The sequence below is a fragment of the Phaenicophaeus curvirostris genome, chromosome 18 (genome assembly GCF_032191515.1).
Source record: "Phaenicophaeus curvirostris isolate KB17595 chromosome 18, BPBGC_Pcur_1.0, whole genome shotgun sequence".
NCBI lineage: Eukaryota > Metazoa > Chordata > Aves > Cuculiformes > Cuculidae > Phaenicophaeus > Phaenicophaeus curvirostris.
Genome location: NC_091409.1, coordinates 9,713,657 through 9,845,647, shown reverse-complemented (window position 1 = coordinate 9,845,647; position 131,991 = coordinate 9,713,657). Strand labels below are relative to the sequence as shown.

Genomic DNA, 131,991 nt, shown 5'->3' with positions numbered 1-131,991 from the left:
TCTCTTGCTGGGGCTGGCTGGGAGGGGACCTGATGACCATGCATGTCCCTGGACCAGCAGCTTCTCCCCGTTAGAAATGAAGCTGCTTACTGTGTGGGTTTCCCAAGGACTAGGGTTTGCCACAGCCCACGGGGGGCTCTGCCCACATTCCCACCACTGACCTGGGCTGGCAATGTCCAGCCAGAAGCAGGGGGGAAAAGCCCTTCCTCTGCGGGCTGTGTTCCCTCCAGATGTTTGTCCCCAGGGAGGGGAAATGGCTGCAGAAGTCTGAAAGCTGTAGACAATCCTGCAGCATCAAGTGTGTTTCCTTATAACATCCCAGCTGTCATGATGCCTGGGGCTGGCTGAATTATTGCAGATCACAAAAATGCAAGCTTGGCAGGCTGGAGGGGCTGCTTACGATGCTTGCCACATCTCTTCTTCCTCCCACCGTGCTCGGAGCCGGAGCAAGCAGCTGTGTGCAAGCCGCAGCAGGGCTTGCTGCAGGCATCACCCCACGGCATGGCACACCAGGTAAGCAAGGTGCCAAATCTGGGTTCACCAGCACGCAGGCAGGTTTGGAACCAGAATTTGGCTCTTGGTTGCTTAAAGGGGAGCACCGAGGCCAAACTCCCTCTCCTGAGTTGGTGGGATGCATGAAGAAGGAGGCATTGTGCTGGGACCAGAGTGTGCCTGAGGGAAAGCTAGTGCTCAGGCAGGGAGACAAGGAGGCTGCCAGGACAGTGCAGGGAGGAGAAGGCAGTCCCACAGCACAGCCCATTGCTGCTTCTCGCCCTCAGTGGTTTGACTGGGATAAGAACTGAGGATCCCAGTCACAGAACTCCTTCTCTGTGCCAGGACTAACAGCACATCCCAGAACCTGTCTGGTTTCACCCACAGCCCCCAAGACCCAGAGTGCAACAGAAGCCATCCAGGAGCTTGGGGAGAGGCAGATCGGAGTGTGGGTCAGGAATAATGCCCAGGTGCTGAGCTGCTGTGCTATAGCAACACAGCCTCATCCTGCTGTAAGCCTCAGCTGAAACAGTCCCCTGTGTATATTTTTCCTGGCATCTGCTTTTCCATAAAGCAAATCAAGATGCTGTGAGCCCCAGGGAGCAGCTGGAGACATATGCTGGAGGGATATTTCCATCCTCTTCCCACCCAGCGGGTGGGATGATGATTTTGCCAGCGAGGACACAGGGGAACTGTTATTGAGATATTTCCAGCCCCACCGTGGTCCCATGGAAGGGGACCCCTCAGTGTGGAAAGCAGCACACTCCATGAACCAGCAGGACTGGGCACGCTGCTGAGGGTCGAGCTGTGCTGTGGATGCCAGTGCTGGGCACGCTGAGATGTCAGCGTGGCTCCCAGAGCCCACTGGCTTTCCAGCCTGCTAGTTGCAGGGGATCTAACCAGCTCTGCTTCACCTTCCTAGCACTAGACCACCCCAAAACATCAGCCACCTCTGTGCAGGTGTCAGGCAAAGCACCATTCCCAATTTGCTAACACTCCTGTTGTATGTCCACCTGTATGCAGATTCAAGGAAGGTCAGCCCTTCGTACGGCACAGGCACGGCACACTCCAGGGCTGCCTCACTCTGCTCAACCCCAGCTATCAAATCTCTCATTAGTAAGGCTGGGAAAGGTGGTTTCATTCCCAGTGGATTAGAAAGGCAGATGGGGACACGCAGCAGCGATCTCAACTCGGTGAACTGCGGACATGGTCTGGGCAGAGCAGGAGGAGCAGCCGCCACCAAAAGCGCTGGGGCTGTGTTACGGGGTGGGTTTTTCACTGATTTCTTATTTCACAAAAGACAGAGCTCTGCACAGCGAAAGCTCATCCAGCTCCATGAATGCAAAACTTTAGATTCGAGAATTTTCTTGGGGTTTTTGTTTCCCTGGGTCACAGGGAGAGCAAACCCCCTGCAGCCCCCACTGCCATACAGCAGCTGAGCCAAAACGGAGGCTCTACGCGGAAAAAAGGCGAGGGTTTTGTCTTGGGTGCAGATTGAAAGCACTGCTTAATCAGCACTCCACGAGACAATCCAAATTCCAGGAACTGGAAGGGGTTTGTGTCCCTGCCAGGCGTAATATCCTGCAGCCCAGACTGACCTGGCTGCCAAGGCACACGGTATCTACAGCGAGGACCTTGCTGGGAGCCAAGAAGAACACGCATTCAGCTGGATACAGCAGCAGCACCGACAAATCACTGGGTTCACAGCCCTTTCTTGGCAGAGACACCTACTGATGCCTTCAAGACTGACACACATAGCAGCTCACCCCACAACAAGGCATGATGAGACACACAGGATTCCTCTGTCATGTTTGTTTCTCCCATCTGTTGGCTTCAGGCATCCCCCGTAACCCATGTATCAAGGGGACAAGTGGTGACATGAACCCACATAGGGTTGAGCAGAACTTTGCCCTTTGCTGGAGCACAGGATATGCTGCCACCCCCAGCACCTCTAGGCACGGAGAAGATGGATGCAGCTTTCCACAGCTCGAGCTCCCGCTACCAGGGGTAAACCAAACCCAGACCAAAGCCTTATTTGAGCAAAACTGTTTTCCCAGGTGATGTACAGTCCCTGTTGCTCTAGTAAAATACACCTCTAATGAACTGGTGGACAGTCTCATTTTCCAGCTTTGCTGGAGGCAGTTCATAGAATCATAGAATCACTAGGTTGGAAAAGACCCACTGGATCATTGAGTCCAACCATTCGTTTCCTCAAGTCCTGCCCCAAATATCACCAATGGCTCCAGCTGCCCTGGAGCCCACCCTGGCCAGGAACGTGTGCGACCTGGAATGTGCAGCCAAGGGAGCACAGATCACAGCAGGGAGAACAGAAGGATGGACTGGAGAGGGCCAAGTCTTCTCCAACCTTTGTCTCAACTACTCAAGGCATCATGGCTTGCCTGTGACAGCAGGCTAACACAGTGACAGCTTGACAGCCTAGCCCAAACCCTGGGGTTTAGAGCACTTCCATTAATAAACATGAGATGCTTTGCTCTCTCTTGCTCTTTCCAGTCACAAAGACATTGAACACCTCTCCAATTTGTCTGTTGAGCCCATAATCTTGGAGCCTTTCATGTGATGCTTAGTGCTTACCTCTCCTTTAGGTGCAATGTCCACTCATAATCGATCACTTCTGCTTGCATATTCGCTAGGACATGAGAAAAACTAAAATAAGGGTGAAAAAAACCCTTTCCTATTTTATGTACAGTGATGCTGCAGGGAGCCAGCTGTCAGGAGCACAGGCAGGAGCCTGCATGTGTGGGTCCGACCACCCAGGCTGGGCTTGGCAGCCTTGCTCATAGCCTGGCTACTGACCCACTAGCCAAAGGCCGCCTGGGCATCACCCCAGCTCTACAGGCTGCAATTTTTTCCTTCTCGTGATGCAACTGGCCAGGTCCTGATAGGAGCCCAGTCCTGAGAGTCTTTAGATCTAGCTGCTGAAAACAGCAGAACTAATGTCTTCGTGGTTCAAAGTAAAAATCACTTGTTTTATGGTGTTAAGTAAAGGGCCCATCAAGGCAACAGGATCCTACATGATTTCCTTGGTCAATAGGAGGGTACCAGTTCTCCTACCTCTCCCCGCGTCCCACACAGCATCAACAGAGCTGTGGACCCCAGCAACAGCACACAACTGTCTGTAAGGAAGCTGCAAAGGCCACTGACTCCAGCCAGCACTAAGATATAATTGGAGCCTTTGAAAGGCGAGAAATTTTTCCACCAGCTCTAGAAATAAATGTCTCTGAAGTTGAGTGCTGTGGATGGCAGTTTCTTGCAAAGGTATTTTTTATGGTAACTGGGCTAAGTTTAGAAATCTACTTACAAATAGCATGGAAGCTCCTCTCGGCACAGTTCAGGAGACAGCTAGTTTGCTGATGGTTAAGGACTTATTTTTTAGCATAGCGCTGTAGGTGTGTGATGGTCACTGCACTCTCCCAACGCAAGAAGAATCTAACAGTTCAATGGGAAGAGGGGCCCATTACGCCACAAGCCAGCTGAGATGGAGATAGACCTAAACCTGGGAGTCAAATATCAGCTGTGACTTCCTTGCCAGCCACACCAAGGCTGGGTACAGGGACTCCCTCCCCACAGCAGCACTTTACTCACCATCCCCATCCCCACTGCACACCCACTGCTTGGCTGCACCCACCCAGATCTGCCCATGCACATGGAGATGTGCCAGAGCCCTGGAAACATGATGATGGTGGTGAAGGTTCTATTGTGCTCACCACCTGCTCTCCACATGGTTGGCTTTCGAGGCTCAGTGGTGGGAAAGCCATCAGTCCAGGGGTCCCAAGTGGAAGTTCCCCTTCCCATGGGGCAAAATCAGCCTACGCAAAGGGCAGCAGCGAGCTGAGATTATTTCTTTCCTTGGTTTCTAACACAGTAAGTGCTAGCAGTGGAATTGTCAGGAAATGTTGCAGCTTCAGCAAAGCTCTGGATCATCTGCTGGTCAGGGGCTAGTAGAACACAGCCCCGAAAGCCCAGACCCAGTGAAGTGAAGTCAGGACACCCTGGCAGCCTTACCATGTAATTTTCTTGCTTGGACAGGTGTGTGCCACAGTTTGACTGCAGCCCCTGTGTATTCAGTCCATTTCCTATTTTTTCCAAGACCAAAATTAAGATAGAAACTGAGCACCTGGCACCAGTTCACAGGCGGGTTTTTCGTGGCAGCACAGGGAGGTCTTGTTCTCATTACTCCTCTTCTCGGGGGTGGCCCCAGTGCTCACGTGCCCGAGCATCCACTATGGCACCAGCAAACACCTTCCAATCATGCATACCAGTGCATGGCTCATTGTCTCCAGATGCAAAGCGCTTTTTTTTCCACAGAAATTTGTTGCTGCTGTTTGTTTGTTTGTCTTGGGTTAAATAACCATGGACCTAAAAGAGGTGCTGCTTTTCCTCCACAGCTCTAAAGGAATAGGGGAACATCCACAGTGGTTTATCTTTTCCTGGGGTGTTGGGATGGTGTTTACTGACAGTGTTGCTTTTCCCCAGGGTCTGCGTGGGACACATCTGGGAAGGAGAAGGATGTGGCTCCTGTGGGTGGAGATCACTCAAAGCCTGTCTGGCTTTAAAAGCAGAGTGGTAAGTGCAGGAAGGTGGTGCAGAAAGAAGTACACAGCTCAGGAGTTCTCGGCGACATCCAGAGGAGATGGAGGGGATTTGGGTAGGAAAGACGTGCCAATACAGGTTGTTGGCGTATTAACATCTCTTCATGAGGCTGAGAAGCAGCAGCAACTCAGCTCTCCTAGGGCTCCCCAGGGAGGCCAGCAGTGTTGAAGCAGAGCAAGCACCTAAGGGGGGTTTAATTCTGAAGGTCTTGGTCTCCTGAGTGACACTGGGCAAAACACTTCCCATACCTATTTCTCCATATGATTGGACTCGATGATCCGGTGGGTCTCTTCCAACCTGGTTATTCTATGATTCTATATGATTCCATCTGCACTACCATGATGGTCACATCTCCCAGAGGGCTCTGGGGGCTGCTGATGACCAGCACTGCCTCAAAGCTAGTCCTGCTGTTCCAGGCAGGCAGGGTAGGGCTCCGCAGGATTTCTGTGATATCTGCCTGTTTCTGGCATTAAAGCTGAAAGGACCCTGGTATATTTTTGCTCATTTTTAAAATCTTTCAGTGTACATGCACATCTCAGGGCTTCATGGCTTCTGCCCACAGAACAGAAGCAGCTTGATGGACCCTTTGTATTTTCACCCCTCCGTTCTCCCGTAAAGATTTATTGTCAATCTTTGCCCAGAAACCTTTCTTTTCTCGTGGAACTTCCAAGCTTCCCCATGTCCAGATGGCTGGATCCAAGCCATCATTTTTCTGTCTGCCTAAGCATGGAATTTCTCGGGTTCAGCCATGGAGGTTTGCAAGTACCATTTTGCTCAAAGCTGGACAAAGACTGAAAAAGCAGAAAACAAGGACCTTGGTGTGCTCTTTTCTACCTTATTCCTTAACATTTACCTCAGGGAGACCATGCTACCTTGCAAACACAGCTCATGCAGCCCATGATCTGGCATGCCAGGCTGGAATTGCAGAGCTCATAGACATACCAGTACTGCTGCCTTGTGCCAGACTTACCGAGGCATCATCTGCTCCTCCTCTGTCCTGGATTCCACATTTATTATGGCAAAATGTGAATGATGGGAGCCTGCATGCACTTGACCGTCCAAAAAGTAACCTCCTGCTGTTTGAACTGCTACCCCAAGGCTCAGCCAAGCACGTATGTGAAAAATAAAGGAATGAAACTCCAGAGTTCTGACTCCAAACGTATTTGCTGGGTGATATAAAGAAAGGAGGTCCCTCGGCTCAGTCTGTGCCAGATGTTGCAAGAGGGAGCTGCAGTCCCTGAACTCACTTGGATACTGTGTCTGCCATAAGTGATTCATTTGGTTGTTCCAAGAAGGTAAAAGTCTGTGAGGAACTGTGCAGCTGAAGGTCCCATCCAGACATGTAGGGTTGGTGTCACAGCATCCCTGTGGAGCTGCGTTGTGCTGCAGAATCTGGGAGAGGGTCAGGCCGGGATGTGAACATGGCATGGACAAGGTTTGGGGACGCAGAAGCTCAGCGAGAAGAGACAAAGGTGCTGTAAGGCGCTCGCTGATGCCTCTTTCCCATGCTGGGCCATCCCACAGGGTTTTGAAATGGAAAACAAGCCATGAATAGCACATCTTTATGGATAATCCATGCACAGAGGAAAAGAGAAGAACCTGTGTTTGCAGTGCAGAGCCCAGATCAAATCTTCCCTGTCTTGTGCTGACACATCCATGCTAGTGTAACCTTGCCCGTGTGTCATGAGCAATGGGGAGCTGGGCACACACCACTGCCCCATGGGGACCTGGGCTTGTGGCTGATAAGGACCACAGCTGATAAGGTTCATGCTGCCTCATCCTCTCTGCTGCTGCTAGTGGGATTTATCTAGCCTGCACGAGTAAGCCAGGTACAATCTAACCTTCATGTTGGTGACAGGTGTGCTTGTGCCAGCTCCTGCAGAAGCACCTGGCAGGTCAGAGGGAAGAGCTCAATGAAGGAAAGGACAGAGCCCATCTTCCCTGTGGCCAGCATCTTGCAGGACAGCAAACACTGAGCTCACCGAGAGAGCTGTTGCCTTTGGCACGTCCCTATCCCCACTCCACTTGCTTTTCCACAGGCAGCAGACACGGAGTGCCATTTTACCCCAGGATCCCATCTGCTGCCCATGTGTTGCTGCCGAGCCGAGCCCGCCGGGGTGGCTGGACCCCTGTGCCCAGCTTTCCCTGCCTTGAAACCAGGGAAGGTGAGAGCTGTGAGGGAGCCAGGAGGGGAGCATCCCTGGAGCCTCCCCTAGCATCTTCCCAGGACACAGCTCAGAGTCAAGGGGAAAGACACCTTCAGGGGCTGCACACAGTTCCCAGCTGGACCCCGTTACAGCCCCAGCATTTCCTTCTGGGCTTGTCAACATCCAGCTGTGGGTTCCTGGAGAGAAGGGGAGGGTGGCATTGCCCCAGGGGCCATGTCAGAGTAGGGGCAGTGCTGGGTTAGCTTTGGGCAGGGGGGTGAGGAATGAGCCTAGCCCCATCCTTCCCATCTGGTGCTCAGCTGCTTCTAGTTTTCCCCTTCCATTTTTTCTCATTTAAGCTGGTATTTTCATGCTGTGCTGATAAGAGAAAAGAGGCCTGGGAGTGGGTGGTTTGGTGGCTGGGGCTTAGCTGCTGGGTGTCTGCAGCTCAGACACCAGTGGTGGAGGGGCCCAGCTAGACCCTTTTTCCAAAACCAGCCCTGGAACTCCTGCAAGTGAGTTGTGGGAATGTTAGACACTGGAACTTGGTAAATTCATGGAAGAGTTATATGATGTTACTTCTTCTGGTATGGGTGGCTCTCCACGTTCAGCATTAAACCCAGGATAGCAGGAGGGAGATACAATGAGCCCTCAGCTCTGTGAACAGCTGATGGCCATCTGGGCCAACTGGTATGAAAGAAGTGGTTATAAAGACATAGTAGAAGTGCTAGCATCAGGACTGGTCCTTTCTTCTGCTCCCCAGACAAGCACAGGATTTTCCTCTTCTGCCTGTTTTAGTAATGGAAAGGATGAGATGTCTCCATGAGTTCATGGACCGTGCTAAGGGGAAAACCTCCAGGTCTCCTCACCACAGTGTTTTGTGTCTACCCGCCTCCCAAAGTGGGTCAGTAAATTAACAATGCTTACCTCTGTGCTTGCTGAAACCCCACCAGCCGTCTCGCACAGATGACCGTTGAGGTGATGAGGAGGGTTAATTGACCCTGACAAATATTTACCTGTTTCTCTGGGCTTACAGAAACCTCACTCCAGCTCCAGCTTTGAAGTGGAGTTCAAAGCCCCAGCGATGCCTACATCTCGGGGGGGGAGCAAGCTCTCCCCTGTGTGCAAAAACACTGGTCTACAAGGAGGGGAACCGTATGCCCTGCCTTTCTTGGAGGGCACCCTATGCAGCGCTGGCATCTTCCATCACCTCACAGGGTCCTCTTCGTCTCCCCACACCAGGGTAAAGGCTGCTTTGCCATTTGTCTGGAGCCTGTGTTAAGTAAACAACTCAAAGAAAGGCGTTTTTCCAGCAAAGTGGCAGAATATGCTTCTCATATTTTATTTCTAGCCTCTGAATGGTGTCAACAGAGATTGGGCTGAGCTGCGCATCTGTGGTGGGCTCATATTTTTAAAAAATGGTCAGTTTGGGCTGTACAAATAAGCACTTGTGAAAAGAATCCTGTTTCTTTAAGTGAAGCCAGTAAATGCTCTGATTTAGTTAAGGCATTAGGATTTGGCTGTAATTTTATTTTTCACCAAACTTAAAGCTGGGTGAGGTGGAATTGTTGTTTATTTTCAGAACAGGTAGAGTTCAGGCAGCGGGAACGCAATCTTCATCAACCACGTCCTTCTTGGTTTGCTGGTGTCACCTGCCCTGTGCGCTGTTGACCACTCTCCATGCCTTTCATTCATTTGGTAAGAGGCAAACCAGATCACTGTGTTTTGAAAGATGCTCCATTCCTGGCAGACTGGGATGTGTTTCCTCAGCAAGAGCTGAGAGCAGCAGATCTGGTCCATTTCATGTTGGGGAAACTGAGCCAGACCATAATGGATCAGTGGTGATCTTGCCAGCCTCTCCTGCCTGACAGTAAAATCTCACGAGCTGCCTTGAAGAAGGTGCAGAAGCCCCCTAATAAACACTTTGGGCTTAATCTGCTGTTTGGGAGGGTTTAACCCTAATGACAGTTCTTCTATACCTGTTGGGACCCCACAAGCACACAGAGCAAAGCAAGTGCTCTGAAACTCCTGCAGAAGCTAGAAGGAAGAGTACTTGATGGGGGAAAGGGTGATAAACCAGAGCCCAAGCACCAGTACAGCTCTGGGCTTCTCCTTGAGGCAAACGAACTTCTTTGCTCCCTTAACAGACACATCCTCTCACTTCACTGTCTTTCTGCACATCTTGTCTTTCAGATGCCACCCACGGTTGATGATCATGCCAATAAATTCCAGGACCTGGGGCATCCTTGTTTCTTCTGCTGGGGCAGCCCTGCAGTGAAAGAGCACGGCGAGCTGAGCGATAGGTGTTGACCTCACTGAACACGGGAAATACACAGGTAAAAAACTGAACATATAATTTGCAGAAAAATCATTCATTATATTAAACATCCAAATAAAAACTGTGACAATCTTGAGTGCACTGGTTCTTCAGCATCCCCTTTGAACATGGTTTGTAATTATTATTACTTTTTTAATCTACAGAGCATTTCAATAGTCATTGTGGTCAGGGTAAATTGAAATCACATTTCCAACCAACACTCATACAATTAACCAAGCCAGTAAAGCACCAGTTAAATATTATGTATGCAGATTTTTTAGTTTTACATTTAATATTTGCAACTATATATTTGAGTGAAATAGCCACAGCTTGTGTTATGTGGTGGCTGTATAGGCTGTCCAGTCAAGAAACCACGAGTTTTAACTGTGGTCCCTGCAGCTAATCAACACAAAGTGACTTCCAAAATCTACACCTACACCTGACTCTGATTCTTTCCTACAAACACATGAGCTAAAAATGCACCAGTAAAGTTTGAGAAGTTCATATTTCTGAATTTGTATGAATAAGCACAGGCCATTTCCTTCCCATATTTGATTAGTTCCAATAAAACAGTAGCTTACTCCTTTAACAAAATGCTGTATATTTGTACAGAAGCTCAAGGGCCACCCAGCGAAGGATTTTATGGAAATCATCACAGTGAGTTTTTCATGATTTTTGATCTGTAATTGATAATCATTATAGAAAGTGAATAAATGGAAACAACAAATTATGCTTTTAGCATATGGCTAATGGAAAGGCTAATTGGACCAGGCAGGAGTCACTTCCTAGTGACTGTGCTGCTTGGAGACCACTGCCCACCTGGTCTGCAAGCACAATCCTACTCAGCAGCCCCTAAAAGACAGCCTATCAAGAATCAAACTAATTCAAGTATGCAGCTGTTGAGGGTGAGGATTTTCTTTGGCAAACACAGAAGGTGTGCATTATATAGTGTGCATTATATAACGTTCAAAAAAGGGAAATATTTCAGCAAGGAGCTGCACATGCAGCCACCACAGCTACTCAAGGAAGTCAGGTAATTGTGATTTAGAACATTTTATGCCCAAGTGCATTTATTTATGCTTAATCACGTGACATGTTGTCTTTTCCATGTGTAAACTCCTCCCCACTTCATCTGTTAATGGGCTGTTTAACTTGTATTGTAGGAGGTAACTATTTTACCTCTCTGAACTCCAGTTATTTTAAGCTCCTCAGACCATTATTGTGTCCTTCTGCAACCAAACAATCATCTCTGAAAGAAATTTAGGAAGGAGGAGAACAGAACCTCTCCTGTATCCTGCTCAGGGAATGAGGATACAGAGGTTAAGGGACCTGCTTATGGCTGGGGAGGGAGATTGTCAGGGCCGTAAACTAAACCCAGCTCCTGGGAGTCCACGCTCATCACAAGACCATTTTCCCCTGTAAATTAAAACCTGTCATTAGTCTGCTCTGCTGCGATCTGTCTGTGCAGAACAAGAAATGTAAATATTTTGTAGCAGTAGGTATTAATTTGTAGCATTAATAAAGTTTGCAGCGCTGAACACTGAATTGGTTCTTTATTAGGCTTTGCCCCATAATCCAAAATATTTTGATCTTTGGATATAACCACCAAATATGTTGAAAATTCCTTGCAGCTCAGATCATACCCTTCCTATTCATTTGAAGAGAGTTAGAGGGGAAACCTGTGACCTGCGGAGGTTTCAGGATAGATCCAGCAATGGTTCAGTCTGTATGAATTCATCTTTTTTTCAAAATTCTTGGGGGTTCAGGACTGGGAATGACCACCGGTGGTGGGTTACCATCGTCTCCCTTCTGTCCCTCAGCTCAGTATCTCTGCTGTAATTAATGCAACATCCACTCGCAAGAGCAAGACAGTGCTGCCCAGACCAGTTACAGGACTCTTAGGAAGAGCATCCCTTTACCATCAGGCAGCAAAGACCTAAGTGTAAAGGGAATGCTGCTACGCCTCTACCCTAGGCTGCATTTCAAAGGCATCATTGACGTAAGGGAACAAAGAAAAATATTTCTTTTATTGTTTTTTTAAACTGACCGTGAAGGCTATGGGGCTGAAACACTGAATTTGATGAACGGCATCTCAACAAAGGGCCAAAACTATCTTAAACTCCAAGCTTAACCTTCTATCAGACAAAGAAAATACAACATAAATAATGCTTATGTAGCACCTCTCATGCAAACATCCCAGGACGCTCCACGATCAAACTCAAACACAATCAATCATGGAGATGTGAGCAGCGCTCACCAAGGAAAACAGAAAGCAGGGGAGGCTCGGCAGGAATGAGCAGATCAACTGCCATGAGCACCTGGCTTCCAAAGAGAAGGGCTGGGCATGCAGTGATGGGTAAGCAGATGCCAGCAGGGTGTGGGAATCGCTGTGAGGCAGAGAGGGGTCTCCCAGGTTGCAATGGAACATTACAAGTGGGGTAATTCAGCCTTACTGGGGCTGTGTTCTTGGGGTGCAGCCACCATCTCCTGCTGCTGCCTCTAAAACACAACTCGCTGCAGGGTCCTTCAGCCTCTGAAAACCCACCTTAGCCCAAACTTTGTTCAGAAAAGAACCATTGCTTGTGTTTTGTAAAAAAATGGGGTCAAAAATATGTGTCACCAGAGCGAGATAAATTAATTTTCGAAGCAACTTCATTATTAAAAATAATTCACAACTCAGAATGTCATTGTTCTGTCTGCAAGGTACAGTGAAATACCTGATAAACCATGAACACTATGCTGAGGAGAGATTCCCCTCAAAACTGCTGCAGCTCAGAGTAAAGATACTCTTCCCAAGAGTGCTGGATCTTCCTTCAAATCCCTGCTCAGGTGGCTGGGTTCTCCACATCGCCTGTCCACGTAAGTGCCCGAAGCTCTGGGTGACTGAGCCTGCTCGGACAAGGCTTACCAACCGCTCTTCAGCTCTGAAAGTGGTTCTACAGCCCTTAATGAATCTATCCCTGCATGCTTTAGAAGGAAAATTAGTTTTTTTTACAATTTCTGGGGGGTCTTTGTTCGAATTAAAGCAGAAAAAATTAAAGCCAAACCAACGAACACCAAACCACTTTTTAAAATCAAAGCATCTGTAAGGTTTCGGCTTGAATCAGGCAGCAATTTGGTGTAGTTAAGGAAAAATGTACAAAGAAAGAGAAGGACAGCCACATCTACTATACTTGGCAAATTAATTAATTTTAGTATGGTTTATACCTGTAGCAGCTCATCCAGATGTCTGTGACTGCTCTTTAGGACCCCTCTGCCGTCCCCCTAGAACAAACCTTATTCCCTGTGTAAGAATAAAAGCTTTTGCAGCATTTTTGAAAGACCTAAATTCTGCTTCTCTGATTCTTTACAGAGGAACGGTGATCGGTTCCTCAGAAGGACTATTGGTCTTGGCTGATGCACATGGCATCAAATACATGGCCCGAAAGTAGAGATTTAGTCTAAATCTGCAGGACACCTGGACCCAGCTGAGCTTTGCTCACTGCACTTGTGACAATCCACGATTTACAGAGATAATCCTCAGACATTTCAAGCTGGGCTGACGATAGACACATTTCTAGCCCATGCCATCAACTCCATTCATCTGGAACAGGTGCCAAGCTTATGAAATTCTCCTGCCGTGTGGTAGACACCACGGCACGCTTCATTAGCAGCCAGCCGAGCAGCTCACTACCTCCAGCTCCCAGGCATTGCAAACAGTCTGGAGATCAGAGCCCCAAACCTGGGAAGCAAAGGAGGCAAGGTTTCAAAGGCAGAGGGGGATTTAGGCAGACAATGCCGGACTCTGTAAAACCTGTTCCCAGCCCCTCTCATCCTCACTCGTTTGAGTGAACGCAGCTGTCTGTCTTTTCTAATTCAGGGGTACAATGCTGTGACTGGAAGTGCTAGACGTGGCCATGGCGGTCTTGTCAAAAACAACATCTAATAAATTGCCAAATGCCATTTCCCCTGGATAACTTCCTTAGATGAAAACTCTTCGTATCTGCCGGGGCTGCTTTGATGTGTCCTTCTGCGCTTTCAGCCCAGATGTTGTCATAGATTTGCTGACGATGACTGCGAGCCGGCTTTGAAACGCGCTCTGGCAAGAAATACTTTCCCATCCCATCTCAGATAGGGTCTGCTTTCTCTCTCCACCCTCGCATTTTTGGTACTGAGGCTGCTGGGATGAATAAAGACTCTTTGTTCATTTAGCCATTTCTTTGCTTGCAGATGCTATTTTTTTTATTTTTTAAAAACTAAATTGAAATGACAGCGGCAGCAGTTCAACAGGCGAAATAGCTTTCAAATACCGCAGTGACAGCCAGTGCCTGGACACCATTTTCAGCTCTAAATACAGACAATGAAAAGGAGCAGGAGCATTAAGAGCCTCAGAAATGCTTTCACCCTCTCTCTTCAGCCCCAAGAAAAACATAAAAAAAATTGTACAGAGTGAGGAAATTCTCCATTTTTCTGTTGAATTTTATGGTGAGGTGGTCTCTTTCAGAGGAGCTGGCAGTCCTGTGGCTGGTCATGTATAGGATGATGGAAAACAGCCTCAAATTGTGCCAGGGAGGTTTAGATTGGGAAAATGTCTTTACTGAAAAGAGTAGTGAAGCTCTGAAACCAGCTGCCCAGGGAAGTGGTGGAGTCTCCATCCCTGGGGTTATTTAAAAGACGGGTAGATGTGGGTGGATGAAGTGCTGAGGGATATGATTGAGTAGTGGACAGGCATGTTTGGGCTTGGTGATCTCAAAGGTCTTTTCCAACCTAGCGGCTCTATGATCCTGTGTATTGTTGCACTCATGGTTGGACTTGATGACCTTGGAGATCTTTTCCAACCTTAACAATTCCATGATTCTATGGGTTAGTGGTGGACTTGACGGTGTCAGGTTTATGGTTAGACTTGATGACCTCGGAGCTCTTTTCCAACTCTAATGAGTCCATGATTCCATGGTTTGGTTGTGGACATGGCAGTGTTATGTTAGCGGTTGGACTTGATGACCTTTTCCAACCTAAAATAGGTTTAACAAGGCCAAATGCCAGGTCCTGCACTTGGGGCACAACAACCCTGGGCAGCTACAGACTAGGAGAAGTCTGGCTGGAAAGCTGCCTGGAGGAGAAGGACCTGGGGGTGTTGGTTGACAGCGACTGAACATGAGCCAGCAGGGGCCCAGGTGGCCAAGAAGGCCAAGGGCATCTTGGCTTGGATCAGAAACGGTGTGACCAGCAGGTCCAGGGAGGTTCTTCTCCCTCTGTACTCGGCACTGGTGAGACCGCTCCTCGAATCCTGTGTTCAGTTCTGGGCCCCTCACCACAAGAAGGATGTTGAGGCTCTGGAGCGAGTCCAGAGAAGAGCAACGAAGCTGGTGAGGGGGCTGGAGAACAGGCCTTATGAGGAACGGCTGAGAGAGCTGGGGGTGTTTAGCCTGGAGAAGAGGAGGCTGAGGGGAGACCTCATTGCTCTCTGCAACTACCTGAGAGGAGGTTGTGGAGAGGAGGGAGCTGGGCTCTTCTCCCAAGTGACAGGGGACAGGACAAGAGGGAATGGCCTCAAGCTCCGCCAGGGGAGGTTCAGGCTGAACATTAGGAAAAAATTTTTCCTGGAAAGGGTCACTGGGCACTGGCAGAGGCTGCCCAGGGAGGGGGTTGAGTCACCTTCCCTGGAGGGGTTTAAGGGACGGGTGGATGAGGTGCTGAGGGACAGGGTTTAGTGTTTGATGGGAATGGTTGGACTCGATGATCCGGTGGGTCTTTTCCAACCTGGTGATTCTGTGATTCTAAACGATTCCATTATTCTGTGACCTTACTGTACACCTACCACAGCCCGTGAGCACCTTTGGGTGTCTCACCTGGTGCTCTGCTCTGGAACAACCAGACGGGTAGGGGACACCCCCGTGTCGTGGCGCTGCGGGTGGGGGCGGGGTGGGCGGTTTCGGAGCTCGAGGGGCTCCCCGGGGGCGCCAGAGACACCGAGAGCCGCCCGCCCTGGCAGCGCTCCCACAGCCCGCCAGGGGGCGCCCGAGGCGGCGGGCGGGGCGGGGCGCAGTGGGCGTGGCTAGTGGGGCGTGGGTTGTGCGGACAAGGGGCGTGGCTTGTTCACGAAGGGGGCGCGGCTTATGCATACAAGGGGTGCGGCCTGTACAGTGAGTGGGCGTGGCTTTAGGTTAAAGGGGCGTGGCTTGTGTCTGCAGGGGGCGTGGGCTTGTGCATACAGGGGGCACGTCTGTTTGGTGAGTGGGCGTGGCTTGTCCTAAGGGGCGTGGCTTGCTCTGTGGGGGGCGTGGTCTGTGCATACAGGGGGCGGAAGCGCGGGGCGGGGCGGAAGCGCGGGGCGGGGCGGAAGCGCGGGGCGGGGCGGAAGCGCGGGGCGGGGCGGAAGCGCGGGGCGGGGCGGAAGCGCGGGGCGGGGCGGAAGCGCGGGGCGGGGCGGAAGCGCGGGGCGGGGCGGAAGCGCGGGGCGGGGCGGAAGCGCGGGGCGGGGCGGAAGCGCGGGGCGGGGCGGAAGCGCGGGGCGGGGCGGAAGCGCGGGGCGGGGCGGAAGCGCGGGGCGGGGCGGAAGCGCGGGGCGGGGCGGAAGCGCGGGGCGGGGCGGAAGCGCGGGGCGGGGCGGAAGCGCGGGGCGGGGCGGAAGCGCGGGGCGGGGCGGAAGCGCGGGGCGGGGCGGAAGCGCGGGGCGGGGCGGGGCGGAAGCGCGGGGCGGGGCGGAAGCGATGGAGCGGCTGGAGCGATGCGGGCGCGGGTTGCGGGCCGCGCTGGCCGCCGGGCGGGTTCGCTGCAGGCTGCCCTGGCTCCTCGTCGCCATCGTCCTCCTCGGGTCCGCCCTCAAGGACGGGGACCTGGTGCCCGAGACGCCCATGCGGAACAAGCGGAACCCGCTCAACGTGTGAGGAGGGGTCGGGGGGAGACGCGGGGCGCCTGCCGTACCCCCTGGCCGCTCCTGGGCCTGGGGGGGCCTTAACGGGAGACCCTGCTGTGGCCATTAGTCTGTCGCTGGGTCTGGGGGGGGATTGAGGGGTCCTGCTGTGCCCCACGATCCGCTCTTGGGCCTGGGGTCTGAATGAGAGCCCGGGGGCCTGTGGGGACCCTGCTGTGGCCCCTCGTCTGCCTCTGCGTCTGGGGGGGCCGTGGGGCCCTAATGGGAGCCCCTGCTGTGGCCCTGGGCCCCTCCTAGGCTGGTGGGGCGCTGTGGGGGCACTGCTGTGGCCCTCGATCCGTTCCTGGCCCTGGAGGCCGTGGGGACCCTGCTGTGGCCCCTGGCGGCCTGTGGGGAGCCGTGCTGTGACCACTGATCTGCTCCCGGCCCTGGGGGCTGTTGGGGGGCCCTGCTGTAGCCCTTCATCTGCCTCTGGGCTTGGGCGGCCGAGGGCCTTAGCGGGAGGACCTGCTGTGACCCTGGTCGGCTCCCAGGTCTGGGGAGCCGAGTTGGCCTTGGGTGGCAGCCAAGGCAGGAGAAAAGATCAGAGGGCGCTGTCGATAATTGTCACTGAGCTGTCCTGAAAGCAAGAGGAGGAAAACAGGTGTTTCAGTGTCTTTAGTACAAGCAGAGTTCCTGCAGCCCTTGTGTAGTGTTTGGGCAGTGATTTAACCGGCTTAGGGATTGTTCAGAGCTGCGTTTGGACACCTAACAGCATGAAGAAAGCGATAAGCGGGGCTGGTGCCTGTGCTGTACCAGCTGCAAACCAAAAGAAAAACTGAAATCTCTGCTTTCCCCTGTGCCTTGGGGAGTTTTGCACCTTGTTGATGGGAGTTTGTCATTTGGTGAAGCGTGGGAGAGGAGCTGCTTTTAGTGCCCTTGAAAAGAACACTGAGAGAGTGCATTGATCTGGCAGTAAAACCACACTGCGCTTCGATGGTTCTCATGACATCACAGCAAAAATCTTGAATGCTGAGAATGAATTCAGTGATAGATGCGTTTGTGTTTGGTGAAGGAAAGCTCTCATCACTTGGAAGGACAGCAAAGGAGCAAACGTATTACACTGCTGCTTTTATTTTGTAAGGTGATAACAGAGGGAAAGTTTCTTGGGCTGATTAGGGAAAGGCATCAGCCCTTCTCTTGGCTGCCCTACTCAGTATTAAGATGGTGAGGTTGCAAAGCAAAGATAATTGAGATGAAGGAGGAGGGTCAGAAAAAGGTTGACTGTGGTCAGGGTGGCGAGCTAAAAATACATTCTTTGCAGCTGCATTCTGAGTAGGGCAGAGTGGAGCGGGTTTGTAGGGTAAAAGTGATTGCAAAACTGAACTGCAAGTCTGAACAAGGGTCTAGGTCTGAAGGAATGCTGCCTGGGAAACAGTTGAAGTACCTGGTTGAGGGGGTGTCTAGGTGTCATTCCTAAGAGGAATAGTGGGGAGAGGGTTAAGATTCTAGCTGGGCTTTACTTTGAGAGGAAGGCACAAGTGTCTGATTTAGGCAGCTCTAAACACTGACCTTGAAAATATACTTCTTCAAGCAGTGCCACTAAACCCCTGCTCTCTTGGCTTTTCTCTGGCAGATATTTTGTGAAGGTGGCTTGGGCATGGACATTCTGGCTTCTGCTGCCCTTCATTGCAGTCACCACCTACCAATTTGCTGAGACCAAGTACCTTTACGGTCCCACGAAGAGTGCTTTGGCAGCGCTGCGGCGGCTCAGTGCACTGCTGGTGGGCACAGCTGTCTGGTACGTCTGCACTGGATTCTTCATATATATCGAGAATCTTACCGGCACGTGCTCTACTTCGGGGAAACTCAGTGAGACTCGCCGGCTGTATGCCACCAAGCAAGAGTGCCACCAGGACAACGGGATCTGGAATGGTTTTGATATCTCAGGGCACTGCTTTCTGCTCTCATACTGTGCTCTGATGATTATGGAGGAAGTAGCTGTGCTGGAAGGCTTGTCCGTAGACTTGAACTCTAAGCTGCGTGTTGTGATCAACGGCCTGTTTGTTTCATTGTGTTTTCTCACCATGATCTGGGTGTTCATGTTTCTCTGTACTGCCGTGTATTTCCATGACTTCAGTCAAAAGCTTCTTGGTGCGCTGATAGGTCTGGCAGCCTGGTACGGGACTTACAGATTTTGGTACCTGAAACCCTTTTCTCCTGGACTGCCTCTTCCAAATATACCATTGAGTTCAAAGAAATATAGTTATAGCAGGTAAAATAAGTTTTATAAATTCAGAATGTTGTTTTCAGTACTGGAGTAGTTGAATGTAGGAACAGTTAATGTATTTCCACTGTAAGGAACAAGGTGATGGGCTGAAGGAATCCAAATCTGTACTAGCTGATGGCTGGCAGGTGGTATTGAGCTTCTTACTTGGAAGCAAAAAAAAAAAAAAACGGTACGGGAAGAGGTCTGCTCTTGTTTAGGAGGTGCTGACTGGCATTCTCAGCAAAGAAATCAGAAGTTGGATCTGTTTCTCTAGCTAATAAATGGAGGACCAGATCCCAGGCTGATGGAAGCCTTTGCTCTTTAAGAACTTGACTGATCTCAAACTAATTCTCCCTCTTTTTTATTTATTTGTGTCAAAATAGCATGGATCAAAGTCTCGTACTTCTTGGATTTTTGATACTTTTATTAGTATTGCCTTACGAGAAAGCTCTGAGAACTACAATACTGCCAAGTGTTGCAAAAATATCACTACTTGTTAAAGCAGTAAATAGCTCTGTTGTGAAACTAGAACATCTCATGTTATCAAATATTCTATACACTGACTTGCCACAAATGCTTCTTAATTGTCTACACCTTCTGCAACAAAGAGACTAAGTCTGAGATGTAATAACTTAAGCAGACTGACTTTAAATTTGTGCCTGCCTTTGCCAAGAAGTCTTGAAAAACAAGCCTTAACTTTCCCCTTAAGTGAAGTATTTGTAATAATATTTTGTCATTTTATTCTTAAGGCAAAAGACAAACTCCTTCTGTTTTTTCTAAAAAAGTCTAGTATGAGAATTGGGGGGGTATACTTTTTTTTTTAAACCTTATGAGTTGCACACTTCGCAACAGTGACTGCTTTGTATTGTGTTTCTTCTATAATGATGAAATCCTGGTGTTATGAACAAGTTAGCTTAAGCTGCTGTTTCCCAAATGATCTGCTTGGTAATAAGTGAAAACCATTGCTTATTCTAAGAGCTGCAAAGCAGTGTGCTTGAAGCAATACTTATGCTTGCTTATCTGGCAATATCAATAAGCTACTTAATTTTGATTGCACAGGAGGCTGCGGCCACTTTTGGTGTGGCTGGTAGCCCACTACTGAATAAAACACTACTGTTATCTAATAAGTAGATACGAAGTGGGATGGGTTTACTCATCATATCAGTTAGATGTTGAGCATAGCTTTTGTCTTAAAGAGCATTTTATTATTTTCTAAAAGCTAATTTGTGTTGCAATTGCAAAGAATTTGTTCAGTTGTAGTGATGAGCAAGACGGCCAGAAAGGTCTGTGGGCAAATCTGCTAAGGCAGGACCGAACGTGACCTTTCTGTGGCGTTTGACTCCAAGGTGAAGATTCTGCTGAATATAGGGTATGATGCACAGTAGTCTAATATTGGCACATTTCTTTTTGCCGTCTTAACAGCTCTCTTCCAGCAAGAAAGCGGTAGCATCGCAGCAGTGTTAATTCCACACTTGTGGTCTGCTTGTGAGGAGAGCTGAATTCACCTGAATTTCCACCAAATTCAGTGGCAAGTGGGAGTTGCTGTGCATCCTCACAAATCACCTCGCAGGAAGGAGCTGTTTCAGGAGGTTATGTATTTTCTGTCAAGCTCCTCCTTTTATTTTTGCATTGAATTGTCTTCTAAACTGACTCTTTAGAAAATTTGCACGGATTAACTCATATTGGGTTTAACAAAATTTGTTTTAACAATGCAAATTAATTTGCAGACATTCTTCTGATGTAGTGTAAACCTGTTCCCAATAGAGTCAAGCTAGACCGCAAGCCACTTTCACCATGAAAAAGGATTATATACTCAGAAGGTTTTCTGATTAATTTCAATAGATGTAAGCTTCTATTTTAGGTTATCTTTGTGTACCTTTGCTGTAGAGACAAGACCTTGGAACAGGAAATGCTATTTATTTAAAACAACTGACTTGTTGAAGTTGCATTCGGTTCCACAAATGTTTTTGTGCAATCACTATGTGGACATTTCTGTCTGCTTCTAACCAGTGTCATACACAGTTTTTATTATGGATATGGTTATTCTCAAAACTTTTATTTAAACAATGAAAAAAAACCACTTGAAAACTTTATCAGTGTTTGTGTCTTTGAGAACCTGTTTCTGATGTCTGTAAAGATCCTGCTGCTGTTCTTTGTGTCTCTGAATGACCCAGCCGCGCGGTATTTTTCTGACTGTGAGATGCGTGATCAAACTGACATCGACAATTCTGCAGTATTTGAATGGGTTAATACAGCACAAATTCTCAAAAGTATAGTTTATAAAAAGAAACAAGACAAAAAAAGCCATGCTTGACAAAAATAGGGTTCCTAGCGTGTGCATGTTGATTAGGTAGACGTGGACAATTGCTTATTGAAGCAAAGTGAAAGCCTAATCCATAGAAATATATGGAAAAGCTCATAGGCTGTAATACTGCTTGAGAGCTGGGAAATCTTGGCATATATGTCCTGCTCAGTCCCCAGAGTCCATGTGCCAGCTGTTCACTTAGAAGGTTCCCTCATGCTCCAGACCTTTTCTCTGTGCTTTTCGACTCTTTCAGAGTAAGTCTTTGCTTCCTTATACTTTAACTGGAAATCAAAGGTTGCAGATTTTCTGTTCACATACTTGCCATCACCTTTATCTGACTCCCTTCCCTCCTCAAAATACACTTTATCATTAAAATAAAAATGTGGTCTTCCCTACAACAGATTTGCAGTCAAAGAGCAGCAGTGCTGTGAGGAGCTGGAGTTGATGTCCTCTGCCAAAGGCACAAATCCTTTCTTTAAGCTGTCAGCCGTTGATGTTAATTTGTCTTAAGGTTTTTTAAAAAAAGTACAACATTTTAAAGATAAATGTTCACATTTTGTAGTGGGTTCCAAAATACAGCACCTGTACTCACAAGAAACATTTGGTCTTTTTCTCTTTTTTTTTTTTTTTTGGCTTTTCTCCATTACAGTTAGTTTAGTACAGTATTCTTTTTGTTCCTGCTGAGCTGTCTTTCTGTGTCTGCAGAATTATTTAGGGAACTTTTGTCTCCCAACACCGTACTGGCATATTACTCATTTCAGCATATGTTTGCTAATTTATTGCCTGTGTTTCAGTCCAGCCTGTTTTGCAGGCTCTATCACAGTTCTGTCCAGAGCAGCATTTGGCCTGGCTGACGTGTCTGAGGCAGTTCTTGGTCTTGGTACTTTAAAGATGTTTCTCCACTGGGGCCAGCAAAGAAGGGAGCCTCAGGTGGAACACAGTAGGAAGATTAACTGGATTAGGATTCATTTCACTCCTCACTTACCTGAGACTCTTTCAGATGTTTGCATCATTGAAAGCAAGATCAGGCAAACAGGAAAGTTTAGATCTTTCGTAAGAGCCATCTGAACAGTTCAGACTTTAGATATATCTGAACCTGGGGTTTAATTCTTCCTCAAAGGCTTTGTTCAAAACAAACTTATTTCATGAATGCTTCACTGGTGCTAAATGATATTCTTGGTTTGCCAGTTTATTTGTGTGTACGGAAACTTGGGTCATGGAGCAGCTGAAAAAATAGAACCCGTTTTCGTGACAAAGTGAGAAACTCCCAGTTATGCCCTGTGGTGCACTTCAGTGGAAATAACTGTAGGGGCTGCTGTGATGTATTCAATGTTTTGGAAAATCAGGCTTTCCTTGTGAACACAAGTCTGTGGTCATTTTCTTAGTGCAATAATATCTGGATTTTCCACTGTAGCTTAAAGCAGATCCCTGCAGCTTCTCTGCAATCAGCCTTTTCCAGCTCTTTCCCTTTGATCAGCCCTTATCTCTGTTCACTCAGAAACCTATTTGCTGGGATTATTTCTTTTCTTGGCTTCATCTCCCCTCCTGGAGCACAGATTAGTAATAAATGCTCTTTACCTCTGCTAGATGCATGTTTTCCTATGTATATTTTGTCTTCCTTTCTTTTAAGTATTTTGCTAAAGCTTAAGATCAAAGTAGGCAATACTAGCAAAAAAGGCTGTTACGACTCTGAACTCACAATTGACTATTGTTAAAAGGAGTTGGTCTGTCACTGTAATGATGTTTACCTGAAAAAAAGCACGTGCTTAGTTTATTGGAACAGAACTACGCCTGATGTGCTTCAACTCATGGAACGAAAGACGTGGTAATGACACAGAGTGGCTTGGTGTTAGTAGTTAGCTTTGTCCTTTTCTTGGGGAGCCGGCACTACGTTTCAGGTGTTTAGAAGGCAATGATTAATTAATTTGAATGTGGGAAGGGTACCTTAGTACTTGAACAAAGTACTGGGAAGACGAGCAGTGCCAAGAGGTTGCACTCACAGTGACTCTGTCAGTGACAGCCTTTACATCATGACTCAATGCCAGAGAAAATGCAGCTGAATAGGTTGTGGTTCAAAATAATTGACTGTGATGGAGAAAGCCATACAAAACTAATTGAAAAAGAAAGATGTTGCTAAACCTACAAAGCCTGTTCGCCTTATAGCCCAATGTGTGAGCTGTTGCACCAAACCCAGCAAGGTTGTGCTGGTGGGGGATGATGCTCAGGGCCTGCCTTCTGTGCTTTGCAGATGATGGAAGCAAGCAAACGTTTAATACGTGCTTGGTGGAGTGTCAGCCTAGACCACGGCTCTACCGGCACTGTGCACTCTTGTTTCAGCTTTGCCTTAGGCTGACCTGGCTAGTTGAGGTTTTAGAAGAAAGGAGGTGAAAATGGCTTGAGTTTTTATGAATATATTATTTTCTGTTGATTTTCGTTATTTGGAAGTTAAGAGCAAAAATTATGCCGAGATGGTTTTTTGCTTTATTTTGTTTGTTTTCTGGGTTTTGTTAGTGTTTGGTTTTTCTTTTAGGTTTTGCATTTGGTTTTTTTCCCTTGTGCCAAGAATGCTTCCTACTGCTATTCTGCAGTGGTTGGCTCTGAGGGCATGGAATGGAAAGAAATTGCTTTTGGTAATCAGAAATAGAAGAGTGTTCCAGGAGGCTTGCAGTGGAGGGACATGACCTTGTGATGTAAAAAGCATGTGCAAAACAGTGCTTAACTGCGCAGTACTTAGTTCTATGTCAAGAAGTGCCTGCAGCATTATAAAGCACCCTCAAACCTGGTTACACTCTGTTCTGATTGCAAAGTAGCTTTATTTGGATAACACTCCTGCAGCTAAAAAGGATTTAGGTCGCGGGAGAGATGAGGTGCTGGCAGGAAAGGGCTGAAACAGGAGGCAATGAAAGCAGGGGGTTGGACAATGTTATTTTTAAATAAAGACTTTCAAAGTTATTATTGGTCTGTGCTGTTAGTTAAGAGCTTTTCAGTGAGATTGTTTCTCCTTCATTTCTTAGCAGGTCTTTCTCAAAAGGTGGAAGGCTCCTCACAACAGAAATGTCTCAGAGAACAGTCACATATCCTTGGAGGTCTGCATCAGGAGAGTGAAACGAGGGGAGCCCGGCAGAGAGAGAAGGGTAGGATGGTGGAGAGGGGTAAAGATAAAAAGAGCTCAAAGCAGATCATTGTGCAGTGCAGAAAGACAAAAAGGAGGAAAAAAACTCCAAACCATTACTGTGAGCTCCCAAGGAGTGGGTGGAGGTTTACACTTCACTCATGGATGTTCTTTAGCATCAAAGTCATGTGGAAATAGAAATAATCTGTTTTGGCAGCGGCAACTGCTGCCTCCAGCACACAGGTTGCTGCACTCCACAGCTTCTGCTTGCCTTTGCTGCTCCTGCAGTGGCAGACAGATGTGTTCTGACAGAAGAAGGGGTCATCTCAATTATTGATGGCATATGTGGTATGCTTGCTTTCACAGTGAGGCATTCAAAGCAGACTGTCTTCTCTCTGTTTAATCCTTCAGAGGAAAGCACGTAAAATAGAATGGAAAACTGTGACAGAAAATATGTCATTTGGGTGCATTTGGAAGTCAGCATGAGGTGAAAAAATACGAAATCTGTTTGTTGTGAATGCACTTTATCTGAGAATACAAGTTCTAGTGTCCTTTTGCTACTGCTTAAAACCTTAGATTCAATATTAGAAATGGCTTGGTCTGAAACCTCTCTGATTTATCACTGAGGGCACTTAAGGGATATAAATCTGTCCCTATTCACAAAATACTTATGCAGATGTTTTCATTTCCGTTCTTACGTGTGAGTTTGAACTTTTTCCTAGCAAAATCAGCTGAACGTGGGCTGGGGACTTTGTTCTGTCCCACCAAGGCAGAAGTAGCTTTCCTACAGACTGGTGTAGTAATAGCAGCTTTGCTGATGGTTTAAACAGGTATGGAATTACCTCTCATCCTCTGCTGTGCTACATGTTACTGCAGGTGTGGAGTTATAGTAGTTAGCTCCTCACTTACTCATTTTCATAGTTCTGTGTACCAAAAGCACCTTGGGAGCAAACATCAGGCTTATGGCTGCGCAGAGCAGTGGTCTCCCCTTTTAAATAGAACTAGAGCAGAAAAAGTCTGATTAGGCTCAGATCCACTAGAGCAACAGCATCTTTTTATGATGACAGCCTGTAATCACCACAGGGCTGCTTATAGGAACTTACTAATCTTGATCGATTGGGGTGGTGACATTCATCTCTCTGTTCATTTCAGCATGGTCTTGAATATCAATCCAGCTTCTGCCAGTCACAGTAATTATCTTTTAGCGCTCTCGCAGATTGCTCTTCCCTAGAGCAAAGTCTTGGTGTTTTTTCATTACCACAGCAAGGAAACAAGGCTTGGTGACAGGGAGTGGCATGGATTTTCACTCCTGTCAAATTTATTCCAAAACACAGGCTTGCTAGTGAATAGTCCTAGCTGAGACCCTGTAGAAAGCTCATCACTACAGTGTCTGTGGCTTCCCAGCAGCCACAAAGCAGCATGACTGACCATTCTCACACATTATGATCTGCACCTTGTTCCAGCTGCTGCCTCTGCTGGCTTCCTTATAAGAGTTGTATTTTAACAGTGTGCTCCAAACCAAAACAAACACCTCTTTTCTCCAGTGTTTAGAGTTCTCATTTTCTCTGTGACTTTAAATTTATTCTTTGGGTTAAAAAAAAAAAAAAAAAAAAAAAGAGGAGGCACAAAGTAACAAGCAACTGTCTGGCTAAGGAGCTTCCTTCTGCCTCACTCTTGGGCTGAAATCCTGGAAACTGAGAAATTATTTGCTCTCATTCTCTCTAGGTTTCCTCGCCGTTTACCCCATAAATTTTACTTTCTAGAAAAAAGAAAGGAATCATGAGCTTTTGGATATCACCAGGGAACGTGTGTGTAGGACAGCAGACAAAGGTAAAAGGATGAAATCTTGATAAGTGAATCTTTATAAATTCTTTTGGTACCTGCTGATGGACCAGATGAATCATGGGTTATGCTGTGTGTTCTTACACCTTTCAGATTAGTAAAGCGATTTCCTCTGGGGGCCCTCCTGCCTCCCTCTTCAAAAAGCAGCAAAATAACTGTTTCTTCCCAAAGTCATTGACACCATGAAGCAAACACGTAACTGTATTTGGGGGAGCGCGTGCCTGTCATGTTTCACTCAGCAGCCTTGGCTGCAGGTGGTGGATTTGGGTTCTTACATGCCGATATTTAATGTGGCCCTAGTTACTGGGGGGTGGCACGGATAACCCAGCGCCTTTACAGCCACACACGGCGTTGTATTCCAGAAGTCTGACAGACTAGCTGGCCTAATAGTGACAAGCCCAGCATAAATTTGTGCATTTTGCACTGTCTAATCTCTCTGTGCTCATCCTTTGTAATTCCTGCTAAATGTTCCCCGTTTCATGGCTGCCAGGCTGCATCAAGAACCACAGCTCCTGGAAATTCTGCTGCTTTCAAATACATAAAGCTAATTTTTGAGTCAGAGGCTAATGCAATTTGTATTGCTTCAGCCAGGCTTGGCATACGTTCCTGAGTCTGGAGATGCAGCACAACTTGCTGGGTATCACCGGAGTGCTTGGAAAGCCTGCCAGAGGAGGTCCTAGCAGGCTGAGCGTTTATAGAAATGAGTGCTTGGCAAGAGGAATACTTATTGTTTCCATGCGAGTTTTATACCAATGCAGTACATGAGAAAAAGCATAAACCACCTGCACATCCCTCAGCCCACAGACATGCTTTGAGGTAAGACTAGAAGGATGTCAAACACATTTAGAAATGTGAAGCCGTTACTCCTCCCATATGGTTTATTGAGGTTCTCAGTTTTCAAAGCATGAGTAGCAGTGAGGCCCATTATTCTTCCCAGCATGCAAAAGGCACAAGAAAGTCATCAACGTGATTCTGTGCAAAGTCTCTCTAGGAAAACACACAGCGAGGAAATGACAGGAAAGAGCCCCGATGGCAGAGAAAGCCGAAGTGCCTTCAGGAAAGTGCTGAAAAAGTCTAAAAACAGTCATACTTTTTCAGAGTCCAGATATGCTCAGTCGGTGAAAGATGCATTGCAAATCCGTGAAGGAAAACTCAAGAAACAGAGACAAAAGGCTTAAAACAATAATCTCCTTCATGTGCCAAAATGCAGGATGGAAGTCAAAATGATTTATCTCAGGAAAAAAGAGCAGCAGTTAAAGACAGACATTCAAGTCTTTAAAAAAAAGCCCACCAGAACCAGACGTAGAAAGTGGATACATTCTAAGAGCAGCTCAATAAAAAATATTCCCTTTAATGAAAATAATTTAAAAAATGGATACTTGAAGAACGCAAATCCACCTTGATTGTGACCAGCTACTGCACCCTGCTCCCAGGAAAGCTTCTGAGCACAAAACCACAACTCCTTCTGGGAGAAGAAAGTCCCCGCTACCTGTATGTGTGAAATGTGGCCAGTGAACAATGTGGAAACACAAACGTACAGGACTGAATATCCAAGTCCCAATAGTTAACTTGGGTGTTGGTAAACTTCCTGGGGTTCCTGTCTCTCCCCCTGGAGCCAGCTGGTGCTGGAGGTGGCATCATTTCCTGGTGGGCACAGCTGAGCCCATGAGCCCCTGAGCCTCTTGCTGGAGTTGAATGCTGAAACCTAAAAAAGGCATTTACAAGTTGACACATTTTTGTGGTTCTTGTTGTCTTATTTCCTTGCAGTATACATTTCTACTTCTAGACTATGGAATGTTACATTAAACAATATAATTATTCATTACCTTGCTTCAAATTTCATTACAGTTACTGAGGCTTCATCATAATTTCACACAGCACAGAGACACCAAACTAAACACCAAGCAGCCAGCACTAGATGTATTTTTTCTTTAGGTACCAATAAGCAAAATATCCCATTCCCCCCAGAGATCCCATCAGGAAGGAGGCTCCGAAGAAGGAGGGAGGTTTCCGCTTGACCAGCCTGAAGGCATTGGGTACCACTGCGGAGAGGAGTGTGGTATGTATATCTCCCAAAACTTTCCTGAAGGCGAAGCGTTTTTGTATCCTGTCAAAGAAGGACTGTAGGTTAGGCCTGCTGCCGTCTTCCCAGTATTTCTTAGAGAGTCCCAGAAACTTGAGGCGGTGCAGGGTAGCTCCTAACAAGACATCGGCCAAAGTAAAGACACATCCGCAGAGCCAAAGTTCACACTTCTGCCCTGGAGAGAGAGAAGCGATAGAGCAGGGAGGGTAAGAAGAAACCCTTGGGTGGGCACCTAAAGGCTTGTTCAAAAGACCCATGAAGGCTGGAGCATTTGCACTGGACCTGGAGTGATTTTTCTGAGCTTTCTGATGTGCTAAGAGATCAGACCCCAGCTATGTGATAGAGGATATGTGCGGCCACAAAGCTGGGAATACAAGACGATCATTTATAGCCCACATGAAGATAGAAATAGCTGTCTGCAAAATATTTTTATGTCACCTCTCTCCCAAGCCAAGACCAACAGGAGATGGCATCCTCCCGTAGCCAGGAGGTCCTTAGAAAAAGGCCCTTGGCTCCTCTTGAAGGAAGATGCAGAGCAGTGACCTCTTCTGCTGTGTTAGTGCTTGGGGGCAGCAGCAGCATTTGCCCTTGGCTGCACCGGGAGCTGTTTCAGGAGTGTCACGTTTAACTTGTCCTATTTTAGGGTTGTAAGAAATCCTCAGGAATTAAAAACATTTGTTGGCCTGGCTGCTCTCCCTGTGTGCTGCCTCTGTCTCCTATCCCGCAGCAGGGACCCAGCTCTGGGACACCAAAACTGGCAGCAAATCCACACCAAGAACCAGATTTTGGGGGAGGCAGAGCTTGGTGCGAATGCTGGACATGAGAAGAGGCATCAAAGCATTGATGGAAATAACCTCACCAGAGAGATGCCCAGGAATAAGCCAAGCTGTTGTTAGGCTGGAAGAGGTGGGCTGAGGCCAGGATAGTGTTAAACACTCCCACCATGCCCTTTCAAAACCACGAGCAGGGCTGGGATGGAGCTAAGGCAGATGAAGGGAGATGCAGGCAGGGAAGAACAGAAGAATGGGTATAAAAACTGTCCCATGAAGCCTGAGCTCCCAGCTTTGCACCAGATCCTTAATTCTGGGGCTCTTTCACTGTCCTGTAGCTGTTATATCAAGGAGGGAGAGAGCAGCACCTTTATTGCACCCCATGCAGTCACTGGTGCTGCCAGGCTGCCTACAGGGCCAGGCCAGAGGAATTACTGGTAATTAGCAGCCCTCATTTGCAGCCACTTGGCAACCTGCCTAATCCTGCTAGAGGCACAAGCCAAGTGGACAGATTGCCTGTGTCTAATTAGTCAATAAATATTGTCAATCACTAATTATCTGGGGGAATACTGCAGCCGTAGCCTCCTGGGTGCTCTGGGGACCCTGAGGATGTTCTGGCTTGGAGGCAGGAGAAGCAGGGCTGAGGTGCCTGATGTGTTCCTGGGCAAAGGAGAAAGCCCACATAGGGACAGTGACTCGCTCCCTGGTGAGACCGCTCCTTGAATCCTGTGTCCAGTTCTGGGCCCCTCACCTCAAGAAGGATGTTGAGGCTCTGGAGCGAGTCCAGAGAAGAGCAACGAAGCTGCGGAAGGGGCTGGAGAACAGGCCTTATGAGGAACGGCTGAGAGAGCTGGGGGTGTTTAGCCTGGAGAAGAGGAGGCTGAGGGGAGACCTCATTGCTCTCTACAACTCCCCGAAAGGAGGTTGTGGAGAGGAGGGAGCTGGGCTCTTCTCCCAAGTGACAGGGGAAAGGACGAGAGGGAATGGCCTCAAGCTCCGCCAGGGGAGGTTCAGGCTGGACATTAGGAAAACATTTTTCACGGAAAGGGTCACTGGGCACTGGCAGAGGCTGTCCAGGGAGGGGGTTGAGTCCCCTTCCCTGGAGGTATTTAAGGGACGGGTGGACGAGGTGCTGAGGGACATGGTTTAGTGTTTGATAGGAATGGTTGGACTCAAAGATCCGGTGGGTCTTTTCCAACCAGGTGATTCTATGATTCTATGACTCTGGGAGAGAGCTGTGATCTGGCCCTTCCGCTCTTGGCTCTGGGCTCACACCCACTGCTGAGGTCTAGAGAAGCATGGGCAATGGTTATTCGTGCCCTTTGCACCTGCAGCAGCCCCAGCTCAGATCAGCCTGTCCCAGCCAAGCGGAGCGCCTGTGGCAGGGGGTCACCTCATGCTCCTGCAGCATCTCCCACCCTCCTGCTGCCCTGCTCTGCCTGCAGTCCTGCGCCTCGGGCCGGCAGCTTGGGCTGCGTGGGAGGAGAGCTGCTGCACTGCGGCTCCTGGGAGGTTGCCAAAGGGCTGGTGCTCGTGCCCGCGGCTGAGATCCTGGCCAGGCTGTGGGCATGGCAAGGGGCAGCTCAGGGACCTGGAGCACGGATCAAAGGCAGCCGAGTGCCCGGGTGCTGCTCCAGGCAGTCCTCCAAGGGCACCTCATTAGTCTGGATTCTGCGGAGCTGTCCCAGCGCTCAGATTAATTATTGAGGGTGTTTGTTGGAGGCAATTAGGGCAACGCAGGGTGCTGCTGGAAATGCATCAGGGCTCTCAGCAAATGCCCAACCTAGTGCCTTGCAGGGCCTCACCTTGGCACCTCCAAGTGCACTTTGGTGTGGCCCCAAGCGTGACGCACGGCTTCCATGGCTGAGGCCATGCCCGGGGACAGGGGCAGCAGGGGGGCCGTGCCCTCATTAGCTGCGTCTGGGCTCTGCTCTGGCCCTGGCACTGCTGTGCTGGCAGCCACAGCCCCTGCAGCTGGGGTTACAAGCCCTGCTGGCACTGGGGATGGGAGGATGACAGTGTCATTTGAGGCCATGGCGGGACAAGCGATGCCCAGCTGTGCCCATGCACCCCTGTCTGCCAGGGTGACTCTCAGCAGGCACCCAGCTTCGTGTATTTGATGTCGGGGACGGCTGGTGTTGCTCTCTCCCACCCGCTGGTGTTTGACGCAGGTACTATAAAAGCTCCCACCGTTACAGGGCCCCTCAAATTCCCATTGGGTTTCCCTGCCCGTGCTCCACTAGGATGTGCCACAGTCCCGTGGCCAGCGGGGATTTGGCTGCAGGCCACATCCTCTACCCTGTTCTTTCAGCAGTCTGCGCTCCTTGTGCTGCAAGAGCCCAGGGTCAGCCTGTTCCTTCCTGAATCAGCCACGGCACCAGTCGCCAGCAGCCACTTGCTGGGGTAGAGGGGACCTGCAACCACACTGAGATTACTTGGAGCTCCCCTAGAGCAGCTGTGAGGACAGGGGTCCCACTGTCCCTGAGGCAAAGGATGTGGGGGCTCCTCAGAGCAGGGGTGGTTTGCCAGAGGTTCATAAAACCATGGCTGCAAAAACAACAGTCACCCAAAACCAGGAAAATTCAGCAGCAGCCCCAACCCCATCAGTGGTTGCTTACAGGGGACGTTCATCAAGGGCAAAGCCGTTGGCTGTTCCTGGCATTGCACCTCAGCCTCATGTGGAAAAACTCTCCGTAAATGCAGCCCAGGACCTACCTTGGTACTCCAGTTTCCTCTTCTCTAGCTCTGCCTCAATCTGGTCTAGCACCATCGCTAGCTCCCCAAGGATCTTCTTCAAGTAGTTCACGTCATCGTGCTCCAGGATCTTGGCCTGGGTGGAAAGTGAGGTTAGGATGGGGGATGGATGGATAGATGGTCTTTGCAACCCTGCAGGGACGTGAGGCACCAGCTGCCCATGGCAGGTCCCATGGGTCGCGTCCCCCCAGAGTCAAAGATACATGTAAGGCTCTGGCCCACTTACCATGAGCTTCTTCTGCTTGGAGAGGTAGGGCTCTGATAGCTGTGGCTCCTCTTCATGGTCCAGCTTCATCAGCTCCGTGCTGGCATTAGCTAAATGTCCTGGGGGGAGAGAGACAGAGGGCTGAGAGGGCTGTGTTTGGCAGAGGTAGGGATGACCTCGTGTCTAGTAGCAAAGCACCTTGTCCTGCATGCAAACCAGTGTTGTGGCACCAAGAAAAAAACACCCCAGAGGGACAAAATGAGCCCATTTAATGGTTTTCTGCCACTGTGCTGCCATAGGGGTGGGTGGCCAGGGCATCACATGTCCTCCTAAGGGTCACACAACTTCTTCAGCCCTCTCATCCTCTCACAGCCCGGTGGTGATGGTTGCAGGGTAAGGCAAATCCCCCTCCCTGGCCTTTACAAGGTCATGCAGGGACTAGATCAGGCTGCCCAAGGCCCCATCCAACCTGGCCTTGAACACCTCCAGGGATGGGGCAGCCACAGCTTCCCTGGGCAACCTGTGCCAGTGTCTCACCAGTCTTATGGGGAAGAAATTCTTCCTTATATCAAGCCTAAATCTGGCCCTCTCCAGTTTATACCCGTTCCCCCTCATCCTATCACCACAAGCCTTTATGAATAATTCCTCTCCAGCTTTCTTGTAGCCCCTTTCAGGTACTAGAAGGTCACTATAAGATCTCCTCAGAGCCTTCTCTTCTCCAGGCTGAACAAGCCCAACTCTCTCAGCCTATCCTTGTACGGGAGGTGCTCCAGCTCTCTGATCATCTTTGTAGCCTCCTCTGGACCCGTTCCAACAGTTCCATCTCCTTCCTATGGTGAGGATTCCAGAACTGGACACAATACTCTAGATGAGGTCTCACAAGAGAGGAATAAAGGGGTCTGGAGCCTAAAGGAGGGGAGAAATACCAGTGCCTTCCTAACAAGGTCGCTTTTCTGGCAAGGGACTTTCTCCAGGAGCAGTCCTTGCCCTGGAGTTATATTAAGCATTGTCAATGTTTTATGAGCGCTTGAAGGTCAGGTACACAGTCTTGTGCCGATTCATCCACTATCTGCAACTCAATCAGGCTGTAGTCACCCACCTTTGCCCTTAGAGCTTCGAGGGAGTGTGGGTTGTGTGGGAGATAGAGTAAATTCTTGTGCCCTAGAAAGAGCTGGGCAAGATGTGTGCATGGCCCATGTGAGCCCAGACACCCCTGGGGTCCGAAAACCTCTAGAGGGGGTCACTAGCTCCAAAATTTAGCTGTGCTTTGCCATTTCCCAGCCTTGTCCTTGCCTGCATTGTTGGAAAGGGGAGCCAAGCAAGAGTAGGGTGTCTGGCCAGGCTGTGGAGCCACATGGAGCCTAAAGGAAGGGCTGGGGGAGCCGTCCTGCTGGCACCAGCCCTGGGCAGCCCCACTGGAGAGGCAACTTACTGCGGATCTCAGCAGTCGCGTACTTTGGGATCATGGAGTCGGTGGTGAGCTCGGGGTGCAGGATGCAGCCGTGTGTGTAGGCGTCCATGGGGAGCGAGTCCAGCAGCTCCCGGTACTGCAGCACCCGCGAGTGCAGCAGGCTGCCCGGCTCTGGAATCAGCTGCGTGACATTTTCTGCAAGGGAAAAGGGAAAAACTGTTAGAGGTACGCTCATTAGTGGCTCGTTAGCCTGCACAGGACACCAGTGTGCCATTCTAGCTGGAGCTCCCTCTGAGCAGGGCTGGCTGTGGCAGTTCATTAACTCAAAACTCTGCCCCACACACACTCTGCTCCTTCCCTGCTGCCCATCCCAACCGGGAGAGCATCCAGCCTGTGCCTAGAGGTGAGCCAACCCGCAGGATCACAGGGATGTCTAAGTGTGTTGTTACCCAGCCCTGCAGCCCCATGAGCTCAGGGCAGTAAGCTCTTCATCTCTACAGCCCCTGAATTGTACACTGTGGTTTCACACCTCTCAGAAGTGGAATAAAAACTTCCTGTTCTGCAGAAAAGAGGTGAGACACAGGGATCTGAATTTGGGGTCTCTTGAGTTATGCACTCATTACACCAGTAGCAATGGTTCTTTTGGGTAACCAGGGAGCAGATGACCAGAGGAGCTGTGTACATCTTCCCTCCTTGCTCAGCTGGTGCCTCAGTCTCAGGAGCATCCCTCAGCCTGTCCAGCTCTGCTTCTTCTCACCTTGTTGGGTTTTATTCATCTTCCACAGATGGCAGTTTGCATTGTGCTCTTTTTATTACACTTTCAGCTCAAAATATATGGCAGATGACACCACAAGGAGCGAAACGTTGCTCTTGTCTCCCCCAAGAATATCAAGCCTGGTTTTTTTATGGGATCATAAATGTTTACAACATTTCCAGATCGTAGTTAATAGGTAGTGAGTAAATTTACAGCTGGGACTCTGTAAAGCCAGTTGCCCACATGCCATCCGCAGTGCAGGGCTCACCATACACTGGCATCTCAAGCTGAGCTAAGGGTGTCTCAGCAGAAGGACTTTCACAGATGTGGCTCCTTAATTAAGGACCCGCAATTATTATTCTGCTCAGCTCCACTGCTTGGCAAAACCAAGGCTTTGGGCACAGCGTGGTGACGCCCACCCAGCAGAGACACACACCTCACCCTGCCCTGGGCCACGCAGTGTCGCACCAACTGGCACCTGCAGCTGGACGGGAGCCAGGGTAGTTTTGGCTGCTCCTGTACAGCAAACATCCTAGCAGCTCTGATTCCAGGCTGCTGGCAGGCTCCGTAAGGTTGTTCTGAGAGATGGGCATCAGGGTTAGTGTCCTCTGAGTGAGCGGAGGCTTTGGTAGCTCCTCCCTGCCCACAGGCTGCTTGCTGCCTGCTCTACCTGGACTCCAAGCAGGGATTTTCCATCTAAGAAAACAGACTGGCTGAATAAAATAATAATAACCAAGCTATAGCATGCATGTTCCTCCTATAAGGCTTTCAGCCAGCACTTGATGGGTTGGTGCTGAGGATTGAAACAGGCACATCCAGAGCCACTGCCCTGTCCAGCAGTGAGACAGAGCGACCACAATGAAATAGCAGCATTCTGGCTGCCAGCCTGTGTCTTTCAGTGTGTCCCGGGGAGGTTTATTGGTAGGACAGTGCTCTTTCTGCCTTTGCACACCATGGCAGACCTGCAAGCAAGGGCTCATCAACTGATGGGCTCTGCAAAGGTGGGGTGGGGGGTCTGCAGGATGGGGCTGGGGGTGCAGCCCTTGGAGGAGACCCTCAGCCAGGCTCTGAGGTGCGTTGCCACCAGCCACTCAGCAGTGGTGCCTTGCCACCGCTGGGCTGTGCCTAGCGGGAAGCACTCTTGAAGGTGGCTTAGTGGCACGATTCACTGCTCTTTTGGGGAAAGACACACCTTGCTCATCACCCTTTACTGACAGCGGCTCCTCAGAGTGCTTGTAGGCAGCCAAAATAGGCCATGGTCTCAGTCCAGGGGAAAACATAAGTCCCTGAATATTCCTTAACAAGGAATTGAAATTGAAACTTTTGAAACTCTGCTCATTCTTGCAAGGTGAGTGATTCCCCTTTGATCCAATGTCACGGTGTCCTGACAATGCTTTTGCTAACTAGTGCTGGTGGGCGAAGGCTCAGGGCGGAGCACACGGAGCGATGCTCCAGGCCCTCTTCCCTGGAACTTCTCGATTTCTCAGTGAAAAGGCAGGAAATTGCACCTGGCTGGAAAATCTCAACAACAGGAGTTAACCAGCACACGGGCAGCACTGTGTCCTCCTCCTGCTGGGGACAGCCTGTTGTCGCATATGCTGGGCCACCTGCCCCTCGCAGAGACCGGGTGAAGCTGCTGCCCAGTGTGGGGACCATGAAGCGATGCTCCCCACTGCCCCTCAACCCTGGGGCTGCCACTGGGCAGGAAAGTGGCTCCCATTTCTTGGGACCTGTGGCCAGCATGGGCTCCTCCTGGCCAATCCCATCCCTACTGTCCCAACATTGAGCGAGCATCGTACCTCTGCGGAGCAGCAGCACCACAGTGGGGCCGGGAGAGGACAGCAGCTGAGCTGGCAAGACGCCCTTTCTTTGGGAGCTATTTTGAGATGTTTTTGATATCTCTGTTGCAAGGGGGATGAATGCTGGGGCGAACGTCGTGATGGCACAGCCTGAGCTCCCTGCTCGGCTTTGATGCGTCCCCAGTGGAGCATCCCAGCCTGACAGCCTGCAGGTTTGGGGAAATGAGGGCAAAGGGACGTGAGATGCTGGGGAGAGGCTGCTTGCTGCAGCGACCAAGCAAACACCCACCTTTGAGCAATGTCTCAGCATCCCAGTGCACTGGGCTTTGCTGGCCACCGACTGCAGCTCTGCTCTGGAGGGAATACGAGCTTCCCTCTCCAGGCTGTCCTTTCCTCTATGCTTGTGTCACATCATCCTCCTCTGGTCCACAGCATCGCTGGCTTTGTTTGAGCTTAAAGAGGCAGATTTCTTGGAAGCAAAGTGGCACTGGGGACAGCAGGGTCTCCTGCCCATGGCCAGTGGCACAGGGAAGAAGGGCAGCAGCAGCTGTCTCAAACCCAGGGAATGGCCTCAAGCTCAGCCAGGGGAGGTTTAGGCTGAACATTAGGAAAAAATTTTTCACGGAAAGGGTCATTGGGCAGTGGCAGAGGCTGCCCAGGGAGGGGGTTGAGTCACCTTCCCTGGAGGGGTTTAAGGGATGGGTGGACGAGGTGCTGGGGGACATGGTTTAGTGTTTGATAGGAATGGTTGGACTCGATGATCCGGTGGGTCTCTTCCAACCTGGTGATTCTATGACTCTATGATTCTCTCAGTGGGGTCACGGGAGTTACTGGAGTTTTTATATTGTTACCCAGGCCTGAAGTACAGAGATGGCCAAACTCAGATGCATTCCCATGGGTCACGCCCCAGCTGCAGCTCTGGTGAGATGCCACAGGGCACCACAGGGATGATGGGAAACTGTCCTGCTTGGGAGTGTGGCCGCCAATGCAGAAAAAAGGGGGACCCAGCTCTGCAGCCTCACAGAGCCTCTCCAGCATCACTTCCAATGGACACTTGAGGATTTCCACCAGAAATCCTTCATTTTCATGGGAAAACATAAAAGTCTGGGGAGGGCTGGTGGCTCACTGCTCTTCTGGGTTAAAGCTGAGACTTCCCAGGCAAAAGTGGATGCATTTGGCTAAACAGCACCTGAATTAGATCCAAGTCATGCCCCCCCACTTCCCCTGAGACGCAGCCCACCCACCCCGCCTTACCTCCTGTGAAGTTCTTCTCCATGTAGTCAATGATCTGGTTGTAATCGCTGATGATGTTGTCCCTGTGGATGATGACGGGCACCTCCTCCCCTAGGTTGAGCCTCATGAACCAGGGCTCCTTGTGCTCCATCAGGGGAATGCTGACATCCCGCTCCTCGCAGGGCAGCCCCTTCTCCGCAATCACCAGCCGCACCTGGGGTGAGAGGCCGGGGAGAATGGGCTCAGAGCAAATCAGCTGACATCCCATCACGCCTCTCCAGCCCTCGCCTACCAATTAAGCACAGCGATGCACCACAACACATGCTTGTCCTGCAAGAGGCCAAGCAGCTCTTGGCATGGGGCAGCTGCAAAACCTGGGCAGCAAAGCGAGGATTTCTTTCCCCAGCAAATGGATGAAACTCAAGCCCATCCTGACTTCACAGGATCATGGACCATCCTGCCTGCTGGTGGCCCACACAACAGGTGGAGGGGCAGTGGGAGGAGGGAGGGAGCAGCTCCCCAGCTGGGTGGGATCCGTGATGCTGCTGAGGGTCCCAACATAGCGCAGCACACACCAGAGGAGGAGGAGGCAGAGGCTGCAGCGATGTTGAGCTTTGCACCCAGTGGGTGCTACTGCTCCACTGAAGGAGGCCGGGATGCTAACTCAAGTGTGTTCTGCACTTGAGGGTGGGCTCTGAGGCCAGAACAGGGAGAATGCTTTGTTTTGTGGAGGGAGGAGGGAGGTTCAGGCAGCCCCTGCAGCCTGCGTGGCATCCCTCCTGCTCCACGGTACCGTGACCCGGGGCAGCGCCTGCCACCTTCACACCTCTTATACCAAACCTGCTTCTTTTCCTTCTTGCTGGACCAGTGAACAGCAGGTGTTGTGGGTGGGAAAGCCAAGCCAGCAGTGCAGAAGTGCAGGAATGGGGCTGGATGTGGGGTAATATCCCCATCACCCACGACTGGCTGATTCTGATTGGGGCTGATTCTACTGCTTTGCTCTGTGCTTGAGACGGTGTTGAATATTCACTCAGGGATGGCATTTTAGGCTTCGGAGTTATAAAACTTGACCCTTTAGAACTAAATATGTCAAACAGCCAAAAATCCCCTTTGGGTTGTGAGGCAGCCCCGTTTTATGGAACCACTGAATGCAGGAAAAGCACTTGTTCTCCTCCAAGTAGCAGCGGCTAAAAATACAATTAACAAATATAAGCATTTCTATGAGTACTTCGGAGTTCCTGGGGAATTAGTCATTAATTATTTAAAGAGCTGGCAAATTAATTTTTTCCTTTAAAGTCAAACAAAGAAAAGCCTTGGCCCCTCAATTGCAACTTGCTCTTGGCCTTTTCCTCCCAGCTGATGGATAAATCCCAGCCAGGACCACCCAGGGCATCAGAAGCCAAACTCCCTCTGCTTCTGTGTTCTGCTATCAAGAACTGAGGTCAAAGGCCTGGCAGGAGGCAGCTGCTGGGTGTGAAGCAGTACGGGCAGGAGGACTCAGCTCCTGGGGTACCCCCAGCACCTCCAGGTGATGGGAGCCCCTGCCAGCCCCCCAGAGAGGCTCCCAGCCAGGGGTGATGAAACATGCCCAGACCCCCCAGCCGGTGCCCACAGTGCCAGCACAGCAGCGACGAGGGATCTTGTGTAAAATAAACCAATGCTAGCTGTAAGACTCCGAAAATCCCTTTGCAGGCAGGGCTGGAACCTGGTGGGGGCTCAGGACCCTTCCACAAATAGCCCCAGCACTGTGGAGGGTGGTTCCAAGTGGCTCCTGGGGCAGAACATGGTTGGACTCGATGATCCTGTGGGTCTTTTCCAACCTGGTGATTCTATGATTCTGTGATTCTAAGAACAGGAAAAGCTTTGCCCGCAGCCAGCTCCAAATAAAACTCCTCTGCAGGAGGTTTCCTGTGCAGCCCCCGATGCTCCTGCCCTACAATGTCCATCACACCAGCTTGTCCTCATCCCCCTTCCAGCAAACACTCTTTCCTTGCAAGTGACCTCAAAGGCAAAGCTCAGAGCAGTGCCAGGTGGCTCCAGGTCCCATCTCCAGTGTCCCCAGCCCCGCAGAGGTGAGGCCAGTTGTAGGAAACCCCGTATAATAAAGTGCCTTAACTGCTGCATCCCTGCTGCTGGCGGCTAAACGAGTGAGACAACAAATAGCAGCGAGCCCAGCGCAAGGTGGGAAAGCCGGGCGTGAGCATCCCTTGCTGGAGCAGATCAGAAGCCCATTAGTCACTGGCTGCTGGCAGCGGTGAAGCCGACCATGTGCAGCTACCCTGCTGCATTGGGCATCCTCCTCTTTCTTTGTGTCTACAAGTAGGAACACGCATCTCTGGCCTCCCTGCAGGGTTCGAGGGGGCCCCTGCACCGGGGGAACTTTGTGGTGCCCTCATCCTTCTGAATATCCCATTCCCCATGTATTATTAATGGTGTGGGAATGCCGGGGGGAGGATTTGGGGCTGAGAGGGGAAGGTCAGGTTTGCTACGAAGCTGCGGTGCTGAAAAAGCAGCATTTACTATTGCCTGGAAAATGTGATTTCCCACTATTAAGCCCCATGAGCCTCGCACGGTGCCGGGGCACCCTGGGAATAGGATTAGCAGGGTGCTGCTGCAATGTGAGGGTCCATTCCCTGAGGGGAGCTGGGCTCGGGGGTGTCCCAGGGCCTGGATCAGCCTTTGTTTGCACTCCTGGCTGCGCCGGAGCAGGGCTGCAAGCAAGCAAGCACAAAGCCAGGGCGGCTCAAAAGCAAAAGCAGGATTTGGCTGAGCCCCCTCAATCCCCTCCCCAGGCAGATGCTTTTAAAACACAGAACCCCAGGTACAATAGAGCCACTTGGCCACACGCTGCCACCCTCGCCAGCCCTGGGAATGAGCCCCCTGCTCTCCCGGCACATCCATCCTCCCCAGACAAGGGGATGCCCTGGGGACTGGAGGTGATTCTTCCCCAGGAACCCAGCCGAGCGGTTAATATTTTACCTTTTGCGAGCTGAAAGACTGGGTCCAGTGGTACAAAACCAATCTGTCGTGGGATTTGAAAGCGGGGTCCGTCGGGTCCTGGTTTTCCTCCCCTTCCGCGGATTTCCCTGCATCGTTCTCCAGCGCCGAGATGGGCCACCAGCTGCAGTTGGTGGGAGTAACATTATTGGGAGTCGCCATGACAGCCTGCGAGCGAGCGGGAGAGGGACGAGGGAGCGAGCGCGGCGCTAGCCCAGCATCACATGGGCTCCTGCCAGCAGCATCACTCCCAGGGCAGCTCCATCTCCCCAGCTGGGGTGGGCAGCGCAGGGCGGTGGGCGCTGGGGGTCACAGGCGAGGATGGTGGTGCCGGTGGGGGCTGAATCGCAGCCCGTGGCCGCTCGTGGCGGGGCTCCCACGGAAACGTGCCACGCTCGCAGGCATCGCTTCAATAGGCGAGTCAGCAGCGGAGGCTCCTGCTGCCTGCCTGCCTGCCAGCTCATCAATCCGGGGCAGCTCCAGCCCCTGCGGCTCCTCAGGAATATTTTGCAGCAGAGATCAAGATTTTGACGGGTTTAGATATGGCAGACATGTAATAAATAGCAACATAGATCGATACCGGCTTTAAAATGCTGAGCAGGTGTCTTGCTTGCCTTGCAGCCTTCACGGAAAGAAGCAGGAATGGCTCTTTAAAGGTATTCACTGATTTTTGGAGAGCACAATTAATTACTGCCTATGGGGAGTTCTGTAGGCTGTATCAGGGTAGAGTCCTCGCTGAGTACCAGAGTCTCAGAGTGCCTGGCCAAGCCCTCCTGCACCAAAGCAGCCTGGGCTGGGGGCATTCCCAGAATTAGGTGTGTTGCAATTACAAACCAGATGGGTTTCCACTGCTCGGAGAGTGCAGGGGCTTCTGGAACTGCTGTTCTCTGGGTACTAGGAGCATCACTCAGAGGTTTGCAGGCAAACATGTGCAGGCAGCTGACACCCTTCTGGGCACGGCAACCTGGACACCCAGACCTGTGTTTGATGAGACTCGGCTTTGTCACACTCCATCTCTAGCAATGTGGCAGCCTGGGGATGATTTCCCAAGCATGGGACAGGCTGCTAGTGCTGGGGGTAAAAGCAGCCCAGTTATGGGGGGCATGGGGCAGGTTCTGGAGAGAACGGAGGAGACGGCTGTGCAGGCACAGGGAGCTGAGCCAGCTCACACACCAGGGCTGCACGAGGGGTCCGTATTTGAATAGCTGGGGGTGTTTAGCCTGGAGAAGAGGAGGCTGAGGGGAGACCTCATTGCTCTCTCCAACTACCTGAAAGGAGGTTGTGGAGAGGAGGGAGCTGGGCTCTTCTCCCAAGTGACAGGGGACAGGACGAGAGGGAATGGCCTCAAGCTGCGCTAGGGGAGGTTTAGGCTGAACATTAGGAGAAAATTTTTCACAGAAAGGGTCATTGGGCACTGAAACAGGCTGCCCAGGGAGGTGGTTGAGTCACCTTCCCTGGAAGCGTTTAAGGGTGGGTGGGTGGGTGAGGCGCTGAGGGACATGGTTTAGTATTTGTTAGGAATGGTTGGACTCGATGATTCAGTGAGTCTTTTCCAACCTGGTGATTCTATGAATGTGGTTCCTCCATGTGTTGCTCCCATCTTCACCCACACTGAGGCTGGTGCAGTTGCCTCAGGTGAGCAGGGAAACAGGGGAGGGTTTGGGAGAGCTGGTTCAAGTGAGGAAACTGAGGCACACTTTGCCCAAGAGCACTGGGAGGGAGCACGGCCAAACTGGTACCCAGCTGCACGAACATAGTGGAAGAAGCAACTTTCTGAGGGTTGAGAGGTGCAAATGCACCCGTTGGTGTTGTGATGTCCTGCTCCTAAGGGTGCACAGGAGGGCAATGGCACACGGAGGAAGGTGGGAAGTGCTATGTCATGTCCTGCCTCATCCCTGCCATCTCCCTCACAGGTAGCAGCCCTCAAACCCATCCTCCTTCCCCTGCTCAGAGCTTCCCAAGTGCTGCTGGAGACCCCGCACTGGTCTTGGAGACACCCACAAGGAAAGGCTCTTGCTTGGGTTCTGCTTCGGGGCTGCAAAGCCAGGTTGGCAGCCCACACTGCTGCAAACTCAGAGCAACCTGAGCTTTGAATGAAGAGCTGGCCCCACTGCCCGGTGCCATCCTGCCCTCTGCTCCACAGCCTCCCCTCCTGCCCGCTCTACTCAGGAGAACCCTCACTGCCCAGGAAGCATCTCTGGGGGCTCCTTTCACCTTTAGGTTGAAGAAATGAGCAGCTTGACCAAGCATAAGTGGTTCCCTCTTGTGGATCGCTGTCCAGAAAGCTCCATCTAGTGGCATGTTTTGTGATTAATTAATATTGTGCCATTGGGAATAAAAAATGACAAGTCACTGCATCCCTCTGGGTCCTGCAGAGGCACTTACTTATTTAGCCGGGCTTTGGCTTGATGAAGTGAGCAAGGCTTGAGGGGCAGGATTGGTGTCACCCCCTTTAGGAGTGCCCTGACCTTGCGTGACCTTGAGATCTTCTCCACCTCTTGTCCCCAGCCTCCTCACCTGTGAGAGGGGTCAACGCCGGGCTGCCCCATGGGCTGCTGTGCAGCCAGACCTGGTGGCACCAGCAGAGCCCTGACAGAAGGTGCCACTGGGGCAGGATTGTGGGTGCCAGTTGTTTGAAAATACACTGTCTGGGGTGTCTTGCCTCAGAGCTGATACAAACATGCAGGGGAGAGAACAGGCAGCCAGTGCTGGCTACAGGCCTTGGCAGGCACAAAACCACCTTCCCTGTTTTACAGGGAGGGGTTGGAAATCAAGCTGTAGAATCAACTCCATTGATTTTTTTTTCCTGGTGGCCTGATTCAGCATCTGCCAATGTAATGCATAGCCTAGGGCTCGGCTTGGCTTCTGTAAGGTGAGAAATACATTTCATTGATCCATGGTGCCCTTCTGAATCCCGCTTTGGTTGAACTAGTCCTGAAACTAGACAGGCAAGTGACTTGTAAAATGCTGGGGTGGGGGAAAGGCACTGGCAAAAACCCAGCCTGGATCCACTTTGATAGGAAGTGGAAAGGTGGGATCAGCTCTGAGGAAAGTCCTGGAAGTGCTGCAAGCCCACCAGTGCCTTCTCAGAAGATTTTAGACCTGTTCCTTTGTAGACTGATGGGGCACCCATCCTAGAGCATCTCTGGACAGAAAAAGTAGCCTCTTGGGGCAGGTACAGCAGTGAGGCTGGGAGCAGGGAGGCTGGCAAGGCCACGCTCAGCACCACTTGTAGCCACCTCTGAGGCCAAGGGCTGATGCTCGTTGATCAAGTTAATTGTGCTGTGCAGGCATTCCCAGGGATGACAACATTTGTGAGTAACACTTGAGGTTGCAGGCAGGCAGCAAGTAGGAGTCACTGAGTGAGAGCTGAACTGGGGAGGCTTTGGTGGAAACAGTAAGTTTGGGATTCCGTTCTCCAAAAAGTCACCTTGAGCAATGCCAAGTTAGCAGCAGTGTTCCAGCAGGTTTGCTACAAGCCTGATTGTTGCATTCAAGAACCCAAAACACCTGCCTTTCCTCTACCACAGGCAGCACTGGGCACCCTTAAACACAGCCACAAATGGTCAGTCATGCAGAACACTGAACTGCTGAGTTGTTGTCTTTTCTTTCCCCTTTTGTTCCTCCCTCATTACGATACTTCTGTCCTGCCCAGGACACAATAGAAATGTGCTTGGATCACCTGCTCTCAAACTCTTTCTCCTGTCCCTCCTTCTGTCATTTCAAATTCACAACAGCAACTGCTCCAAGAATACCTTTAGCCAGGCAGGCAGCCCACATTTCCAAGGAGAAGAGCCTCGCTGTGCCCCTTTCCAGGGTTCCAGCTCCAGAGGGGATGAGACAACCAACTGCAGTTTTAAGTAACCGTACTTGTGCATGTTAGAGATGGGCCCCAGCTTCAAACACACGGACCCCAGGGCAACGCTTGCCGAGACAGGGTAATCATTAGTCTAAAAGGGAGAAATTGCATCTATAATACCTTCAAATGATTTTAAAGAGGGCAGAATCCAACATATGAATAGAAACTTGAGCAAACACCCTCTGCCAAAGTAGAAGTGGCCTTTGATAAACAGCAGCAGCAAAGATAACAAGTCCCAAGTATCTACCTTCAAAAGCAAAGTGCAGATTTACTAAACGGAAAAAGAAGGGAAAGAGAAGAAAGCACAACCACAGCTGTGTGCATTGGTATGGAGGATGGCACTGGAAGAGGAAGAGAAGGTACTTAATCTGAGAAAATTTAGAAACCAGTTAAATTTAATGTGAGAGTATGAGCCAGTATCACAGGCTGAATAACTGCATGGCACTTAAGAGAAAATCAAGTTTTAGTTCTACTCTTACATTAACTTACTTGGATTTATTTGAACTTTAAATCTCAACTTGAGGGTTGATTAGAACGCAATCTACGGGCTGTAATTATCATCTAGAACGTCTGAGACATCTCTAGCACAGAATACAAGGCCAACTGCCTACGCCTGCTGTAATCTATTTTTGTACGACTGCTTGTGAGTCCTTGACTTGCTGACCACTGATTTTCAAGCATGTAAGTAAACATCACAGTATTTTTCTCAAACACAGTTGTTTAGCACATGTGAACAGCTGATACAGAAGACTGCTTTCAGTGTTTTAAAACTAAAAAGGTCACGAGGGAAGATGAGTGTAAATCAAATTATTCAGGCTTTAATTTGCTGGGGTTTGACAAACATTTATTAATGCAAGTCGCAGCAACAGAACTTTTTATTTCAATATTTTCAACCAGAAGGAATGTTGCAGCTCTACACCACACAGCCTGTACGATGCACACTTCTCGTTTACCCTACTTCCACGCTGCTTTGTGTATCAAACATACTCAGAAACAATCTGTATAGATGGCTCCACCATCTCCACTTCTGAGACAGCATGGCCAAAAAAAAAAACTGTTAGCCTGCTTCATTGTACCCTAAATTATTCCATCTGTAAAGCACAAATAACAAAATATATTTTTGCTTCTAAAAGCTTCACTTATCTGCAGAAAAATAGAACTGCTTAAGAGTGAGCTAGTTAGATTATGAAAGCACACACCCGCACATTCTGCACCTCCCAACAAATTTGTGAGGAAGAAGCATTCAAAATTTGATTCAACTAAAAACGAGGCAGATGATAGTGTTCAATGAAAGGAGATCCATCCTATCCAAAATACTGAACGCCTTCTCATTTCTTCTGTCTAGAGCAGGATGAGGACAGGGCTGAAGCTAGGAAACATTTCTCTAAGTACTGAGACACATTAAGAATGAACCTTCCAAACAAAGCAAATATTCAGAAAAAAAAACCAAAACCTAGAAGGCTTTTTTTTTTGCCCAAACATCATGAAAACAACACACAGAGCTTGGATAGCCACAGCACAAACCAAAGAACAAAGGGAGTTCACTTGATCTACAGTGCTTTCATTATGGTATTCAGAGACTTTAGTGCACTCTTGTTAGAACTAAGCTCAGAAACTATATTCCATTTTTTATTTTATTAGAAAACTAAACTGTACGAGGCAAAGAAATATTTGATTAAACACAACAGTGAAAACATGGCACTGACAAGGCATTTAACCCAACCATTACCACAAACTGATCCACGATTCTCTATTGCTTTCAGTCAAGTATACATCATTTCTGCCATGTGAGACATTTTCTTGGGAATATACAAGTAGTATTCCATGTATCCTGAAAGATCTTCAATAGTCACGTCATCCACAAAGGCTCGAGCTTGCTCAGAACAAGACCTGGGAGAACCTGATGAGGCTGTCCCACATGGGGATCTGTTTTGAAGGGACTGAGCATGGACTCCTAGGACTGCCTTTTCGCATTCTGACAGGACGCTCCGTAGGCCAGAGAAAGAGTACACTTCCATGGTTCGCCACTGTTTGCACTGGCATTTCTTGTCCGTACAAGGGCACTGCTTGCTGTTGCTAAGCATGGATAAGGACTGGAAATCTGAGGTTTGGCTAGAATGCAGGCTAGTTTCAAAGGATGAGGAGAGAGTAGGGTAATTCTCTCTTGACTTCTCCAAAGGCTCTTCAGCGGTGGTGGCGGTGAAAGCTTCCGAAGGTTCAGTTCTGTTGTCACTGGCCTCAAAAGGAGAATCGTGCCTATCCTTCGTACCGTGTTCTGCTGTAACAAAAACGTCTGAACTGATGTTACCCTTGGATGTCTCTGCCTGGGTTTTGTGTTTCAGCTGGTCGTTGGCTTTCATGTTGCAATATGTAAACTTGGGAGGATGCAGGACAGGAGATTTGGAGCGTCTGCGACGTGGGACTCTTGCCGACCCTCTGAAAGGCTTTCTCACACACCTGCAGGGTTGTAATAGGTGTGCAAGTAGGTAACTCCAGAATCCACATCACAGCTCAATAAGCTCTAAATCGTGGCTAAAAACATTTTAGATTTTTTTTTTTCTGCTTAGAAAAATCAAGTGACTGGTCCCTAATAGCCTCCAACAGGAACAGGGGAGAAGTCTGAAGAGATTGGGGATCCCTCAAAGGAAAGACGCATGCAAACAGGCCTCGTTTAAAGGTACTTCCTCCCAAATCTTCTGTGTTATGCAAATGATACTTTGTCATCCCACACTGAACTGTAGTGCAGAATCTGGATATCAGTTGAAGCTGCTCACAGAAGTGCACTGAATATCCAGGGACCTCAATACAGAAATAAAACAACTCAAGAAAGAGGTGCGAGAGGTTTGCAGAGGTAGAAAACTTCAAGAAAAGGACTTCTGAGGAAATCAATGGAAAAGAAAATTTTAGGTACCTTCTCTAAGAGAAGAGGCAATATTGTTTTTAAAGTCTTTGATGAAAGCCCTTTAAAAAAACATATCAAACAGTTACAGTAAAGTTTTGAAATATGAAGGAGAGAAAAGATATGCTGAAGCAACTAATTAACAACTTTCATTGGAAACAGTCATGTCTCAAAACAGAAACACATGCACAGTGCAGTGAATAGTATGTTTTACCCATGCCACGCTTCCTTAGAGCAGACAGTCTGTTGCTTGGCTCCATCCACGGCTGCTCTCGGTATTCTGAGAACTGTCCCGTCGCCCACAGACAGCGCTGCAATACATCTGAATAAAAAGGAAAATGCCACATTACAGAAGTACCTGAACAAACTGTTTCAGAGGTTTAGATTCAGCCTATTCATTTTAGATGCTTAGCTAAAACATTGAAGCTTGCTGCCTTGACTTCCTCTACAGCCAGTGATTAGAAACAGGATATTGCAGAGATCAATCTAACTGCTCTTACTATATTAACCTCAGGAAAGTGTCTAAAGATAGGTGAGATGAAATTAAAGGAGGCCAAAACACCCAGAGGCTGATGTCATGTACCAAATGTACCAAAATGACACATGAAAGGAATGTAAACTCAGGTTCCAAACGTTCTTGTCAGACAATAGTTTAGATAGACTCCTACTCATCTAAAATGCAAAATCAGGAACCCACAGCAGCGGAGGAGTCGTCGGTGAAGCAGCAGATGAGGTACAACAGTCAAGGACAGATTACTAATATATTTCTCATTAAATTTCCCAGATAAAACTGGAATGAAAAAAACATTTGGCCCTGGAGGTACAGACAACAAATATAAATGCCTCAGCATGCGAATCTGTAGTTTTGATGGCTGTACATGTGATCCAGAATGCAGGAAAGAAATCGTAAGAAATGAGACTGAAATTCCAGCAGAAGAGACCGAGTACTCTGCCCTTAAGTTGATTAGTCACAGGACTTGAGTTGTTCAAAACACATGCCTGCAAAACAAGACCTTTTTATTCGTAAGACAATATAATCAGGAATCAATCACAATTCCACAGTCTTATATCGGTAATACACCAAAAGTGGTGTGCTTAGTAAGTACAGCTCCTTACTAGAGAATAGCTACTTTTTTCCACATTTACGAGAAGAACAACACAGGAAACAAGTAGCAAAGCAAAATATATTTTAACATGCAGCGCAAGTCATGAACGTATTGATGGCTATGGAGGTGAAATCACAAGGGAACATCAGTTATCAGTTCAAAGCTTTCCCTTGCGTCTGTGAACGCCTGAAGATGTGAAGTACCTCGCAATATGTTAGACTGCACAATTTTATTAACTCCTACTTTTAAGACGCTTTTACTACATATTGTAAGTACACCCAGCATGATATCAAGTAAGTTCTTAGTATAAGAATGTCTGCAGACATTCTACTCTGCAAAATCTCATAAATTCAGAAACTTGCTCGTATTCAGCCTTGATGATTTCCAGCGAGAACTGGGCTCTCCAGCACATTACGAAGAGACACTGTGGCCTCACAGACACTTTCCAAGGAAATCTGCAAGTGCAACAGTAAAGGCTGATAGTGTGGCTGAAGACATCAGCATTCACATCAAAGGACAAACAAGTTCTGTATCACACAAGATTACTTCAGCTACCTCAACAGTTAAGAGTGGGTTAACTGCTTTGGGTGAGTCATTTCATGTTTTCATATAGTCACTGTGTAATTTCAGTTGGGTACTGTGTCAAAATTAGTCAGCAATAAATGCCTGCTTTGCTTATTAGACAGTTATGATGACTGCATTTCATGTGAAACGATGCAGTTTTCTCCTCTTGGAAAGTAAGGAACCTTTCACTAAATGACATTTGTTTAGAGATTCATAAAAAAGGAAAACAAATACAAATATATAATAACAAACTGACAAATTAACACAGTCCTTTTTGTTGCTTACTCACCCTGCTGCATCCACCCTCAGCTTTTTGAAAGCTGTTTGCAGACTCTCTTCCTCTTCATCTTTAGCTTCCAAGTCCATTGATGGGCTCTCAGTGTGTAACCCACTGTGCCATATAGAAAACGCTACAAGACAGAAATTAGGATTTGATGGTTTAAACATGCCTCTACAAAACTGAAATGATAATCGATGCTTGTTCTTCTGCAGGCAACACCTCTGCCTTCTTTCTAGTCCCTTCCACTATTTCCCACTGCAACCTCTGAACTCTCAGAAGAATTGTTTGTTTGGAAAAGACCTTTGAGATTGAGTCCAACTGTACCTGTCCAGTACTAAATCATATCCCTGAACACCTCATCTACCTGTCTTTTAAACTCCTGCAGGGATGGTGACTCCACGCATTCCGTGGGCAGCCTGTTCCAGTGCCTGATAACCCTTTTGGTTGAAGAAATTTTTCCTGATGTCTAATCTGAACCTCTCTTGGTGCAACTTGAGGCCGTTTCCTCTTGACCCATCACTTATTACTTGAGAGAAGAGACCAGCACCCACCTCACTACAACATCCTTTCAGGTAATTGTAGATAACGTAGACAGTTTCCCCTCATTCCCCACCCCCACCCCCCTTTTCTCTAGGCTAAACAACCCCAGTTCTCTCAGCCGCTCCTCAAAAAAATTGTTCTCCAGCTCCTTCACCAGCTTTGTTGCTCTTCTTTGGACACACTCCAGCACCTCAACATCCTTCTTGTAGTGAGAGGCCCAAAACTGACCACAGGATTTGAGGTGTGGCTTCATCAATGCCGATTACAAGAGCACAATCCATTCCCCTGTCCTGCTGGCCACAACATTTCTGATACAGCTGCTGTGGCTCCTCCCTGCTGACACTGGGCAGTACTGGCGAGGGGAACAGGACATGGCAGGCCCCTGCCGACCCGGCAGCCTCAAAGGCCATGGCAGCTCCCAGTGACACCAAAAATACTGGTAAATAAACTGTCTAAGACTCAGTTTGGAGTTTTAGAGTGAGCACGTTTTATCAGGCCTGGACTACATGAGGCAGTGATCTCCATCAGTCGAGTGCAGCGAGGCAAGAGGTGGTGACAGAATGTTTCCCACTTACATGCACGTATATTCCCAGAAATCTTACGCAAATTCTATTACTTTCCAAGGATTAATTTTAATGTTGTTACAAATTTCACACCAGTGAAATCTCTTGCCAATTTAAAGCTCTGGGGCCAGCTCTTAGTCTGACCTTACATTTGAGATAGGGAAAGGCTACAAACAGAAGATTGTAGAATATTATAGAAGAACAGACGGCTGTTCAGCACAGCTCACGCTGAACACGAGAAGTTATCACCTGCAAAGAACGAACAGTGTCTAGAAAAACACCGTTTTAAAGAAAACATGCGATCAGGGGGAACTTATGCCTAACTTTCAGGAAAAAAAAACAATTACTTCGATGAACTTTACTCTACTTTAGCTTAAATCAACAACGTTCCACTTATTGGAACAGCAACTCCTTCTGATGTCACAGCAGGGCCGCCGTTTCGCAGCGGCCCCGCCGGCTGCCCCGGGGCCGGCCTCCCCCGCACGGCCCGGCGTTAACGGCCGCTCCCTCACGGCCGCCCCACCCCCCCGCGTCCCTTCCCCGTCCCCATCCCTGCCCCCATCCCTCTCCCCCTCCCTCCGGGATCGGACGGAACGGGACGAGCCCCGCAGGCCTTACTCACCTCCACTCCGCAGCCCGGGCGGCCGCCAACCGGAAGTGACGTCAGGCGCGCGACACCGCCCTCACTTCCGGTGCGGAGGGGCTGGGCTGGGGGAGGCGGCGAGGAGGAGGAGGAGGGAGCGGCAGCCGCGGCCCGGCGGGCGGGGCTGGGGGTGCGGTGAGTGCGGGCTCGGGACCTGCCGCTTGGGACCCCCGCCCTTCTCTCTCGGGATCCCTCCCTCCGCCCTTTCCCTCTCGGGATCCCCCCCCTCCTCCCCTCCTTCTCGGGATTCCTCCCTCCTCCTTCTCAGAAGCCCCCCGTCCTCGGGATTCTCCCCCCCTCCTCCGCCCGGGACCATTGCTCGTGATCCCTACGCCCCCATGTCACCCTCATCCCCCCCCATGTCACCCTCATCCCCCCCCATGTCACCCTCATCCCCCCCCATGTCACCCTCATCCCCCCCCATGTCACCCTCATCCCCCCCATGTCACCCTCACCCTCCCTTCATCCCCCTTCGTTCTCATCCCCCTTCGTTCTCATCCCCCTTCGTTCTCATCCCCCTTCGTTCTCATCCCCCTTCGTTCTCATCCCCCTTCCTTCTCATCCCCCTTCCTTCTCATCCCCCTTCCTTGTCATTCACCCCTCATCTCATCCCCCCTCTTCTCACCCACCCCCCCTCCTCCCCTCTGCCCCTGGCAGTGCCGGGGCTCTCTCGCTGAGGAGGGAGCACTGGCACCCAACACCGCACCCTGTAGCACCCAGATATAAGTATTCTGTATTTTCATACTCCTAACCTGTTAACAGTAACATAGAACTGCTTTTTTTTTAGCATGGTAGGCACTCTGAAGTTAGCGTAGTTACCCAAAACCACGATGGGAGCTGTCTTTTCTGCACTGAATTGGCCACTTTGCACTAATGCTTATTGCCTGTAGCGGTAATGATCTATGCCTGTACCAGCACTGAAACAAGTACTTACTATTAGAAAAAGTGCAACATGTTATTGCAAAAATTGGAATGTTTTTCATTTAAGCTGAAGTAGAGTGAAGTTTCATCTAAGTAGTTGTATTTTTTTGAAAGTTAGACAGGCTGTCCCTCTGTTTTTCTTTAAAACAGTGATTTTGCCAGGTACTGTTTGTTCTTTGAAGATAAGGTCTTGTGTTCTGTGATCTGTGCTGAACAGTTGTCTCTTCTTCTGTATTCACCTCTGCTTTCAATGTTTCTCTGTTTCAAAGGCAAGGCCAAGGAAAAAGCTGGTGCCAGCTCCAAATTAGCAACAGTTTTGAGTCTTGTGAAGCTCACAACAATGTTAAAATTAGTCTTGGGAAGTAATAGAACATGCATAAGATTTCAGGGAAAATTTATGCATATGCATACAAGTGGGAAAAATATTCTGTCCCCAGCTTTTGTCTCGCTGCATACAATTGATGGAGATCAACCTTCACATGGCTCTGGCTTGATAAAGGGTGCTTGCTTTCCAAAACGAGTCTTAGAGAGTTTATTTGCCAGCATTTTCAGTATCAGCACCATCAACTTAGAACAATTATTATGTCTAATTACATGCATCGTGCCGTGGGGCTGCAATGGACATTTCTGTTGTCAGAACAGAAATCTCAGCAGAAAACATACACAGGCATTTTTCAGACATAAGGTGCAGGATAAATGTTTGGTATTTGGAGAAACGTGGTATACTGCTGTTGATTCACTCCATCTGCCAGCATACCAATTTAATGAGTTTCTTTCAACTAACATGAAGAAAATCAAAATATATCTTACATATATATTTTTATAAGTAACAAACTAGCTACTTACAGTAGTTTAGTAACCACCGTCTCTCCCCAAGTTGTTCCAGATGAATTGATGAACACAAAGGAAGAAAAGGTAACAAAACAACACAGCATCCAGTGGGGCCCAATGTCCCAAGCCACTCAGAAACGGCTGTGGATGCACTGGGAAGGAGATAAGGAACACGTGGGGCTGGACACAGTATTAAGCTTAGAGGGGTTTCACAGTAATTTGTCATTTCTTGGTGTCAGTGCTAACTGGCTATTGTGTCTGAAGTTTATGCTTAATGCTGGCAGGGTGTGGGTTTTTATCTGAATGAATTCTGCATCACTTTGCGGGTTTGCTGGGTTAGCAGTGAAGGGCAGCACGGTAAATGTCTAGTCTAAGCTGGCAGTACATTTTAAGTCATGTACAGTGATTTTAAAATGTTTTACTATCATTTTCTTTCTAAAGTTATGTGATACAGGGGCGTGGCACTTTAGAAATTCAGTCTACAGCCTTTTTTTATTATTATTGTAAAGAACCTTCTTTTTGGGTCAAAGGAAAAAAAACTTTCTGAAGTAGGGGCCATCTGTTTCACAGGGTTAGTGATAGTTAACTAAGAGGCTGACTGAAACACCAACTGGCTCAGATGAGTGTTAAGCCTCTGTGTTGGCTTCCTCCTCTTGTGTTTACTTGCCGTGTGACTCAGAGACAACGTGCACCTTGAAGTTGTTATGATACATTATCCTTGTGTCACGTAATAGCTGTCTGCAATACATGGCATCCAGAGGAAATCGTAACAGAGTGAGCAACCGGAACAACAGCAGGGAGAGCTGCCACCTCTAACTGGAGTGAGGTGGTGAGGGAACAAAAATCACCTCTCTGTATCTGCTGCAGAGGTTCAGATCACACCTCTCTCTTCACCGAGACCTTTGCAGTAAAAAAAGCTGTTGCTCAGCTGGTTAAAGTAGTGCTAACATAGGTGTTATTGGTGTACTATTAGGTAGAGTTAGCGCTCTAAGCTGTTATCATGTGTTGGATTTGGATTGTTGCCTTCCTAATGGATTCTTAGCGCTTCCAGAAGGTACAGAATCGTGGAGTGGTTGAGGTTGGCAGGGATCCTTGGAGGTCCAACCCCTTTGCCCTTTGTAGGGCTACCTCAGGCTAGTAGTGCAGGACCATATCTAGACAACTTTTGAATATTTATGAAGAGGGAGACTCCACAGCCGCCCTGGGCAGCCTGTCCAGGTGCTTAGTCACCCTCACAGCAAAGAAGTGTTTCCTTACACTTGGATAGCACCTCCTGTATTTCAGTGCGTGCTTGTGACCTCTAGTCTTGGTGCTGGGCACCACTGAGAAGAACTTGGCTCTGTCCTCTGTGTGCCCACCCTTCAGGTGTTTATATACATTGATGAGATCTTCCTGAGCCTCCTCCTCTCCAGGCTGAACAGTCCCAGCCTTTCCTTATAGGAGAGATGCTCCAGTCCTTTCATCATCTTAGGGACCCTTCACTAGACGCTTTCCAGCACGTCAGTGTCTGTCGTTCAGGAGGGAGCTTAGCACTCCGACTGTGGCCTCTTCAGTGCCAAGTAGAGGGAAGGATCGCCTCTCTTAACCTGCAGCCCAGGATACCATTAGTCCCTTTTCCACAAGAGTGCGTTGTTGCTGATGTGTCTTTGTGTCTACCAGGACCCTGAGAGCCTTTTCTGCAAAGCTGTTACTGGCACACCAGCTTGTTCCTCCCCAGGGATCGGACTTTTCAGTCCACCTTGCTGACTGATCATCCAGCCTATCGCCTTCTCTGTGAGGCTTTTGTGGGAGACAGTGTAAAAAGCCTTGCTTGAAGTCCAGGTAGAAAACAGCCTTTGCTCTCCCATTGTCTCCCAAACCAGTCTCGTTCTGGAATGCTCGGTCTGCTACGATTTGCTCTGGAAATTTAGAAAAATTTGAGATACTTTTGTAGCTAGATAAAATTGCCAGGGGAGATTTAAAAGGAAAGTGAAGTTTTTATCAGTTCCTTTTCTATTTAAAACAAGGCTTACTGTTTGCTGTTTGTACCCTTGTTTGCTTTTGTACTTGTTCAAGAGCTGGTATCAGAAAATTGTAATGGTTATTTGCAATTAAAATACCATGTTCTGATAGGACAGTGTAACTCATGCTCGGATCTAGGCATACGATCAAAAAACTTTGTTTGGCTAAAAGTTTTATCTTGTTTTAAGAAAAATGTGTTGGTTTGGGGTTTTTTAAGTCTGTAAGTAACATCGGTCTCAAAGTTGGAAGTAGTAGTTGTAGAAAGTTGTCTGTTTCTGATATTGTTCCTTATCACCTTTCACGTTGTCTGGAGTTTTTCTGGTAACGCTGCAAGACAAACAGAAAAGTCTGTTTAAGCTGTAACGGGTATGCAAGATGCTGTTGACACCAAATTTTACTTTAAATTGCTAATTCATCTCTGCAGCTGAACAAGAGAATGTTTGTTCCATTCTTGGGTATCGTAAAGCTTGTTCTGAATCAACTTTCAAAAATGTTGTACTGGAATGACCTCAGCTTTGTGTGCTCAATGTGCTATTTCAAGTATATTTTTGTGTGTTATGATGCTGCTGGGCAGCTAATGTTTTTAACAAGGTTCTTACATTCATGTCTCTCTTCTGCTGTTAGCAGCACATGGTAACTGTCAGCTTCTGGCCATCCCAATAATGAAAACAGAAGCTAAGGATGGAGAAGAGGAAAGCTTACAGACAGCATTCAAAAAGCTAAGAGTGGACACTGCTGGGTGAGTAAAACCACAGGGAGCTACAGAGTTAATGTGTTACAACAGACTCAAAGGGAACACCTTTTCTTTTAAATGTGAAGACATTAGGTAATTCCAGAAGGTTAGGTGCTGAAAACCTTCATTCTAGCTAACCAAACTGGGATAAATTCACTAGTGACAGACATCAGTTCTGAAGAAACTCTAATTTGTTTGATTGCTGTTAGCTCCCAACAGGCTTGAAACAAACCTACCGATAGTCAGCAGTTGATGATGCTTCAAATGAGTTTGGGCATGAATCTGGCTGCCAGAGGTTGTGTCCACAGTGCTAAAACTCTGCTGTTGAAGATTACCGTGGCTCTGAAGCACCATCGTGAGAATAAATTCCCATCTTTTCCCAGGAGAGAAACATTCTTCCTATGTCAGTAAAGGAGAGCATTGAATTCAGTGCATGATTCCCACACAAACTATTTTTATTGATGTCACAAATTTCCTATTTATAACCAGTATCACTAACTAGGAAAGAATGCTTTTTTTGCGTTGTCTTATTTTGTGGGAAATCTGACACGTGGCACTTATCTCCCTGGCCCAGGTAGCAGAACACAAGCAGCACGTCTTCTGTTGACAATGATCATTTTTACCCAAAATGAAAAAAAAAAGGCTCCTATATAATGGTTTTTTTCTGCTGACAAATGCAGGATGTTACATATTATTTTTACAGAGCTGTCTTTCAGTAAGCTGTTGTCAGTGGTGCAGTTGTGCTGGTGACTGAAATGAAAGTGTAGGTAAGGCAGTATGCAAATGTGAAGAGCTTTGATGGCAAGTAGCTGTCTTTCATTCAAATAATGAAACTTGTTAGAAGTGCACCACCATCCAAGTGTCTCTCATTTCTTCTGTATCTTTAGTCCCACTCCCAAATCAGGCATCCTTAATTGCTTTGGAGTTTTTACTGTTGGCCTTCAATTTACTGCTCTGTGTTCATTGCTCATTAAATGGAAAATAGCAGGTGTATAAGACCTATAGTTTACCTGTGTGTGGAGGATTCTTTTCAGTTTCATTTTACAAACCAATTTGATACAGTTTGGAAAATAATTTTCCTGTGAATTCTAGTGTACTATGTGAAGTCATAACATGGAAAAATTGTTCTTGGGATTGTCACAGCTCCATGAAAATGGGAGTTTGGCAGGAATTTGGAGCACCAGAAAAATTAGTAACTCTTTTAAGGACCTTCATGTGAATAGAAGTTGAAGATCTGACACAAGTGTTACTCGAGTGTTTGAACTTGCACTAGTATGAAGAGTTTTAGCTTACGCTATCCTAAACACAGGCTTAAGTGTTCTTCAGTTAAACAAAGTCTATTTGTGTCCAAAGAACATTTATTTTTAGGAAAGAATGGCTTATTTGTCTCTGGAAAGAGGCGTTTTTCTTCAGTGATGGTGTTCGTCCCCTCCCCTCTCCCGGGAAACTGAAATTTAGCCATTGTGTGAGCTTTAGACATTGATGTGTGGATTTTGGATTTGGTTGCTGAATGGTATCAGGTTTGGTGAAAAAATCTGTTTCACAAACTTCTGAGATAGGGATGTGTAAACCCTGTATTTCTGATCTGAGTCTTCTTTGTGGGCAGGTCTTCTGAGATGTATTGTAAATTATTTGTGGCAATCTCTGCTGGGAAAGAGGATTGATAAGCTTTTTCATACTCTTAATACTAACCAGTCTAGGCTGTTAACCTTTTGTTCTCTCTTTCACAGATCTGCTTCTGTCTCTGTGGGTGAAGGCGCAAGTTCTAGACCAGTTAGAACTGTGGCAGATGAAACCAAAGCTAAGAACATGTGTGCTTCTAAGGAAACCTGGCATGGGTAAGAGAAGCTTGGGATAATCAGACTACTTCAAATGATACTACATTGAAAGGGAATTTTAAATAGACAAATTTTCTAGTAACTACACCCCTGCACAAGAGTCCCAAATTTTCTTTATTAAAGAGACTGCTTAAAAAACTCTACACCACATTTTTCTGTTTATAGGTGACTACTATTCTTATATATAATTATAAATTTCTGGATTTTCTGTGCAGAACTTCATGCTTCTTTCCCTCTGAAACAAAACTACCCTTTTTGATTCATTAGTTTTGTGCTGTCATCTTCTGCTTTCTCCTTCTCTTAGGGTTTATTTTCTTGCCTCACATGCTTTACTCTTTCATAATCTTAAAAGTGTGCACTTTAGGTTTCACCTCTCAGGTCTTCCTTTTATACAGCTGCTTGACTGGAACAAAGACAAATTCCAAGATAGCAGAATACTCTGAGCAAATGCTCTGAGCTTAAATCCTTTGTGTGCAATATAACACGGGACAAAATCTCTGCTGCATTTATTTGTAATCCAGTGTTAAGTCTTCTGATGAATCTTCACTCTCTCTCTCTTGTATCTTTCCTTGGTAGGTCTATGAAGAAGCCTTCAAGAGGGGTTGTGAGAACCCAGCGTCGCAGGCGTTCCAAGTCTCCAATTCTTCATCCTCCAAAGTTTATCCATTGCAGCACAAAATCACATTTCATGTGCAACCAGCTAGCGCACAAGAGCCAGATCGATGCCTCAGAAGACAGCCCTGGGTTTGGGATGCTGGTCCCAAAGGAAGCTTGTGCACATGAACGATGCAGTATTGCTCCTGACATTGGCCAGAAGGAAGTTGATGTTGAGTCTTCAGGAGCTCGTGTTACACAGTCGGCATCAGAGAACAAACAGAACTCTCCAGCTGCTGTTTCTCTAGTATCCAAAGCAAGCCTGAAGGCTAGGGAGCTTTCTGACTTTCAATCCGTGTCCAGGCTGAACACAAATAAGCCATGTGCCTGTGCAGATAAAGCCTGTCGGTGTAAACGATGGCAAGATATGGAAGTATACAAATTCTCTGGCTTGCAGAACACCCTTCTGTTGGCACCTGATAGAAGAACAGTTTCTGAGGATCACTCCCAGTCCTTGCCGTCAAGAACTGCTTTAAGTTCTCCACGTTCTTGCTCTGAGCAAGCCAGGGCCTTTGTGGATGACGTGACTATTGAAGATCTTTCAGGATACATGGAATATTACTTGTATATTCCTAAGAAAATGTCTCACATGGCAGAAATGATGTACACCTGACAGCATTAAGCGCTTAAAACAGAAGAGTGGGTGATTTAAATCTGTCCTCCTTCACACTCGTGTGAGATCCAACCCACTGTCTGCTCACTGTGCTTGCAATAAAAACATTGCTTTGCATCTTAGCTAGTGTTCGTTATTTAAGCTGGGCAAACAATCTAGCTTAAGCGTTATAGTTTAAGCTTGGAACAGATAGTGAAGTAAACACAGTGAATGTGTTTAGAGCATACTTGCCTATACTTAAATGACCTAACATTTAGGAAATTACACTTGTTTTCAAGGTCATCCCATTTTGATTTGTTGGAAAAGTCTCTAAATTGCTTAGTGATCAGAGCTCTTATTATGAGAAACTTGGTGTATTTCAGCTTTGTTTCTGAAGTTGCTTTGATCTCAGATTAACACTTGCAGTTTTGGATGCTTGTGCCTCTGATTTTATTTCGTAAAGAAGTGACCATCTCCTGTCCTCATCTTGGTATTGTTACCACTCTAGGTGAATTCAGGAGACAGAGGTGTCTTTTCTTGGTTTGGAGACATTGTTATTTCTTTTGCCTAACGAGACTGAAACAGGGGTCCTTCTGCTTATCTTTGATTATATTAATGTAGTCAGATGCTGTTAGGTTGACGTAACATTTGCTTGCTAGGCTGCCTGATGAGAAAAGAAACTTGGATTGTCAAGCAAGGTTGTTCCAAAAGGCTATCCTGATCTCTGTAGAGTTGGCTAGAGGAAAATGCAAAGCAAGCATAACGTTTTGTTGAGTGTCCAACGGCCATTAGAGACTTGTCTGCAGCAGCAGGAGTACCTTGCTTTCTTCAGGGAGGTTGCTTCTCCGGTTAACCAAAGAAGAAATGAAATGATGGATTCTATTCAGTTTTGGGTTTTTTTGAAGGCTGACACAGCCTGCAGTGGTCCTAATTCCTGCACTGTATTTTCAGCTTTGTTCAGCCTGCTCTGTAACACCAAGCAGAACCCTTCAGGGATTAAGATTTGTAGGCTTCAGCAAACAGTTGTCAGCTGCACTGTAGGGAAGTCTGCTGTGTTTTCTTTCCCCTCCTCTTGTTTTACTAAAACATTGTCACTTTAGGTGCTTTGTCCAGGTCCAAAATACTGGTGGAGCTTTGCATTTTTACTGAAATTTGCTTCTTCAGGAACAACCAGTTTGCCATACTGAGTGTGCATCAGCATAATCTGTGTTATGGGTGTGTGTAGTGGAGGAGCATCCCATCAAATACGGCGGTTTGTTGAGGGGGAGATGAGTTGTGTTAAGTTGTCTTTACTATTTGCAGTGCCTGTGCCTGAACTATTCTCAGCTGTAAGGACTGAAGAAGAAACAGAGCCACACGTTTCTCTGCAGATTCTTTGGTCTTTTACTCTTGTGGGTTTTTTGTCATTTCTGTGGCAGTACCTAGTATCTTAACATAGCTGTGCAAATTTACCTGTTTTGCCGGTCCTGAAGTGTCATTTACTCCTAGATCCTACTTGGGTCCCACATCTCCCTTCCATTTCCATGGCCTTAGACAGCTGTATTTCTGTGGTTTGAGTTCAGGGCAGTTGTTTGTTGCCTGTTGTCTGTGACAGGCCGGTCTGCAAAGTGTGGAACGACATTACTTCTGAAGTAATTATTGTTTGCTCTTTCCAAATGCTGATGTGGGGCTGAGAACGCCTTTCAGTACAGCGCTGCTTCTTACCATTTCTTTCATTAGTCACCCAGACCTGTACATGCAGGACTGCAATGTCAGGTCCTCAGGAATATGTTAAAGACAGCACATTGAAATCAGGAGATAATATAGAATAGAGGAGCAGACTGGGAATGGAGAGAAGCCAGCAGCGTTGGGCCACTAGAGGCCACCCCAGGCAGGGCTGGCTGGGTGCAGGGGCTCCTCCTCAGCCTTCAGGGGAGATTGTGGCTCCTTCTGCCAACATGAAGAAATAAGTCCAGCTCTGGCTAGTTCCTTAGCACGGTGTTAGTGCTTTCTGATGTCAGATTGTGTGATGATGTTAAGACAGCGGTTGACAAAGGCTTTTTAAGTGCCATCTTCTGCGTAAGTTGTTAATGTTTAAACAAAGTGTACTGTCAGTTCACAACTCTTCTGTGTAATTAGGAAGAGTTGCTAAGTAAATAGTTACATGGTCCTGAACTTGGCATGCTCTTAGGGCAGTTACAACATATTTGGGCTGGTAAATCCAGGAACACCATGGAACAGAAGATCATGGGCAGCTGCAGCTGCTGCCTTAACACTTTCCCTTCTGTTACTATAAGGTGTTTTAAGATGCTTTGGTCTACCCAGAAACCACAAAACAAAACCGTCTCAATTTGCTTTGAGAAAATGTAAATTTCCAGTCCTTAATCATGCAGCAAGAACCTTGAAAACATGCCTGAGGAGTCTAAAAGCTTAGCTTTAAAAAACAAAACAAAACAAAACAAAAAAACCAAAACCAACTTCAGCCAATTTAAAGATTCTGTCTTCTTTTAGTTTTATAAAAAGCAAGCTTTAGAGGGCTGGTTCTGCCAAGCAGCACTTCTGAGTAGTGTTGGAGTCCCCTGCCACAGTGCCCATTCCATCCTGTGGCTGAATAAAAGTGAAGCCTTTTGTAATGAGCTTTATAGTAGGTGGTTGGTCCTCACCCGTGCCTACAGGTGCAGTATGTAGATACTTGGCTTTCATTGCAGTTCAATGTTGCATGATTTTTTTTCTATACCTCTTCTTCCTAGAACCTGGATGAGGAGGTTGTCCAAGTTCTTCAACTGAGTTATGCAAGTCTGAAGGTGGTTGTCTGTGGCAGCTTTGCCCCAGAGCTTGGTGGGGGTCTCAGGAGCTCATCTCGAAGGGCAGCACGCAGCTGATGGCTTGGTCTTGCCCCACAGCCCTTGCAGCAGCTTGTGGTAGGTAAGGGGAAGGTCATCTCTAAATGCTTTTGCTGTGACAGTGTCTGTAGGAGATGGGACATGTGTGGCTGGCTTCTCTGTGCCCAGAGAAGTCGTGGATACCCCCGCCAAGGAGGTGTTCAAGACCAGGCTGGATGAGGCTTTGAGCAACCTGATCCAGTGGGAGGTGTCCTTGCCCATGGAAGGGGATGGAATGGGATGATCTTTAAGGTCCCTTCCAACTCAAACCATTCTATGATTCATTCTAAGAGAGAGCTTGGATTAGCCTGTTACCTTCGAGTTTCATTCCTTGTCCTTTCTACCATCTGTATTTGATGACATGAATTGTTTTTATAAGCAACCCTGTCGCTACTCAGTGTGTCTGCCCTGTCCCAAGGGTAGGGTCTCACCTTTCTTTTCCAAACAGAGTGAGACTAAATTATGCTGCCAGCTGCTAAACAGAAGGCAATTTTAGGAAGTTTGTTGTTGTTTGAGAGAGAGGGAGGGGAATGACTATTTGTGGGTTGGTATCCTAAAGCATCTCTGGGAATTCCCTTTAGAAGCAGCAGACGGGGTGTGTGATGGGGCAAGGGCTGTGCTTTCACCTCTTGCTCCAACTCAGCCCCTTGGAACCTTCCTCAAGGTACTCCCTGCCTTGAGCATCCCTTGTGCACAAGGGGGAATGGCCTCAAGCTACACCAGGGGAAGTTCGGACTGGATAGCAGGAAAAAATTCTTCACAGAAAGGGTCATCGTGCACTGGCGGAGGCTGCCCCGGGAGGCAGTGGAGTCCCCATCCCTGGAGGGCTTTGAAAGACGGGTAGCCGAGGTGCTCAGGGACACGGTTTAGTGGCAGATAGGAATGGCCGGATTCAAGAGGTCTTTATCAAGCTGGTGATTCTACGATCCCTTCAGGGACCCGGCGGTGGGACCCGGTTCCTCTCCCAGGCTCTATTTTAAGCAGACATTTACTTTCCCAGCCTCTTCTCCGCCTGGATCCCTGCCCGGGGCTGAGGGGGGAGCAGGGCGGGGGGGAGGGAGGGCTGTGTCTCTTCCCTCCTTCATAAAAGGGCCCCGAGGCGGAGGCCGGGCTCCGGGGTGGGGGGTTATTTTTGGGAGCAGCTCCTGGGATCCGATGCCCTTGTTAGGGCAGCGCTGACCTTTCTCCCGGCGGGGGAGGAGAGCGGAGCGGGGCGGGCGGCTCGGACCCTCGGCTGCCCCTCTCGGGGGGGAGAGAACCGACCCGCCCCCCTCTCCCTCTCCCCCTTCTCCCTCTCCCCTCCCCTCCTTCCAATTCCTCCCTCGTCCCGGTCCCGCTGCCGAGGCAGGAGCCGCCGCTCCCGGTGCCCGTCGCGGCTGCCCCGGGGATGCGGCTCGGGGGCACCGGGGGGCACCATGAGCGGCGGCAGGTTCGATTTCGATGATGGAGGCGCCTATTGCGGGGGCTGGGAAGGGGGCAAAGCCCACGGGCACGGCATTTGCACCGGCCCCAAGGGCCAGGGCGAGTACTCGGGCTCCTGGAACTACGGCTTCGAAGTGGTGGGCATCTACACGTGGCCGAGCGGCAACACCTACGAAGGCTACTGGTCGCAGGGCAAGAGGCACGGGCTAGGGATCGAGACCAAAGGACGGTGGGTTTACAGGGGAGAATGGACCCATGGCTTTAAGGGACGCTACGGCGCCAGGCAGAGCATGAGCAGCGGAGCCAAGTATGAAGGTACCTGGAATAATGGCCTGCAGGACGGCTACGGCACCGAGACGTACGCTGACGGAGGTGAGGGTGGCTCGGGAGAGGGTGGGAGGGTGATACAGGGGCTACGTGTTGGCCCCACTGAAAGGATGACCTGAGCCCCGCTAGAGAGATCCAGACGGGCGCTGTCGTCCGCGATGAGCCGTTGGAGGGCTCCAGTCAAGAAGCTTAGGGTGCAACCTCCTTAAATGCCTGCTAGTGCCCTGGTCCCCGCTATTGATCGCAGCGTGTGCAGCTCAATCTCTGCAGACACGAGAGAGGAGCGGCAGGCGCATTGCTTGCCCTCAGCATCCTTCCCTCGGGAGCTGCTCTCCAGCGTCTGTATCAACAGCTAACACCAACCAGCCTGGGTTTGTGTGGTCTGTCTCTCCCAGTTCCCCCTGGGCTGGTTATTGTGGTTCATTGCCAAACCACACCAGAAACTCCTCACTGCTGCGCGACTGCAGCGAGCCATTCACTTGCTCTCCGGGCTGCGAGTTGTGAATGTTTTCACATCGGATATAAGCCACCCACAGCATTGTAGCACACTTCGACTGTGTATTAAACCGCTTGCATGCCTCTGACAGGCTGCCTGGACATCTGCTTTGCTGAACCATTTTGGTGGAGTTCATCTAAGCTGTTTAGAATACATAGACACACGCCTTTCCCTAAAATAAATCCCTTTGATTACTTGGAAGCTCTCAACCCCTGCTAGCACACACACGTACCACACAGCCAGATATTTGTTGTGCTCTGTAAATGCTGAGTCTAATTGTGTTCTTGCGTTAGTGGCAATTTTGGGGTTAGAAACATTGCAAGAATCTCTGTACAAGTAATTCTGTAGCTCTTCAGTACTGTAGTGTTCCAGGCTGCCATATATAGGATAGCTAAATAGAGAGGGTGATTTGAAAGAATACCCTTCAAATATGGATCAGAATTGCATCTATATTTATCTAGAACAGGCAGTGCAGTTAGTTTGTACAGAAAAATAATGGTACTGGTATAAATGTTCAGAATGAAATTAGTAAAATGGACTCATTCAAGACTGTGAGGTTTGTGCTTTTACACATGTATTTCTCATTGAGTTGCCTGCGTACATAGCTAACTTTAAGCCTGGGAATACACTCTTGAAGTTGACTGATTTTTTTGTACACCCTTTGAGGCAGTAGGTACAGACACAAACTGATTAATCCCTCCAGCTCCTTAAATTTTCTCTCCCCTCTGCCTGTGGCTGCAGAAAAGTTAAAGGCTGAGCTGTGCAGCTTGCACCACAGCAGCAAGAGTTCAGGCTAATACATCTGTGTGCACTCCTGCATGTAAAACTTCACGTGAGGCTGTTAGATGAGTGGGTTGTGCATAAGGTGTGCTCTGATGAGTAATGAGCAACCATCAAGTGACTGTAGGCTGCTGTTGGTACTTTCATTCTGGAGATGGAAAGGTCTCCTATGAATTTCCATGGCTGCTTCCTCACTGATTCCTAAAATGCGTCTTCTTCTAAGGGTGCAGAGCTGCTGGATTTTGTGTTAATATTGTAGAGAATTTTGAGAGGTGAAACTTGATGTAGGAATTTGAATTTGATTAGATCTTGGACTGAAATCTTGGGACAGAAGAGGGGGAAAGATGAGTCAGGATTTTCTCCTGTAACGATATATAAGATATCGCTTCTGTCAGCACAGCACTCCTGTACCCAGAAACGTGTTGTGTGTGTGATCCTTGGTGCCACCCAAGGTTGGCAGTTGAGCCCTGATCCGTGAGGATGTGCCCTGCCAAAGTCCCCCCTGGGCAGTGCTAAGCTGAGCAGGTCCAGCAGGACCCGGCAGCCGCTCCTTGTGGTGGGACATCACATTCTGGCTGGTCCAAGCTGTTCATTCAACTCAAGAGCTTCTCTGATAGTATGGGAATGCGTAGAAAGCTGCACATGAAGCCAAGAGGTGGATTGCCAGACAGCTTCATGTGTGCAGAATGATCTTACTGATTTGCAGGACCTGCTCCTGTTTTGTCTTTCACCTGTACCCAGTAACCATCTGCAAGATCAAGATGTGGCCAGGCTGCTAATTTGACCTGTTTATATTTGAATTTGAGGTTGCCAAGATAAACATCTGGAAAGGCTTTGGAAATCTGCCGTCCCTTGAGTAGGGGACATGATTCCCAAGCCCCTTGGAAGCCAGCCACTTGAGGAAGAGGGCTCTGGGAACCTGCAGCTCTTGCCAGGTCATTAGCAGTTTTAGGTCATGGCTGGGCTGCTTGCAGATTTCAGGGGATGTAGACTTTAAATTGACTTTATACACACGTGCACGGAATAACTTTATACTTTAAAATACACTTACAAATCGCATACAGCCCTAAAAGTATGATTTATCTTGCATCTGGCTGAGGATGATGGCTAAATAAAGCCCAAATCTGCAATGAAGCTTTTGCAAATCGTGTATAGATTTTTGGTGTCTATTAAGAAGTAGACTCATGGTATGGTCTAGCCTAGGCACTGTGTGGGTTGTTTGCTTTTTCTCTCTGCTACCAAGTGCCCAGTCTTGTGAAAACTGTGGGAGACTGATGGCTTGAAGAGCTTGCCTTCTGTAGCGTTGAAGTGTTCTGTCAGCCAGGGAATTCAGAGCTCTTGGTGTGGCCAGGCAGAGACAGTAACACTGTGATGTATTTCCTTGCTGAGCATCCAAACTGAATACACATGCTTGTGTCCTGCTGTCACCAGGGAAGAGCTCAGAGCTCTTTACAAGGGCAGGATGCACTTGCTAAAGCAGACGGTGATTGCAGTTGTGGAAGGCACAGCATGGAGGAAAGCATTATCTTCCAACCTAAGCTCTGAGTAAACACCTAGTTATTTGGCTCCCACCTGTAAGTTATTTTCTCTGCTATAAGGAAGTCTTCATTTTGTGGATGCTTTTGTGCTTTTGACTCCAAGTGCTTGACCCAGTCAAACCTCACTGCAGAAAAAGTCTCCTTGCTAGTGCAGAGTTGTGCAGGATCAGAGCCCAAAACTAGGCTTTGCTATACCAATAACTGTATATATTTCTCTACAGGGGTGTGACAGCTCACCTACGGCTGAAGCAGCCTAAAACCAACTTAGTTTTGACACTGCAAGTTTGTCTCTAGGACACTAAGAGAAACCAGTGGTGTCAATTAACCACGTGTGGAAACCATTAGACCATGCAGTGATCATGAGACCGCAAGACAGGGGTAAAGAAATGCAGAAGCGCACTTTGGTGAGACAGGGGAAACAAGGTGATGTGGAGCAGTGCCGGCTCTTCGGGTGCCCAGGGCAAGGAAGGCATAGTGCAAAGGGACCTGGGCTGGGACAGGAGGAGCAGCATCTGTGGGGCCTCTCTTTTCCAACAGAAACCATCAGATAATAGTGTTTGCACCAAAAAAGAAGCACTAGGTTTTCTATGTCCTATCTCACACATGGTACGTGATGCCCTTTGTCCTGTCACTGGACACCACTGAAAAGAGTCTGGCCCCATCCTCCTGACACCCACCCTTTAGATATTGATAAGGATTAGTAAGCTCTCCTCTCAGTCTTCTGCAGGCTAAACAGACCCAGGTCTCTCAGCCATTTCTCATAAGCAAGATACTCCAGTCCCATCATCATCTCTGTGGCTTCCACTGAACTCTCTCCAGTCATTCCTGGTCTTTCTTGAGCTGGGGAGCCCAGAACTGGACACAGAACTCTGGATGGGGCCTCATTACTGCAGAGTAGAGAGAGCAGAACCTCCCTTACCCTGCTTGCCACGATCTCTTTCATGCACTCTAGGATAACCTTGCCCACCTTGGCCATGAGTGCACGTTGCTGGCTTATCATCAACTTGTCTGCCAGGACTGCTTTCCAGCTGCTTTCCAGCAGATCAACCCCTCACCTGTCCTGGTGCAGGGGGTTGTTCCTCCCCAGGTGCAGGACTCTGCACTTGTCCTTGTTGAACTTCTTTAGGTTCCTCTCCACCCACCTCTCCTGCCTGTCCAGGTCTCCCTGAATGACAACACAGCCTTCTTTGATGTTTTGATATCCAGGAGGTAGTGGTGGCTCAGGGATGTGTAGCCCTGCTGAGCAACCACCTGCAGCGCAGAGGGGTTTTGCACAGCCCCATTCGCTCTTGAACTGGCTGCAGTGGTACGTGTCAGTGAGCCAGAGCTTGGCTCCACTCGAACCTTGTGTGCCCTGACGCACGACTGCCGGCGCTTCCAGCTGCTCTCAGCAGCCTCTGGCTCCGCTCCAGGCATGGTTTATGGCTCTGCCCTGGCACGAAGCTTCAGTCGAGCACTGAATCGCAGCATGACAGGGACGTGGCGGTGCCTACTCACCCCTGTGTTAGCTGGATAGCCGCAGGCAGCGTGCTGTGTCAGTGCCCTCCATTAAATCGGGCAGGGTTGTAAGGTTTGGTCACACCGCGCACCAGAGGGACAACATTGCTTGTGCCGTATGGGCTGAAATCAGTCAGCCAAAGCCAGCCTGAAGAGCTGGTGTGAAACCTTATGTTGAGGGTAGGCACTTGTGCCCCCGAGAAATGTCCCCCCAGTCTCTGTTCCCTGAATACCCTCTGTGTCACACGGCTTTTCCTATGCAGGTGGCCCTGGTGCTGCTCAGAATAGAGGAGGCTGGGGACTTGTGGAGGGCAGCAGCTACTCCAATCTGGCCCCCAAGGTGCAGCTGAGTCCCATAAACCTGCGAGACTTTTCCAGAGTTCCTCTTCCAGGGGGTTAACATAGCAGCACTGTTGGCCGCAGTCTGCTATGTGCGAGGCTGTCCTGTCCTCGGAGGAGGTCTCCAATGTCACCCTGATCGTATGTCAGCCCTGCTTACTGGCCAGGCAGGCGGGGATGGAGCACCAGCTTCACCAGCGCTTGGTGCAGAGGGACCTGGGGCAGTATGGGGTCTCCATAGCTTCATTTTGCGCTAGAAGGACTTACCACGTTTTTATGGAGATAGATTTAGGAGCACAACGAAGAACATGGCCAGATACCTGGGCATTTCCAACGATGGTCCTTGGCTCCCTGTTCATGCCTAGACTCCTAACCCATGCTGCTCACTTTACTTTTCCTAATAGAGGTTCAAGCTCTGCCAAGAAACTGGACAACGGCCCCTTTCTCTGGCAGATCACTCCCCGTGCCTGGCCGCAGCCCACAGATGCTCTGCACTACCTGAACCCTTTTTTTTTTTTTTTTCAGTTAAGAAGACCAAATATTTGCAGGGAGCCCAAATTTGCATGTGCTATGGGGTGGGCAGGGGCCGGTGGGGGGCAGCTCACCCTGGAGCAGCAGCTGCTGCCTGCTTGGACACTTCTTGTCTTTCCTGGCCCCTGGTGCTGTAAGTTAACACCCCACAGGCGGGTCCAAAGAGGATTTCAACGAAACCTGAAGCTTGGGAGGAGAGATTATGCTGCAGAAGCAGCCTTGAGAGACTGTAAAATATGCACTCCCACAATTGCCAAAGAAGGAACTGGATTTGCTCCCTGGGGAGCAGGGTCATCCGTGGTCTCAGTAACGGCATCTGATGGGGGGAGATGAATGCCTTGTTGATAGGTCACCCCCTTCTTTCTCAGCCTTGCCCTGCTGAGCTTTCTTGGGACCCTGGGAGTGCTTGTTCTCCCAAAATTTGGTACTTTGTGATAGGTCACTGCTTAGTGAAAGCCGGGTTTAGGACAGATGCCTATGAAAATGCCCCCAACACAGCTGGCCCTTCACTTGCATGGAACAGCATTTGGGAGAGTAAAGGAGTGGGGTGGCCTTTCCAAGGGTGTTTCTTCTCCCCCAGTGCCCTGGGAAGAAGGGTTGCCAGCAACCTCTGCCCCACAGGGTGCCAATTCACCATTCCAGGTCCTGTAATTCTAGGAGCAGAGCTGAATGCTGCTTTTGTTTTGTGTGGTTTGACAGTTTCTGAGGCAACTGTATCTACAGAGCGAGGAGAGCTGGGCCAGGGAGACAGCTCATCTCATCCCATCCCACCCCACAGGGCTCAGCAGGGATGTGCTGCCCTTCGCAGCCTGCTGTGCTGGGGCTATAGGCAAAGGCTGTCCCCCCTGCTCTTCAGAGGGGTTCTTACAGGGAGCTTTGATGTTACTAATTTAAAGCTCTTGACATCCTGCTGAGAAAAATCAGAGTTCTGATTCATTCATTCTTCTGGAGCCTGCAGATGTGCAGACGTGGAATGGGTCTGGAAAGGAGCAGCATGCTTTTCCCAGTCCTCCAAAGTGTCACTGCTAAGGTCCTGCTGGCTTAGAGGTGCAGCCCTGGCCATGAACACAATCATCTCTGCGTCCCGCATCATATGATGCCGTGTGCCCTCTTGAGCTGGGTCTGGAGGAGCATGGTAGGATGCTGGGATTTTGTCTGTTTCTTGCTTCATGCAGTGTGGCACAAGCCTTGGTCTTGGGACCACAGAGCAGGTGTATGTCGGGGCCCAACGTGTGCTACTGCAGGTACAAGGGGCAGCCCTGCTATGGGCTGGCACCCATCTCAGGGGTCTACAGCTGGTCCTGGCAGCCTGTGAGTGACAAACTGCAGAACGGGCTGAAAGGGACTGTCCCCGAGCCAAGGAATGCTGAGCCACCACAGCTTGCCTGTCTGCTGGGCTGCTGCCACCTCAGCACAGCCCGAACTCCATCCCTATGGGGGTGCCTCCCACTCCCTTGTCCAGATGTAAACCCGGACCGTGTTTATTAAGTGGGTTGGTGTTTGCATCCCCTGGTGTTCCAGCCCAATTCCAGTCAGATGTCACCTGCCTCTCAGGCTTGTGTCCTCTGGTCCCTGGGAAAGGCTGCTTTTGCAGGCAGGTGAGCACTGCCATAGAATCACAGAATCACCAGGTTTGAAAAGACCCATTGGATCATCGAGTCCAACCATTCCTGTCAAACACTAACCCATGTCCCTTAGCGCCTTGTCCACCCGTCCCTTAAACCCCTCCAGGGAAGGGGACTCAACCCCCTCCCTGGGCAGCCTCTGCCAGTGCCCAGTGACCCTTCCCATTAAAATTTTTTCCGTAATGTTCAGCCTAAACCTCCCCTGGCTGAGCTTGAGGCCATTCCCTCTCGTCCTGTCCCCTGTCACTTGGGAGAAGAGCCCAGCTCCCTCCTCTCCACAACCTCCTTTCAGGTAGTTGCAGAGAGCAATGAGGTCTCCCCTCAGCCTCCTCTTCTCCAGGCTAAACACCCCCAGCTCTCTCAGCCGTTCCTCATAAGGCCTGTTCTCCAGCCCCCTCACCAGCTTCGTTGCTCTTCCCTGGACTCGCTCCAGAGCCTCAACATCCTTCTTGTGGTGAGGGGCCCAGAACTGAACACAGGATTCGAGGAGCGGTCTCACCAGCGCTGAGTCCAGAGGGAGAATAACCTCCCTGGACCTGCTGGCCACGCCGTTTCTGATCCGAGCCAGGATACCCGAGCTGGGGAAGGTGGGTTCATCTTCTCTAGGGTGGCGCTACCCCACAGCCTCTCTTCTTCTGCTGGCTCACCCAGGAGCGAGCTGCCTTTTCACCCCGTCCTTCTTCTCTCCCACAGGCACGTACCAGGGCCAGTTCACCAACGGCATGCGGCACGGCTATGGCGTGCGGCAGAGCGTGCCCTATGGCATGGCCTCCGTGGTGCGCTCCCCGCTGCGCACCTCCCTCTCCTCCCTGCGGAGCGAGCACAGCAATGGCACCCTGCCCCAGCAGGACCCCCCTGCGGCCAACCCCGAGAGCCTGCCCCTCTCGCCCACCATCACCCGCGGCGGCTTCGCCCTCAGCCTCTATGCGGAGGCGGAGGCCGGCAAGCCCAAGAAGGGGGGGCTCTTCCGCAGGGGCTCCTTGCTGGGGAAGCTGAAGAAGTCCGAGTCCAAGTCATCCCTGGCCAGCCAGAAGAGCCGTGTCAGCTTTCTCAAGAGTGAGAGCGGGATCAGCTCGGCCGCCAGCGACGCCACCTCCACTGTCAGCCTGGGCGAGGGTGCTGAGGGCGAGGAGTACCCCCCGTTCGAGTCCGACATCGATGCCACCACCACGGAGACCTACATGGGTGAGTGGAAGAACGACAAGCGCGCTGGCTTTGGTGTCAGCGAGCGTTCCAGCGGGCTGAAGTATGAGGGCGAGTGGCTGGACAACCTACGGCACGGCTACGGCTGCACCACACTGCCCGACGGCAAGAAGGAGGAGGGCAAGTACCGCCACAACGTCCTCGTCAAGGGCATGAAGAAGCGTGTGATCCCCCTCAAGAGTGCCAAGATCCGGCAGAAGGTGGACAGGAGCGTGGAGGGGGCTCAGAGAGCCGCTGCCATTGCCCGGCAGAAGTCAGAGATTGCAGCATCCAGGTAGGTGCTTGGGGCTCCAACGCACAGCTTCCCGTGGTGGTGCTGCTCCCCATCCCACGTGTCCCTCTGGAACCGTTCTGCGTGCCTCATCACTGCACACTGGCAGTGGGGGCAAACGCAGCTCCTTGCAATTTCTATTTGATTCTTAAAATGCTGACAGAACAGATCTGAGAGCTACTGTGGCAGCCCAGGGGTGTCTGGTACTTGTCCTCCCTCTCGCTCTCTCTCCTGCCCACCTGCATCCCTGATCCAGGGAGGAGCCAATACTCAGCAAGGATGCTTAGCAGGATGGGGAACAGGAGCTGGTGGGATGGGGAGCATCCTGGTGCCATTCCAGGTTGCTGGAGTCACTGGTTGTCGTTGATGAGACAGGTGACAAATAGTGGGGTTTGTCTATGGTAAATCCAACAGGATCATAGGGTCAGTGGGATGTGTCCCAGACAGATTGGATCTGCAGCAGGGGGTGGCTCAGCCTTAGAGACTCCAAGTGTGAAGCGTAGGGAGTTTATGGGATGCATTATGGTTGTTGCTTAATTTTAACAGGTCGGTGTAATGGGCTCTCTGGGACAAACACTGCTGTGGTGGGATGCTGCGGGCAGAGCCTCTAACAGGTACCAAACAGAGAAGGAAGGGGGTTGCTGCTGCCTTGGGGAGCACTCTGAGGCTCAGCTGCCCAGGCTTTGAGTGAGTGTTTCTGCCATGAGGAAGGCAGCAACTGGAGTCAGGGTGGATAGCTGAGCCCACAGTGGATGGCTGTGCCTGATCTCGTGGCATACAGCCTGATACCGTGGTTTGCAATGTTTTAGGATGCCAGGAAAGGAGGAACCACGAGGGCTAAGCTGGGTTTGTCTCCTTTTACCCCCCCAGTTTGTCCTGGCCAGATGCTGCAGGTGGGCAGGGGGCTGTGGCAGCCAGCAGTTAGGGAGCGGCAGCATGCCTGGCGTTGCGTGCTGCAGGGGCATGCGAGGGAGGAGCGTGCAAGGAGCTGCTGTGAGCTCATGGCAGTCTCTCATTGCTCCGGTGTCTGTTGTGCTGGCAGACATGGGCACCGCCGGGCACTGCATTGCCCCAACGCTGTATGGTACATCAGGACCATCCAGGTGGGCTTTACTCAGAATTAGCTGTGTTAGAAATTAGCAGGACCTGTTCCTCCTCCCACAGCATTCCTGCCACTCTCAGAGCTGGCCTGGCTGAGACTAGGTATCATCAGGCAGGGTCGGAGCCTTCGCTCCTCTTCCTCATGGAAAAGCAATTGTGACAGATCCAAAGTTTCACCCTGCCTCTCTGTGCAAATCTTGCCCCATGCAGGCTTTGCTCAGCTGCTGGGACTCCAGGGCTGTCCTGCCTCACTCCTTCTTAGTGCTGCTTAATTATCAAAGTTACTTCATTACTAAGCAGAGATGCAAAATAATAGTGGTGAGGAGGGTGCCTGTTCCCAAATCCCATCCGTCCCTTCCGAGAAACCCCAGCTCTACTCTCCTGGTGGCTGTTTCTGCTCCAAAGTTTTTTTGGGAGCGTGGTTGTTTCTTAAGCAAAATATAGTTACCTCAGAGACCAGCAGAGAAAAACTGACAGGATTGCAAGTGAAACACCATTCAGGGCCAGCTGGGATAAAAATAACAGGCTGGGGCAGCGTGGGGCCTCTGGATCCTCCTGGCAGGGGAGGCTCAGCCCGACACCAGCTTCGCTGTGACTGGGAAAAACGTGCAGCTGCGGCACTGAGCGCCCGTAAATACAGAGGCTGGAGTTGTAAAAGCTGCTACCCAAGAGCTCAGCTGGTTTACACAGGCTTCTTTTTATTATACACTATTTACACTTTGGATCAAAAGTGGCTCTACGTTGTTTTTCATCAGGGGCTGGAATGTGCCTGCTGCCCTGGCCAGGGACTGCATCCCTCCCAACGTGGCTAGGGAATAATTTCCTATTAAGGAAACGTCAGAGCTAGAGGAAATAAGACATTAAAGACGTTTTCCTGCAGGGAGTCCTATCTTCACAGACCCTGCGATAGTGCAACAGTTGTGGCAGGGGCAGAGGATGCCTCTTTTTGCAGCGCTGCGATGCCCCAGCTCCCGTTTCCTGTGGCGCTGCCCACAGCTGAGCTGGACACACTGCAAGAGAAGAATCCGGGCTCCTTCATCCTGTAAACTGTTACTCATCATTTCCATCGACGTTTACTCCTGACGCATGTTGCTCTGGGCAGAGCCACTCTCTCTACCTAATGCCTTATACAAATCTGGCTCACGTTCTCCTTCCTCCTCTTTTCAGCTCACCTTTGGGGTTGAGAGTAAATATAGATAATTTTGCCTTGAGAGGGTCCTTAGGTTAAATCCCAGCTCTGCCACCAGCTTTCTCTTTGGCTTTGAACCCTGCCTCGGTTTCCACACCAAGGACAGAGAGTAATTCCAGACAGATTGAGAAAATTGATTGTTACAGTTTATAAAATGACTGTACTATTGTCAGCATCGCTCTAACTCCTAGGTGGAGTTTCTAGATGGAGTGTTTATGTTTCTCCTCGGATGGCAGCATGTAGCTCACCCAAAGAAATGTCTTTGAGGCTGCATGTGTCCTTTCCTGAGAGAAGATGTGACATATCTACATGTCAGATTATTGCTAGGACCTAATTACCAGGACACAGCAGCCAGGTTCTGCAGACACCAGACCCCACATCCGCATACCTGTGCTGTTGTACGGGGATATTTGAGTCTCATTTGCTTCTGGCACTTGGGGGAGCCCCTTGCAGAGCTAAAACTACAGCCACATCCAGCTTCCGCTGCCTGGGGGCAAAATGTCAGCAGAAGACCAGATTTCAATCTTTTGCACCATAAAAGGCTCTTTAAGGATAGAAATCCTGAAGAAAACAAACCCAAGTGCTGGAAGCTGCGTCCACCAGTTGCACTGCAGGAATTCCAGGCACGCACCCGAGCTCAGGGGGTGTGCAGGCACGAGGCTACTGGCAGCGCGCAAGTGCCAGTGACTGTGATCTCTCCTGCAGAGATGGGCAGGAGAGCAGTGATGGTTGGGAATGATGGCCAGACGTGGTCAGCTGGCTCGGGGCATCCACGGGATGCAGGTCCTGTTCCACGTGCCAGCTCGATTTGGATGTTCCAGCACCACAGGCTGTGCCAGCTATTGCCTGGCCCACTGCTTGTCCTGCCCAAGCAGTGCTACCCTGGCCTCCTCGGCTCCCTCCTGAATCCTCCTGGGTCAGCAATCCAGCTGCTTTCCCCATCGTGCAAGTGGCTGAGGACAGAGCCAGCATTGCCTCACCACTGGCTGAGGGAACAGCAATTTTCTTAAATTCTTTTTTCGTTATTTTAGTGCAAATCGTTTGCCATGGGGGTACCTTGTCCTGAACAGCCCATCCGAGCTCAGCCAGCTGCCCTCTCTCCCCAGGTGAAGCGTGTCTATTGGCAGTGCTGGGGATCAGCTAGTGGGATGGAGCTAATGGAAGTTAAAATATCCTTCCCAGACTGCAGGCACTTGGGAGAAAAGTAATTTTGGAGTGCAGCATCTGTGGCAGCCAGTGAGATAGCTTTAAACCTGCCCAGGAGAAACCACATGTGGACGTGGGGGTTAACACGCACCCTGTGATGTTAATTAGCAGTGCCCTGTGCTGCTGGTGCCCTGGGACTTTCCTTGCTGTGATCCCAAGTGATTCCCATCATAGCTGGAACACACGGTACCGGGTGAAGGCACCTACCACATCCCTCCAGCCTTCCCCTTTCCCACCCTCTGTCCTGTTTGGAGGCTCCTTCCAAAAACTGTTGTGTTGGGTGGGAAAGGCAGTGAGGTCCTGGGGTTGCAGCCAGGATGCCATCTCCCTGCTGCTTCAGTAGAGAAACTCAAGGACAGCCAGCCAGCCAGTCTGTCCTCCGCAAAGAGGGGACAGCCACGGCAAAGCCATGAGTAAGAGAGTTAAAAGCTGTCCTGAGGTGTGTTACAGCTGCCCTGGAGTTCTCTGGGCATGTGGGTTGGGGCTGAACAGGGTGCTTGGCACCCTTGGGTGCTCAGGGAGGAGCTGCCTGTGCTGTATGCTCACATGTCTTGGGGGGAGGATGGATAGTCCCAGTGAAAGACTGGAGGGCTGTGGAAGTAGTCAGCTTTCATAGAATCATAGAATCACCAGGTTGGAAAAGACCCACGGAATCATCCAGTCCAACCATCCCTATCAAACACTAACCCATGTCCCTCAGCACCTCGTCCACCCATCACTTAAACACCTCCAGGGAAGGTGACTCAACCCCCTCCCTGGGCGGCCTCTGCCACTGCCCAATGACCCTTTCCATGAAAAATGTTTTCCTAATGTCCAGCCTGAACCTCCCCTGGTGGAGCTTGAGGCCATTCCCTCTCGTCCTGTCCCCTGTCACTTGGGAGAAGAGCCCAGCTCCCTCCTCTCCACAACTTCCTTTTAGGTAGTTGTAGAGAGCAATGAGGTCTCCCCTCAGCCTCCTCTTCAGAACAGATTAAAGTGAAATAAGAAGCAAAAGGAAGGGGAGGACTGGCTGCGGGGAGAACCTTTAATTTTTTGAAAGCTATGTGATCAGTGGCTGGGTAGATCGTAGAGACGTTTTCCTATTCACCGGCACTTTCAAGGGACAAAATGAGGTTAAATACTGGAAATCCCACCTCCATCTCACTGCAACAGCATCTGCCATGTTTTGCCTCTGAAGGTGGGTGTGCTTCCCAGTGACTTGGACAAAAATCAATGGAGGGACTTGGCCGTGTCTCCTGCAAGGCATGGGTCTGGCCATACTCTGAGATCATTGGACGGGCATACATCCTGTAAACAACACCTCAGATATATCTGCCAGATGTCCCAGGATCAATAGGAAAACAAGATAATAGAGGCTATAATGGCTGCTTTGCTTCACCTGTTTGTCTTCAGATGCTGACCTTGTGTCCCTGATGCAGCTGGGGTGGTTTATGCCCGGAAAGTACAACACAGTTTTGGGAGCACAGTACATTTTTTATTTATTTTTTGGTTTAATGTAATATCTATAGAGGTCCTGCACTACTGCTGCTTGAGTAGATAGGTAAAAATTTCTTAACTGCTTTCTGAAATGCTAGGCTTTCCTGATAACGTAGAATTTACTTATCACAGTGAGCCTGAGCTGCGTTAAAGCGCTGCAGAGCTGCAGTGAGTGTGAGGTGTCAGAAATCACATTGGTGCAGCTTCCCTGGCAGCAACACGTGGGCATCTTTCATTGAGTGAGCTGTTGGCTGGTTTTGAAGCTGAAGCTGTTTTTCCATCCGTATCCGTGTCTTTGGGGCACATCTTAGCTCTCTGCTCAAATAACGCAAGCGCTCGATGGCTCCCGTATCGCCTTCCGAACCTCCTCTGCCCAGCCACATTCCCGGCGGTGCTGCCGCTGTCTCCCTGCACTCAGCATTTCCAGCCTGCGTGGCCAGACAGCAGCGAGCGTCTCCTCGGGGAATGCGGGTGTATGGTGCAAATGACGTCCTGAAATCACTGGAGTCAGCAGAGCCTCCTGACTAAATAAGGGCAGGCAGAGCAGGGCTTTATCAGCGCTGCCCGAGTGCGACAGCTGAGAGCCAAGGCTCGCGGCAGCCCACGCCGCTGGAGCTCGGCTGCGCGTTTACACCGATAATGTGCTTTATTTGGCGTAGCTCTGCCCTGGTGAACCACCCTGCACTCCCTCCCCAGGGCTGTCATCTGTTTGTGGGGGCAACCACAAAGGGGGGGCAACCGAGGCGGTGTCTTCTCAATGAACCTATTTGGTGCACCACAGTGTGTGTCCAGGGTAGAGCACTGGGGCTAACCATGCAGCTCAGCTTGCCCGAGGCCAGTTCACGCCTGGGATTTGCAGGTCTGTGGAACCCCCGTGCTCAGCCTTGGAGCTTGCTCTGAAAGAGTTTTCAGATTTGTTTTTAAATATCTTTTGATTTCTGCTTTCCTTGGGCTTTTAGCCGGAGGCACAGGTGTTCCCAGACTTTTAGGTTTGAGGCTGGAGAGAGGGATGCTCGTGGCCACCCTGCGAGAGTGGGCAGCAGTGGTTGAAGGCAGTCCCTGCCAGGCAGACCCCCCTCTCAGGAGAGCAGCTGATCCTCCTCTGCTGTCCCAGCATCACTGTCCCATTGCTCCAGGATTGCACACTGCTGTGTGGTAGGAGAGTGTGTAATGAGGAGGCAGCAGCTGGCAGGAGATGGGCAGAGTTTGTCCTGGACCCAGGTGGGATACTGGCTGGGGTTCGCCTCTGAGTAGAAGCTGCCAGGGAGAGACGTGGGAGAGAAATGCGGCATTTCTGCAGCTGTTGAATCATACGCCAAAGATGCTAGAACCTCAGGAGGCTTAAAAGATAGGTAGGTGCAGGTCAAAGGGGAGACAGGACTGCCCCATCTTCATTAAAATCCCCTCGCAGACTCCCCACAGAGTGTAGGGGGAAGCTCATGCTGAACAAGGTGCAGACGGATCCAAGGTCAGGTCCTTGATGGCCCTGGCTATGGGGACAGGTATTCTGGCTGCCTCACAGCCTGCCTGGTGGGAATGAATATCTTGCCACTTCCCCAGGAAGGGCTTGGAGAGAGCCAGCGTGCTCATGGATGGGGAGAAATGAGGGCAGCTGCTGGCTCCTGCCATAGCTGGGTGCCAGGACACTGGTGCCACGAGACAGTTGTGAGGAGATGCTTCTTGGTCCTGCTCTCCCAGCAAAGATGTGTCTCACAGAGCTCAGTGTACTTTTAAAAAGGATAATCTTGTTTAATTCACTTTTGGTTAATAGAAACTCAGGTGCTGGCATCGATTTCTGCACCAGGGGCTGGGACTCTCCTGTTTTCTCTGCAGTGCTAGTGCCAGAAGCGCTCTCCCCATCCCATGACACTGAATGAACAAAGAAGGCCTTTTCCTCTTGCAGCTCCTGAGCATTTGTGACCTCTTCCTCCATACGGCTTATCAGCACAAACTGAAGTCAGTGTCCAGGATAGTGAAGGGGAACCTGCCTGGCCTGTGCCACCACGGCCAGGACCACTTCAGCTCAGGTTTCCCTCAAAGCTCTTGGAGCAAGAACATCCCCAGCTGCCTTGTGCCGTGGTGTTGCGATGTCACCACATGTGGTTTGGTTAGGAGGAATACTTCCACCCAAGCCTCACCACGTCCTGGATTGGGAACTTGGGGACTTTGTGTCATTTGTGTCTTGGAGACAACCAGCTCCTGTTCCAGAGCCAGAGCCTGGTCTTTACAGCTTGTGATTGGGATTGAACAGGGCTGGTTTAGGCTTGGTTGAGCTGGTCTTTTGGAGGTTTGCTCCAAAGCAGCAGTCTTCAGCTCTGTATTGCCTGTTTTGAACTGCTGCCTCATCTCACCCTAAAGGCACTTGAGCTTGCCTCTGCTTCCAATTCACCCTTTCCATGCTGAGCAGGGAGCGAGCTGCTCTCCATTCCTGGCTCTGCCTGGCTATGGGGACAGTGAGCCCCAGGGTTTGGGTCTGGCACCAGGATCAAACACCTGCCCAACTATGGGATGTTTTCGATGTGTCCCATTACACATGGGGCTCTGCCGCTGCAGGGTTTGCTGCCGTGGAACAAGCGATGGCGTGATGCCTTCACCCCTTTCTTTCAGTCCTTTTCTGCAATGGCCTCATCCCCAGCCCAGGTTGGCTGCAGCCCCAGCGTTAACGCATTTTTGGCCCATTGTGCTTGTTGTGCTGAGATGCATTTTGACTCCAAAGGAGGGTGCACACGGTTTTATCTGTTTTCCACCCGTCTCGCATGAATTTCCTGAAGCGCTTTCATGCCCTATTACGGTAAGAGGGAGCATGCACTTTAAGTAACATCAAGGAGAAAGCATCTGCTGGGTAGCAAACTGCTTTCTCCACAGCTTCCTGGGTCTTTGGGGTTGAAGCAAGCGGGGCTGTGGCTTGCAGGGATCCCCTCAAGAGGAGCAGAGTCAGGATGGCACGACTTCAGCCCCAGGGATGGATGTGACTTAGAGAGCTGGCCAAGCAGGGAAAGTGGAATTAATAGGCTCTTCATTCCGACCTTGTGGGAAATCCTTATCCCAACAGCTTACAAACACAGAAAGGTAAAAATTAAGTGTGACTTTAATTTGCAAAAACGACTGTAGAAAATGGTAGCTTCTCTTTTAATTGATCTGCTGTTGCGTGGAGCGGGACGGCTTTGGCTCCCATCTGAATATTTGAAATCGTCTGGCAGAGAACTGGCCTTTAAAATCATCTGATTCAATCAGGCTGTGCTCAGAGTTTATCGTCATTTCAGTGGAATGTGAAATAGGCTTATCTTGAAAAAGAAAAAATATTTCAGTAAAATGTCCAATTTAAATATAAAGCCTGAGATACCGAAGCCCTCCCTCTTCCTCGAGGAGGTGCATTTTTTTTTCAGCTTATTCTGGTGCCAAGCCAGAACTCTTTGGCTTTCTGAGACCATTTTTTTTTGTCATTTTGATTCTGCAAGGCCTGCTGAGCCTTCAATGAGTGCCAGGAGGGTCCTGGTGTCCCCATCCGCCTGGGTGCCTGCAGCAGCTTTAGTTGCAGGCACAGAGCACCTTCACAGCTCTCTGCTCCCTCTCTTGTTTTGCATGGACCTCAGATCTGTGAATGTCAACTCAAGAAACCTATGGGGCTGTGCGAAAAATGTTTCTGCCTTAAATTTTGATGAGTGATTTGGCTTCTGACCAAATGCAATATTTTAAGAAATCTGCCTGCTTTCATTTTTTTTTAAAAAAAAAAATCCTGTTTTTCTTTTTTGACTGGGCAAAAAACCCACAAAACAGAGTCTCACTGTTTAGGTTTGGATTGCTGAAGTCTGAAAAACACACAAGTTAAGAGTTGTCAGAACTTTTCAGGAAAAGAACAACAGTCTTAGAGGGAAACCCCATACTTTCTGACCCATTTTAGTGTCAGTGGGGCTGGCAATCAGGTAAACCACACTCGGACTGTGAAAGTGTCCACTCGGCAGAACTTAGGGCTGGACAGGAGTTTCTGGGTCAGCTCCCTGCTGTTTTCCTGGAAATGGGAATTCATTCCCCTGGGCAGTGCGAGGAGCAGCCCCTGCGCACTCAGTACAGGTACAAGCAGGGAGGCAGAGGCGTAAAGGAGCTGAATGGCTTGAAGACCCTGATTGCGTGTGCTGTAAAAAAATTTTGATGCACTTCTCAGTAGGATAACCCAGCTGCTTCAATCTTGCTGTGGCAACTAAATTAAATAAGGGTCCCCAGAGCATCAGCTGAGCCCCCTTGGTGTGGTGGAAGCTGGAATAAATCATCGCATAGACCCAAGGCTGTGCTGCTCTGGGAGACTTGCTCCTCCAGGCTTTGCTTGGTTTGCACCTAAGGCAGCACAAAGGAGAGCAGACCTGAAAACCAGGAGGGAGTCTAGTGGGCAGCTGCAAATGTCCTCTTTTTTTCCCTAAAGATATCTCTGTGGATGCTCACACAAGCTGCTCCCAGCCTGCCTGTGCTGGCAGGACGGGTTCTGTCAGAGCAAGGAGCTGCCTGTCCTGCTTGCCTGGGGCCGATGTGGACCTTGCAGCTGGACTGATGGCCAACAGCCCTTCGAGCCAGCCAGCCCTGGCTTGCACCGCTCCATTTACAGCATCCAAGGGCTGCAGGGGAAACAGAAAGCAGCTGCAGTCCATGCTGGCCCCAGTAGCGCATCGCAGCCCACAGGCTCCCATGCTGGCTGGCACGCACGAGCCCCGCTTGGCTCGTGGGGCAATCAGAGCGGTGGAGATGAATTGAGCAAATCTCCCGTACATAGGGCTGGGGTGCGTAGGTTGTTGTCTTATCGAAGACAGCTGCAGATCTGTCTGCTCTAAGATTAATATCACTTTAACTGTTCTGCGGGGAAGTATCCCATGGTGAAAGATGCAAGTGGCTCTGAGCTATTTAGAGCTGAGGATAACATTTCGGTATTTTAAAAATCCACCAAGTAATCATAAAGGCTAATGCTTGCTGAGCTCGTTAGGTGGCAGGGAGCTCTGCCAGGCTTGTGCTCCTAAAGCCCTGCTCAGAAAAGGATGCTTTTCTCTTGGCTGAATGGCCTGTTCGTGCCCTTTCTGTGGAAGGAAGGAGAAAAGGTCTGATTTATCCAGTTAAGTAGCTTGGGCATGAATATAATGCCATCACTTCTGTGTAAGTGTTGGTACCATGAGTGAAAAGTCTGGGGCATCTTATCAGCTGTCTGCAAGGTGAGGGAAGCTGGAGGGCAGAGCTACCCTGCAAGGTCAGGATGGGCAGGGAAAGTGGCGCAAGAGATGGCGTGAAAAGGGATATTTAGTCCCTTAGTTACAGGGGTGAATGAGGGTAGCAGAGCTTTGCTGGAATCTGCATGCACATGGAGGCAGGAGAGGCACAAAGGAGATGGATTAGGACTAAGCTGGAAGAAAGGGATGCTCCAGCTATAGAGGTGACACAATTTCAAAGATGGTGTGGAAAAAGAAGAAGCCAGAAAGCATCTGTCCTGGTCAAGTCATAGAATTATAGAATGGTTTGGATTGGAAGACACCTTTAAAGGTCGTCTAGTCCAACCCCTTTCATGTGCCTGTGGTGGTCAGGTCTGTGTGTCCTTCCCTTTGCAATGTGAACACAGAAGGGACCATGTTGCCATCAGCAAAAGCAGTTCTGCAGCTTTCCCTGGACTCCTTTTGAGTGCTGCAAACAGCCCTGCCAAGACAAACCATTATCTTAAGGTTCTTCAGAAGGACAAAATAATTCTTGCTAGTTAATGGAGCAGAAATTTGGCTGGGGATGGAAAAGCCAGTCTCCAGGAGAGTTTAGCAGAAGTCTTCCTTCCTAGAGCTGAAAGATTAATTTTCTTTGCTTAATGAGCTTTTTCTTGCAGCTTATTATATTGAGAATGGCAAGAAAAAGGTGTTCAGTTGGTCCTTCCTCAGGTTTTGCTGAATCAGTGGGAGAAGGGACACCCTGGAGAAGAAAAGAGGGTGGTGTGCAGGTACGTCTGTCCCTTAGTAAGCAAATGTGCAATCGCTTGGGTAGATAGTTGAGCTTTTCCTCTATTTCTAGCCACAAGGTCATCATTGCACCTGCAGGCACCCCAGGCCTGTCTGGTACTTGCAGTATTCTCTGCTAATTCCAGTCTCATTTACAGACTAATCCAATGTGGATGTGCAAAACCACATAAACTGTCCAAAGAGACGGGCGTACTGGCTTGGCTTTGGGTCTCACCTGTTAGCACGGTGCTCAGCTGCGGCTCGTGTGTCCACAGGGGATTTTAGTAGCAGTTGGAGGGATGATTCGGGCAGTGTTTCTGGGAGACAGCCAGGAAGGACAGGAGTGGTGGTCTGTCCTGTGCTAGTACAATAACAATTAGAGCACTAGAACCTTGCCAGAGGAGCACATAAAATAGCAGATGCATTTAACCCTCCCTCTTCTACTTGTCCAGCCAAGGTAAGAAGCCTCCCCGCCTGCGGCAGCCCTGGAGCAGCTGCCGTGACCTCACCAGTGCTGCTGAGGTGCAGCAGCAGCAGGGCTGGGACAAGGGCTACAGGCATTGCCTGCATACCTCCTTCCCCAGCTCCACGTGGGGCTGCTGCTCCTCTGTGCGAGGAATTCACCACAGCTAGTTTTAATGGTGCTGCCCAGGGAAGTGGCTGGGGGTGTAACTGGGAAGCACTCATCCCAGGCAGTACTGCCTTGCTTGGGACAGGGAGCAGCAATGTTGGCTTGTCAAGGTCTCTCTTTGTCTTTATTGCCCTTGGCTGGACATGTTCAATGTTCACAGTTTGTTTTCCAACACTGTTTTGAAAAAGTGCTTTTGAATTTTGGTGCTATAAAACCCTTGGGTTTCGATTTCCTCCATCTCCAGACCTTCGCCTCTGCTGTTTTTTTGCACAGGCTGCTTTCTGCTGAAGGGCTGGGAGCTGACAAGGCAACCAGCAGTAAATAAAAAAGTGTGGCCCTGATTCAAGTGCTGCCTGAAAAGCATCAAATTTATATGCATATAATGAAAAGCCAACATTTTCCTTTTTGCAAAAGCAGATTATGGTTTTTTGAGCAGATCTTAACCTTTGAAAAATTTTTCCTCTTATATGTTTAATGTCTAAGGTTCAAAGATCACCTTCCTGCCTCCCTCAAGCCTTCCAGGGTTGATTGTTTTTCCACCACTGCACCCAGCAGACACTGGGCCATGGGCTGGGAGAAGCTTTTGTGCTGCCAGTTGCATGTGCTGAGCTCTCTCAGGATGGATGGTATTTGTCTCCTGCTTTGCAGCCAGGACCAAGTTCTTCTCTGCATTGCCAGCCCCATGGATACATAATTAATTCAGAAATACTCTAGGCAAGTTAGATGTTATTGTTATGCCTAGGCCCTTTCCTCCAGGCTGTGCTTTGTCAGGGTGTTACTAAACCCTCAGCACAGCTCCTTGAAGAGCCACGAGCAGCAGTGCCTTCCCTTCGTGCTCTGTGACACAGCTGTGGGAGCTGGAGAAGACTTGTTTAAACCACCCTGCTGTGTCTCTATAAGCCATTCATCACCTGGCTACTGCTGTAATACACGATCTTTTGCGATGGTGGGATCCAGCGCAGGGCATGAGCATCCCTGCTGGGAGCCAGGCTGCTGGCCAGGGGAAAGCAGCGTTCTGCCTTGCGCCACAGCAGATTTGAAGCTGCAGCTGGGATGATTTCAGTCCCTCTACATCAACTGTTTCTGGAGGACTTGGCAAGCAGGGGGACAGGAGCAGAAGTTGAGCGTAGCCCCACCGAGTGAGGGAGCTGGTTGAAGCTGCTGTGCAGTTCTCATCCCCAGGGCAGTGGGGAATCCCAAAGTCGTGCTGCTCGGCTTGCTGTCACAGCTCTGTGTGTGGAGCTCAGGAGCTGTGCCATGGCCTCCCTGACCTCATGCCCATCCGTGCCCAGGACGGTTCGTTGTTGGCCTGCAGAGATGGCTCATCCCAGCCAGCTCAGCTCCTCAGCACCCGCAGCATTGCTGCTGCAGCCTCTGCAACCCAGGCTGGGCTCTTCCTGGCCTCGCCATCTGTTTACCTGCAGGAATTGCAGGACTCAAGACCCACACAGCAGCCACATAGCATCAAACAGATTTTCTGGAGAAAAGGAAATCTCCAGCAGGAGGCAAACCTAACTGGGAGCTGCCCTGTCTGCTCCAGTACCCCCAGGCTGTTCCCTTGCCTTGGCCCCGGCACTGGGAGAAGAGCTGAGCATTGGGACCTGCATGCACCCATTTGGTAACACATCAGCATGAATCCAGCTGTGTTGCTACTAGCAGAGGACACAGACCTCACATCCAGTCCACTTTCAGACTATTTTTTGGAAGTCACCTTTAGGAAAGCTAAGGCCAGGTGGCTTGGTTATCTGGCTGGGAAGTGGCTGGAACAGCTTCTGCCTGTCTCAGTGAGCTGCTGAAAGGGAGGATTTTATCTCTGTCTGGTGAATCCCATCCTCCAAGAGCAGCAGAACAAAGCCAGGCATTGGAGCACGTCCTGCTGGGGTGAAAAGCTGGATCCTCACTTTGCAAGCTTTTTCCTGGGGCTGGCGCCGGGCAGGCTGTGTGCCCCGTGTGCAGCGCACCCAGCCTGCTCTGATCTCCCAGGCAGGGAAAGCACAGAAACATTCCCTTTGGCCTCTGCCAGATTATAGTGGAATTAATCACGCTGATTATATGCTACCAAAAAAGGAGGTGCTTTCTCTGTTCGGAGCTGCCTCAGACCTCATGCTTGTGAGCAGCAGCTTAAAATTACTGTTTTCTGCCTCATCTTGTCTTGTCTCTGGGTTTTTCAGGAGCTGTAAAAATTTTGGATAGAAAGACCAAAAATGACCACAATCCCAGGCAGCTCAGTCTGTGGAGAAAGCAGGAAGATAACGCGTTAGTGTGGGCAGGGAGGTGAATCATGGCTCTGTCGGAGCGGGATGTCATCCCAGGGAGAGTCAGGCTGAGCTACAGCAGCTCTGCACCCTCTTCTCTATCACAGGGCCCTGAACAGCATTTTTGACTCCCCGTCAAATCACACTCTTGCCTGTATCAGTTGGGATGAATGCCCTGGGTTTAGTTCTTTCCCCACAACTACTCACAATGGGAGGGGGGTGGGGTGGGGGGATTGTCTGTATGTATCTGTGTATTATATATATAGTTTACCTTCTAAGGATCTGAAAAAAACCTGCTTCTATCACCTTTTCATTGCACCTTTTGAGTATTCAGGCTAAAGTCGGTCTTGTCTGCATGCTGCATCTCAGTTTAATGTGAAAGAATTAATCCTGATTTCATGAATGACTCTCTAAAAATCCTTCTGAAGCATTTTCACTGTGAGGATGAGAATTGCGTCTTTCCTCTTTTTTTTTTCTTAAAGCATAACCAGATACCAAGTCTGGAAAAGGCTCATTAGATACCATTAAGACCACACTAAAGGTTGTAATTGGACTGAATTGGTGTTTGAGGGCTGCTAACTGCTTATCTAACTGTCCACACATAGAAATGTGGGTTTGCATGAGCAGCCAGTGCATTCTTCATTATGTGCAGCAAGGGAGATACAGGGAGCCTTGGCAAACATGATGGAGTATGGGGAAAGTAGCTCTCTGTATGTACCAGGTGGAACAAAGCAGCTGAATATATGGCGCTTCGCCCTTCCAATTTTTAAGGTACAATTTTGCTGTTTGAAGTCAGCTCCCTCCTAGACCGTGAGCAGCTGGACTATAAAGCCAGCCCTGCTTTTAGCGTAAAGATCACAGGGCACCGAGTGCAAGGCATGTGAGGAATACGACAGCCGGCCAGCAAAATAACTCTGATAGCCCTACAGCCCTACAGAGCAATGAGGGGATGTGCTGGGAAGGAGTGGAGAGGTCTCAGGGAGCCAAGCTGCAAGGAGGCAAGAGCTCTGCCTTTCCTAGCACCAGTGAGAGCAGCCCTCTGGGCTGCCTGGAGTAAAGGAGCCCCTCGGACCAGCTGTGCTGTTTGCTGGAGAGCCACAGGAGGAATATTTGGGGTAAAATATGTCCAGCATGGTGGGCTGGGTCACACTGCCACTGGTGAGGTGCAGTGGCTCAGGGCTGGTGACAGCACAGCCGTTGCTTATTGTCCCTTTGTGCTCCAAAGATGCCTGTGACAATGCTTTAGGCATTCCCCTGAGCTACATTTTCAGTTTTTTTGCAGCGCAGCAGCAAGCCCGTTCTGCAACACCTGCTGCCTTGCTACAACACGGGAACAGGCTTGTGTTTGCAAATACACCTGCCCTATTTCCTTGTGTGGCTACGCTCACCTTCCCACCTTAGCTTTAAGCATCTGTGCCCCTTACTTGTTGATAATCTGGTCTTTTCTTCTCAAATGCAGACTTTTTGGGTTGAGCAGGCAGGCTTTGAGTGCAGTGTTACGCCAAATGGACTTATTTGATTTTGTTACTGGCCAGGGTCCACTGCTTGAGGCGAGCTGATCTCGGCTCAGATGGCGCTCACTGTTGTCCCCACTTCTCTGTGCAGGACGGCTCATGCCAAAGCCAAGGCTGAAGGGTCTGAGCAGGCAGCTCAGGCAGCTAACAATGAATCGGGCATAGCCAGGATGATGGCCAGGGAACTCTCTCCGGATTTCTACCAACCAGGTAAGATCAGAGGCTTCCCTAAGAAGGATCTTGCAATTTCCTTGGGGAATCTGCTTCACCTGCTTTATAACTCCACGAGTTGTCCTCCTATCTATTCTGAATCCTCTTTCACCAAGTTCAGCCAGCCCCCAGGGCTGGATGATTTCCCATTCTCCTTACACCACTCTTTTACCCACTGGAATATGTTACCATAGCCTGGAGGAGACATCCACAGTGCCTCAACTTTCCTTCATGTTTCTCCATGTGCTGAAGCCTTTCCAGCACCACGCAGGGCAGGCAATGAACCCTTATCTAGTCACAGTGCTCCTGTAGATATAATCCTCATGTCTTTTTCTTGGAACAGCTTTGCACATTGTCTTACAGCACATACCCTGTCTGGCCCCACACTGCACCAGGGCACAATCAGACTCAGCTAATTAGGGGCTGTAATATCCTGTAAGAAAGTTACTAATGCAAAATATCACTTCCCTGATTCCTCATTTATTTATTAGCAGCATTGCTGATTATTCAGCTGGGAAAAGACTTGAGAGGTTCCTTTTGTCAGATGAAGTACTAAGGATTAGTAGATAGGAAGTGTAATAATAGAAGCAGCATTGTGAATACCATTACCTTTCCCTAGACTGAGCTAGCTAGAAAATTGTCCTTCCTGGAAAGCTTTCCTTTCCAGAAAGGGAAGGTAATAATAGAGCAGAAAATGAGGATCCAAGTGCCTACATTTCTCTCCTGGTTTTCTTATTATCCAACTTTGTTACCTGGAACAAGCGCCCCATAGCTGCTGAGACAGGATCACAAGGGACCATCACAGCAGCGGGACTGGGATAGGGACTAAATGTTGACTCCCACTCAGCAAAACCTGCTGCTGCTCTGATTTTGGTGCCTCCAAGTCTCTGGTACTACACCCCAGCACAGGGCATGCAGTGGGAACAAGGAATGGCTCATGCCAGGCGCTTGGCCAGGGGAAGAGTCATGCTGACAGATTTGTCTAAATTCCCTGTACTCCCACCTTGCCCTGCACCTACCAGCTGGGGAGATGCCGTGCTGGATGGCTGCCTTTTCCTCCTCACAGCCCGGTGAGGCTCGTTGGAGTTGGATTTGAGCAGGGAAACACCACAGTGCCTGGGCATGGGCGTAAGCCAGCGTGTGGCACTTCATTTAACAATAGCTGAACGTCGCTTGATCCTGACATAAGCCCCCCGGCTGCCACTCACTGCTCCACATTCACCCCTTGCACACAGAAGTATTTATAGCTCAAAGGAAACTGGAATTCCTGATGGGAGTTTTTTGACATCTCGCTACAATTTTTCTTTTCCACTCATGGCAATTGAACGAGTCGATTGAAACTGTCTCTACAAAATGCCTGAAGCAGCCTGCCCTCTACTTCTGCCTCCTTGGATGCTGAATCCTCTCACTGCCTTTACATAGGGCTTGGCTTGGGTCCTAGCCTCTCTCAATGGCCTTGTAAGCTGCTGATGTGCATTTATCTTCTATGATTCTTTTAAATCTCTAAATTCCTTAAGTGCACAATAAGGCAAAATGTCTTTTCTTGTATGGCTGCACTGTCCACAAACAAACAGATGAAGTCCACCCTTGGATTTCACTAGGAGTTGGAGCTGCTGGTCACACATCCCTGTGTTTGGCACAGGGCAATCCTGCTTAGCAAGCCTCGCTTCTCTAGCAACTATTTAGTTGTGGGTTTCATTTAGGATATCAACTTTAATAGCTTAGAGGAGAGCGATGTAAGCCAAAGCTGCTGGTGAAATGTTGTACTGGGAGATAAGTTGGGGTGGGGAGCTGAGGAGGATTGGGACTGTGCAGGGCCCTCCAGGCAACTGGGTTTTTCTGAATTGTTCAAAAGGAGGAGAAAAGAGCAGGAGAGAGCAAGGAGCCCGGAGCTGCAGGCAGCCTATTTTGAGGAGTCCGAACAACTGGTGAAATGGCTTCCAAATAATCCACTTGCAGCCAGAAATAAATGGCCCTGAATGGGTCGCCTGCTGATTGACAGGAGCGTGCAGACAGGGCAGAGCAGCTAAAATCAGTGTCCTCTCTCCCCACTGCCCCCTCTGAGCAGAGGTATTGCCTGCGTGGGCAGGATGTAGCAGGGTACAAATCACACCACTAATTTATTAGAGGGAAAGGAGCACCAATCCCAGTTTCCCAACCAGGCTCAAGTCTGCATTAGTCCGTGTAATGGAGGGGGCAAAGGGAGGAACCATGAGGCAGCTGGGGACAATGTGGCTTCAGGGCCTTGCACAGAGCCAGTGCCATGCATCTGCACCCCTCAGCATCACTTGGAATCAGCAGAATGAGCCCAAAGCCATTTTCAGCATCAGGCGCTTTGCTTTCAAACAAGCTGCTTTGCCACCATGCACTGTCTATAAGGAGCACGCTCTTGTTCTCACTTCCTATGAGCATGACGGTGCCCTCGGGGACTCCTGTCCCAGCACAGGTCCCAGTGTGCAGAACACTGTGCAGGGTTGTTATTCCAAGCAATATTCCCAGTGGTTGAGTAGTGGATTTCGCTCAGCCAGCTGCCCAGCACAACAGATATCTTTGGTGTCAGGCTCTAGCTGACTTCCCCACACTCTAGCTTTGCAGATATGACCTACGGTTAACAAGAAGTAAAGATTTAATGATAGATGAATAATTAAAGTGAGGGCAATTTTGCGAAGAGCTGACAAGTCCACGTGGGACATGAGGCCAGAATGAAAGCCAAAGAAGCCCCGAATCCCCTTGTGTGATGATGTTGGGTGGTTTTGCTGCTGGTGTGGGATTCAGTGCAGAGAGGAGGGCTGTGAAACTGCCAGCCCTGCTCCATGTATGAGAACTGTGGTCTTCCCCTCAGAAAGGGTGACAGGTAGATCTTATGGGGATACTTGCCATTCCTGAGGAGACAGGGTGCCCCCTTTATCACTTGTGAAGTTGCCATGCTATTAGACACAAAAGAAACCACATCGATGGGTTTCCCAGCCGTTAAAAAACAAAACAAACTTGTATGGGAGTTGGATCCTCTTTAGTGTCAAGTTAAGCAATCTGTGTGACCGCAAAAAGCTGTGCTGCAGATTCTTACTGTTTATTTACCCTCATCTGGAGCACCCTGCCTGCTCCCTTGGCTCTTCCCAGCTGGACAGCACACGGTGGGGCTCAGAGCCTCCAGATTTCTTGGGGGAAATTCCTTCTGGAAAGAGGCTCTGGTTTGGGAGCAGCTCCTCTTCCAGTCCCGGTGACTCCAGCTCTGACCCTCTTGCAGTTGTCCTCAAACCCACGGGGGCTGGGGACGTGGTTATCAAAGATGGCATCTCCTCGCATCACCCTCTCTCTCCGCAGGTCCCGAGTACCAGAAGCGGAAGCTGCTACAGGAGATCATGGAGAACGCGGAGCATGCGGTCAACATGGAAGAAGAGGCGCCACGTCCTGAGGGCGCCCCGCCAGCCCCTACGCCGCCCGAGAGCCCCCAGCTCCACGAGCAGGACGAGGCGCGCCAACGTGCCAGCCCGGCGCCCAGCCCTGCCGCCACCCCACCCGAGGCCAAGCGCGCCAAGGCTGCCCCACGCCAGGACGGCGCCCTCCGTCCCGGCAGCTGGTCCGAGGCAGGCAGCCGAGCGGGCGGTGGGAGCCCCGCGCCCACCGAGGCCGAGAGCCGTCCAGCCTCGCGGGGCTGGGGCCATCCCGCCGAGCAGATGGAGATCGGGCCCCTGCAGAGGATGGCGCACGAGCCCGACGTCGAGCTCGTCAAGGGCTACCACGGCTACGCCATCCGGACCTCCCCGGTCCTCCCTGCTGCGGACTATGAGGAGGAGCTGCTCCCCGAGCCCGAGCCGCCCTCCCCGGAGCCGCGGGGCAGCACCCCTGCCCCAGCACAGGAGCGGGAGGAGAAACCGGTGGCCAAGGTGGAGGCGAAGGCAGAGACGCCCCAGCCCAAGGAGGCGAAGCAGCACCCCAGCCCGGAGCGCAGGGCTGTGGGTCGGGCCGAGCCCGCTGCCAACAGGAAAACTGAGGCCAGGGTGCCCGGGCGGACGGAGCCCAAGGCGGGGGCCAAGCGGAGCCAAGCCCCGGTGGCAGCCGTGAAGGAGGCAGAGGAGTGTGAAGAGGTGATGTGGGGCAGCTCGGGAGGCATCCCTGGGAGCCAGCTTTGCTTTTTCAGTGTATTCCTCTCCAAGAAGTCAGAAAGGGCCCAGAGGGATGCAGAGCCCATGGACTTGTGGCTCTTTTCAGGATCACAAAGCTTGCTGGAGGAGGGACTTATTTTCCCCTCTCCTGCCACTTTTCCAGTCCCTCCTACCCCAGCATTCATAACCCTGCTGTGTTAACCGCCTCTCTGTGCTGGGATGCTCTCAGACACATCCCTATTTCAAAATCTGAGGAAAGAAGGCTTTTTTTGATTATTTTTTGCACTTTTCTTCCCTACCCTTTTAGCAGCCAACATGGATCTAGAAAGCTGGGGGGAAAATGTAGGACAGGGAACAGAAAGTTTTCACTTTTACCTGCTACTTTTACTCTTTTGCAGCTGAGGCACCTCATGAGCTGAACTTTGGCATCAAATCACTAGCTGATTTCCCAGGTTTAAAATATAGTTCAATTTTGCTGTTAGCAAACAGAGCTGTAAAAGCAGACATTTTATTAGCCCATTGCTTCTCATCTTGCAGTCCTTTGGACGTGAATGGTTCCAATACAACTTCAGAAAAGCACAGCTTGGAACTGTTCTGGTCTGAAATTAGAGCAGTCTCATACAGATACATTTGTTCATCTTAAAAATGTCAACTTTACAAATGTGGGTGCTGTAGGCAGAGAAAGGAGTTGGGAGATGCAACTTGACATGGGTTTGAGTTTGAGTACCTGTGGTCAGGATCTCCTTTAATCTGCTTTAGCTTCAGAAGAAACCTGATTTAGCCTCCTTAGCAGAAGTTTGCAGGGGAGAAACAGGAATAGAGATATCTATTAGATACTCAACTACTTGGAAATTGAGGCTGGTTGTTAAGTGTCAGATTTATGTGCATTGGGAGGGGATGAATTCGGTAATTTTGAATAGTAGAATCAAGCTGCATCTGTCTCCTCACCTGCAATTGTGGTTTATAATACTCTGTTTTGGGTTTTTCCTTCAGGGACCTAACACAATTGTGATCTGCATGGTCATCTTATTGAACATTGGTCTGGCCATCCTGTTTGTACATTTTTTGACATGATGTTCCCCTTGGACAAGGTAAGATGAGGAATGAGATTTTATCCTCAGTTTGTAGGCTTCACTGTGGACAGATAAGGGTTGACTGGCTTTGTTTCCAATGCAACTCATTCACTGATAGATGCCCTGGTGGTGGAAATGAACGGGCATTTATTAAGTAGATGCAATTGCCTTGCATTGAGCGTTGATATTCTCAGTTATTCCTTGTCCATTCCAGCAGTGTTTGTGGAGTAATTTCGGTGGAAAGCTCTTGACTCTTTCCATAAAATAATTTCCTCAAAGTTAAAAAATTTAACTGCGTTTATTAGATACAATCCCACTATATAGTTTTGCCTTCCCAGCTGGATGGACATGACTCATGGAGTGAGACTTGCAGTGCAAGAATGTGTGATGTTAAATTGGAAATTTGTTTTGTGCAAGAAGCACTTTCTGTTTGCTGTTCTGCGTCTGCCACAGCCAGGTGACTTGTGTATTGCAATATTTCATGGCACTTAGTCCAGCAGGAGGCAGGTACGCAAAGAGAATGTGAAACTGAAATTTGCAGCTCTAGTTGCACCAGCACTAGTTCTGGAGCTGTTGTTATCTAGCTGTGTTATTAAATGCAAATATGAGCCGAGATGTGTATCTAACTAAGGTTAGACTGAAGCTCACTTAGGTCTACTTGAATTGGGATGAAGATTTGGATTTGGTGGCAATGAAATCTTGTGAGGTTGCATGTGCCTGTGAGGTTCCTGCATGCAGAAATGCATCATGAATTTGCACAAGATTTCTGTTGCCTTAGGCTGAAATATTGAAAAAGGAACAACCCACAAGGCTGATGCTGACCCTTGAGCCTCAAGTGAACATAACTCAAGAGGCACCTCCCAAGCCCCCATGAGGGTGTGAGGCTGCCTTCCTGGGACCTCCTCAGGGATAAAAATGCTTCACTGGGCACTGCTTTCTGTGGTCTTACTAGTCCCTATGCATTCTGCGCAGTTGAAAGCCTTGCGGACAGCTGCAATTACATGTCAATCATGTCTTTTCCTCCCCCTTGACTCTCCTGTTCATCTGTGTCTGGGACAGGCGTTGCTGCTGATGGAGACCACAGACCTTGGCGGGGCTTACATTTCAGCCACCTGGAAACACCTAAGAGGAGAACTTGAGATCCCAAGGTTGCACTGCAAACATCAACCTTAAACAAAAGTGCCTGAAAATCAGTCTCCCTGCTCCCAGGCTGTGGCTGGCCTCTGCAATCGACCAAGGAAAAGCCAGGGTTTCTGCAATTCAGCCTCCTTCTCTTCTTTGTATTAAATAGCAGTTGCCTTAAACTGTTCTCACCAAAGCCATCAACTGTCCTGTCATGCCAGGGATGAGGGATTTATCTGTAGCTGTAGGAAAATGAGTGAGAAGGTCTCCTGCGCGCAGACTGATGTGTTTTGTAACTCCTTTGGTTGACTCAGTGTCAGAGATTTCCCAAAGAGTATCATCCATGGCGTGGAGATGAAGCAATACACAGCAACCAAAATGACTCATGAGAGCCACACCACGGCTAGAGGTGGACAACATCACCCTCCATGCTTGGAAGTCATCCAAAGGGATGAAAAGAACGTCTTTCCTTTCCCTGTCGCCTGGAGTCATTTTCCACGTGTGGAGAACTGAGAGGAGGAGCAAGTTGAAATTGGGTCTTTGAAGTGTAACCAGAGTCCTGCTCATGCCTGCTAAAGCACCACGAACAGGGGCCGCGGGGCTGCGGGGCGGGATGTGAGGCACTGACTGATCTGAGGCTGTTTGTGCGTGCAGGGGATGCTGTGGGTGGAGATGGTGCCCACTTAGGGACCGGGTAACGTCCGAATGCTCTCCTGCCCCCAACAATGCTCTGCACTGTAGTGATCCCGCTGTGACAGGAAAGGAAATGGGTGTGCTGATTTTGTCCCTTTACCCCTTTTTTTTCCATGAAAATGGTATGAGTTACAACAAAAAGGAACAACTTAGGGAAAAATACCTCCATGGAACCCACAGGTTCGTCCCCTTGGTGCGCTGGGCTGCAGGGGGGCTCCCATGTTCTTTTATTGCCACAGAGCAAACAGACTTTCCAGCCAGAGGATTCCGGGTGGCTGTCATGGGAGAAGTTGTGTTATTCCCAGAAAGAAGAAGGTGCAGAGACTTGAGTGACTCCGGTGCATTTGGATGTTAGGCTCAAAAATACACAGCAGCCAGACTTTCAGCAGTGGTAGAGTACAGAGAGGCAATTCTAGCTGTTGTTCTTAGGTGTGAGGCTTAGAAGCCTGAGCAGTTTGCACCCATTCTTCCCAAAGCTGTGACAGAGAGTGACCTTTGGAAGGAGATGTTTCTACCATGATCTGCTCCGATCCTTAGCAGTGTGAGCTTAGAAAGTCGGCACAGATGAAGTTACAGTTTAATGTGAGGCTGAGTGCTTGGACATGTTTCTTCCTCCTTTTAAGAGCAATGTGTATTTTCTATCCCTTTTTAAGATAATTGGAAATGTTATTTATAGTTGGTTGTGCACGTCTATGTATCCCGAAGTCCCACAGCACAGGACTGGGTGGGAAAACCTGAGGGACTGGAAAGAATGGGGAAATAGTGGTTAAGGGAAAAAAAGACAGATGCCCAGTCTGCTCTAAAGGTCAATCTGGAAGGATTTCAGAGCCAGGGTGGCAGACAGGCAGAGTTTTACACTGACTGGAGACATAGGGCAAAACTTGCCTAATTTATCTGCTCTAATTATGGCATAAGAGAGTGAGAGTAACTCAGTACTTCTCATTGTGAACCAAGTTTATTTTTTAACCTTATTCAGCTCAGGAATGTTGCCGCAGTAGCAAATTTGTGGTGTTAACTGTGGGAGAAGAGAATGTGATCCCTTTCTAAAAGCCATGTGGCTGTACCAGTCCTGAGAAAGCTGTGCAGCATCATCTACACTTCCACAGAGCATAGCTTAGTAGCAATTTGCTTCTTTTCTTTTTTTTTTTTTCTTAAATATAAATGTATTGCAAACCCCAGGCTCTGCTGCCTTTGATGCTTTATCTCCGTTTTCTGGCATTCGCTTGCCAGCTCTGCAGTTTCAATATGCCAACTGCTTCTATTATTCACCAAGACAATTTCCATTGAGAGACCTGAGGGACTTTTATTTATCACTAAGCACAAAAATGGATCTTTTTCAACAGTGCTAAGGTAATTCCTGGGCCACCCCCCCCCCGCTTCAATTTTTTATGCATGTGATATGCACTCAATAATGTGCTTTCCTCCTAGTAACCTTCTGAGAAAAGTAGGTAGATTTGCTTTTATGTGACGTATAAATATACCCATATTGCCCTGAGATATGGATATATTTACATATATATATAGCCCCTTAGGGATTTCATTTTCTTAGATGCAAAATAACAGATTTACCTCAAACTGCATGCTTTCAAAACTGACTAGGATATTGTGTTATACTTTTCCGGTCTTACAAAGATGCAGATACATTTCACTCTTCACACAAAAATACCTTCATCACAGATTTTGCAAGCTGTTTACTGCAATCTGTGTACTACTGTCCAGAGTTTTCTGTCGGTTGTTCTGCTGGATTACGTGCAATAATAAACAGTTATCTGCTCACTGTATCCATGTGGATATTTACAGGGCAATATCCAAGTTTCTTTTGGGGTTGACCCACTCATTCCAGTCTTACAGGAGAGCTCATCAGCATGTGGTACAGAATTTGCTTGGTGATATCTGAATGATTTTTTTCTATTTAAAAATCGGCTTTTGTTTTTTTGTTGATAGGGGAGTTCTTTTGCGAAGAGAACTGTTTCCATTTACTGCTTCTTGAAAGTTTGGTGGCAGATGTTTGAGGATAGCTCCAGCTTTCTGAGCAAGCTCTGTGTGCTACCCTCAAGCGTGCTCTGTGTGCTACCACTGTGCTGACCTCTACCAGAGGTTTCCTGGGGCCAGGAGGAAAGGCAGCTCACTGGCCCAAAGCCTTTCCTCGGTGATGCAGATGGTGATGCTGACGGGCCCCTTCGCTGCCTCCTGACCCCAGGGCTGCTGCCAAGTTTCTTCCAAGCTGTGCGTCGCTGCCTACTCCTCCAGAGCCACGGTCCTCCTGGGTTTGAAGAGGAGGGATTCTCCTCCACCCGTGGCTGCCTTCTCACTCAGCCTCGTGAAAGGGCCAAAGTGAGTGGAAAGCCAGGCACAAGGGACAGGGGAATGGCAGCCAGGGGAAGAGTGATTTCTGAGGGAGGATGGGAGAGCAGAGTCCAGCACCAGCCAGGGGCAGCATGGCTTGGGGGGCCGAGGAATCCAGAGTAGCCAAAACCTTCAATCTCTTTTCTATTTCTGGAGTATCTCACATGAGCAAAGCCAGGCTATGCAGAGGGGCTGGTGGGACACAGGCTCATCCTCCATGAGCCATGGGGGCTCAGCCAGCTTCTGTGGGACACAAGGGGCCTCATGATGGAAGAGTTCATGTTCTGACAGAGACTTAAGGGGCTGAGTTCAGTAAAGTGATAGCTTTCCTCTCCTCTGGGTTTATTTTGCTTCTGGTATGGGAGGAACCAGCAGCGTCTCATTCATCCAGTTTCTAGGAGGAGGCTGGGGGCAGTGGTGTAACCGGAGCCCTTTGCACCTCATAAATCTTAGGCCGATGAATGGAGCAGATCTTTGGCCCGTGTGTGGCAGCGTAACAGGGAGGGAGGTGGGTCTGCTGCTAAAGCAATGACGTATTGCTTCAGAAATATTAGTAATGATCAAACGCAAAGCCAGCCCCTTCTGCAAGGGTAGGGGGAGCAGTTCTGGGTCTCTGCCTTGGGAGCTGCTGGTTTCAGGGGTGACATTCCCTGCATTGCTCCCAGTCAAGCGTCCCTGGGTGCAGGCAGGGAGGTGTCCGGTATGTGAGAAGCAGGATAAAGGCCCTGAACTAATCCTGTGTCTGAAGGGCAGTAGCCTTTGCTCCACCAGTGGGAGGGAAGGTGCAATCTGAGCCCCAGTGTCCTTTGAGCGTGACCTGCCCAGGCGTCCTGGGGATTGCTGAGCTGCCCTCCACCCTCCTTGCGGGACATCTGGGCTCTCAGAAGCAACCTCTTCTCTTGGTCTTCATCTTCATGCGAGAGGAAAGGCCAGAGCGAGAGCCGAGGTGGCCCCAGCAGCAAGTAGGTGCTGGGAAGCGCAGAGGGGTTACTGTGATCCTTTCTGGCCTGGGAGCTGGGAATTGGGCTGGCTCCATGCCACCACCCTCACTCTGGGACCCTTCCTGGAGGAAGCCGAAGCAAGACCTCAGGAGCATTAAGGAACAGCCACTGTTCCAGCAAAACATTTTCCCATGCCTGTCCAGGACTCACCCTCACAGCCCCAGCTCTGAAAGCGCTGGCTTTCCCCTTCCACCTGGCCAAGCTAAGGGTGCACCATGCCCAGCTCTGGACCAGCACCAAGGGGCCCCATGGTGGCCACCTGCTCCTGTCCTCTTCTGCCAGAAATGCTGGTGCTGCATGGATGGAAAAAGTTGCTTTTCTCTTATTTCTTCTGACCAGCCACCCATGCTGTGCCTGCAAGGACAGACAGAACCAGCCAGCACAGAATCACAGTGGGCCCTCACTGACCATCTCAAAAGTATATTAACACCAAGGCCTTCTCCTTGAGAGGGGAAAGATTTTAAAGGCTCCCCAACTTGTGGCTTCAGTTATTCCCTGTTGGAGGAGCAGCAAGTGGCCACTAGTGCACTTGCAGCATCCCCTGTCTCTATAGAAACAGCACACTCGGACCAGTAATCACAAGGTGATTACTAAAGAATATTCAGCAATGATAAAACACAGATTGTCCTTAATTCTTCTGCCCATCATGCGTAGTACAGGGGACCTGTGGCATTGCAGTCATGTTCCCTTCCTCAGGCAACAGCAGGGAAAGGTCCCCTGATTTGGGGCATGGGCGATGCCATCGATGCGCTCCCATCAGGGTCTGCATCTAAACCCGGGCAGGGCAGAGATGTGCAGGGCTGGTTAACTGCTAAACTGGGTGTATTTTAATAAACTAAAGTCATTCCATGGCAAGCTTTGATCTGCTGTGCCTCACAGCATGCTCCCTGAAATGGATGCCTTAGTTTGACGAGTGCTGAGGAGCAACCTCGGAGCAAGCAAAGAGAGGAAGCAGATTCCGGGAGGCAGCACTGGCCTGAGAACCCTCTGGAGGTCTTAGGAAACACAGATTGCAAAATAAACAAATAACTGCTGAATGATTACATTAATATTGCTATAGGATTATCCCCCAGGCTTTATTAGCAGCTCCTTAATTGCAGCCTGCTTGGTTTTAATTAGTTCTAATTAGTTCAAAGAAGCAGCTAGGGGCCACACCAGAGTGAAAAGGGGCTGTATCTAATTCATCCTCTAACGGGTGGTCCACCACCTTTTGTGTCCCTGAAAAATTTAAGCGGTTGCTCAGCACCCTTTTTGGTGACCTGAGTATCACTAATTTAAAAAGCACTATTTTAATTTTAGTAAAGTGCTCTTTGAAGGTTGTATCACAGAGCAGAACCCAAGCTCTAACAACCTGCTCTGGTTGTAGAGAGGTGCTGGATGCCCTCATGGACTTCGCATCCCTTCTTTATGGAACTGCTGGTGTCTTTTGGATCACTCTTTAATTTGAACCTGGGGATAGGCATGGCCAGGTCTGCAGAGGACATGCTTTCCTAAAGAGCCATCAGCACAGCCACGCTCTCTTCCAGCCCAGGCTGGCTTGACTGCCCACTTACCCCCTCCCAAAGCACTTTTTCCAGCACCCAAATCCAGAGACAAGGTAAGAAGACAAGCTAACTGGGGGTTAAACTCATTATTTTGGTAAATTTTTTAAACTTCTGTGTTTTGCAGGAGTAAACAGTCATTGATGAGGACACCTCCATGCACTCCATAGATGCAATTACACTGTTGCCTCTATCACCAATGCTGCGTTGGGACCAGCCACATTCAGGTAAACATGCTGGGTGTGGTGTCTCCTACACTGGACGTCTCTAATGAATGCTGTGTACTTTAGCCAAACCATGTTTCTCCATACCCATAAACTTCACTCATCCCTCTCCCATTAGCCCTTCCCCAAGTCCCTGTCTCCTTCATCTCCTTCTCTGTATTGCTCACAAATTCATCCCCTTTCCTAGGGCTCTGCACAGTGCAAGGTTCCTCCTCTCCTTTCAAGGCACTTGTTTGCTTGTAATTGAAGAAATCAGATGCCATTTTACCAGGTGAAAAAGCAGTTGAAGTGTAGAGTTTAGAAATAATGAGTTTAATTAAGAAACTAAAAGATTAGATCAAATTTAGGAGCAGCTTAAATATCATAAATTATGTGGGAGTAATAGATTCTCTATGTGGTGGCACATTTATAAACCTGCAGCCTATGTTCATGCTGTTGAGACTAAATAAATGCTGAAGGTAAAATACAGCTTCAGACTTCATGAGTGGTCTGAGGTGTTGCAGGGTATAAGGTAATCCAGTCTCAAGCTTGAAGGGAGCCCTTTGAATTCTTATAAGGAGGTTTTTATTCAGATTCAGGATATCCAGAGGAAGTTACAGTGATGAGTTACTTCTTTTAATTCCTTTCTGCTGGTGATTTATTTCCTAGCAGCGTGCAGCTGCCTGTCCTCTCAACCAGCATCTCCTTAGCAAGCTGAGTGCTGACCTTCCGCCTCCACTTCCACCAAGAGCTCTCTCAACTCCTCCTACCATGTCAGAATACATGCAGGGAGAAGGAGCAGGAACTCATTCCTCATCCACAGAGTTTAATGCTCTGGTGCGTTTACTGGAGATCTCATGGTACTCAGGAGATTATCTGCCAATTACTTTCAAAAAATAATAGAGAGTCATGCAGTACTTGGCAGATAAGGGCAGAAAGGGGAGAAGAGAACTGGGTTTTAATTGAATCCCAAGTATGTTGGACAAACCTTTCAGAACCATCAATTAACTGTTGGTCTGGGGCTGAAGTTTAATTAATAGAATAGTGCTTTTAGGATGTCTGTTTCTGCCTGGGGTAAAATAAAACATGAAGGGGAACAGTAAAGATGGGAAATATGATAGGGAGACAGAAAAGATCCTGCTGGAGGTGCTTCAGAGTTGAGCTGTTTCTTGGGTTTGCAGAGATGGAGGCCATCTGTCAATTGGCACAACCCATGCTGGAAAAATACCTTAGGTCAGGATGCAGGTGGGCTCCCAAACTCGGATAGTAAATCCTCTTCCTATGTGGCTCAGGGTGAAACTGTTCTTCCTGTCTTTCCTACACCCGCAGCCACAGGGTGAAGGGCTGGAGATGTGGGACAGCCTGTCCCTGAGGAGATGCTGCCTGTGCTTGATGACCTAGGAGGTACCATCCTCCTCAGCCCTGCAGCACTGAGGGCAACCGGGGTTTGTTTGGCTGCTGTGATCTGGTTACTGCACCAAAGCAAACAGCGTGGGGTTGCAGAGTCCCAGTCCTGACTCTTCCTCCTCTCGAACCTCACCACGCTTACAAGGTGTTACCAATTTACTGCACTGCTAAGAAAGGTTAATTTGTTCCCCTTTTCCTTCCTTGACATCCCTGGTCCCCATATAGCTGAACAGATTAGTTGGCTGGAGTGCAGGGACAGGGAGAAGAGAGGATGGGGTGCTGCTTGCTGTATGTCTCTGGCTGTTGGGGCTGGCTATGGTGTGCGTGCACCCAAAGGTGCCTGCGAACCCAGGGGTCCACGTCCCAGGGAGCTGTGAGCCACAGTCAGCTGTGAAGATGAAGAAAATTAATTCCTGTGCTGGCTAGGCAGGAGTGGCTTAAGGGGAAGAAGCTGTTATGTTTTGAGGAGATAACTCTGACGCACTGGAAGGACTCATTAGCACAAGAGCTCAGCTTAGCTCTGGGCTATGCAATAAGTTGTTTCTATTAGCTGCAACCCAAGTCACATCAAAGCTGACATCCAGACCTCAGCCCTGCATTTTGCCATGTCCAGGGAACCAGCAGCCACCTTAGGGCTGCCCTTCCTCCTCCTACAACTCACCTGCGAGTTATGTCAGGGCACCTTTGTCTCTACTGCTCTGGTTTGTTTGCAGATGCTTTTATCAATGGGCTAATTCTAAGCTGCTATGGAAAGAGCTGTTCTTAGGGGAAAAGAATCTTACCAGAGAGAAGATTGTTGCAAGCAAATTGTTTCATTTCCTAGTTTCTTTTGCTAAGTGGGACAATTTTCCCACATCGTAGCAAAACCACAGTTTCTTCAAGAAGCAAATCCCAAATCTCTGTGCAGATCTACCTTAACAACAATAAGGATGAACTTTGTCCCTGAATTCCCAATATACACAAAAAAAAGCACAAAACTGGCACAAATCTTTAAATGCCAAACACACACAATTTCAAACAATTGCAAAAAACTATGTTCTCTTTCCTTATCCTTCGGTTATTTGCGGGGGGGGAATAGACTGTAATAACTCACAATATAATAATAATACATGCAAAGCTACCCTGCACTAAAATTAAATTAATTCTGGACAGCCTCTGTCATCGATGGGGGGTGAGGTTTCATCTTCGCTCACCCAGGAAAGTGATTTCTCATAGATACAGAAAGGTTACTTAATATCTTGCACTCTTAAAAATATCACACAGACGTTTCCCAAAATGTATGTAAAATTCTAACACTATGGTTTGGTGAAAAACTGTGTTGAAGAGTGAAGCTGAATTGGCTGTTCAAACAATTTTTTACAGTCACTGCAGGGTACCTGGTGGCTGACACTTGCTTCATTTGGCAAAAGCCTCAGCGTCTGGCTCATGGGTAATCTTCTACATTTTACTCCGAGTCCAGATAGTCTCTTGCAAGCTTGGGGCAAGTGCCTTTAGGCGGGTTTCTTGGATGCCTCAGGTTACGAATATCCACTTTCCTCATGAGATGATAGCAGCAGTGTGTATTGTTAATGTCTTACAGGCACTGTGTCACTTACTTACCACAAAGCACTTAATGGACTTCCACAAAAGTACCTTACAGGACAAGGGTACAGCATCCAGGTGAAACAACTAGAGGAACTGGGACAGAAAAGGTAAAATTATTCAAAAGAAATTTAGACCACTATGTTGGAAGTATTACTATTACTGTAGGCAACCCTCACAATTAGTTTTTTTCATTTTTCTGTAACAAATCCAACTGGTCTGGATCTTGTATTTATGTGCTACCAGCACTGCAATATTTTCAGAAGTGTGGGGTGAGGTCCATGACACCCAACTTCAGTCATTCCTAACACAGGAGTCTCTACCTGAGAGTCCTTTCACAGTCAATGGACAGAAATAGTCGCATCTCCTCACTAGGTATGCATATTCCTCAGAGAACTGTGCTGAGATGAGAGGAGGCACTTCCAGGAAGCACCTGATTGTGCCCATTGACTCTAAAAGGACTCCAGAGGAGCAGCTCACCTGGGATGTCGGTATTCTAGGCATGTAAATTCAGGTAGATGAATCTCAGCCTATAAGAAAACTGGCCCAGCAGAAAGAGTTGTTGTTTTTTTCCCTTGAATGCCCTTCTCTTCCTGGATTTCCTTTCAATATTCTCACCCAACTCAACAAACAGTTGCACTTGCACATGACACGGAATAGCGTTGCGCTGCTATATTTAACTACAGATTCTTTAAAGATGCTAAACATTGACCTGTGCCTAACACTTCACCAAACAAGAATAAATTAGCATTAAGGAAAAGCAAATTAATTTGCTTCTAAGAATCTGTTTTGTTAAATGCCCTGGAGAGGTATTAAAATAAGCTTGCTGTAATGCCAAAGCAATTTCTGTTGGCGCTTTCCCAACGCGGTGCATACAGCCACATAGCTCCACTGCCTGCATTGTTTCAGTGTCCCAGGATTCATTTGACAGGCTTATTCTTCTTTGCAGGACCAGGGAGACTGTTCAGATCTTCTTGTTCAGTGATGTGATCGGAGCTGTCATGAGAACAGTCCTTCATAACGCTGTAGTACACCGGGGCGGTATACGGCGTGGGGTTCTCGGAGCTCTTCCCTTCACACTTGCAAAGCTTCCTAAAGGCAGCCCTGAATTTCTGTGACATGAGGTTGTAGATGATGGGGTTGATGGCACTGTTCAGGTAGATGCACATGCGGCAGAAGAGAAGGAACCAGATGTTCAGGTAAGGAGGGTCCATGAAGGAGTTCACCACCACCAGTGTGCGATAAGGCATCCACAGAAGAGCGAAGAGGACCACCACAACAGCCAGCATTTTGGTCACCTTGCCAGGGGGGATATGCAAAAAGAGAAATAGTCAGATGATAGAGCTTTCCCACCTGGCGAAATGGTGCAGACAGCTAATTCAGTCTACATATAGCTCATACCTCTCTTTAAGCCTTAAAAATAGGTACCTGAACCATGGGGGTATCCCTCTCTGAATCCATTTTGTTCATGAAGCAATCCTGCATAAATAAACCCCTCAAACGACAGGTTTTCACCTACCATCAAAGAGTCTTTAAAGCTCTTCAAGACAAGCATCCACCAGCCTGGAAATGAGCTTTTTTAATCATGGGAATTCTTGAGCAAATTTGAAAATTGCTCATAAAAGTAAATCAGTGGGGAAACTAACCTGCGCAGAAGTGAGGGTGACATGGGTGTATCTCAGCTCCCTACCTAGGATCTTCTCATTTCCTTTGCCATTTATGTTGTTCCCAGGGTAGACTCCTGGCACAGAACAGCACTGAGAGAACTGGAAACTGCCTGGAGTCTTACGCACATTCCTACTCATGCTGATACGGGAGTTACTTAGCTAATTGGTATGGGTTATTTTAATTTGTGGCACGCTAGGGAAGTACTACATTAACATATCAGGAACAAGAATATCCTGAGAATTCAGAAGTGAGCAGTAATTGCTCTCAGCTTGACTCAAGCTTGTTTAAGAGAATGGGCTTTTGTGCTGAAACTGCAGTGATGCTAATAATTTAGACAGCTATTTCTGGTAGGTGACAATCATCCTCCAGCAAAAACTTACAGAATACACGCATTCCCCATGGAGGAAAGTATGAGTAAACACTGATGCCACAGGCATATTAAGGCAGTGGTGTTTCAAATGTCAGAAATGGAGTTGTGCAATGACTCCAGTTCTCAGTACGGAAATATGCACTTAGATCACATTCACAGTCTCTCAGCTTTTCTTGGAGTGTTTTTTTTACTTAGTTACAAGAAACTATGCCTTCCTGTAATGCTTTGAGTAGAAATCAGGGGTGGTTGGTAGTAGCAACAAAACTTTCCCTAGAAGAAAGGGACTATTGTCAAGCTGAGGCCAAAACAGGAGTGTTTTGCTGTCTGTGGTTTAATGAGAATGTGAGGACACTTCCCAGAAAAAGGTCTTGCAGTGATATTGAGACTGCTGAGGCTGGTGGTAAGACTGCAGCATGTTTCTGCCGCAGTTTGTCGCCTTTTGGGAAAGATATGAGAGACTGTACAAGATGTGTCAGTGAACAGTAGCTTCAGAGCTTTACAATGCCTTTTATGAGGGCTGGCTGGATGCAGAAGAGCAAGAGCCATCTTACAAGCTTTCCGTTCCAGGCCACTTTATCTAGTATACAACTGCTAGGGTAATGATCTGGTTATAGAAAAGCTCCTGGGATAGGATAGGCTGGGATAGATAGGCTGGGAGTGGACAGCAGCTGCTTGGTGCACAGTTGACCATGGTAAAATCTCTACATACCAGCATGGTTGTAGCCACAGCCTCCTGCTAAGTTTGGCAGGGCAATCCAGGCTCAAGAACCCCTTGCCAAGAGAAGGAGGGTCCTGACAGCAGCCGTAAGAATATATTGCCATGGCCTGCAAGACCTGGGAACAGAGAGCTCCCGATACCAGATTAGGCCAGAAAGGTGCAGATTTTGCTTCGACGCTGTGCTCCACATGAACAGCGTGTTTGCACGGGACCTGCATTTCCTACTTCTGTCTTCTTCTGGGTACGACTTGAGCAAAGTTTTGTTCACACAGGACTTCTCCTTTGGATAAAACCTAACAGTCTACCCTAAATTCACCCTCATGTATCCATTGCGAGGAATGAAATTTCCAGCAATGTCTGTGTGCATAGCTGAAACCTGTCTCCATGCCTCCCCTCGCTCTACCCTGCTGAGGCAAGTAACAGTAGCATCACTCAATTTACTTCTGCTGCTTGTATGAAAACTGAATTAACACTGAGAGCTTGGGACACCTACCTCCAACTGAAGTACTTCCAAATTATGCCCCCCCAAAAGCAGCTGCACCCCAAAAAGCCATAGCTTTTCAGTAGCCTCAAAGCATCCCTCAGGGGATGTCCCAGCTCAGGGACAACAATTTTTCCAACAAGTGCTTTGCAACAACTCTGTTGTACATAGTGTGTGCGCACAACTGGAAGGGATCTATGGGCAGAAGCAAGACAAGGGCAGGTAGACAGAAGGGGATGTTTTTCTGGAACAATTGATATTTAGCTGAAAAACATTTTTGAGCATGTAAGTCAGTGTTGTCGCTGAATGGCCAAGAATATCTGCTGTACTCACCTGTGACTACATCCTGGTTTCCTACATCAAAGCTAAAGGGTAGCCCTTCTTCTACCTCTGTGGGAGAAGCCTGGTGTAACTCCTAAGGCAAACCCACTGTGAGCATCCTTCTCGCTCCGTACAAGATGTTGCATCCCTGCACAGCCCTTCCAACTCATCCTCTCTTGTAGAGCTGTGTCCAGCCTCTACCCCTCTCCTGGAGGCCACAAACGCTTCTCCCCAGCCAGTGACCCCCTCCTCGTCCAGGCAGAGTCATCCTGAGCGGCAGCATCTTTTTCTTTGGAATCACGCTCCCTCTAGTGGTCCCTCTCCAGCAGGTGAAATACGTGCTTGGAAGGGGCTCTTGTTTGGATCCGTGGCCCTTCCTTCTACAGGTGATAAATACAGCACAAATCACCCTTGGGGCGTCCTGCTCTGGATTTACATATTTTCGGGGCACCAGTGAGGCAACAGCAGCATCTTCATACTCTGAAAAGCAAGAAGTGCAGCACTGGGGCTGCGTAGGAGCTCATCCACAGCAAAATATCCCCCCCCAGCTGTCCAGGTTCTTCAGAGCCAAGGGAGAAAAACAGGTACCTTTGTGGTAGCCCCTTCTGAACATCTTCCAAGGGACTCTGGGCATGGGACCTGGAAAAGCCTGGTTCCTCTATAAAGAGAGGCCAGAGAAGGAACACCGGCGCGGGTGTCTGTACCCTAGTCAAAGGGACCACCTGAGCTACATGCACCCAATGCACGTGCTCCCAGCCTGCTCTGCTCTCCTGGTCAACAGATCCTCTGGGAGCCGACCCACCTTATCATACCACTGGCTTGTGATGGGAATCATAGAATCATAGAATCACCAGGTTGGAAAAGACCCATCGGATCATCAAGTCCAACCATTACTATCAATCACTAAACCATGTCCCTCAGCACCTTGTCCACCCATCCCTTAAACCCCTCCAGGGAAGGTGAATCAACCACCTCCCTGGGCAGCCTCTGCCACTGCCCAATCACCCTTCCCGTGAAATCTGGCAGATACTTGTGCACCGTCGCCCCACCAAACTCAAAAGCGTGTGGAGGGCTGGAGTCCTGCTTCACTGCATCACTGGAACACAACATGCCATCTGCAGGGTCCTGAGAAGCTCTCACTGCACATGTGAAGCCTGTCAGACAGCAAGGCTATTGCTGGTTTGGACCAAACTTTCAACTATGATTTCTTATGGTGTCTAGTGGTGTAGTCTATGTGGAAGTGGCATTTTAAAGAATCTGCACTCATACATTGATCTTTCCCACTGGTAGCAGATGCATCAATCTTTCAGCCTCTTCATCACCCTGTCAGATTGGAGACCAACAGCATTTGTTATGAGAACAGTTTCCAATGCTGTGTCCTCACTTCTGATGCTTGGGACAAGACCTTTTTCCAAAGGGCCCCCTGGAAATTCATGATGACATTTTCAAGGGCTGTCAGCACTTCTCAGGAGAACATGAGAGGTAGATGGCATTACCTGTCAGGCTGCCCTTTCTTTCCACCCTGGCCACAGATGATTAATGAGCAAGGAAACCTGTTTATGAGCTCCTCTGCCAGCATCAGCTATTACAAAATAGTGTCCGGTGGTCTGAGTTGAGGTCCATCTATGTTTCTTCTTTCCACAAGTTTCATCTGGTTTTGGGGGCAGTGATGCCATGGCTGTTGGAAAATCAGAGAGGAAAATTTTCTTCTGCTGAAGATGACACAGGACACCAGTGTCCAGGCTGCAGCCTTTTAGGTCTCATACCTGCCCATTGCACAAGAGCTTTTTGTCATTGAGTTCCTTGGAGGTGAACGCTGCCTGGAGAAGACCATTCAGGTTCCTTCTGTGCCTCTCTTCTGCCTTTGCTAACACCAGGTTGGTGGGGTGTTCCATGGATCCAAGTGCTGGGGCTGCTGTGGGTGCCACAGCCCCCCTTCAGGACTTTGCGCTGCCCCTTCACATGGGCACACGCACCTCTGTCTCATCCCATTGTGGAGCCTCACTGATCATGGGAATGCTCTCCTCTGTGATCACTTTTAAGCCCCTTCTATCCAGCATCTCCACCTGTCAGCTCTGCTGGCACGAATGGATTCAGCCACCTTCTTTCCTACATATAACATCATTTTCTTAATGATCTGCCCATTCCCCAGCGCTCAGCCTGAAGATCCTCTCTGCTCTGATCCCACTGCCCCATGGGGTCCTGCACGCTGCAGCTTCTCCCCAAAAACATCATTCCTGTGGCCCTGGCTGCCCCCACTCTGAGACAAATTGAAGGCAGAATCCAGTGATGAGCCTTTGGGGTCTCTGGAGGCCTCTTTCCTCCCTGGGTGGCTGGGTATTGGGGTTTCCCTCATAACTAGGTGAAGAATCATCACTCATTGCAGCTTCTGCTCCTCAATCCATCGCACCACCAACAAAAATCCCTGGCTGGATTTCAGTGCTGAAGTAGATGCTCTGACAGGACCTGGGTTTGTTATGCTCGAAGCACTCCTGTACGCACTGCCTGGAACAATCATCAAAGTAGTTGTAAGGTTTTACTTGGCTTTGGAGCATAGACAACTTTTCTGTACACCAAATGCCCAACAGATCAACCAGCAATAAATAAAATGGTTAAAGGTAACTCCCAGATCCTAGGCTTCCCCCTCGTCATTTTTACGGACAGTCATATAAATTTTCCCTTGATTATATATGAAGTGAAGAAATTACCTTATGCTACATCCAATTTAAGAAAGATGTTTATGGAAAACCCTGGGTTGCAGCCACCTCTGGGGTGCAGCACTGCATCCTTTTGACAGCCACAAACCCGTCAGCTACCTAACCCACATGCCACCAGTGGCACAGCTGGGGTTTCTTCCTCCATCACTCAAAACAGCTTGCTTTGAAGAGCTGCTGGTGTGAAATCAGAAGGAAGCATTCAGTAAAATATAGCTGGAACTGCTTTACAGTTTTATTTCATCTGTGTTCCGAATGATGCTGTCTCTGTGACCGCAGGCTATCCAGGGGAGGTCTTTGCATGCTAAGAGAGGGAGGTAATGACTATCTCGAGAAAACTCCGTAACAGAAAAGAGATGTTTCCAGGAGCTGGAGCACTCGTTCAGGACTAGTGTCCTCAGCCACTCGTCCTAATGACACTGGATCACGCTGCGTGCAGCACAGCCACTCCAGCACCTGCAGCAGGTGCTCTGGAAGGAGAGGTCCATCATCTGCACCTTCTGGTGCTGCCTTGTAGTATCTAGACACCTTTCTGCCCAACACCCTACCTGAGGCTCCCACAGCAGCCAGTAACCCTAGGAGAACAGCAAAGTCAGGACTTGCTTTAAGCCTTTCAGGGCTAGAGCAAAAGGGAGAAAAAGCTGAACTGGAAAGACTTAGAAGTTCATGAAGAAATACACATTCTCTGGGCTGTTTGCTTCCCCTCCACAACTGAGTGGTCTCTCATGGGACATGGAGCTTCCCGTGCAAGTCGGACAAGAAGATACTGAATGGGAAAAATGAGGATTTCAAGACAGGCTGAAGCTTTTTTTCAGACTGTGTGGAAATCAGGGTCTGCTCACACAAAATCACAAGAGAACTGGTGATTTCAGGGACTTAAGCCACACTGCCACATTCAGCCCTTTCATTTAAAATAGCCCACGCTTCTGCCTATATGAAGTCTGAAACCCGAAGGGGATAGTCTCCTGCCAACAGTCAGCAAGCAGGCAGGAGTGTCCCATGTTCAGATGCTGACCTGTCCAAGGAGATGGGGCAAGAGACAGAAATTGTCCATGTGGACAGAGAAAGAGGAGGAATGAGGGCAGGAGGTGGGAGGAGAAGGAGATGGGGAGCAAGCAGGCAGCTGAACAACAGAGGAGTCACCAAGATGAAAACACAACACAGCGACACCAAGGCACCTACCCCAGCTGCTAGGGTTGGACTCAGGGGGCAAGGGGTTGTTCCAGCTCTCCCTTCCCTTTGCTCCTCTACATCCAAGACCGCCTGCGCAGGACCCTGCCTGGGAAGCAATTCCTGCACGCACAATGTGACCCAGCACTGCCCTACTCAGGAAGGCAATTAGTAATTAATTAGCCAGCAAACAACCCCTGCCCTCCTGTCTCTCCCAAGTGATGCTAGAGCCCAGTCCTGCTCTGCCAAGCCCAGCCAAAGTAAGGTGAGCCCATCTACGCTGCCAGAGCCCTGTGGGGCTTCGGGGGAACCCTCCATGCAGCAAACAGACCCACCCAGCTCCCTCTACAAAGGAAAGCAAAATATTGGGGCACCCTGACCCCTGCCAGAATGCTTCTCAAAGCACTGAGCCCCTGGCAGTGCTGCCTTCAGCCCAGCATGTCCCAACCCATCGGGGAGCCCCTACCTGCTTGCGGGAGCTCAGGGCCCCCTTGTTGCCCCGGCAGGAGAGCTTGAGGGAGCCGCCTCGGTGTGTGGAACCCAGGCAGGAGTGCTGCGGGGTGGCGGGCAGGGGATTCATGAAGAGGATACGGGCAATGAGGCCGTAGAGGACGGTTGCCAGCCCCAATGGGATGATGTAGAAGACGGCAAAATCCAAGAAGTAAATTGGCATGTAAAGGCTTCTGGAGACCCGGTAGCCACAGCTGACCTGCGCCCCGTCCGAGAAGGTGACCTGGGTGGTGTCCACCAGGAAGAACCACATGAGGCAATAGAGGGAGGTGAAGAGCCACAGCGACGAGATGATACGCTTGGCGCGGGACACGGTGCACAGGAACTGCGCTTTGATGGCGTGGCAGATCGCGATGTAGCGCTCCACCGTGAAGGCGGTGATGGACCAGGCGGAGATGTTGATGCCCAGGTACTGCAAATAGGTGATGCAGAGGCAGCCGGCGTAGCCGTACACCCAAGAAGCCACCACTTCGGAGATGTTGGGCAGCCCGGCTGCCAGCAGCACGATGAGGTCGGCCACCGCCAGGCTCACCAGGTAGCAGTTGGTGGGGGTCACCATGTGCTTGGTGCGCAGCACCACCAGCACCACCATCACGTTGCCCGCGATGCCCACCCCGCAGATGAGCAGCACCAGCAGGATGGTGACCACCTGCAGCTCCAGGGGCTGCCGGGGCATCCTGCCCAGGGTCTGGTTGCCCAGCGCAGATCCAGGGATGCCGGAGTCGTTCTCCATCGGCTTCCCCGTCGGAGCTCCGTGCGGGGAGATGCGGGAGCGGCTCCGCGGAGCCCCGCTGCCCCCCGCGCCCCCTCTCCGCCCCCCCCCAACGCCTGCCCCGCCTCCTCCCTCCCCTTTTTTCTACGATTCACCCCAAGTCTTGCAGCCGCCCCGCTCTTTCCAATCCCCTCCCCTGAAAACTCCCCCGCTCAGCATCCGCCGGGAGGGGTGGGGGCGGCCAGGACCCCCGCCCCCCCCCCGTCCCTGGGACCCCCGGGACACCCCAGCCCCATCAACCACCTGGGACCACCCAGGACCCCCAGTTCCCAGGACCTTTCTGGACCCCCGCAGTCCCCGGGACCCCCAGTCCCAGCATCCACCCGGGGCCACCCTGGATCCCCAGCTCCCAGGACCTTTCTGGACCCCCGCAGTCCCCACGAATCCCAGCCCCAGCAACCACACAGGACCCCCAGCTCCCAGGACCTTTCTAGATCCCCCCCCCAGTCCCCGGGACCCCCAGTCCCAGCATCCACCCGGGGCCACCCAGGACCCCCAGCTCCCAGGACCTTTCTGGATACCCCCAGTCCCAGGGAACCTCCATCCCCAGCACCCACCTAGGGCCATCCTGGACCCCCAGCTCCCAGGACGTTTCTGGACCCCCGCAGTCCCCAGGAACCCCAGCCCCAGCAACCACCTAGGGCCACCCAGGACCCCCAGCTCCCAGGACCTTTCTGGATCCCCCCAGTCCCCGGGAACCCCGGGACCGCCAGCCCCAGCAACCATCTGGGACCACCCAGGACCCCCAGTTCCAGGGATCTTTCTGGACCCTCTCAGTCCCCGGGACCCCCAGCCCCAGCAACCACCCAGGACCACCCAGGACCCCCAGTTCCCAGGACCCTTCAGGACCCCCCCCAGCCGCTTGGACTCCTTACAACCAGGACCTCCTGCGACACCCCCAGGGCTACCCCAGTCTTTGGACCCCCCCCCCATGCACCCCCTCCCGCATCCCCCAGCTGTGCCTGCTGGGTCCTCGCACAGCGCTGAGCCCAAGAGGAGGAGGAAGGAGCGCAGGCAAGGGATGGGGATGTCAGGTTAGGGAGCCAGGGTGGAAAGGTGCAGGGGCTGAGAACACTTCAGCAATGAGGGAGTCAACTCCGGGATCTGGGGATGTGGGTGCCTTGTGTCCCCAGCTGAGCCACAGGCTGCACTGTCCCCCTGGGCAAGGACAGCTGAGGATGAGGGGTCCTTCCTTCCTCATCCTCAGGAGGGTGGGACTGGAGAAATAACATGGAAATCCATGGCCTTTCTCATTTCCCTTGGGCTGGGGCAGAGGAATTCCTTCCCTGGGTGTCATCAAACACGAGGTAGTGACCTCCTCACATCATCTTTCCTGCAGCCACCCCTGTCCCAAACAAGCATATCTCTTAGGGAAAGGCTTACCTAGTCCTGGGCTGGGAGGTCCTCTGTCTCCCCAGTGAGGAGGCTGGGAGATCCAGCATCTCCCTGATGGTCAGCAGAAGCCAGAATTTTCTGTCATCTCCATGCTTGCTCCTGCCGTCTCTGCAGTCTGTTAGCAAATGTGTTTTCACATTGAAAGAGCAATTGTGTTTGCAGAGATAAAGTTCTATGTGTCCCCTAACCTCTGGAGCAGAGAAAAGGACAAGGGCCAAGGGTGCTTTTGTATAAGATTAGATTAGATTTCAAATTAGAGGCAGAGCTGCCCTATTAATCCCCGACACCGAAGCACATACCCAGAATGTGAAGGATCATCCTGATACCGGCTGACTCAAGTCCAGGGTTTTACAGACAAATTTCTAAGCCTGGGCTGTCTGCATGGATAAAACACCTTTTGCCTCAGCACCTCGCTCCTCTCTCAGGGAGTAGTGGTCTGCCCCAAGCTCTGGCTTGCTGTGGCAAATAATATTTTCCCCTTTTCCCTGGAAAACCTTTTACCTCTATTTAGCTCCACATAGGACAATGCTTGTAGTTTTTCGCTCCCTCCTGTGACATTTCATTCATCTTTGGGTCAGCTATAAAGCTGACACCCCCCACCCTTTTTTAAACAGATACACTTTAAATCTCCCTAGGAATTACTTAGGCTGAATTCACCTATTTGAGTTGGTAGTCACCTCTTCAGGAGCCAGGCAATGCCCCCTTTAGTCACTCCAACAGCCTGAATTCCCCTGCTTCGGTCTCTACATCACCCCGCAGCCTCTCACCAGGAGTTTACCACCTGAGTGTTAACACTTGTGGCTGCTCCAGCAGGTGTTACAGAAATACCCATCACATTCCTCTGCATCAGGACCAGTCTGACAGCATCCATAACACACTATTTTGTGAGGCCAGGGCAGCTGTCAGGAAAAAAAGCCATAATAATCAACATTGCTGTCCTCCAGTAAGAACACCGCCTGGTTATTACGAGCGCAGCATCCTGGCTGCTTTATCCTGCATCATTAGCAGAGCTGCAGTATGTTATCCCTCTCTGAAGTTGCCCCCCAGTCCCAGTGTCGATCCCATCTGTCTTGGCCCTTCTCCAAGCTGGAAAAAAATACCCTATTCCTGCATATTGCTCATTGTGGTCGGCACAAAGCTATGTCAACAGACAATAATGTGCCAGCGCCATCAGCTCCCTGTGCTGGGCTGGCTGTGGTGGATACTGCCAGGAAACAACCAGCGCTGAGGATCGTGATGGTCCGAAACCAGCCTGTGCTACTGCGTGGCACTCAGAGTTAGTTGTGAAGCAGCACATAACAGGAGAGAAATGAGTAATGACAAGATTTAATCTTATTGCATGCATTTGTGGGAAGGATGAGCACTGTGGGCATGTGGATTTTCTCATGTAATTCAAGGGTCTGCATACTCCGCTGCTCTGGAGCAACTGGAACAGAGACAGGCTGCCAGCAGTTTGTCAGGCTGCTGCTGTATTGTAGCCGTGCTGCTGGTCTTTGGGAAGCCGAGTGTGGCAGAGGCAGCTGAGGCCTCAGAAATACAATCATTACTGCCTGCTTTTGATGAGTTTATGGAAAAAAATGGTTATTTCAGGTAAGTGGAAAGGGGGTATCTTTCCCCAAATAGCTGCCCTTTCTCTCCTCTTCCCCTCCCTCCTTTCTCTTTAGAGAGGATTTGGGATTCTGTGTCCTGTAAATCCTGTCGTCCAACAAGCAGAGATGTTTGCAGCATCTCCCCAAGGGAGAAGACTCCCCTGTCCCTGGGGTATGGCCACTCATTGGCCAAAGCTGCCCTACTCTGCAAGGCTGCAGTGTGACACTCCTGCTTGAGTTCATGCCCAACAGGATGCTCCGTTTCCAAGTACGATTTCACCATCATAAAATCTCCCACAAGTTTTTTGAAAAATGTAGAAAGAGATACAGAGGTATGCCTCCCAAGCACAAAAGATGAGCCTGTGTATTTAATAAATTTAGCTCTGAGTGGTCGAGCAGTTGTCAGACAGTCATGTCCTTGGCGCTCTCTGCGTTTCACTGGGATTTGAGACCTTTGGCTCCCTTGAGAACTCTCAGCTGAGCAGAAGCAGAGCTGAAAATGAGACCCAGCTTGCAATTTAGTCTTCTGCTTAAACCATGAGATGCTTTTTTCTCCTTTCCTTGTCTTTATTTGTCGTGTCGAGGCACTAGATGAGGCATTTAACAGCGTGCCATGACCGTGCAGTCCCATGGAGCCTCAAACCTGATGTCCGTCCCTTAACAATCCTGCAAGCCTTGAGTTGTTCCAGCCAATGGAGCCGCCCAGATGGGCAAAAAGCTTGTTCCTGCCACATCCCTAACTGCAAACCACGGGCGAGTGAGCTGTCAGCATGGTGGCAAAGTGCATGGGAGGGGAGAAGGCAGAAACCCTGTTTAGATGTCTTGAGGGGCAGCTCATTTAGTCCCATGGACAGAAAAGACTGCTGAGGCTTCGCGTATTTAATAAACGAGGCTAGGAAAAGTGATCATCTCACCCAAATCTGTGATAAACACCTCTCCATTCTCCGGTGTTTCATAACCTACAAATATTAAACCCATAAAACTTCTGCTGTTAAAGCTGGGGCATAGAGGCTGCTTCCACACGGTACTGGTGAATGTGGAGAAGCTGAATCACAGAGGCTGTAAGTGGTTTAGGGGGGGCTGGGTTACAGGATTTGGGGCCCTGGGGAACTGCCACATTTTGAGTTGTGAATGACCTTGGGGAAGTGACTCTGCACCTCTGCAGCTCAGCATGGAGCCAGCAGAAAGGTGCTCAGGGGCCCAGCAGAGCATCCTGAGAGCTGACAAGTGCTGTTAGAGACAGGGTATGAGTCAGCCTGTTAGAAGCAACAGTTATTGCTCACTCAGAAAGACAAAGGAAGGAGAACTTCTGTCAAAATTGCCTTCACCTGTTCCAGAGTCACAGCCCAGAAGCAAATCGCTTTTAGGCGTTATGGGTTAATGCCCTCAGAGATCAAACAAGCAAAGAGGCAGCTGTCAAGGATTTAAGAAGATGCAAAATCGACCTGTGTAGGTGCTACATGCCTGTAAAAACTACATAGCTGGTGGGTTTCTGATGATTCTTGCAAGCAGAGAAACATCCCTGGAGGGATGCATCTCCTGGAAAGCCCCACAGTGGCACTCTCACAGGTCTGGGCTGCATCGTGTTTGTGTCAGTGATGTGGAAGGAACCAGTACATGGTCCCTCTGGAAAACCTTGTGGATGAAAAGAAAGCAGAAGGAATGGAAAAAGATTAAGAGGAAGGCAGTGATGTAGATTTATGTGGGTGAAAGACAGGCTTGAGGACAATAAAGAGTATCTTCAGGCTCTTAGATGCAGGAATGGGGCAGACGCATCTCCCACAGGGGCAGTGGGAGCAGGATGGGTGGATAGGAAAACCTGCCTGTTGATGCCGCGCTTAAGGAGCTCCTCCCATTTATTTTAGCGCTAAGCTCTGGACAATGCTATCACAGGGAAATGGTGTTTCCCCAGCCCTAAATGAGGACAGGGATGGCTTGTCTTATTTCCAGGCTCATTGAGCACAGGCAGCTCTCCAGTCATCGCAGGATCTCATCCTCCTCTCTTCCCTGACTGGCCAACATAGTTTTCTCCTGGCTTTTGGGCACCTTTTTCTCTGGTTTGTACAATCTCCTCTAAAGATCTGTTGTTAAATCTATAATGCACCCTGTCTTGGAAATGCCTTCAGAAAAACTTGATGATTTCTCTTCAGCTATAATAAGTACAATTTGAGCTTTTATAGAAAGCAAAGTGATGGCACTTTCACAAACAGTGGAAAAAACATCCCATCTCCCCTAGATGTCTCACTGCACAGAGACTAACGAGTGGATGAAAACAGATATCAATCAGGACAAGCTTTGTCAGGTCCAGCTGTTCCTGAACTTCTCAAAGGTGGCAGATACACAGTGTGGCTCACACCTGGAACCTGAAAGACGGAGGTAGCTTGCTACTGCTTGGAACAGTGACCGCGTTGCCATCTCTCAGCTAGCATTATGCAGTTGTTTTTAATCAAAATATTGCATAAATAGAATGATGCAACAATTGCTTGCTGATGCATAAGAGCATGAGGAGGTCAGCTTTGGGTCACAGGGGTAAATTTTTAATAACAAAAGAGGAATTGGGCTACTTTTCTTGGAGTTGTGTGATGGATATTGCCTCCCTGTGCCCCAGGCTCAGTCCTCCACATTTATCAGCGGCCTTGTGCAGCCAGGAGCATCCCAAATCAACTAATTGTTTCTGGATACAGCTTATTTGTGAACTGTTCCTATTAAAATTTTAATAGGTAAATCCTTCAGACTCTGCTCTAAGTAGCTCCTGGAAGGGCTGAGCTCTTAGATATGCAGTCTAAATAATAATAATAATTAAAAAAATAACTCCACAGTAATACGCATTGGACTGATTTCATAAATGCAATTAACTAAACTGTTGGGGACTTACGCAGCTCTGCAGAGAACAGCAGCATGGGAAAGGATGCTTTGTGTAGCTCTGGAGGTGCTACCTTCCCCTCACTCTTGAACCACCAGTGCCACAGGTTTTTGGCTTGAGTGAAGCCGAACAACCACAGGGCACAATGTGTCTTTACAAAGCCTGTGAAAATAAACATTTTCACCTGCATGCCAAGGGATTCCCTCCCCTGCGCCTCTTCACCAGCAGCGCTGGCTCTGGGTTGGCTGCAGGCTCCTTTGGCCATGGGAGAAGGAGCCCAAAGTTGCCTTTCCCATCCCATCATCCCAGGACAGCACAACAAGGGAGAATCCTCAGGTCTAGCACTCAGTGCAAAAACTCACAGCTGTAAGAGGAAACTTTGCGAGAAAACAGCAAGGCTTAAAGCCATGTTGAATGTGAAAAATGGATCATGTTTTGATGTGCCTTTAGGGTCACATCCAACCTGAATCACCCATCCCGGTGCTCATCCTGACAGCGCATCATGGGGTGGGATATGCCTGGGGTGGGGATGGAAAGAGGCAGTTCCCAAAACCAGCAATAAGGGTGGATGAGGTGCTGGAGGAGCATCCTGGGGGGATAATAGCCGTGATAACCCTGAGGGAAGACAAAAGCACTGCTTGTAATATTATGAAAGAAGAAAAGCCTGGCAGAATAATTAGGCTGTAATTATAGGTTATTTCAGATTCTGTGACATCTAAATGTCAACCCCGTAATGCTGTAACAACAAGCACTTGGTAGAGCACTGTGCTGCATGCCTGATGCGTGCAGCCCCAGGAGAGCTGCAATGGCCTTTATCTCTCCTTCCACCCAGTGCAGAGCCAGGATGGGCATCAGGAGACACGAGGCTGTCCTCACTTGACACCCAGGTCCAGGAGGTCAGGCCGTGACTGGGGTCTCACACCGAGCAGCAAGCCTTTTGCCTTTCCCAGGCAATGACAGTATGCCCACCATAAGGGTGGCAAAATAATCTGAGTCCTTAGTCAGTGTTGATGCAAATATCCATAAACCCACTATGAACAATTGTCCACAAAGCTCTCCATCACTGCTTACCATCACTGAACTCCATCACTTCACCTTGCCTAACCCTCTAGGGCTTGAAAGTGCAGAAACACCTCTAGCTGAAGGTCACTTCTCTGGCCCTGCTGTCACAGATGCTCCCCACAAAAAAGCGTCTCTGCCCACCCCCACGCCTTGGTGCTGCCCAGATCATGCTTTACTCACCAATTCTGCCAATATGGTTATTCCCAAAGTACAGCAAGTGGAATTAGAGCTGATCATGCTACTCCTCATGGCAGCCTCCTCCACCCAATGAGTGGCTCCAAAGAGTTCAGCTGACTGTAGGGTTCGATCATTTTCCAATTTTTCCTGTGGCCACTGCTCATCACAGTGTCCAGTAAGAGGAGAAAGCTCTCCCCACTCTGAGATGAATTTATTTTAACTCCTGAGAATGATCCTTCCTCCAATCAGCCTCCTCAGGAGCACTGTGCTCACTCTCTATGGAGCCCAGGACCTTGTGTGCAACATCAGATGCTCCTGAAAGAGCAAAATCCACGCTGGTTTTAGGCATCTTTTTTTTTTTAAGGAAAGGGCTACATGGGACCAAAGTCTGCCCTGCAGACCCACCTAGCTGGGTGGTGAACCTGTCATTGCCAATGCCCTGGTCACACAAAGCACGAAGTATTAGGCACGTGGAGCATTTTTTTTCTCTCCCCTGGTAAAAGGAAATGTGACTCAGCTCAGCCCAGCCAAGATTCGGCTGCAACCTACTCCTTCCTGTAATCTGTGGAGTTCCTGCTTCATTGTCTGAGCAGCCACGGCATATTTCCAACTAATGCAAGAGGAAGCTTTCAGCTTTTCAACTTGGCCATTTCAGTTTCTCATCCTACTTCAAAGGAAAACCTCCTGTCCAAGCCATGGATCACCCCCCACTAGTCATACCATTGTGCTTTTTGTAAATCTCTTGGGAAATAAATTCATAGACTTGGCTTTTCTCCCTTCTCAGATGCGAAAACTTCTCGTCAGATATTGCTGGAAGAATTAATTACAGAAGGTTCGACTGGAACAGAATAAAAGGAAGAAATGTGTGAAAATGTGTTCTTTCCCACCTTATGTTTGCATGTTGAAAATATCTCTCCTCATGATTTAATTTCCCTGGTTTCTCATCCGCAAAGAAAATCAGAACTGCTTCTGCCTCAGTCTTCAGGAACAGCTGCAAAGTGATGGAGGCAAACCTCTGAATGACTCGATTTCCCCAGCATCTCTTCAACGCGCCATGACATCTCATGTCCCCTGGGAACCACTGGAGGTGCTGGCTGAAATGATGCATCTCGGAGCTCCTCTGAGCACCTGAAAAATGAGCTGGTGCTCACATCTCACATCGCCTTTACAAACCAGTGATGTGCACAGAGTCCTGGAAAATTGGGGAGGCTGAGGATATTGCCCAGAGGATGGGCTTCTCTATCAGCATCCTGGCTTTTAGCAGTCTTCTGGGATAACCAGCGCTGCTTCTTCCTCATTTCCACTCCTTTTCTTGCAGGCTGAAGGTCTGTTACAACTAAATTGGAAATTTTCTGTTGCAAAATGTGAGGCATTAAGTTCAGAGTGAAACCCTGACACAATATGCATTCCAAAGAGCCAGGACCAGGGAAACTCTCCCTATGAATTGCAAATCTCTCCCCTTCTCTCTATAACTATCTCACATCTTCAACTTATTTTGACTTATTTTGGTTCCTCCTTGGTAAAAAAATGCTGGTCTCTAAGAGAATTTGCTCAAAAGAACAAGGACTAGCTATGGTGCCATCTCCTGATTTGCATCGTATCTGGCAGTTGCTTCCAGGTAAATATCTGGTGTCACTTTAGAAGTGATGGAATGCCTAGTCCTGGTGGTCCTGGAGCACATCTGCCAGCCCAGTTCAGGTGCCAGACACCATAGGAGTGTAGTGGTCCTGGTGCATTTATGAACTTGTGCTTTCAACCCCAAGTCATGAAACAGTCACTTTTCACCAGTATCAGACACTGGTTCATAATAATGTGGTGCTGATACCTCTTCCACATTGCTGCTTGAAATCAGCCTCTAGCAGCCTTTGCACTTAGGCAGTGGATTGTTTATCACCTCTTACCTCTAAAGATAATCTCGTCTTTTCCCTACCTCTTGGTTTTGGACCAGCAGCTCACAGCCCTGCCAAGGCCTCACAGAGAAGAGTGCTCCGTGTGTTCACTGATGCCTCCTTGGATATGCTACACGGCACTGCAAGCAAGTACATGAGCAGAGCATGCACAACACTTCAAAATAGCTCTTATTTACACTCATTAATATTTCCTTTCCTAAAGTTTGGTGCATGTCATTGTTGCTTCTTCACTGCAATGACAGTGCAAATACTGTAGATAGGATAAATATAGCAAAAATGGAATTTGCTTAAAAATCAGGAAATGCTTCCAGAGAGAGGTATTTGTTTGCTTGGTTATCTGCTCTAGTAGATGCAGATTTGTGGCGATGGATGAGATCTTTCTTAGAGCACTGTCTTATGATGAATATTTTACACTTGCTCCTCAGTATATTAAGGTCATTCATTCTTGCCTGCCAGCCAGCCATAAGCAGGAATTTAGCATATATTTTATCTATGAAAAATCCACAAAAATATACCACGAAACCCCAAGGGAATCAGAGTCTTCAGGGTGGATCCTGTCCCACGTGTGAGGGTCTTTCTGTCCCCTGGTCTTATTGCACTAGTGGAGGAAAGGGTAATCCAGCACTCAAACATCCGACCCTGGACTTCCAGTGTCATGAATATCCAAACCTTGAAGCTAGATGTGATGGAATACTTCCTGCAGAAATCCATTTAGACAGTAAATAAGCCACTGTGCTAGTGTAGGAGCAGCACTGCCCTGCAGGGATTTCACCTGTGGAGGAGGTGGACGCAAAGCCTCGCTCCCTGCTTTCTCCTGCCTGCAAGAGGGGAGGGTACAGCTGAGAAAGAGCAAAGACAATGAGAGCCACGATGAGCTGAAGTGAGAACTGGAGTCTGGAGGGGCTCCGAGGGGCGAAAATCCCTGAGCAAATAATGAGGCTTGTAAATTAGCCCTACTTAATAAAAACATGTGAATAAATTAACTTCGCCTGCTGGTTAAATCTGCTCAGCATTTCTCTGTTGCACCATTAAGCAAATTCTGGCAAGGCAGCTTACCTCTCGAGCACATAATATGACTTTATAATGGGTAATATTTTCCATTTTGTCATGCCTTTATCTTGCTGAGGAACAATGTCTCACAGGAGAGCAAAGCAATTTCCAGCAGCTCTGCCTCCTGCCAGCTCCCCTGCCCAGGGAAAGCATCCCAGCCCAATTGGGCACCAGGGACTTCATGGTTGATGTGCTGCACAAGCTGTTCCTACCAAACCAGGGCCCATAAGAGCATCCATCCTCCACTCCTCAGGGCCTCCTTTCCCGTTTCTGTTCCTGGGGTCTTGCTGCCACGCACCCCAGAGAGGTGGAAAAGCCAGTTGCTGCAGGGATTAAGCTCCTCCTAGCCATGCTGGCAGGTCCCCTCTGCTCACTCCGTGCAGGCTGCCCCAGGTCTTGCCTCTGCCACTCACTGCTTTGGGTTTAACTCCATACCTGTGGTTTCCCCATGACTCTCCTTGCTGGTCCCAAAGGCTGGAAACCACATGGAGTTCTTCTTCCCTGAGTCTCCCACTCAAGTGTCACACTTGCCACAGCGTCTTGCATTTAGTTTCTCCCATGAAAATCTGGGTTAAGTGGTATAATTGCAAGAAGCTAGCTTTCAGCATCCCTTTTCCTCCTCAGAATAGATTCATCACTTAACTATGTATAACACATATCTATATTTGATGACATCAATTTAAGCAATGGTACTCTTGTGTTAACACATTTTCAAGGGCACTAGTTCTTCGGTGATATTAAAGTGTATCAGCCTTCAGCATACACACATTTTAACATCAGTGCATCTTCACCTCTAGAATAACCACAATGGGTATCTGTGACTTTTCCCTTCCTGCATTTTAAAAAACCTTTGTGACTCTACCAAGATGACACTTCACAGCAGAATGGAACACTTCACAATGTTTATTACCCTCTTTTCTCAATAACAAACCTCAGCATCAGTATTATAAACGATATTTTTTTGGCTACTTCCCAGCCCTCCTCACCAGCACTTTGCAGGGTGTTCACCTTCCAAACCCAAATTCTTCTCTTGCTGATTACTACATGGCTATTAAAGCAAAAAATGAAAAAAATTATGCATAAGGGTCACAAGGCTGAGGAGATAAATGGCACATGGGGCACGATCCCTTGCCTCCTAGGGCAGATGGTCAAATGAGAACAGGAGACCCCTAGATGCAGGTAGGCAACGAGAGCTCCGCTGCCCATGGTTCCCTGTGACTGAACTCTCTGAGAGTGCTGTGATACCCACCAAAGTTTATAAAAATCTCATCCTTAGTCTCTTCTGCAAAATGGAAATGAAAGCACATCTCTGCTTTATGAAGGGTTTATGAAGGCTGCGACTCTGGAGACAGAGGCAGAGCGGCAGCACCTCAGGCTGATTATTATCCTTTCCCAAAGATGTAATTACGCTTGTGTTATCCTGAATTTTATAATCTAGAAGTGAAAAGTTCCCAGGATTAGTGTTGGGTGGTTAAAACTTAGTGAGAGCCAAAGGGGACCCTAGAGAAAACAGAAAGAACCACTCCGGGGCCAGTTTTTCCTAATAAGTACAATTTTTGAGGCTGAAAAGGGCTGTTTCAGGAGCTCCTTCACATGCTGCTCAGCTGCCCTGGCTGGGAGCTGGGCAGCACCTGTCTGAAGGATGCAATGGGACACTCAGAGTGGTTGTTATTCCTTAGTCCCATCTCTGTGGTCTCACCTGCTCCACACACCCATGGAGGGCCCATCTCTCAAACAAATCCATGCCCATGCTTGTCACCAGGTCTTCACCATTTCAGCCTCCTCTCTCAGAATGCAGAGAGAAGAACTGGATGTTGCTCAGTGGGGTGATGATGTCCCCGTATGTTGCTGGCCATAAAAAAATTATTTCTTAAAGATTAATGTTTATCTCTTCCCAAAAAGGATAAATTTCCCCAAGGAAAAACTCATTGGAGATGTGCTTGTTGGGAGGCAAAATGCTGCTGGGATGGTTTGCTGGCTGGAGAGTCTCCTCTGTTCTCCTCTCACCATTTTAACCCCTTGCTCCAGATAATTTTGGCTATTCAGTGGGCACATGGAAATCTTTAGCCAAATAGAGCTGCACAGGGCATTTTCTACAGAAACCTTATAACAAAGCCCATAGTTGCTGTAGAGCAAGAAAAGTTTTTGCATTAATCATCAGAACAGCAGGGAATTAAGAAATTTGGGGAGGTGAATGCACCAGGGTTTTGTTAGGTAGATGTTTACAAAAAAAATAGTCCAGACCTAATTTGTTTCAAGCATCTCAGAAGCTGAGAGAATTCAGTGCGTCTGGCTGCAGCTGCCACTTCACTTCTGTAATTTAATCTCATTGAGATGCATTATGTAGAATAATTACCTTAATGAAGACTAATGGAGAAGAGAGGAAGATAATAGAGATGCTTTGAAGAAACAAAGCTGCAAAGTTGCTTTGGTTTTAACCTGGCAGTGATTTCTCTCTCCCTCCTCTGGCTCTTGACCTTACAGAGGTGTCTCATCTGCCTTTCTTTCAAAAGTAACATGTTTCAGACATTGCCCCAGTGATGGATTTTTGCATTTTGGATATGATACCACAGTTTTGAAGTCTGAAACAACCAACACGTGAAACCGGCTCTTGGTTGAGGCAGCTCCAGCCCTCCAAGTCCTGCTGCTTCCCTGTTCCCTGCAGAGCATTGACTCAAATGAAGTTTCTGTCTACCACTTCTGATGAGATGTTGGCCTAAATTAGAATCAAAGAATCATAGGATCATAAGTCAGAAAATACCTTCAAGATCATCAAGTCCAGCCATAAACCTGACACTGCCCACTCCACCACAAAACCAAGTCCCTAAGCACCACATCCACACACCTTTTAAATACTCCAGGGATGGTGACTCCACCACTCCCCTGGGGAGCCTGTTCCAATGTTTGACAACCCTTTCTGTGAAGATGTGTTTTCTAATATCCAGTATAAACCTCCCCTGGCACTATTCGAGGCTGCTTTCTCTCATCCTGTTGCTTGTTACTTGGAAAAAGAGACTGACCCTCAAACTGACCTTTATTGGCTGGTCTCATCTCCTTCTGAGGTCCTTCAGCTATTTTATTTACAACTCATTTTGAAAGCCCTTGTGAAGAGATTTCATAAAGTTCCCATTTGCTGTTTTTCACAATCACCCATGTCCAGGATGTGTATCTTATGGTCATTTTTGTCTTGAATTTAGTTCAGTGGCTGAAATGACAGTTTCTTGGGTGAATAAACTGTTTTCTAAGCACTAACGTTTATCCAATCTACCCAGGTTTCTGTGCACAAAACCTAAGGAAAAACTCCCTGAAAATTAAATTAAGCGCCTCAAATGAGTTGCCTCTCTACCTGCCTGAAGGGATAACTTGAGAAAGAAAGGAAGTGTATGCTTCTTCCAGCATGGACTTGGTGGGGGAGATAAATAAGCTCTTCCCCACCTGAACTCCCACATATTGCCCCGTTAGGTTTGCCTAATGCTTTGCGTATCCTCCAATCCATGTGAGCTATATCATATCACTCCTCGAACAGCTGAATCTAGACCATCTAGATTACAAAAATTAAAAAAGGAAGAAACTTTAGCCCATTTTTCTCAAATTAATGCAAAATGTGACATTTCACCCTTCTTTTTTTTTTCTTTTTCAATGTTTTCCACCAAGATTCCAACCACTTCTACGACTCTGGATAATTAAATGCATGATCCCACTGCAGAAGCTTGTGCCCAGCCACTGCCACAGGTCTTGGGCATCATCTGCATTTCCAAAATTATCCTTAGTTTTTCACACAGTTTTCTTCCTCCTTGTGCTTCCTCGACAGCTTCTTGTAGAGGTAAAGTGCTCGCTTCTCCTCCCAGCTCTCAAAGAAGGAACCTGCGATGGTTCTGCACAGGCGGCGTGCGTAGGTTTCCAGGAATACGGAGGCGTAGAGGGTGCAGAAGAGCAGCCCCACGACGAGCAGCACGGAGGGGCTGGGAGGCTTCGGGGGGCTGATGCTGCAGTGGGCAGAGCTGGAGATCAAATAATGGTGGTAGCTTTTATCAAAGTCCTGACGTGGTAATTCTTCATAAAGAAACGGGAAAAGTTTTGAAAGAAAGGGCAAGATTTCTATTTTAGCCTGAAATAAAGAGAGCAAAAAGTTAAATGGGGCATGGACAAAGCAAAATCAACTGGTTACACTAAAAACATCAGCCTAGGGGTGTGCAAGGACTGTTACAGCTTGTTTGGGTGCACTAAGAGAATGACATTGAAGTCCATATACTTATACACTACAGGCTGAGTGAGAAAAACAGCGTGATGTGTAGGTGCTGAGTACCCAGCACAGTGAGACCCAGCCCGATCTGTCATCACCATCTGCTGTTACAGAGATCGTAACAGGTATTGACTGGGAGATTTGCAATGAAAGACATAATAGAGATGGCAGTATTAGTGGCTGCATATTTGAATATTAGAAGGTTTTTCTAAGCCCTGATTATTTTACTGGAAATTCATCATAAACACATATCTGTGCTAAGGAACCCCAGGGCTCGGGAGGGCGGCAGGCTGCAAGGGAGAAAGAGGAAAGCTAAAAAGCTGAACCAGATAAAGGATATTAAAACAGGGAGAAACTGTGGGTAGGGGAGGGGGGAGAGGATCACACAGGGCGAAAACAAAACCAGTGAGCAGGGTTTTCTCTTTAAAGAATGACTTATGCAATAAGACGGGGAGATGTTCTCACATCCAAGACACGTGTCTACTTCCCCCTTCCTTTTGTGCTTTACACACTCTGTGGTGGGGGGATGGTACCACAGGGAAGCCCATTCCTCCACCCCACCAAGGAAAGGAACCTGGAGATATAGGGACACCTGACTACCATATGCTAGCAATGTCTTTGCAGGGTGAGGCACTATTTGCTCCCCTCCTTGCTCCCAAAAAGCTGTAACTTGGAGGGGTTATATGCTACCATTTGATGTACTGGAAGAAGCAACTGAGGTTGTGCCTCTACATCTTCCCCCCAAGCCTGTTCCATTGATTGTCCAGCTGGCTGCTAGGGAGGGATGTGAGGATTACGTAAAGGCTGCAAAGACTGCAGTCCCTTCCACAGCCTCCTCTGATGTGACACACAGTGGGTGTCCCTGCACTTACTCTGTATTTGATGCTGAGAGCGATGGGCACCACAGAGAACTGAGACGCCTTTCTCACTGCGGTGTCTGCCACATTAAATGCAAAATGGTCCATGGCCACAACCACCAGCATCAGCATCAGGGCCACAGTGAGGAGCATGGTTTGCATAAGGCACAGCATCACTTCTTCCCGGGATAACTTCAAGCCTGTTGGTCGAATGAGGTTTATGGGTGACCTCACCAGCAGATGAGCTGATTTTCTGTCCACAGCTAAACGCTCCAGTCTCTTGGTGATGTAAAAATTGTCAAAGCGGAGGTTGGTAAGATAATTTTTCAAATACCAGGTGGATTCAAAACAGAGATAGAGCATGGAGAAGCCAGCAACTAGCTTGTTGCCTATTCGTGCAGAGTCTTTGACCAGTACTTCAACAGCCAAAAAATCCCTTCCAATTTTCTCACCAGCAAGGTGCATTTGGTGGTAAATCAAGGAGCTGTTATGAAGAAGTGAAAACTGAAAATGTCCATTCATAGGCCTATCAATATTAGCAGAATCAACATTTTTTTGGATTGCATCCCCAAACTCCCAGGAAGCCTTCCCTAGCAGAGCAGTGGAGTTCAAAAGGCTCTCAGAGGAGTTCTTGCAGATGCATTTAATAACCTGCAGTATGGTTTTAATGTTGCTTAATATATTGGGTGTTATGTTAACTGCTACTATCATGATGCAAGTTGACAAGAGAAGCTTCCGTCCTTGTTTGGTACCTAATGTAGGCATGATCATACTGAAGACACAACGGGCTGGATGCACCAAGAAAAGGGTCAGAAGAAGGAGCAGACTGAAGGAGATGGCCATTGCAATGGAGAAATGCCAGGAGTACTCCAGAGAAGCAAACATCCAGTTGTAAAAGAGGCCTCCGATCAGCACTGTAACACAGGAGCACTGCAGAAACAAGGTCCACAGCTCTCTGCCATTTGCTGGGACAGGCTTGGAGTAAACCGACCACAGGTCTGCTGCAGTCCTGAGCACCTTTGGGAACAGAAAGTCTTCACAGTAGATACGGGCTCTCAACCTGTAAAAAGAACAAGTAACTGAGTGTTAGCAGAGGAAGTCTGAACATGCACTAATCAGAGAGCTTTCTCGAGATGATCACTCATGAGTCTTTATAATGTACTTATCTGGTCTCTCTCTTTTCCACCCCTCCACTAAACTGAGTAGCTGGGACTGAGATCTTCCCTGCAAGTATGCAAGACATGGAAGTTCAGGGCATTTCTTACAATGTGACTTCTCCTCCTTTAATATGCAAGCACAGGAAAGCATTGTGTTAGTCTGTAAGTCAGTCAGAGAGGGTCAACTCATTGCCGGTGGCTAAGAGCAGCGTTAGTGTTTATTTAGAGGATGCTGGAGAGAGTAACAGGAGGTTCCTGGCTGTGTGAAAATTGTTAGACCAGCTTTGTAACTACAAGTTGTTCAATGGACAGTGGAGCAGGAGTTTCTGATCTCCCTGCCTCTTAAGAGGAGACCAAACAAAAACCTGCAGATCTAAGGATGACAAATACAGAACTGATCGGCAAAAACAGTTCCACACCAAAGATCCAGTGCCAGAGGAATTCTCCAAGGAGAACAATGTGGACACTGCAAACAAGATTAAATGCCCCACAAAGCTATTTAAATGTCTAATGAAAACAAACATTATGAAAGGAATATCGTTTCTCAGGCCTCATATCTGGAGTGACCCTCCAGAGACCAGAAAACCTGGTGGGCAGAAAGAGTCTCACCCCAGGTAGGAAATCCTTGCCTCACAGCAGCTTCAGTTATCCTGGGAGGGACAATTTTTACTAGCAAAGGAAATTTTTCAGTGGAAAAACTGGCATTCAACAGCTATCAAGGCAGAGGAAAGGCAAGGGATTAAGCAGACAGTACCTACCCTCTTGCAGAGAGGATTCCCAGTCTTGCTCGAAAACTCTCCATGTTCTTTAAAGCAAATCAGATCAGCAACACCGGCAATTCCTGAAGTGAGTGGGCAAATCTGGTATATGAAGCCTGGGGAATAACCCCACTATACGACAAAGCCAAGGCACAGAGCACTGCTTGGGCTTTGCACGTCTGGTCTTACTGTTGTTGCAGAGAAGGCTTACTTTCATGACACATAGCTGAAAAAAAATGAGTCAATGACATATGAACTGACGAAGATGGAACAAGCGTCACATGGAACATAGGGTGTCACCATCCCTTGTGGGGAAATCAGCTGTCTCGCCCCAGCTGACTTCCCACTGCCCACCAGCGAGCAGCAAGGCTGGGATTTCTCTCTGAGAGAAGGGCAGCTTTTCTTCTTTTGGACATCAGTCAGGGCACAAAGGGCATGGTAGGATACAGCAAACCATATGCTGATAATTGTTCATCTTTTCTAGCAGGCTGCTGCTCCCTCCTGAAAGGCTCATCTCATAGTCCTAGCAGAGGAATATGAAGCTTCAAACTTGAACCTTTCCCAGTTCCCTATAGCCAGCAAATCCACTGCAAAGAAAGCCTTGCCATAGGCAGGATTCCCAAAGCACTGAGAAGCTTCCAGATGTGCAAGCCAGGATGCACAGTCCCCATGGGACTCACTTGCCTGACCCCTGGGATGTGCAGGACACAGAGCCCCAGCCACCAAACCCACGTACCAGGAGACGAGGACCAGCCCATGGTAGTTGCTCCTCAGTTACGTTTCCAAAGAGGAGGATTCCCCTTCCTCTGATCAGCTGGCACGTAACAAATGTGTACCACCCTTGACATTCTCTACTCGCAAGGAGCTTGTGTTCTATGTGAGCCATTCCTGGCTCCCACCACACTTGCCCCTTTGCCAGACACTTTCACGCTAAGCCACCACCTTGCAAAGGTGACACATCTCGCTCCAGTGCCACTGAGACCACCCTTGCTGTCCCATGCTGAGCCAAGCCCTCCAACTGGGTGGGAACCACTGGATGTTCTCATGCTCCCCTGGGTGGGAGAGGGCAAAGGGCTGGAGGTCAGCCCTGTCCCAACTGCCCTCTGGGACAGAGCACACAGGACTCTGCTCTCTGGGAAGCAGTGGGAGAGCAGCCCCTTCCCCAGGGGACGTGGCCAGACCCCGCGGTAGCAGCAGTCATTAGAATACAAGAAATAGAATCATAGAATCACCAGGTTGGAAAAGACCCATGGGATCATCGAGTCCAACCATTCCTATCAAAATTGCAAGCAGAAACAAGCAGAGCAAACCTCTGCCTGCCTCTTCAGCCCTTCCTGCAGGTACCAGCAAAAGTTCTTTCCACCCTTGCTGCTCCACTCAACAACTCTGCTTTATTGGTAGAGTTTTCCTTTTTCTCACATAGAATAAAGGTTTCCTCGTGGTGACCCAAATGAGAAACCCTCACTGGCTCCAGATGAGAAGAGGCACCAGCCACATGGAATTGAAAGAAAGTGCCATTTGTTTAGAGAAATTGCTTGCACAGGCCATGAATTAAGTCTTGAATTCAATTTGCAGACTATAAAGGACTACCCCAAAAGACCCATAGCTGTATTCTGCAAAACTCATCAGATTCTCCTTAGACACTCCTCTGAGACTGAACTTCTTTCTCACTGTATTTCTGAGCTTACTGATTCCATCAGTCCCTGAGACGCCATCCAGGCTAAGCAGGTGTATTTCTGGACTGAAAAAAAATGTTAGAAATAAAAAAAAACAGGAGAAACCTCAAGTCCACAATACAGTGATCAGTGTTTTCCGAGTCTGCTGCATCATCTGACAAAGAGGAGTCGATGTCTGTGGAGGATCTGCGCTTGACCAGTAACTCCAGGCAGCACCAAGAAGCGTTTGTATGCAAAGTCAAACCTAGATTTTCCTCTGGCTCTGCTCAAAATAGATCTCTGTGGGCTAGACTACCCTAAATCTAGGATATCTTCTATTTTATACCCTGAAATGATAAGCTCTAAATTAGCTAGAACCACCAATGCTTAACTTCCCCCAGGATACAATGAACAAGCTTGCTTTGCCAAAAAAAAAAATACAATCAAAAGTGTGTGTGTGTGTGTTTATACAGCTACACAAAGAACGTTGAAGGCTGGGGAGCAGGACACAGAGGGACCGTGCATCTCAGCAAAGCAACTGAGACATCTTGCGGTCATATTCTGCTAAAGTGCCCCAAGATCTCTGCTCATTTAATCCCTTAAACTGAAGAAGTCTGAGAGTGAGAGACTTCTGAGGAAAACTGAGTGAGCGAAGGAGAAACTGGAGGCTGGCAAGCTGCCTTTAAGGATGCATACGCTCAATGCTCTGAAGTGCTTTTTCCCACTCTGGATCTTGTGGTCCAGTTCCCAAGTGGTCTAAAAGGGCTGTGCTTTCTCAACAAACTCCAGTCTCTATAGAGCTTAAGCTCTAAAATTTTCTAATATCCCTGATTTAGACTTTTTAGCACTACACTAGGTGACAAAGGGGAGACACACATGCCTGCAACTGGCTTCCTGTAACTATGAGAAGACAACAGCAGGTTTCATTTGGTTTGTAGCCAGGAAACGTAACCTGGCTTTGTTCTCACTAGGGATGGGGACTGATCTTGCACCCACCAAGGCAGAGATTTAAAATCCATTTCTGCTTCGCAGACGGCAGTGCTCACAGCGTAGGTCTCAGAGCAGTCTGAACAAGAGTTTCTTGCCAAGACACCTGCAAGGCCAACGTGTGTGCCAGGGTAACCCCCGCAGTGCTGGGAGAAGATGCAACATCAATCAGTAGCTGTATCACAGGTGAAGCGGGGCGTACATGCACTCTACAGCTTAAGAAAATGACCGGGTAATGAAGCTGAATGGAGAGCTAAAAACCAGGAAGATTTAAGGCTGAAGATATTTCTCCATGGCAATATTATCAGCACCTGATGATGATGTTATTCTGCCAATTCAAGAAATTGAAGGTGTGGGGAAGATCAGCCTATTCATGGTGATTCTCTGCTTGTTAAAATCATGAGCAAATGAACAACTTACGATGTTACGGAGCCAGGTTATGTCTTCTTAGATTTCTGCTATAGAAATGCAGAAAAATCCCAGCAACAGCCTTTCAGTGACTGATGAGGGATAAACACAATTTGGCAACCAAGGCTATCTAGCCTGCAATAGCTGAATTTCCCCTACCATGCTGGGCTTTCATTTGCTTCAGGAATCTTTCCCTTTTTCTCCTGAACTTCCAGCCTCACTGCCGGGTGCAAACAAGCTGTACACAGTCCCAGAATCACTCACCACTGTGAAGACCCATAGAGCAGCTCTTCTGTGTGAACCGTTTGTAAAGCAACTTGAATGCTTCTGGGATAAAAAGACACTACAAAATGCTTTCCTAGTGTAAATAAACCAGGATGATTTTCCTCCGAGTGTCTCAGGAGAACATGTGGATGTTAGTCCTGGATTGGATGGGGAACATCAAAGGAGTAAAGCAGAGATATTCTGGATGTTGAATTTCTATGTGTGAGTGGCATTTCCTGTTAATTAAAATTCACAAGCGGGCTGCTATTGTGAATGGCTTTTGTGACAGTGGCTGGATTCTTACATTCCTAGAGAAACGGTGCACAGGCAGCAAAGTCCCTTTAAAATAACATAGTTGAAGATACAAAAGGTTAGTACAGCGTTTAAAATGCCCTTTCCTGGGAATTTTCACATCTCTACTCACATCATAGATGCTTTGAAAATAACAGGGTTGACTTACCCGAAAAAGCTGCTTTTAGCAAATTTTAGTACTAAGCAGCAGCAAATGGAATTGTTCACACAGGCCAGTTCACCCTGGAGCCCCTACAAAATCTTAAAATCTCTGTTTAAAAAAAAAAAATTGAAGTCAAACATGCCAGACTAGTCCTGCTCTCATGGATGCTTGGATATGAAAAAGCAGAATTAAGCAATGCCCTCATCTGCATGCCTTAAACCAGATCTTCTGGGGAGCCCTGGAAAACACAGGCTGCTGGTAGAGCTAGTAGAAGCCAGGTTTTTGACTAAAATAGAGACTTAGGATCCAGGTGGTTTTCACACCTTTCCCAGGTCTGCCAAGGCCCCATTGTGTGACCTTGGGTAAGTCGCTGCCCCCTTCCCTGCCTCAGTTTCCCATGCCGGCGCAGGGATGATAAACCATCCCTAGCTGCGTTTGTGAAATACCTTCTGATCATTGACAGACGGTGCTACAGACACGCCAGGGCACTGAGAATGATTCCTGGAGATTTCAACACAAACTTTGTGGTCTCCTTTCTGCTTTCACACCCAAGTAAATCCTTCCTCTTGGATTGAAGTAGGGTGCACCAACCAAGCCAGAGCTGGGACAGCAAGTAAATCTACTACCTTTATAGAATCATAGAATCACCAGGTTGGAAAAGACCCACCAGATCATCAAGTCCAACCATTCCCATCAAACACTAAACCATGTCCCTCAGCACCTCGTCCACCCGTCCCTTAAACCCCTCCAGGGAAGGGGACTCAACCCCCCTCCCTGGGCAGCCTCTGCCAGTGCCCAATGACCCTTTCCGTGAAAAATTTTTCCCTGATGTTCAGCCTGAACCTCTCCTGGCAGAGCTTGAGGCCATTCCCTCTTGTCCTGTCCCCTGTCACTTGGGAGAAGAGCCCAGCTCCCTCCTCTCCACAACCTCCTTTCAGGTAGCTGTCGAGAGCAATGTCTGCAACAGAGCTGGACTGGATGC

General features: G+C 49.0%; 7 protein-coding genes across 8 annotated transcripts; 3 read left to right on the top strand and 4 right to left on the bottom strand.

The window, feature by feature from the left end:
* Positions 1–16,233: 16,233 nt before the first annotated feature.
* FITM2 (fat storage inducing transmembrane protein 2) lies at positions 16,234–23,925 on the top strand. Its single transcript, XM_069871694.1, has 2 exons — positions 16,234–16,429; positions 18,036–23,925. Exons 1-2 carry the CDS (start codon positions 16,257–16,259, stop codon positions 18,676–18,678), a joined length of 816 nt encoding a protein of 271 aa, XP_069727795.1. The 5' UTR covers positions 16,234–16,256; the 3' UTR covers positions 18,679–23,925.
* Positions 23,926–27,574: 3,649 nt separating this feature from the next.
* Positions 27,575–40,431, bottom strand: GDAP1L1 (ganglioside induced differentiation associated protein 1 like 1). The gene is made up of 6 exons (XM_069871854.1): positions 39,916–40,431; positions 36,958–37,150; positions 33,172–33,345; positions 31,761–31,858; positions 31,496–31,610; positions 27,575–28,185 (listed from the first exon to the last, which is right to left on the bottom strand). Exons 1-6 carry the CDS (start codon positions 40,093–40,095, stop codon positions 27,842–27,844), a joined length of 1,104 nt encoding a protein of 367 aa, XP_069727955.1. The 5' UTR covers positions 40,096–40,431; the 3' UTR covers positions 27,575–27,841.
* Positions 40,432–44,584: 4,153 nt separating this feature from the next.
* LOC138728589 (oxidative stress-responsive serine-rich protein 1-like) lies at positions 44,585–50,436 on the bottom strand. Of its 2 annotated transcripts, XM_069872076.1 has the most exons (4): positions 50,367–50,436; positions 48,651–48,771; positions 46,906–47,013; positions 44,585–46,249 (listed from the first exon to the last, which is right to left on the bottom strand). In XM_069872076.1, exons 2-4 carry the CDS (start codon positions 48,725–48,727, stop codon positions 45,556–45,558), a joined length of 879 nt encoding a protein of 292 aa, XP_069728177.1. In that variant the 5' UTR covers positions 48,728–48,771; positions 50,367–50,436; the 3' UTR covers positions 44,585–45,555. The 2 variants fall into 2 exon arrangements, with proteins under 2 accessions (XP_069728177.1, XP_069728176.1); XM_069872075.1 differs by lacking the exon at positions 50,367–50,436 and having other exon boundaries at positions 48,651–48,828.
* A 3,907-nt stretch (positions 50,437–54,343) lies between these two features.
* OSER1 (oxidative stress responsive serine rich 1) lies at positions 54,344–58,100 on the top strand. The gene is made up of 3 exons (XM_069872077.1): positions 54,344–54,879; positions 56,604–56,711; positions 57,288–58,100. Exons 1-3 carry the CDS (start codon positions 54,803–54,805, stop codon positions 57,976–57,978), a joined length of 876 nt encoding a protein of 291 aa, XP_069728178.1. The 5' UTR covers positions 54,344–54,802; the 3' UTR covers positions 57,979–58,100.
* Positions 58,101–62,189: 4,089 nt separating this feature from the next.
* JPH2 (junctophilin 2) lies at positions 62,190–95,148 on the top strand. The gene is made up of 6 exons (XM_069872055.1): positions 62,190–62,612; positions 70,067–70,850; positions 86,265–86,383; positions 89,708–90,471; positions 91,483–91,580; positions 92,622–95,148. Exons 1-5 carry the CDS (start codon positions 62,234–62,236, stop codon positions 91,561–91,563), a joined length of 2,127 nt encoding a protein of 708 aa, XP_069728156.1. The 5' UTR covers positions 62,190–62,233; the 3' UTR covers positions 91,564–91,580; positions 92,622–95,148.
* Positions 95,149–100,716: 5,568 nt separating this feature from the next.
* LOC138728584 (thyrotropin-releasing hormone receptor-like) lies at positions 100,717–110,141 on the bottom strand. Its single transcript, XM_069872069.1, has 2 exons — positions 109,365–110,141; positions 100,717–102,754 (listed from the first exon to the last, which is right to left on the bottom strand). The coding sequence occupies exons 1-2, from the start codon at positions 110,139–110,141 to the stop codon at positions 102,377–102,379; spliced, it is 1,155 nt and encodes a 384-aa protein (XP_069728170.1). The 3' UTR covers positions 100,717–102,376.
* Positions 110,142–121,006: 10,865 nt separating this feature from the next.
* OCSTAMP (osteoclast stimulatory transmembrane protein) lies at positions 121,007–127,739 on the bottom strand. Its single transcript, XM_069871946.1, has 3 exons — positions 127,242–127,739; positions 125,342–126,386; positions 121,007–124,334 (listed from the first exon to the last, which is right to left on the bottom strand). Exons 1-3 carry the CDS (start codon positions 127,283–127,285, stop codon positions 123,993–123,995), a joined length of 1,431 nt encoding a protein of 476 aa, XP_069728047.1. The 5' UTR covers positions 127,286–127,739; the 3' UTR covers positions 121,007–123,992.
* Positions 127,740–131,991: the final 4,252 nt, after the last annotated feature.

Bases quoted from the DNA above. Each gene is read 5' to 3' on its own strand.
- LOC138728589 (XM_069872075.1), bottom strand. From the start codon at position 48,808: ATGTTTAAACCATCAAATCCTAATTTCTGTCTTGTAGCGTTTTCTATA. The intron at 47,014-48,650 runs GTGAGTAAGCAA...CTTTTTATTCAG, and splicing joins CTGAGGGTGGATGCAGCAGG to ATGTATTGCAGCGCTGTCTG. The intron at 46,250-46,905 runs GTAAAACATACT...ACAACCCTGCAG, and splicing joins TCTAAGGAAGCGTGGCATGG to GTGTGTGAGAAAGCCTTTCA.
- LOC138728584 (XM_069872069.1), bottom strand. From the start codon at position 110,141: ATGGAGAACGACTCCGGCATCCCTGGATCTGCGCTGGGCAACCAGACC. The intron at 102,755-109,364 runs GTAGGGGCTCCC...CCCCCTGGCAAG, and splicing joins CCCTGAGCTCCCGCAAGCAG to GTGACCAAAATGCTGGCTGT.
- JPH2 (XM_069872055.1), top strand. From the start codon at position 62,234: ATGAGCGGCGGCAGGTTCGATTTCGATGATGGAGGCGCCTATTGCGGG. The intron at 70,851-86,264 runs GTAGGTGCTTGG...TTCTCTGTGCAG, and splicing joins TCAGAGATTGCAGCATCCAG to GACGGCTCATGCCAAAGCCA. The intron at 90,472-91,482 runs GTGATGTGGGGC...TTTTTCCTTCAG, and splicing joins AGGCAGAGGAGTGTGAAGAG to GGACCTAACACAATTGTGAT.
- GDAP1L1 (XM_069871854.1), bottom strand. From the start codon at position 40,095: ATGGCGACTCCCAATAATGTTACTCCCACCAACTGCAGCTGGTGGCCC. The intron at 33,346-36,957 runs GTAAGGCGGGGT...TTTCCCTTGCAG, and splicing joins GGAGAAGAACTTCACAGGAG to AAAATGTCACGCAGCTGATT. The intron at 28,186-31,495 runs GTAGGTCCTGGG...CTCTCTCTCCAG, and splicing joins GAGGAAACTGGAGTACCAAG to GGCAGAAGTGTGAACTTTGG.
- OSER1 (XM_069872077.1), top strand. From the start codon at position 54,803: ATGAAAACAGAAGCTAAGGATGGAGAAGAGGAAAGCTTACAGACAGCA. The intron at 54,880-56,603 runs GTGAGTAAAACC...TCTCTTTCACAG, and splicing joins CTAAGAGTGGACACTGCTGG to ATCTGCTTCTGTCTCTGTGG. The intron at 56,712-57,287 runs GTAAGAGAAGCT...TTTCCTTGGTAG, and splicing joins TCTAAGGAAACCTGGCATGG to GTCTATGAAGAAGCCTTCAA.
- OCSTAMP (XM_069871946.1), bottom strand. From the start codon at position 127,285: ATGGAGAGTTTTCGAGCAAGACTGGGAATCCTCTCTGCAAGAGG. The intron at 126,387-127,241 runs GTAGGTACTGTC...TTCTTTTTACAG, and splicing joins GGAATCCTCTCTGCAAGAGG to GTTGAGAGCCCGTATCTACT. The intron at 124,335-125,341 runs GTAAGTGCAGGG...TCTTTATTTCAG, and splicing joins CTCTCAGCATCAAATACAGA to GCTAAAATAGAAATCTTGCC.
- FITM2 (XM_069871694.1), top strand. From the start codon at position 16,257: ATGGAGCGGCTGGAGCGATGCGGGCGCGGGTTGCGGGCCGCGCTGGCC. The intron at 16,430-18,035 runs GTGAGGAGGGGT...TTTCTCTGGCAG, and splicing joins AAGCGGAACCCGCTCAACGT to ATATTTTGTGAAGGTGGCTT.